This window comes from Carassius auratus, chromosome 21 (assembly GCF_003368295.1).
Source record: "Carassius auratus strain Wakin chromosome 21, ASM336829v1, whole genome shotgun sequence".
Classification (NCBI taxonomy): Eukaryota; Metazoa; Chordata; class Actinopteri; order Cypriniformes; family Cyprinidae; genus Carassius; species Carassius auratus.
This window is the reverse complement of record NC_039263.1, coordinates 6808982-6939760: the sequence shown is the minus strand read 5'-3', so window position 1 is coordinate 6939760 and position 130779 is coordinate 6808982. Positions and strand designations below refer to the sequence as shown.

Below are 130779 nucleotides of genomic sequence, written 5' to 3'. Positions count from 1 at the left end.
TATAACAGGAGTTTCCTAAATGTTACCCAGTTATCTTACTTTCTAATTGTCCTCAAAAATAATCATTCCCATTGTCATCAGTGTTGATGAAATGATGAAATATTAAAGATAGATTAAAGGACGTATATGTTGAACATACAGTCAAGTTCCAAATATCTGAGACTATATATATATATATATATATATATATATATATATATATATATATATATATATATAGAAGGTAGGATTCAAAATCTAAACTTCTAGATAAAGTTTAATTAACTGAAATAATTGTTAAATTGAGAAAATAAATAATGAAAGTAATATAAGTATACATACCCATATTTGAATTTTTTATTTATCGAATATTATTAATTTGTCACAATAATCATTAAACACACACATATAATAGTAATAAAAATTCTGCTGTCAGATGTTCTTGCAGTACCAGATGATTATTCTCAAATCGTGCTAGACAACGTGACTATCGGGTTTTACACAAACTTGAGTGCAAAGGACGACATACCAGACAAAATGAAATAATAAAGTACAAACCATCCCGAAATGGTTTGGATTGAACGATGGGAAGGAAGAGGCTCTCAACATCGTCAGATCGTGACCTGCCCCTGTCCACCCACACCAGTGAGGAGCCCTAAACCCTCTACTGTCTCATCAACAGCTATATGACAGGCCTCATCCCACAGAACCACGATTCAGATTGACATCTCAATGAGGGGCCCGGTGCCAGTCTTTAACAAGCGCCATTTCACGGCTGTGCTCTTTGTCCTGTCCCCCCTCACTCCACCCCACCGGGTAGAGACCAGCCCTTTCTTTTTTTCGGAGCAGAGAGAGCAGTGACGAGCAGATACGGGGGGGGGGGGGGATTCTCGTCATGCCCCACTGCCCCTCAATCGGTGTCTGAGTCATTGACCACAAAAACTGGCTTGCTCCATATACCTCACTTTTGCATATGAATAAGCAGGCCATTGTTCAGCCTTAAATGCACATTAAACCTATCTGGAAACAACCACGAGGAGCCACACACGTTTTCCTCCACCTTAATAAACTAATTAATTGGACATATGAGATTTAGGAGAGGTAGAACATCTTGGCATTGTTTATTCTAGTCCTTCCTTAACCATCGGCAAGTGTCCCACATAAAGGAAAGGATGTTTATAGTTCTGCCAAGAGTAGCACAGTGTCTTTGTATAGAGGCCAAACTGAGCTCTATAGCTTTTGTCTATGAGAGAGGGGTGAACAGACTCATCCCGTAGGGCAGAGCGTTGCTGAGACACCTTCGTCATGTCCTGCCCCGCAGGTCTGCCCTTTGCTCTGGCCTGGAGAGCAGACATTGGAGACGGGCCGAGCTCAGGCGAACCAGGTCAGCTGAGATCTGAGAGAGAGCAAAGTGCACGTCCAAATAAGAGTGATTAGAGTTATCAATAGGCATTCGCATTGACTCACACCATTGACTTGCTCTGGTCAGCTTTCTTGTCAGCCTTGTTCGGTCGTGTTGAGTATTGTCCATTCACTTCTTCGACATAGAATCTCAGAAAACACATTATGACTAAAGCAAATATGTAAAGTTAAATCCAAGGGGTGGTTCACCCAGAACTGTTCCAAACTCATATGGCTTTCGTTTTTTCTGAGGAACAAAGAAGAAAACTGATATTTTAAAGAGTGTTTCAACAGTTTTGTCCTTAAAGTGAAAACATTTCAGAAGAAAAACAAGGCATATGAGTTTTGAAGGACAATAGGTTGAGAAAATGATGGCAGAATTTGAACTATGCCTTTAAATTAGGGGTTCTGAATTATAAGCCTGCCCTTGACGCGCACAAAAACTCAAAGATGGATAGCTAAACATGGAAAGAGAACCCTGCAGTTACCCTTCATCTGCATACAAAGCTAAAAGAGGATCAAGTCTGAGAACATCTAATCTCTGGTTTTCAAGGACCTTTTCTCAGAGCTAGCGGTTTTGCTAAACTACAGGGACTAAGACATTAATGTTGAAATAACAGTCCAAATTGGACATAAATAATAAAGATGGTGTTATTAGTGGCTTAGCATGTCAAAATCCAACAATTAGTCATTAGCTCTGCATTTTTAACCACCTATAGAGTGCAAAAAATGATCAAAATCTGCAAATTCACTCCATGAAGAGATTTCTGTAAAGATGTGAATCACCAAAGCTGCGAGTCTCCAGCTCATTTTTGTGGCATGCCCCATGTTGGGCTTTGTGTCCTGGCTCTAACTGCTTGGCTCCATCCCACATGCAGAGGTCCTTCAGGGCCAGCGTCCCAGAAGGGGACTCCATCCCCAGCCTCGAACAGCCGTCAGCGCCCCAGTGGGGTTTGTTTGTACTCGGTCCGAGCAGGAGTTCTGCAGTTGTCCTCACACAATGTCCGGGCCCCGCCATTCGTGGCTCGGGCCAAGATGCCCTCAGTGCTGTATGGTAAGTAAGTAGGGAGCCCCGGGGACTCTTAGCGGTGCTCCTAGTGGCCCAGCTGCCCATGAGGTTTCTCATCTTTCATGCTTATTCTTTTAATTAGACACTGAGAATTAGCTCTCGGAGGGACACCTTCACCTTCTCAAAAAGCCCCAGTCCCCACCACCCCCCACCATGCTATGAGAGGTGGCGGTCCGCATGTGAGCCCCAAGCTCATATACATAATCTCACCACATACCTCCACCCCCCACCCATCCTCATCTCAATGGCGCTCTCCTCCTTCACCCCACAGATACTCAAAAGAAGCCCACACCTCCCATTTCCAGGAGCCTGTGGGCACAGTGAGAAAATGAAGACCTCTGCGCCCCTCCAAATCCCCAGGAATTTCTCATTAAGAGCAGGTCCTGGGCTCCTGAGGACCCCCGGGTTTCCCCCGCACCGCCCGCTCCCTGAAGAAGTCGACCCTCTCACCCGACTAGAATGGGCTACTCCAGTTCACTTTGTGTCGGGCGGCTGTTTCCCTGTGCGTTATTCATCTTGCTCCCATTCTCCAGGCACAAGAGGCTTTCCCCACCAATGGTGCTTTGAAAGTCCTCAAGACTTCCTCTTCTTTTCACCACATTTTTTATGTGTGTGCATGTGCGCAAGTCAGTGTCCATAATGAAAGACCCTGGCTCTGGATAGCACAGAATAGGGGTAATTGAAATGACATTTTTTTTAATGGTCTCCCATGACAGGAAGCGGGAGTTGGTTCATCAAGATGGTTTTGTGCCTTGTTTTGGATTCAGCTACAAGTCCGTTTTTTTTTTTTTGGTGGACGAGTGCTGATGAGAACAGAAGGGTACTCTAGTGTGAGCGGGACGCAGTCAAGAACAGTTATGTTTTTATTTCTCTGTGGCTTACAATCAATCGTATCAACCCTACGCTAAGTGTAGAATAAGTATGTTGCCAGTACGGAATTAAAAATTTGGTTTAACACGAACCACCAAAAATTTTGCTATCAAAAATTAGCTTTTGCTATACCTAAATTATTTCTGATCAATCCTACCTTTGGCATTTGTTGCAATCCGCCCAGATTTAGCTTATTTCTAATTTAAGTCTATAGAGGATATATGCATTTAAATGGTTTCAAATTCAATATTATGGCACTTATAGTGATAGAGAGCACACTTTATATCAGACCTCATTCTCAAATAACCAGTAAATGAACTTTCTCAAATAATCAGTAAGAATGCCAACATTTCTTAATGCAATTAAATTTACATACTGATTCCCATCATTGTAGGTCAATAATAACTATGAATTTTCATCAACATATTAAATGCATGAAATAAATGTTACACTAATCCTATTAGTTGCATTTGCCTTCTAACGAGGCTTTAGTTTTTTAACAACTGAGAATCACCTGATTCTGATTCACAGTCTCTACAGTGTTTAATCACTTTACGGCATAATTTACTTTATTTTTTAGGGAAAATTATAAATAAAATGCAAAGTTACAATTCATTGCACAATTTTTTTTTTCCCCACAAACCAGGTAAGCACAAATCCCTCTCCGCATCTGATTCTAAAGATTTCATTGGTCATGTCAATGATACACAAGGCTACACAACATAAAAATAAATGTAAACCTTAGCATAACACTTGTATTACATCATTATAGATAGCATTAATGCTGATCCATCCAGTACATTTCTGCATTCTGACCTGAATCTTTAAAAGTCTGAACCTTTTTGACAGGTAACAGCATAATGGAGTTGACCAGTGAAATCAGTTTTGGGGTGGGGTTTATGCTGTTTTCGGGAGGAAAAATAAACTCATTTATTCTAGCCCATCTCTGAACAATACCCAACAGAAATCTCCAGTTTGCTACAATGGGATGTATTTTTAGAGCTCGTCTAAGAAAGCAAAAGCAATCAAGCGGAACTCCACTTGCTCAAGAAAACTGAACAAGTTCTATAAATAAAATGGATATATGCTGCCAGTTTGAATGCTTATAGTCAACCGTCAGGATTCACTCCAGAATCATCTTTGTAGTGTGGCCTGCAGATACATCCTCTATGAAAGAGTGATTGACTCCATCTAGTGGAGAGAATGACTCTTTGACTTCATGTGATTCCACACATGGCAACATTTTGAAACTCACTCTGAATCATAACCAAACACAAGACAGGACGAAACCCTACTCAAGACGTCATTCGTCACAGTCAGTTGGCTCAAGTGTAGCATACAAAATATAATTTCCTCATCCACATGAAGTCAAATTACAGGTCTAAACTTGAAATGTATTGTTAACTATGTGGTTTTCGGTTTAAAACCAGGATTAAGCTCTACCGTTTGCCCAGAAGTGAACAGTTTGCTGTGCATTAAGATTCTGTAAGCCTTTGTGCTGTTAATCTACACTCTTTGTTTATACAGGATGTACAATAAAACGTCGAGCGAGTCATTTATTTTCATTTCTCAGCCATTCATGCCATTTCGTGCTATCGACTCTGGTTTGTTTAAAAAGTTGAGTAAGAGAGGATGTGGAAAAGGAGGGAAGCGGTGAGACAGATAGAAAGCAGGAGAGAGCTGTCACAAATGAAGACAGCTGTCAGCTGGGATGGCGAGGGTCAGAGGTTAAGGAGGAAAACAACGGGGGGTGGAGAGTGGAATCTCAAACAACAGGAAAAGACTTCTACACAGACTCAGACATGTGGGCCTCCGGAAGTCTCTCTGAGAGATGGTGACAACCAGACACCTTCACTAGTGCTTGCGTAACGTATATAGCGTCTACTCAACAACATGAGGAGACGCCATGGCCCTGCACTAAAAGCCTCTTAACCTTATCGGTAGCACTGTCACATAGACCGGTAGGAACTAGTCCACTGCGCTAAGGAAGCACTGATGTGGGAGTTCATAAACAGTGTAAAATATATCAATATGAGTCTGTAGACGTCACTGACACGCACGAGCAAATGTAAACCAATATCAAGTGTGGCATTTGGGACGGGGACAGGGTAGTGGGCTTCTGAAATTCTTTTGCTGGATTATGCTGCCCCCTGTCAGTAGCATTTGTTACTACATTGATAGTTTGTGGAGATTTAAAATATGCCATCAATAAAACTAACACTTACACATTACAAATCATCCCTTTGTCTAATATATATTTTCTTAAAATTAACCTAATGATATACTTATTTCTTATTAATATCAGTTCTTGGATTAACGTTTTAGTATTTTTATCAGAGGAAAATTATTTAACTGCATTTTGTCAAAGTGAAATATCCAGGTAGTGTTTTATTTTATTTATACACCATAGGAGTCTACAAAAAAAAAAAAAAAGTCTTGCCATCTAATCACCAGAGGACAAAAGCTCTACTGAACGATTATTGAAGGGTAATAGGTCAAGACAAAAATGACTCAGTACTACGGGGCATAAGGAAGCGCAGTGTGCTTTTTAGGCTTAAAGGGTTAGTTCAACCAAAAAATAAAAATTAAGCCATAAATTACTCACCCTGAAGTCATCCTATGTGTATATGACTTTCTTCTTTCCGATGAATTCAGTTGGAGTTATTTTAAAAATTGTCTTTGATCTTTCAAGCTGTTTGATGCAATGCTGACCTCATACGTCATTCCCCTGGAACTGCTTCCGCTTTACAACAGTGAGTGCAAGCTAGATTAAAGTGATAAATATGTTTTGAATATGTACATTTTTCTTACAAAAACACAGTAGGCCTTTGTTCACACACAGCGCAATGTGAGACAATTTTTCAATGGATGAGCTTTTTATTAAACTTCTCATGGACCGATGGAGTGCAACACCCGCTAAGTGACATCAAACGGCTTGAAAGATCAAAGACAATTTTTAAAATAACTCCAACTGAATTTGTCTGAAAGAAGAAAGTCATATACACCTAGGATGACTTCAGGGTGAGTAATTTATGGTTTAATTTTCATTTTTGGTTGAACTAACCCTTTAAAAAATACTATAAGTGAGGTAGTAGTCTATCGGAAAAGAACAATATAAACAACAAGACAATTAAAAGTTATTAATAAGTTATATTTGTTACCTATTAATTTAAATAAATAATAGAGTGCAATAGGTCTGTAGGCCCCAGCGTTAAAAGGTTCTGTTGATGTAATATCTCTTACCTGACAACAAAAACCAACAGGCCTACTCATCTTGCTAAATATAAAGTGTGGTGCTGGTATGGAGGTGTATTGACTGTTCCAGTCACAACAGAGATTCATTTGTGAAATACTTAGAAATTGCAAGTGTAAGATGTATATACCTATTGTTCATTTTTATTGCAGAATAATAGATTTCACAGTATAGTTATTATGAAATTCAATTCAAGTTTACTTGTATAGCGCTTTTTACAATACAAATCGTTACAAAGCAACTTTACAGAAAATTATGTTTCTACAATATTTAGTAATAGCTTATAAGTGGTGACTGTCAGTTTGTGCACGTATGACAGTATTTTTAGAAAAATTAATACAAGACTGCCAGATGATGAACATTATTATTATAAATAATTATTATTATATGATGCAGCCACACTTGTAGCAATATTTGTTAGTTCTGTTTGTTGTTTCAGGGTTAGCATCATCTGAGGTCCTCTGAGGGTCAGCATCATCTCTTCTCAGGTGTTCTGGATCCAGACTGGAGCTTGTGTAAATCCTAGTTACCACGGGATGTAAATCTTTTAAGATACATTATACGAATGCTTGGCGAAAGAGATGCGTTTTTAATCTAGATTTAAACAAAGAGAGTGTTTCTGAACCCCGAACATTATCAGGAAGGCTATTCCAGAGTTTGGGAGCCAAATGTGAAAAAGCTCTACCTCCTTTAGTGGACTTTGCTATCCTAGGAACTACCAAAAGTCCAGCGTTTTGTGACCTTAGGGAGCATGATGGGTTGTAGCGTGGTAGAAGGCTAGTTAGGTACGCAGGAGCTAAACCATTTAGGGCCTTATAGGTAAGTAATGATAATTTATAACTGATACAGAACTTAATAGGTAGCCAGTGCAGAGACTGTAAAATTGGGGTAATATGATCATATTTTCTTGACCTGGTAAGGACGCTAGCTGCTGCATTTTGGACTACCTGTAGCTTGTTTATTGAAGAAGCAGGACAACCACCTAGAAGTGCATTACAATAGTCCAGTCTAGAGGTCATGCATGCATGAACTAGGTTTTCTGCATCAGAAACAGACAAAAATTACTTAAAATAAAAAATCCCACAAAAATGACTTAAAATAAAAAAGAACAGCATATCTTTTACGAAAAATGTGTCCCACAGTTCTTCAACATTTTTTTTTACTTAAATTGTGTTACTTCATCAATATTTAATTTTGTAATTATTTTTAATTTTGTAATTATTAAGAATTAATAAATTTTTTAATGATTTTCAATATTGGTCAAATTTAAACACTTAGAAAAAAAAAGCAAAATTATTAATAGCGATTAGGGCAATTAGATGCCAGTGTGTTGGATTACAATCCTATAATCCTGAATGTTCAGCAGCAGCCTGGCATATATGATTGAGAAATATGTATTCACACGCTTTAAAATTGACAGAGAAACAATAAGATCATACATAGGTTATAAACGAGGTTGAGAAACTTTACTGGAGCTCGGGTGAATTTTCTGTCAGGTGCGGCGCTGTTCAGGCGAAGCGGAAAGCAGCAGGCCCACAGACAGCGCTCAAACACTTTCTCTCTCAGCTCCACACTCATTTTGACATCTTTCGCAAATCACATTTTAGGTGCTAGCGAGAAACATTTAACGACGTCGTCTGGCGAAAAGATAACGGTTCCCTAACCTCAAACACGCCCTCCCTTATAATAAACCTCACTATTAAGCCGAGGTTTTGAGTTATGCAGGATTTGGAACAGACATGTTGCTAAGCACCAATATGTTTTTCGTTGTTAGGTTTTTAAACGGTGCCTAAATCTGTTTACTCGTCGCATTAAAAACCTCCAGTGTCACATTCACGCGCTCACACGAGATTAAACTCGGCCACAAACGTCGAGATGGTGTCGGACTCCTCCATTTTCCCTCTCCTCAGAAAAAAAAAATCAAACAAACGGCAGAGCAGGAAACCAAATGCGCCGTTCACGTTTACACGTCCAAATAATATAAAGATAATATAAAGATCAACACAGGTTCGATGTCATTTTGATATGTTAGAAACGTGATTGAATGAAACCGAGAAGTGCTTTGTGCTTCGTTGCCTGCGGTATTTCTGTATGCCTTGTTTGTTACACAAAATCCTCTTAGTATATATAAATGTATGCCACTGTTTATTGCGCAGCACCGCTGAACGCCAGTGTATATCTTATCACTCACAGACATTTAATTATCCAGTGCGAAAAAGCGTCTTTGAAAACGAGTCACAACTTCTTGAATGTATAAAGCCCTACTTCACTTCGAAATTTAACACTTTGTGGCCTGTGCCAGCACACGGCAGACTCCATCTTGAATGATCAAAAGGGCTGAACTTGAATAAAATCGCGTATTTTTATAAGGTCCCGATTGTTTCCGGGTTTGTGTTAAATGCAATGCATAGGTTGATTTCAGAATAGGATTATATGTGATTTAAGGAAAATACCACTCGAGGGTAGAAATGTTAGCTCGGTACAACAGCTCAGTTTCTTGCAAGGGAGTGGTAAAATATTATTAATAGGACACCAAATGTTAGATTAAACGTACATTTTGAGCGTATTATGAAATATATAATTGTATTTTGGGATAAAGTGAAGCACAGGAGTTGAGGAGAGCTCCTCACACAGGGGGTTGGGTTGCCGTGCCGATTGGCTGCTGTTCACAGACACATACAGTCACGGGCTTGAAACAGAACCAGGGGCAGGTCGACAGCAAGGAAACCATAATCATTGAAAATTAAAAGTACACCGTCCGTGTCGTAACCCGAGAGGTATGTTGTGACACAGCCATCGCGCACTGGAAAGGTTCCTCTCTGTGTGGGTGTTATAATGCATGTGTTTGGTGTGTTTTTATTTTGAAGGGGTAGAGTGATGATGGTATGAATGTGTTCTCAGGTTCTCTGGCCTACTACTGCAGCTGCGGCTGGGATTTTCTTCATCCACTTTCACAATTTGGGAAAAAAGGTCATTTGACGCGCACAAGCGAAGAGTTTTCGATATCAGTGACATTGGTCAGCATGTAAATGGTAAGATTCCATCGGTGTTTTCCTTAGGCATCACATTTTGTATGTTTTAAAATAACGAAATATTAAGAAGAGGACCGATGTTACTCTGTGAACTCGTGCTGATGTTTGTTCGGGAAAGAGATTTTATTCATACAATATCATGTAAATATTAATGAGATTAGCACGCGTGACAATGAGCCCAGCGCTGCCAGCTGTACATGTATGTCATTACTGTATCTCATCATGTTGTACTATATGTGCACGCGCTTTTATTGCTGCGTTCCTGTGTTATGGAATATGCTCTAAATGGTATCCTATACTGCCCCTACTAGGAATAGCAAGCAGTACGTTGTTAATCCGCTTCGAATGTAAAGTGGCGCTAGAAACTTTATGAACGCTTAGGAAATTTATTTCAACATAAAATGGACTTACATTATAAACAAATCTTGATATGAGTATGATATAATTAAATAAATGACAAACGAATATTTGTATTTGCTCATGTTGTATATTCCACTTATTTATTCAACAAAATTATTCCATAGTACATCTATTTTGGAGAAAGGATATGGACATTTAGAATGATCAGATCATAATAATTCAGTAATGAACGATTCAATAAAAATGGCAGGAATTGGATCATGTGTTTAAAATAATGGGATCTCAATCTCTGTCACTGTGGTTGAACGCGAGTTGCAAAGGTTATTTCTATAGAGTGGGGTTTCAAAAATCTACGCAGAATACAAATAGACACTCTTACTCTGCAAAGAATTGGTCGACTGCAAAAGTCTCTCCAGAAGCAGGACATCATTTTCAAGGAGGTCACAAAGAACCTCAAGGTAACATCTAAAGATCTTCATGACATTGGCTAAGGTTTGCGAGTCCACCATTAGGTAGACATGAAGTTTAGCAAGGTGGATGCTTTTGCTTCAACGAGAGAGAAAATGCTACCTGACAAAGATCATGTGGATGAGTCAGAAGACTAATTGAAATACATGTTGTGGACAGAGTCCAAAATAGAGTTGTTTTGTTTTAAACAACTATGACATTATAGCACAGTGGTGGCAGTTTAATAATTTGGGCTGTTTTGCCCAATTTGCCATCATTGTTGGAACTATGAATTCTGCCTTATACCAGAAAAATTAATTCTCTTAAGATAAATAAGGAAGTGTTCCTGGGACAAGACCACCACTCTAAACACTACTTTTGTAGCTTGTCTACCTCTGAAAGGTTCAAGTAGAAGAAATGTAATGTTTTGCAACAGCCAATACAAAGTCTTGATCTTAGCCCAACACTTCCAGCATAATAATGAATAAACATGTGAAAATATGTCAATATATAAACATTAATTATATATATTTAAATGTACTTAAAAGACATAAACATGTAAACAACAAAGCTGGTCACTTGTTGGCTGTACCTTACTATTTCACAAAAGCACACACAGATTTGTCTGCTGATCTAATTTCCAGCATTTAATCTTAACCTTTTAAATCTAAATGCGTTTTTAAAGAGTTTTTCAGTCAGCTGAATGAAAACTTTGAGTGGTGTGTATTATTATCAGCATTTTAGAATTGTTAAGCATTACTTGTTTTAACACAGATAAGGTGAATGTTTATATGCATATACAAATTTGTTTTTCAGATAATGAAGCAGTGCCATTATGATTCGCCCACATGTGCATACTCTCAGTAATGCAACACATTGCCGTACCTGTCCACAGGTGCCTGATCCACTAGAAAGTACATGGAAAACATCACCAGCCAGCAGAAAGACACTTGGCTTTAACCCTCAACTTTCCTGTCTCATCTGTCTATGGGTTAAAGTCTAAGAGTCAAAACTTACTTCTCATCCATAGAGAAGCTTTAAAAATCTGACTTTTTAGAATCAGGACCTGCCTCTTTCTGCCAAGGACCCACAAGTCTTATGGGACAGTGTGCAGACAAGGAACTCAGATGGGGGCGTGGTAGCCAGATTGAGCTGTTGACACATCCGTCTCAAAATGGATGCAGCTTTGACTGACAGCTGCACGTCCCCACCTAGCCCTGATTTTAGTCTGGACTCATCCAGTCCATTTGCAAATGGACTGCACTTTGAGTCAATACTGTTTGAAGATGAAGACGAGGATGAAGTTATGAATCCAGAGATGGAGTCTCAACTGGAGAGAGTGTCATGTGGCTCAACGAAAGAACATACAACAAATTCAAAGTTGAAGACAAAATTGGATGTCAAGTCTAGAAACAAAATTTCAAATGCTCACACATCTCTGGGGCAGGAAGCTGTATTTAAAGACAAGTCTACAAGTGATAGTGGGCTCTCTTCTCTTGTGAGCAGGTCTGCTGGGATTATAATGGCAAGTTCTGGTTCTGTCCCACAATCCCCGACATCAAACCACTACCAGTATTTTAGAAATCTCCTCATACTACAATCAACTGTGACACTACCTCTTTTGGAACATGTAAAATCTTAGAAACTGATACAATTTTCATTATATTAGCTTAGACAATTTCAAAACATTTCTTATTCTTTGGGGGAGTATATATTTAGCATCAAATGCCATTTAGAAATAATTGTGTGGTTTTATTTTTGTATTTTCAGTCTGACCGTACATATGTATTCTTGCATAGGCAGGTCTTTGACCAGAGAGATATCTTTTTTAAATGTTTATTTTTTAAGTATTTACTAATATAAAAACTTAGAGATATGTATATATGCAGAAATACATATGCTAAAATTCTGAATGAATCATATATTTTTTTTAAAGTTTTTGTAGGTGATACTGAAAATAAAGTAAACAAAACTCATTTATATATGATGTCTACCAGCAGACGAAAAAAACAAAAAAAACAAAGGCTCTACCACCAGTAAAATATTTGGAGGGCGAAGTAATATGGGCTAAATTCAACCGTAGACCATGGTGGCCATGTCAGGTGACTGTTCACCCAGTTGAGGGAGTTTATCACAGAATTAAAGGTAAGTACACAAACACAGAAGACATAAAACCACAGAACACCCATTCCTGACGTTATGAACCATATTCACAACTTTTTCAATGGCGTTTTCCTCCTAATAATCCACCTAGAAAAATCTAATTGTCCTTCCTAACATTGTTTTGTGCGATTATATTCCAGAGCCACCAGATAGGACCAATCGGCAGTATTTCCTCAAGACATTCGGGGAACCTGAAGAACAGGCATGGGTCCCTGAGCGATCTACTCATATATTTGTGGGTGGATATCAGTTTAACAATCTCCCTTTTGTGAGAGGAAGTGGACGGCAACAAGATGAAAACACCAGACACTCTGTAATTTCTGAAACATCCTTTCAGTTAAATGGATATTGTGACACCTTTTTAAAACCCTTGTGAAATTGTTACTCTTGGGTTACTTTGCAGATACCAAAGCGTTTTGTGAACTCTTGGAGAGCTAGTGTGCTTGAAGCAGAAGCACTTCTCCTGGAGAAGCCAAGGGCCACCACTCCCTGCTCAGACCTCACCAAAACAATCCCTGAAGGAACTACAAACAACACAGAAAACAAATTGTCCGTGCCAGTGGAATTACCCAACTTTAGTCCTCTGACCAATGGAACAGTTACACAAAAAGACCATCTGAACACCTTACCACACAATCAAGGGTCTAAAAACAAAAAGAAACAGAGAAAGTCTTCAACACATTTAAAAAAATCAGAGGAATTTCTTTATGAGAAGGATAAGATTATGGAAGCTTTGGACAGTCCCTACTCTGACATTGATTCTGTACCACAGATCCGAAGATGTCCCAAAAGCACTGAGCAAATTTCGAAGTACTGCGCTGTTAATAATCAGTCAAACTCAACCTCAAGTCAACTAACCATTGCAAATGACAAAGAGGTAAAGAAGAATGTGGAGAACCAGGGTGGCCTTTGGTTTAGCAAAACAGGGAAAGGTCAGGTCAATGGGGGACTTAGTCGTGCTGGCATTAAATCTGTGAACTGTTCTTTTGGGAAGGTATCTTGTAAAATTAAGATGCCAGATTCCGCAAGCATGAAACCCAAAGACAATCACACCACCGGAATTGAACATCTATCTACAGAAGCCAGGAAAGCTCTTGATAGGAGAGTGAAGTGCCTTCCAGCAAGTAGTCGCCTGATGACAAGAGCACTGAAAGCGATGGAGGAGGCAGAGTGGATGAAGAAACAACTGGTAAACCAAGAGTCAGCATCAAATGTCGAAACAGAGAATTGTGTATCTTTTTCGGATGTTATGCCTGAAACAACAGATGTAGACAACCATGTCCCTTCACAGAAGATGCCAACTACAGCAAGATGCGATCTGAAAGAGGACTCAAAAAGTAACATGCGCACGCAGTTATCATCAGATCTTCTGAGTTGTAAGGATGATGCAAATGTGGTCAAATCTGAAGATGAAGCTTCTTTGATATCTCAAGCACCTGTTGCCTTTCATTCATCCAAATGCAAACAAGAGAGGCATGCTTCCGATTCGTCTTCTAGTTCTACTCAATCTTTGCGCTTAAAGATGGAAGATGTGGAAAACATGAAAGAAATAACTTTCAAATCACTAACAAATGAACAGAGTGGCCAGCCTTTGTCATTTCATCCTGATGCAAACTATAAGTTTAGCACATTCCTAATGATGCTCAAGGATATGCACGATAGCCGGGAAAAAGATGGAACTACATTGGTAATAGAACCGTTGCCTATAAATGAACTTATTAAAGAGGAGCCATCACTGATTCTAGACGTAAAAGATGAGATGAACACAATAAACACAATCAATCAACAAAAATGTCAGCCGGGCAAAACTGCATCAAAACAGAAGAAGAAACCAAAGTCAAGGACAAATATGACATCAGGAATTCAGCTGACCTCTACTGTGTCAAAAAACACTCAAAGACCTAGCAAAAAAATTTGTTCAAAAAAGAAAAACTCTGAGATCACAGCAAATATCCACTCAAGAGATACATTTGAAGAACTGGTATCTGAGCACCAACCGTCCTCAGAAGAACCAGAAACTAAGTTCTCGGCTAATGTGCCTAAAAAGCGTTGGCAAAAGTTTGACCAAGTCAGTGATAAAGCATTAAATGTAGTTGAATGTACTTGTATTCAAGAAACAGAACAATTAACCTCAGAAAATTGTGACGTTTTGGTGGGTGATACAAATAAGTATTGTCCCTTTGTGCCTGGGAAGGAAACTATAATCAATGCATCTGAAAATACTCAAGGCAACTGTCAAAAAAATGACATCCCAACAGGTAAAATTTCAATCTAATCCATGCTAACATCATTTAAGGATAATATGTGGTTGTGGAATTTTAATTTGGGCTCACATTTTTTTATGTTTTTCACAGAATGCAAACGTATTAGAAAACCCAGCAAAAGACTCATAGAATGGACAGAGGAATATGATCAGTTGTTTTCCACTAAAAAGAAAGCGAAAAAGAAAGAGTCCTTTACGAAGGTAGCTCAATTCATGCTAGCTAATCAAGTTGGATGTGGAAGTTTTCTTGTATTCTGTAATTTACTTCTAATTCTGGGAACTTTTTAAACTTATGAATAGGTTGAAAACAATAACTGCACTGGCACAGTGGAGAAAACATCTGGTGAAAGTGTACAGAAACCTCAGGTGACAGAACAAGGTGAGTCAAGGCCCCTGCCAGAATTACAGACTCCTCCTCCAGAAGACCGGAGCACTCCTTCAATAAATCCATGTCAAGAGAGGCAGGTGTTGTCTGTAGACACTCTTACTCCACCTCCAGAAACAATCCCATCACCACATGCTGAAATTTGTCATAAGGAGGAGCTTCAAAAACAAAATGCTATAGCCACTGGTGAGTAGCTCTTTCTGAAATTTTACATAATTATGAAGTCACAAATGTTTGGAAAATAGTTTGAAATTATTATTATTTTTTTTTTTTTACATTTCAGCCATGTTGTTTTTGCACTGACCATATGTAGACCTATAGTAAGCTAGAACCACTCTTTATTGCTTTTTATTTTGTTTTTAGGGCTAAGCATATTCAGAACTTTTTATCAGAACACAAATAACAGTCAAATTAAATAATATTTTCATCATTTATATAGGTAATGGTGTGTGTCTAAGCACAAAGAGACAACGGAAACCCACCAAGAAGATTCTAGAAAGTTCCATAGAATCTGAACCAATTCTTGTGCCAAAAAGAAAGGTACTTGTTTAAACCATAACTATTTTAGAAAGTTTACTTTGATAGATAACTACATAAAGAATATTTTTTCTTGCAATTGTAGTCTAATTGTAGTTTTAGCCAACTATTAAGTACTACTTTTGCCTCAGTAACTCCTAACTGCTGCTTATTCATAGTTAGTAAGGTAGTTGTTTAGTTAAGGTATGGGGTTAGATTAAGGGATTTTAAATATGGTAATGCATTAATGAGTTTGTAAGTATTATTGAACAGCCAATATGCTAGTAATATGCATGCTAATAAGCAACTAGTTAATAGTGAGAATTGGTCCCTAATGTGTTACATCTTAGTCTAATGAATGGAAAATTGGACTAATAGCATTATCATTCACAGGTAAAGTCTCAAAAGATTTGCTCATCTGGACAATCTGTAAATTCAGGTATGATAATTAAAAGCTTTCAAGACGGTTTGTTATTTTATTTAAATCATAAAGTTATCATTATTATTTTGGGGCATAGCTGACAATCAAAAACAGGTCCAGGACCCTGTTGAAAGTTGAAATTGTTGTCAGTTATGTTAAACGACACTGATAAACTTAATAGCAGGTTAATTCAGGTTAAAATCAGTTCAGTAGTGGAAGTTATATTAGAAGATAATTTTCTAAAATTCAGTTATGTCAAATTACGAGTTTTTCTTCCATTGATGTCGGGAATTTGAAGAAGCCTGAATCTAAAATAAGATTTTTGAAATAAGAAGATGTCTTGAATCTAAAGCATGGATATTTTAGACAGGCTGCCAAGGAAAACTTTTGTTAAAAGTAATTTCAGCAATTTTATTTGGTACCTTGATTGTCTTTTGAATTAATGTGTGTTGTAACTAAAGGGATGGGACAACAATCATCAAAAAGTAAGAACAAGTTGTCTTTTGAGTCAGTCGACACACCAACTGCCCCAATCCTAGAAAGCACCGAGATGGAGACAGAAGTTGCTCTTGCAATGGCTAATGCAGTTAACCCAGAATCAGCCAAAGATGGTTCAGATGATCTCAAATGCTCAGAACCAGAGGTCAGTAAAATGAGTTAGTCTTATTTTAATGTTAATAAATGTCTTATTTAATAAATGTTTCTTAGTGGCCACTTTATTAGTTATACATAAACAGCTACTTCATAATACAAATTTGTAATCAGCAAATCATACAGCAGCAAGAGCACACAGACATGGTCAACAGGTGGATACCATAATAACATCATCTTTGGCCAGAAATATTAGAAAGGTGTGCATTATAATCTGGCCACTGTAACTACCGTAGCTTCTCACATGATCTGTTTACATGTCAGTCATGTGCAGCATTATGTGTGTAATTAAAAAAAGTTTGAAATGCAGTATTCAGTGTCACAGTACAAATAATAATAATAATAATAATACTAATAATTAAATCAACCTTCCTAAATGTTCTCTTATTTAACTAACCTGAACATGTGCCATTTAATTCAGATGGTTGAATCTAGTTGTGGATTGTGTTCGGAAAAAGAAGAAAATTCACAATCCGATGAAGGAGTCTCTGATAAAAGGCTCTCAGTGGAGAAAGGGGGCAGCACTTTACTGAAGGAGAATGTGTGTCAGGTAGGTGTGTTGATAAGAACTATAGTTGTCTCCAGACCATGAGACAATTAACAGTTATGTCATCTGCCACTTTAAACGTTTAAGCTCATTAAAAGCTCTTTTCATCATCTTAAAAAAATGGCTCTGAAAATAAAATAAAAAGTCATTATTGTTATGTAGACTTTGCAACTGTCATTATTATTATTTATCATTTAACTTTTATTGTCTACCTTTTATTTATTTTATTGACATAGCAACACATACAATCATACTACAGTTAGCATAGAATCAAAACAAATATTATAAGTACAGTATTGTTCAAAATAATAGCAGTACAATGTGACTAACCAGAATAATCAAGGTTTTTCGTATATTTTTTTATTGCTACGTGGCAAACAAGTTACCAGTAGGTTCAGTAGATTCTCAGAAAACAAATGAGACCCAGCATTCATGATATGCACGCTCTTAAGGCTGTGCAATTGGGCAATTAGTTGAATTAGTTGAAAGGGATGTGTTCAAAAAAATAGCAGTGTGGCATTCAATCACTGAGGTCATCAATTTTGTGAAGAAACAGGTGTAAATCAGGTGGCCCCTATTTAAGGATGAAGCCAACACTTGTTGAACATGCATTTGAAAGCTGAGGAAAATGGGTCGTTCAAGACATTGTTCAGAAGAACAGCGTACTTTGATTAAAAAGTTGATTAGAGAGGGGAAAACCTATAAAGAGGTGCAAAAAATGATAGGCTGTTCAGCTAAAATGATCTCCAATGCCTTAAAATGGAGAGCAAAACCAGAGAGACGTGGAAGAAAACGGAAGACAACCATCAAAATGGATAGAAGAATAACCAGAATGGCAAAGGCTCAGCCAATGATCACCTCCAGGATGATCAAAGACAGTCTGGAGTTACCTGTAAGTACTGTGACAGTTAGAAGACGTCTGTGTGAAGCTAATCTATTTTCAAGAATCCCCCGCAAAGTCCCTCTGTTAAAAAAAAGGCATATGCAGAAGAGGTTACAATTTACCAAAGAACACATCAACTGGCCTAAAGAGAAATGGAGGAACATTTTGTGGACTGATGAGAGTAAAATTGTTCTTTTTGGGTCCAAGGGCCACAGGCAGTTTGTGAGACGACCCCCAAACTCTGAATTCAAGCCACAGTACACAGTGAAGACAGTGAAGCATGGAGGTGCAAGCATCATGATATGGGCATGTTTCTCCTACTATGGTGTTGGGCCTATTTATCGCATACCAGGGATCATGGATCAGTTTGCATATGTTAAAATACTTGAAGAGGTCATGTTGCCCTATGCTGAAGAGGACATGCCCTTGAAATGGTTGTTTCAACAAGACAATGACCCAAAACACACTAGTAAACGGGCAAAGTCTTGGTTCCAAACCAACAAAATTAATGTTATGGAGTGGCCAGCCCAATCTCCAGACCTTAATCCAATTGAGAACTTGTGGGGTGATATCAAAAATGCTGTTTCTGAAGAAAAACCAAGAAATGTGAATGAATTGTGGAATGTTGTTAAAGAATCATGGAGTGGAATAACAGCTGAGAGGTGCCACAAGTTGGTTGACTCCATGCCACACAGATGTCAAGCAGTTTTAAAAAACTGTGGTCATACAACTAAATATTAGTTTAGTGATTCACAGGATTGCTAAATCCCAGAAAAAAAAAAATGTTTGTACAAAATAGTTTTGAGTTTGTACAGTCAAAGGTAGACACTGCTATTTTTTTGAACACACCCCTTTCAACTAATTGCCCAATTGCACAGCCTTAAGAGCGTGCATATCATGAATGCTGGGTCTTGTTTGTTTTCTGACAATCTACTGAACCTACTGGTAACTTGTTTGCCACGTAGCAATAAAAAATATACTAAAAACCTTGATTATTCTGGTTAGTCACATTGTACTGCTATTATTTTGAACAATACTGTACATAGTTATCGTAATAGCTACTGTCCCGTACCAAACTGGCATTTATTTTGGTAAAAAATTATTGTTACTAGTAAACCAAAGGAAAGGAAGATAAAAGAAAAATTACTGAATTATCATGATATTAAGAATAACCATTGAGCAGTTTCTATAGGCTTAAAAATGTGACGAAACAAAAAGATCTTTGTATTGTGATGTACATTCATGTGAAATGGATTATCAAAGAAAGTTAAAAATGTAGGTTGGGGACTTAAATGGAGGCAGATCTAAATGCAAGCTTCTACACCACTGTAAGAAAGAGCCGGGATTTATGTGGGCTAAATGATTGGAGAAGTCCAGAACGCATTAGCAAAGAGAGGTCTCTTGTTTTACCACAAAATCAAATAATTTTTATCAAGAATTATTCGATTAAAATAATAAGAATAATAAAAAAAATACATGGATTGATTATTCACAGTAAGATCTGTAACATACACTTAGAAAATAGGGTATATTCAAATTTTAAGGGCCCTATAATACACCCGGCGCAATGCGACACATGGCGCAGCGTAAGTGTGTTTGTTAGTTTCAGTCTGGCGCCATTCGCATTTTCCCGTCCAGCGCCATGTCGTTTAATTAGCAAATGTATCAAGGTGCTGTTCTAAAGTCTGGCACAATGTTTTTTCTTTGTTGTTTAAAGAGTGTGTTAGTATAGGTGGGTCGGCAACGCACGTACATGCTGCTTATTAAACACAGGGATGCACAGCAGCACACAAACATGCCAAATATAAAAAATTAAAGGATTGCAATGCATAAGAATTTTTTGTAGGCTTTTTATATTATATGTATATAAATGTATGTTTTTTGTAGGCCATAATTAGCCTACAAAAAATTATTATGAAACTATATATATATATATATATATATATATTATATATATAAATGCCTACATGTCATAATGGATAGTCATCGCATGTATCAGAATTAGGCTATCTATTTGCTCGCACACGAGCAGTTCCGTTACATCTCGGAGAATCGTTCTGTCTTTGCGCTTACCAAATTTCGCCAACTGTTTTTCCGTCGTTAAAATAGAAAAAGTGGATTTGGACACGCCCTGAATGCACCTGCGCCGTGCACTTTACACTTTGCATTTAGATCGTTAAAATAAGGCCCTAAGCCAAATTTAACCATAGACAGATGACAGAGTCAAATATCATTTTTTTTATTATACAACTTTTAACAATATTTGAGACTAAAAGTGGGGTGAGTGATCTTAGGATGTTTTAGCAAAATGATTTATCCAATCTAAAATGTTACTTCACTAAATTCACCTGATAGCCATGGTATATTATAACACACCTCAATGACCGTCTGTTTCTGAAGGCATGTGAGAAGCAGGGAGACCTCCTTCTCTGTGAAGGGCAATGCTGTGGGGTGTTCCATCTACAATGCACTGGCCTGAACGAGCCTCTTTCAGGGAAATTTTTATGTCAGGAGTGCACATCTGGTAAGAGCTGACTTCATAATTCACACATCAACAATTTTAAAAAGTCTTGACGTAATTGTACAGTTTTACTGCTCTTTGAAAGCTGGTTTTGTGAATGTATTACTAGGTATACACTCATGCTTTTCTTGTAAGAGCATGGGTGAGGACGTCAGGCGCTGTATGCTTCCAGGATGTGGGAAGTTCTACCATGGGGAGTGTGCTGCCAGCCATGGACCCACAGTCCCTCTGAACCGGGCTTTTCGTTGCCCTCTTCATGCCTGCCTATCGTGTTTCATCACAAACCCTACCAATCCATCTGTATCTAAAGGTTTGTTGTGCTTAGAGCAGCTACATTCTACATCAGGAGATGCTACATGTGAGAGCTGGTTCACACTGCCTTAACAAACACCAACAACTGCATCAGAAAACAGCTGGTTGGTAGCAATATTAGATTCATAAAATGTAGGCAAGTTGTTATTTTTTTTTTTCATTTTTGCAGGTTTAAACATTTAGAAATACAAAAATATAAAAAGCAATGACATGTATACTTATTTTAGAGCTGACAAGGACATTTACCTCATCATCTTGGCAGCAGTCTTTTGATGTTGCTTTGGTTGGGGCAGTGTTCATTAGCATTAATACACTACATGACACTACAATCTGATCAGATTTCGGAAATCTAGGCATCATACATATGCAGACTTTGTAAATGATTACACAGAAAAACTGGGCATCATGAACTAAAAGACTGAGGATCACACAATACTGGATTCTTAAGTCATTCCAAACACAACATGTCAAACAACTAATGTAGAAACGTGCCTCATTGCTAGGAGATGCGTGACAAAATAAAATGATGTGTTCTAAAATCATTTAAAAAATAATCAAACTTCAACTGGATGGAATCATAGTATGCAGATTAAAATCAGAGACTATGCAGAGACAGTCTTCAGTGAAATATGCAGACTGACTGTGATTTTGTAACTAAAGTTGACTAACTAACCTCCAGACTGCAAATAAGGTCAAGAGTCATGTTTGTCTAAATTAATTTAAAATAAAACACTAAAAAGTAAAATCAATCATTTTAAAGAGCCAGTAAGATGAAAATTCTAAGCTTCCTATCACTGTTTATAAGTCTTGTACATTAGGTTTAAATCCATCCAAGGTTAAAAAACATTGTCATTTTGTCAAAATATCATTTTAAAATTACCTCAATTCTCAGAGAACCCCAAACGGTTCGTGCGAAGCTGTTCAAAAGATTCAGTTTCTTTAAACTCCACCTTTCGGTTGCATACTTTGTTCTGATTGGTCAACTGACATAGTTTTGATTGGTTGTTCCGCACACAACTTCACGGTAAACAATGCGTTAGCATCTGTTTGGGGTGAATTATGTCTTATTCCTCTCACCGCGAAGCAAACAGTAAAATAAAAAACTTGAACAGTCTCGCTGCTTTTTCTTCTGTGTGTGCGTATTCAAGCCGCACGCTTCAGTTTGAATCTGAATTGCGCGTTCAACGCGGGGGTGTGGTCACATTAGATATAACGAAGGGAGATATGAAAAACAGACATCACGTTGTTTTCATATGGATTACTTTATCACAGAATATCTGTTTTCGGCAGCACTTGTTTAGTTTTAAAGTAGACGTCAAGCTTTCTATAGATATCTCTCTCATGTCTCTTCGTTGAGTATTCACGGAGTTACACTTCATTTTAATGACGTGTTTGTAAATGAAGATCAGCGCAGACAGGCTGCAGACAGCACACATACTGATAAGACGCTCGGGGGAAAACAAACACATAACTTCATAATCATACTTCGCATTGTGATTCGGAGATGCTCGTTGGTCTAAATAAAGTTGGTAATGAACCCTCTTTTATGGCCAAACACTTTGAAAATCCCGCCTCGTACTCACCGAGATTAGAAAAGCAGTCATCAGTGAAATGTTGTGCAACAAGGATTTGTTGTACTGCTCTGGTATTGTGGTAAAAATTAATTTTAGCCATTGGTTCTTCTGATCTTCATTCTTTGGCAGTGAAAATAAAACAAACTTGCCTTTACAATTAAAAACACACTGTCTCCTCGACATGATGCTATCACACCAACCAGAGTGTGTGTGTGGGGGGTGGGGGCAGGTCAGAGTTCCGTTTCTCGCCAGACGGTAGGCGGAGATTATTATGCAAAGTGTTCCTAGTGACGTACATAGAGATGGGGAAAAGATTTGAAATCTATAACGACTCGTTTCAGCGATTCAGAGTCGACTCCTTACTTTAGAAGCCAATAACTTTATAAATCGTGTACTTTTTGGTTTAATTACTTTGCACATTGTTTACACTGATGGACAGCTACATCATACACTGTAATACAGGTAATTTTTGATTTCCCATCTGTGTGGCTCTTTAAATGATAAAGGTGAATCTAGGCATCACAAAATTATAATTTTACAGTATGAAAAATACCTTTTCATTTTGAGATTAAACATATTTGTAAATTTAATATATTAATATCTATAAAATATATATTTTTAAAGCTGATAACCAATATAGTAATAGTATCAAATGAACAAAAAGTAATAATAACCAAATAATAAACAAACAGTAATAATACTGTTGATTCAAGTTTGCTCTCCAGTTTTTGTAACGTTTTTGTTAGTTTTCCCTGTTTTTTTGTTTCTCAAACACGATCAGTTTTACCAGGGATGAACTGCTGAACATTCAGCAGTACACATCACACAATCTTCTACCAGATTTTGTTCATTCAGACTTTTGCTAAACGTTGTAGTTGGTGGAGCAGCGGCGCTTATCAAATGCTTTAGGACAAGCAGATGGGGCAAGCGAGCCGGCACGCTTGTGAAGCTCAGACGCAGAAGTTGTTTGTCTGTTTTGTTGAGTAGAGAGTGGAGATTCGCCAGATGAATGCTAGGCAGTGCCGTTCAAAATCTGCGCTGCCTAGCATTCATCTGGCGAATCTCTGCTCCCTACCCAACAAAACGGACAAACTTCTTCCGCTCTCCCGGACAAATAAAGATTTTTCACACTCTACTGCTTTGTGCTTCCCGGAAGCCTAGCTGAATGACGCCATACCAGACAGCGCATTAAATCTGCAGTGCTTCCATTTGTTCAGAGTGGACCGTGATGCAGAATCAATGGGAAAAACATGTGGTGGAAGGACATGTTTCTACATCGATGAAAGGTGGTTTACAAATGTAACGGTATAAAAGAAAATGAACTCTTCCAATCTTAGAAGCTCTTTTCAATAACTGTAAGCTGTTCTATTTGCCATGGGATTTTCACTTGTTCATTCTTACAGCAACTCGCTGATGAGATCACAGACACAGAACATCCAGACTCTGTTTTAATCATTCTTTAATAAAGCAAATCTCTCAATTTGCAATTTGTGCTCTGCATTTAACCCATCCAAGTGCACACACACCTGGAGCACTGGGCATCCAATGCTGCAGAGCCTGGGGAGTAGTTGGGGATTCGGTGCCCTGCTCAAGGGTCTCACCTCAGTCAAGGTATTGAAGGTGGAAAGAACGCTGGTTATTCACTCACCCCACCAACAATTCCTGCCAAGCCTGAGACTCGAACCTGCAACCTTTGGGTTACAAGTCCGACTCTCTATCCATTAGGCCACAACTTTCTGTTACATACAAACAGCCTGTTACATGTCCCACCAGAGACAGTAATATAATGGACCATTGTTACTTCACAATAAAGGACGCATTTCGCTCCATCCCCAGAGCAGCTGTAGGATTCTCCGACCACTGCCTGGTTCATCTTATACCGACTTGCAGGCAAAAATTAAAATCTGCTAAACCTGTAGTAAAGTCTGTAAAGAGATGGACCATCGAAACAGAGCGGACATTACAAGCCTGTTTCTACTGCACTGATTAGAGTGTTTTTGAAGCTGTCTTGTATAATCAGGCCAGAAACCGACTGAATAAGGAGATTAGAGTAGCCAAGAGGAACTATGCTAAAAAGCTAGAACACCAGTTTTCTGCCAATGACCCTGCATCAGTGTGCAAAGACATCACCAACTACAAGACACAATCCACCAGAACCGAGGCCAATCAACAACTTGCTGAAGACTTGAATGAGTTTTACTGTAGATTTGAAACTCCCAGTCTAACACCCCACACCCATTCTAAACATCTCTCCACAGAACCATCAGCACCTCCTGCAACCCTCCTTTTCCCCACTCCTAGGTTTCAGATCAGTGAGGATGATGTGTACCAGGACTTCAGAAAGATCAAGAAAAGAAAGGCACCAGGCCCAGACGGAGTGACACCAGTATATTTGAAAGTCTGTACTGGCCAGCTGGCTCCCATCTTCTCACAGATCTTCAGCAGATCACTGGAACTGTGTGAAGTCCCAATCAAATGCTGCACCATCATCCCTGTCCCAAAGAAACCCAAGATAACAGGACCTGTGGCTCTAACGTCTGTGGTCCTGAAGACATTTGAGAGGTTGATGTTGGCTATTCTGAAGGACCTTACTGGACCCTTACTTGACCCTTTGCAATTTGCTTAAAGAGCAAACAGGTCTGTGTATGATGCAGTCAACATGGGACTGCATTTCATTCTGCAACATCTGGACAAAACAGAGACTTATGTGAGGATCCTGTTTGTGGACTTTAGCTCTGCTTTCTACACCATCATCCCAACACTCCTCCAGACCAAACTAACCGAGCTTTCTGTACCTAGCTCTGTCTGTGTATGGATCACCAGCTTTCTGAAAGATAGGCAACAGATAATGAGGATTGGTAAATTCATATCCAACAGCCTCACCACCAGCACTGGTGCCGCTCAGGGTTGCATCCTCTCCCCACTGATCTTCTTCCTCTACACCAACGACTGCACCTCTAAAGACCCTTCTGTCAAGCTCCTGAAGTTTGCAGATGACACTACAGTCATACAGGCTGTCTGGTGCAATCACAACAACCTATAGCTGAACTCGCTCAAAACTGTAGAGGTGATTGTGGACTTCAGGAGGAACTCCTGCACTCCCCCAACTCACCATCATTAACAGCACTGTGGCTGCAGTGGAGTCATTCAGATTCCTGGGAACCACCAATTCTTGCTTACCTTCCAAGAACTGTATACATCCAGAGTGAGGAAAAAGGCTCAGAAAATCACACTGGATCCCTCACAACAAAGCCATCTCCTTTCTGAACTTTTGCCATCTGGTCGGCGTTACAGAGCACTGAATACCAAGACAGTCAGGCACAAGAACAGTTTCTTTCCCCAGGCAATCTATCTCATGAACAGTTAATTTTCTCCCATTGTGCAATAACCTAATACTGATTTATCACCCTAAATTGTAGTACATCCCTACAACTTATTTTTAATTTGTAGATTTATGCATGTGTATCTTATTCACATCTTATTTTTATTATCTGTGTGTTGTTATTGTCTCTGTGTACTTGAAGCTTGTGACACCAAAACAAATTCCTTGTATGTGCAAACATACTTGGCAATAAAGCTCTTTCTGACTTCTAACTGATATATCATACTTACAAACGTGTAACAGCATGTAAATTACACATATTTTAAATTTGCATGCTTTTATTATGAAATTCACTGTATTTTTTGTCTCAGGCCAGCTAACCCGCTGTATCAGATGCCCTGTGGCATATCATGCCAATGATTACTGCATACCTGCTGGGAGTGTCACACTCACCGACAACAACATAGTATGTCCCAATCACTTCTCACCAAGAAAAGGCTGCCGCAACCACGAGCATGTCAACGTCAGCTGGTGCTTCGTCTGCTCAGAAGGTTAATTCAGCTGCCTTGGACAGCAGTTTCCATTACAATTTGCACCTCTGATTTCATGTGCAGTAATCAATTTCTTTCGCATGGCTCTAGAAATCTTTGATGATTCTTTCAATTAAGCTTAAAGAATGTCACATTCACTTTATATGACCACAACACTTCCTCTCTGTATCTGTATCACTTCTCTCTATAGGAGGTAGTCTGCTGTGTTGTGAGTCATGCCCTGCAGCGTTTCACCGAGAGTGTCTCAACATCGACATGCCTGAAGGCAGCTGGTACTGCAACGATTGTCGTGCTGGAAAGAAACCCCACTACAAGGAGGTAGTGTGGGTAAAAGTTGGTCGCTACAGGTCAGCAACCACAAAACCCACACTTGACTTCTTAACATTTACTTTCATCCATTCCTGGCTTTTGTAATCATTTTACACAACAGTTTCTGCTCTACTGCTTGATAGATGGTGGCCAGCAGAGGTTAGCAATCCCAAAGACATTCCCGAGAATATCCTACGCATGAGACATGATGTCGGAGAGTTCCCAGTTCTTTTCTTTGGCTCTAATGACTACTTGTGGACTTACCAAGCCCGTGTTTTTCCTTACATGGAGGGCGATGCCAACAGTAAAGAGAAAATGGGAAAGGGAGTCGACTCTACTTATAGGAAAGGTATCTTTTGTAACTAAATTTTATTTGGTTTTTACTATTAGTAAGCAAACAGATTAACATTTTTAGCATAGTGAACAAAACTGGTGGTAAAATGTATATATAAAATGATGACAATTCATGTTATTGACCATATTCAATAAAATAAAAATAAAATAAATAAAATATTCAATAAAATAAAAATAAAATGCTAAAGCAGAAAGTAAATCATTTATGCATCACAACCTTGTAATATACAGTGTAAAAGATGGATATTCATTGGTAGATTTGCTAGTTTCATTTACATGTTAAAATATTAATAATAGTTTCTAAAAAAGTAAAGTTTTTAGAATTTAAAAACATAATTAAAGAATTTTAAATTGTGGTCGATGGGCTCCAAAACAGTGATTTTTAATTTATAGAAGACAGATATACAGTATGCAAATAAGGGTTGGATGTTGGATGACAATTACATATGCAATAGTGACCAATACCAATAAATAATAAAATTGTGGCTGATAACCAATATGGTACAAATATATTGTGCGTCCCTAAAAATCCAATGGACTTGGGGCAACCACCCCAGAAACTGCATATAAACATGCTAAAACTTGTGGAACTTCTTACCAACTGCATAGAAATACCTTGACAAGCATGCGGAACACCTTAAGGCAACTCTCGTAAAAATGAAATTATATTATGTGGTTCTTGGTGTTGCTTAAATTAGTGCTCAAATGAAAAATGATTGCTGAAATCCAAATGTTCAATGTGGTTCAGCATTGGAAGAAGCTGCAGTAAGGTTCAAAGAACTGCAAGCCGAGAAAGAATTACGGCAGCTGCAGGAGGACCGACAAAATCACAAAAAACCTCCACCATACAAACATATTAAGGTACATGCTCCTACGAGTTATACTATGAGATTGATTGCTAGCTTTATATAATGACATTACAAGTCCTAACTTGGCCAATCTCTTAGGTGAACAAACCAATTGGCAAAGTGCTGATAATTTCGGCAGACCTTTCGGAAATCCCTCGCTGCAACTGCAAAGCGACAGATGAGAACCCCTGCGGTATGGATTCAGAGTGCATCAACCGCATGCTGCTGTACGAGTGTCACCCACAGGTGTGTCCCGCAGGTGAGCGCTGCCAGAACCAGTGCTTCACCAAACGACAGTACTGCCAGGTGGAGATCTTCAGAACGCTGTCTCGAGGCTGGGGGCTGCACTGTGTTCACGACATCAAAAAGGTTGTTAATATATGTTTTTTTTTGTTTTTTTTTCAAAACCTGATCTGATTTCAAATGTTCTTCATGTGCAGGTACTCCATTAACCATTATTAGGGGATATTGCACCAGAGGAACGTTTTCACAGTTTTAGCTATCAGAATGCCTTTTGGGGGACTAAATTAGCTCCTGCTTTAGATTAGGGTTCAACCCAACACAATAGGAACTACTGTAGATGGAAGTGTATTTTTAAAAAGCGTACTCCATACTTACTCCATTAACTAACTCCACAAACATGGAAAACAGCAATGGACCCATGTTGAAGTAAAGTCACTTCTCTGTCCTCCAGTTGTCAACATTGTTGAATACTGCATCTAAATGACGCCAGTCTTGTCAGCTTACATCACTTCAGAGTTCCTACTGGCGGTGTGAATGCAGCCAGGAAAATTGCCCTATTTTCCAGGGGACTGCCATGGTGGCTAGTTCCTATAACTGAGTTCCTGTAACTACCCAGCGTGAAAGCTGGTTTCTTACATGCCAACAAACAAAACCAAAAGCACACTTCCCTTGTCTGTTTTCAGTACAGTCTGCTGAATATTTTGTGAAATTTCCAGCACACTCTGCTGATTTTTGTGTTCGTGCAGACTTGTGTGCGAACAACAGTGCACGTGATAGAATTACTTATCCTCACACTGCCCCAGATGTAGATGATTTTCTGTCTTCAGATGAACTACTTATTTGGAGAAAGGTAATCCTTCTTTGTGTGCCACTGTAATGCAAAGGTACAGGACCCAATAATTTTTTTAACTATAAACCATCACTTCCGGCCAGCTGACATGCATGGATTCATGAGAGCTCCATGGGGCTCCATTTAAGCTCTTGAATGACAGTTAGCTGGAAACAATAGTTTATAGTTTAAAAAGGTTTAAAATATTATTATATTTTTTACACACAACCATCGTTTTGCTTGCCATGTTCACTTGTGAATGTGAGTTGTTTGGAGCGATATTTTATTTGTTGTCTGAAGAAAGAAAGTGATAATACAACTGGTATGGCATGGGGGTGAGTAAATGATAAGAATTGTTTTTATTGGGGGGGGGGGTGTTGAATACCTCTTTAATGCTCATAATTGCATTGCATTGCGATGCTTAGCATGTTACTAAGCTAAATCTAACAATATTATAACAATATCATAAAGGTTGATTCTCTTTCACTTATCACACACAGACAAAAACTGTTCAGTTCTAGACTAAACAAATGAAACAAAAATAGTTTTTTATATTTAGCATTAGAATTTTTCCATGCATAGGCAATTTCTACAATAAGTCTATCTCCTTCCTCTCAAAATATATCTATAGATTTGTTTTGGATAAAATTAGCCCTGCTTTCTAACAAATTCTTTGTTTTCAATGCTCAACCGCAGGGAGGATTTGTTAACGAATATGTTGGAGAGGTGATTGACGAGGAAGAATGTCGTGCCCGGATTAAACATGCTCAGGAGAACAATATTGGCAATTTCTATATGCTTACATTGGACAAGGTGTGATTTTAAAACTACAACAGTTGTTTCATTTTTATGTGATTTCTGTTATGGGAAACATAATATGTTGTTTTGTGGTTTCTGGAAGGATCGAATTATTGATGCTGGGCCCAAGGGAAATGAAGCCCGTTTTATGAACCATAGTTGTCAGCCAAACTGTGAGACTCAAAAATGGACAGTCAACGGAGACACACGTGTTGGGCTTTTTGCGCTTACAGACATCCCTGCTGGTAAGTCGAGTTTTATTTTTATGTAGAAAACATTGTAGTGCAGCCTTGCATTTAAACATTTTGCAAAAACATTTTAAGTGCTGATGTTTTCTTCCAAGGCACTGAGTTAACATTCAACTATAACCTTGAGTGTCTGGGCAATGGGAAGACAGTGTGCAAGTGTGGTGCGTCTAACTGCAGTGGATTCCTGGGAGTAAGGCCAAAAGTAAGGAGATGATCCCAAGGTGTTAGGTGTTGGGGGGGGGGGGTTATAAATATTTCAGAATTATTATTATTTAAAAATAAATCATGTGAAAACCAGTTAGCAATCTATACTAAAAAATAATTAGAAAATTTTACATTTAGAATAATTATTATTAGCAGTCAAACGATTTATTGAATCCAAAATAAACGTTTTTGTTTACATAATACATGTGTGTACAGTTTATATTTATTGTGTGTGTGAAAGTGACATGACATTCAGCCAAGTATGGTGACCCATACTCAGAATTCGTGCTCTGCATTTAACCCATCCAAAGTGCACACACACACACCTGGAGCAGTGGGCAGTAGGGCTGGGATAAACGATTATTTTTTTAAACGATTAATCTAGCGATTATTTTTTCGATGCATCGATTAATCTAAAGATTAATTTTTTCAGACCGATTCGATTTCGATTATCTCCCCATTAATTGACTACTAACAATTTATACATGTTGATTTACATATCTGAATGAAAAAAACATGAATTCCTTAACATTGCAATATATGTTTATTGCTCTTAAAATTACAAAATAAAAGACTGACTAAGAATGCATTACTTTGCACTTGTATAGAGATAGCATTCAATAAAACCTTGAAGCCTTGAAAACACATAGCTTACTGAAATAAGCTTACTGAACACATAGGGCCTAGCTTACTGAAAAAAAGTTCTTCTTTCAGATGAAAATAACAACAACTTGATGTCTAGCATTCAATAAAAAAGGTCACCCAAAATACTTGTTTAGAGCAATTGAAAGAAGACAGTAACCAATGTAAACTTGAGGGCTTTAAGCTAATACAGAGAGTGCTTTTCCAAAAAAAAAAAAAATTAACAGTGGGAGCCAGCAGCCTGTCATGGAGAAAAAAAATGCTCCACCTGAAACTTTGGCGTTCCGGCCTTTTTCTATCGTGTCTAATGATTTTGGTTAATATGCAGGAGGGAGAGAGAGAGAGCACAAGACAGCGCTCGTTTAGTTTGAAGACTGTGAGTGCGTGAGCGCACGTGAAACTTTGGTGTTTCGCCCTTTTTCTATCGTGTTTAATGATTTTGATTAATATGCACAAGGGAGAGAGAAATAAACGTTTTGCAAACGTTTTTTAGAGAAATAAAAACAGGTCGACGAATCGATGCGCATATTTTGCGTCAACGTATTTTTTGCATCGACGTCATCGTTGACCTCGACGCGTTGTCCCAGCCCTAGTGGGCAGCCATTTATACTGTGGCGTCCGGGGAGCAGTTTGGGGTTCGGTGCCTTACTCAAGGGCACCTAAGTCATGGTATTGCTGGCCCGAAACTCAAACCCACAACATTAGGGTTAGGAGTTAAACTCTCTAACCACTACTTTAGCCACGACTTCCCAACATAAATATGATATTATAAATATATAAATGCATATAGATGTAAATATTTTCAATATATATACTTTGTGTGTGTATTTATATATACACATAATATATAAATGGAGTACACATACATATGTTATGTAAAAAATTCTTATTTTGTATGCAGTTAATCGTTTGACAACACTAATTATTATTATCATTATTAATAAAATACAATAAACAATAATCAGTCTATAGCAAAAAAAAAAGAAATTATTCAAATAATAAAATAAAACATTTGAACTTTATAAGAAACTATAGCAAAAATAATTTCTATTTCATATATTCTAATGTAATGTCATTTTTAACAGCAACGTTTTTGTATCTAAAGAATATTTTCTGCTTCGATAAGTGATTGCAAATAGACGTCAACTCTGTGTCTATCAGAACAACCCCCCATCAGATGATAAAGGCCGTAAAATGAAGAAGAAGTCTCAGATGAAGCGTAAATCCCAGCAGGAAGTAATCAAGGAGCGGGAAGATGAGTGCTTTAGCTGTGGAGATGGAGGACAGGTTGTGTCCTGTAAGAGGCCGGGCTGTCCTAAGGTTTACCATGCTGACTGCCTCAATCTCACAAAGAGACCTGCAGGTCAGTCTTGAAAGTAGTCTCAAACACGGACCACTCGCTGTGCGTTATGTGTTATGAAATCATATGACAGATGAAATTTAAATAAATATGTTCTGTAAATTAAGGTAAAATGATTATCAACATCAATTAACAGCTCAATGGAGTGGAAGTTTATCAGTGAATATCTTGTTTTGGGATTTAGGCCGTTGGGAGTGTCCTTGGCATCAGTGTGACTTGTGTGGACAGGAAGCAGCTTCCTTCTGTGAGATGTGCCCTAGCTCCTATTGTGTCGAACATCGAGATGGCATGCTTTTTATATCCAAACTGGATGGCCGCTTGTCATGCAGTGAGCATGATCCCTGCGGCCCCGAGCCCCTGGAGCCTGGCGAGATCCGGGAATACCCCCCAGAACTCATGACAACATACCCTATAAACTTCATCAGAGCTGCCAAAACCAAATCCACAACCCTAAACACTACGGCTGTCCCGCAGGCTTCCTCTCCTCCTGATGCAGCCCCCCAGGTGTCCTTTAGCCCCTCCAGAAGCCCTCCACCAATTGACATCTCTTTAAACTGTGCATATTCACCAATTTCTTCCTATGAAGAAGAAAACACAGAAGAGGAAGAAAGTTTGATACAATTAGAAGGGGATGGTGAGAAGGGCGTAACTCCAGATAATTCGGCTAGATTGAAGATAAAGAAGAAAACCGAAGTTTGAAGGTTTAATCTATGGAAGCAAACTGACTTGAGGTTTACATTTCCCAACAGACCTCTTTATAGCCATGCTCTCACTGCTTTCTGATGTACATCATCTTTTCACTACAACATACTTGAAGAGGGTACACAAAACACTTTGCATCCCTGTCAGTAATCCCTTTGATGAAGAGGACAATGTTTTCTGGAAAAATGGTTTCAAACACTGATTAAATAGAACTGACTTTATGCGGCATCATGTGAAATCCGACTGTAGCCAGTGTTATGTATTTTGTTGCTGCATCTGGGAATATGAAAGCTGTTGAACATCCCAAAAAAGCAACAATGAAGAGAATGAAGAGACAGTATTTAGGGAAGGGAATATATTTTTCCTCAGAAACTCCATTGCTTTCTTCAAGTCAAATAATAATGACTATAAACTCGTTTACCAAAACTGATTTGTGCTGTATATTTGCTCTGTGAGCAAATGGTACAGAAATTAAGCTTAGTGGAAATTTTAGTATTAAGTAAGTGGTTCATAAACACTTCCTCGTCAAAAAACAAAGTTACGGAATACTGAGGAGTCTAGGATTGGGTAATCATTACTGTTTTTAATATGTTTCTGGCATGTTGTAGGTTTGGCAACAGTTCTTCAAACCCTAACTGATGCACTGCACGGCTTTTTATTTCTTAAACAACCAAGTCAAAAGACGTACATGTCCATGTTCCTTCATGACAATGTCAAGGTTCTTTGGGCCCAAATTGGGAAAGATTGGCCACCACAGAGTCCGGTGGGGAAGAATTGCTGCCGAACATATAACGTGTCAGAAACATATTAATCATTGAAATAATATTTCAATCCTACATTGTTATGTATTTGATTATTTAAATCCAGACAGTGATTTTTATTTGGCCAAGCAGTTTATTAAAGCCCAAAGTATACTTTGGTTTTTACTATATGGAAACATACAGTACGCAGGAACTGCAGACCAGTTATTGTAATTTGCACATTACTAATAATTTGGTACACAAGGTGGCAACATTGGGCTAAACCATTGTTTCCAAAAAAAAAAAAACTATAGGAGACTTTAGGTTGTTAAAGATACACACAACCCTAATTTAATATAGTACAAAGAGTTTTTATCGTTTCTAGAGAGAAATAGTAAAGACATTAGATGAAAAATTGCAAAATTATAGTGCATGTTCATGCACATGTACCCTACGAATTTGCGTCAAAACTGAAGTTTACTTTGGATTTAAGAGTGCAGTAAATTGTGATCTTAATCAATGAGATTAAAATATCCTTGCTATATGGTGAAATAACTTGAAGACCATCATTTTGAAGCACTTTTGTATAATATTCCAAAATGTTCCTGTTAAAATGTTAAAACAAAAGCAGAACATTTACAAGTATGCTTATAATTTATTTAAATAGATCATTTAGGAAATTCCCAGAATTGTCATTGAATGAATCTTTGCCAAACTGGCACAAAATCCAGAAGAACTCGATGGAGTCTACAAAGAAAGTGTTCTGCTTAATCATATCCACTGAAGAGAGATATTTCCAAATTCTTTGGTGTAAATTATGCTGTGAATTTAAAGGTGGAATGTGTGGGGTTTTTTTAAACACTTGTGGCATCCAGCAGTTACAAAACTTTCAAACAAACAGGAAGTCCTGTCCCAACTTTCACCAGTCATTTAGAAAGTGCAACTATGTAATAGGTCTCTTAACTGAACGACTCCGATGAGTCTGTTCTGTCTCGCTGTATATATTTTTTACACATTAAATCTATACGGAAGTAGATGACAAACTTTGCAAGCCTGATAATTAAACACTCCCATTCAAGACTTTGAAATTTAGTGAATTCATGTTCAGTTTTCCATAAAGGCTGATATCTTAAAAGATATTCAACATACAATTTAAGCTGAAACCCTATAGTTTAAAACACTAATTGGCAATTAAAGCCCTAATAGTCTTCTGTGAAGCTAATTTATAGGACAAATGATTGTGGTTTGTTGCATGTCTACACTCCTGACATTTCTCTGCTGGTTTTCCTCACCCCCATCTAACTGTTCAAGTGTTCCTCATACTGAACAGCATTTCATTTTTTTTCTGTATTTATGTATATAATTGCACTTAATAGTTTTAACGCTGCTCTAAGTGTCATTCCACTTCGGTATATTTCAGACAATTTCTGGCAAAAGGGGGAAAAAAAATCTGCTGCCTTGTTAGAGACTTTAATTGTGCTGTAGTGCTTTGTACAGAATAAACAACATTACACACTTGTTGCTTCTTTGCTGCTGTTTTTACCATCTCTGTAAAAAGTGTAGTCAAAATTGTACTTTTCAAGGATTTCTTGCATTAATGAAATGTGAGTAGAACTGTTGAACTGTAAATCTCACAAAAACTGTCGTCAAATGTTTGGCTGATAGTTCACCCCCAAATAAAAACAAATAATGTGTACAAAGAATTATTAGGAAGTCTATTTTCAAGATAATTAGTGTTTTGAATTGCTAAATTAATTGCATGACAATTTGGCACATTTCCACATTCAATTATCTTGCCATTACTGTAACACAAAAACAATTATATTTATATTCTAAACTGTAAGTACACATAATGATAGTATTAATTGTATATGTGCTGACAATAAAAGCTTAAATAACAATAATTGTTGTATTCAGGATCGTTTTATTTCTTCATTACAGTAATGAGAATATTTTGGAGGCAATTGCCATTAAATGAATGCACAAATCTTGCAACAGACTTAATTTTCTTTGTGCAAAAGATCCTGAAAGCACAGAGAGCTTCTAATTTGATTCAATTTCAGATCATTTCATTCAACAATTTCATTTTAATTTCTATGCAATCTAGACTGAAGCTTTTTTTAAATTCTATATATACATATAGGTCCCACAAGGAGGATGCATAAGTTTCATACAAGATACTTTCAAGAAATTTATAATCTATTAATTATAGTCCTCTGATGTGGTATGCTAAATGGTAATAATATTTTGGTGAGAGTACCTTACTCTCTTAAAATAAACAATAAAAGAAACACTAACTTTGATATGTGATGGCAAGCAAGAATAGGCAGCAAAGGATGAATATGATATGTATAAAATCTATGAATTTAGGTTATTACTCCCAAGAGTTCTAAGATACATTTACAGTATTAAAAAGCATGCAGCACGCACACTTAATATTTCATCATTCCAATATCTGTCAGTCTCAAATGACTTGGTCTGTTTTGCTTATACTATTCTGATACCTTTAAACAAAATATGCAACAGCTTTTTTTAATTTTTAATGTAATTTCACGGTAAAATGTGACAAAGTAATATAATACTGTCCTTCTTTCCTGTAGGACATCCAGTCAAAATGGCACAATATCAGGATTTCTCTGGATGACGTAAAATATACAGTTTCACAAGAACCATATTTTTAGCTACAGGCCTTTTTGAGCAGTATTTAATACAGGCACAATATGAACAGAGAGTGAACTAAGGCTGTATGTACAAAGTATGCACAAACATTTTCACAACTGACAAGTTAGTGTCCCAATATCTTACCCAAATTGCAAATGACGTAAAATTAAATAATAAAAATAGCACTGTAAACATTAACATCACATTCATCAAATGCTGCACATTGACTTGCTTTTGGAATGCGGGAAAGATATGTTAAATAATGAACAACAAGATACAGGACGCAAACAAGAGTTTGACTCCCGCATATCAGATTAATCATGGTTTTATGAATGCCTCAAATAATTAGCCTTTGATATTCTGACATCAATTTTTCAGCTTCGTTATAATTTAAGAACATATTAATTGGAGACTAAATTTCCACAACATCTAAATCTTTAACATAATGAGAAAAATGTTTGAACTGGTCTCAGATCGGTGAAAACTGAAACTTAAGTGTGGACATATGAAAGTAAATTGTTCATGTATGAGTGCAGTGTGATGAATGGAGGGTGTAAACATTACGATCCTCAAAAATCTATAAAATAGAGACAATTTAAATCATAAAAGGTGATAAATCACTCAAGGCATTGTTTGTGAAAATTGGCAACGATCACCTCCATGCAATGGAATCTGTCCCTAAAGCTTGCTTTGTGTCTTGTCTTTTTGGTAAAACGGATTGCCATGCACTGTTAATATTTGCTTCAGTCAACATTCCCAGGTCCAAAAAAAAAAAAACTAAATGAAAAAACATGTTCCTGATAAAGAAAGAGTTCATTGCTTGAACACTGGAAAAAGTGGAATCCTTCATGTTCTACTGCACACCAGAAAAAAAGAACAAGAAAAAACACTCCAGTGGATGCTTTGAGGAGTATAAAAGATGTTGAGCCTCCAGTCATCCCAAAATAGACCATATGATACAGCAGTTTTTCCAGTGATAGCTCAGTTATGGCAGCAGTTGTCAAAATAAGAGTCCTTCTTTTGCCCAAGATCCACCACCTTCTTTTCTGTTAGGATACAATACCAAAATAAATAAATCCAAATGGGAACAATACCAAGAACACATTACTATATCAATTCCTTAATAAAATTATTAAATGCATTCTTAATATTTCTATCCACTTTATTTTGCAACGCAGAAGTAAGCCAATGTCTTTGCACTTTATTCTTGTTCTTTTCCTATAGCTGCTCATGTATCAGAAATCTCACACATTCAATGGAAACTGGGTGAGTTTTATGAGTAAAATAGTATATTAAAATAACACAACAATAAAAAACAGTTTACATTATAAATCAACACAACATAATTGTGATACATGTAAAATAACTGACAGTAGATGAAACCAGAAGCCTTGCCCATTCACATTACATTTGAGTGCATATGCCCTTTCAAATAAAAATAAGGTGGACAAAGGGTTTAGAAATTCATAAATACTCTGTACCATTATTGATCAAAGCATAACACAAAGCTACTATGCTTTTAGCAGCTACTATGATTTCCCATTAATACTATAAAAAATACACATGCACATGTGTGTGCATCTGTTTTTGGACAGAAATCTGTAATAAAATAAAAAGGGGGCACCTTCCAAAGATGGTCCTTGCAAGCAGTTTGCATCTTGTCATTGTAATGACATTCATTTGTGCTTTTCATGCTTATGTGAAGCATCAAGTAACAGAGAGTGAGGGCTTGAAAAGCCTTGTGTCTGAAACACATAGACCCAGGTGTAAAGTGTAAAATAACTGGTTTCGCTTTGCAGCAAATTCTCACCTTGCATGAACTCTAAAGCACAGCTACTGAAATCTTCAGCCACTTTCTGAAACACCTCATCTGTATGAAAAAATAAAAAATAAAACAAATAAAGAAGTGAAACTTCTCAGTATCTAACGGCACGTTACACAGAAACAGTGCTCAACAGAGCAGATAAACTGAAGTATCACTCACCAACATTTTTTCCTGTTTTGCTGGAGGTCTCGAAATGTTGTGCACCTATTTCTGAAAATTTTAATGAAGTTTTATTGAAATGCTTTGAAGAAAACAAAAGCAGCTAAATTCATGCTTACCATCTGCAAAGTCTTGAACATCATGGTAGTCTACTTGCCGCACACTCCGATCGGCCTCAATGAGGTCACTCTTGGTGCCACACAAATATATCTTGCAGTGCTGAAAATAAAATAATGTGTCCATAAAGTTGTGCTGAAGTTGTTCTCATGATTTTGTGAGACGTGGGTTTATTTTACCTCTTCACAGTTCTGTAACTCCTTCACCCAGAACCTTGCCCTTCCGAAACTGCTGCTGTCAGTCAAGTCTAAGTGTGATAGTGAAAATCAGACACAAATTTAGCATAACAATAGGATGGTTTCAAACTGTTTCACTTGTGAAAGAGCTCATTTTCTTTAGATTTTTTTTTTTACATGTACACTACTGTTCAAAAGTTTTGTGTGTTTTTTTTTAAGAAAAGATACTTTTATTAATGGATTTATTGTACAAAATGTTGAATGGTAGTGTTGAAAAAAAAAATATATACACATATACATATACATATATATACATATACATATATATATACACACATAGTGTGAGTAAAATATTAAGTATCATATTATAACAACAAGTTTAAATAATTGTTTTTATATTTTTTAAGAAAACAAAACCTAAGATAAACTAATTTCAAATTAGATTAAAATAAAATATATTTTTTAATCTTTAAAATGCAAAATGAAATCATAACATCAAATGAATTGAAAAAAATTAAACAAATGATAAATAAATATATATGCATTATCTCAATTTTTTACATTCAAACATTTTACGGTCCAAAAAATTTTGTTGTTGATTTTTTTTTTTTTTTTTTTGCCTATTTACATTTTATATGGACTCCAGAGAACCCCTGATTAAATTATTTGAATCAAACACATGAACTTCCTAGCAGGACTTGTAACGACTGCAATTTATACACAGAGTGAGCAAGCATGAGCCATTTCCTTGCTCAGTGTCACCTGACTGCTAGACTGAGCTGCACTTTGGATTTGAAAAAAAAAAAAAACCTTTCCTGTCAAACTGCAACAGAGGGATTTACCGTAGCAGACAATGGCAGCGCGGGCTCCTCTGTAATAGATTCTGCTCATAGCTTCATAGCGTTCAGACCCAGCAGTGTCCTAAGATCAAAAGAAACATGTGAAGTCACTAATGAGTGGCTGATCAGCGTATATAAAGTCCCAAGTAACTACACTTACCCATATTCCCAGAGTAACCACCTTGTCACTGACATTGAGGGCTTTCGCAACAAACGCAGCCCCTATAGTCTTAATGAGAAAAAAACAATTAATTAAAAAACACATATACACACACAGACACATAACCTAGAAACATCATATCAGGTCATCGTCGAAGAGCCACTGACATCCGTGGAAGGTGGCTTTACCTGTGGAGCTGGTTTATAGTATGTGACACATGACTAGAGATAGTTGATAGCCAGTCAAACTTACATTATACACAAAAAATGTCTTTAATGAGACCAAACAATTTCAGAAAATGGTAAATTGGCTTCTAGAGGCTGCTGTGCTTACACACACACTTACATTTTGATATGGTCCCACAAGAAACCGGCGATGTACGTATCTTTCCACCAGACTGGTTTTGCCCACACTCTCCTTGCCAAGCATGACCACCTTAGCATCCACTCGCATGGCAGTCATGATTATATGGGTCTGAAGAAAAAGACACTATAAATATAGGCATAGAGATGTTTATATATGGCATATTACAGCTAGGTAGATATAGACAGTATCATCCTGGAAAACAGAAGTCTGATTAATTATATTTAATGTGCACTTGTATTGCTTAACAAATAAATAAATAGAGCTGTACTTGGACTTTAATTTTATTAATATTAATATATTAATAAAATAAAACAAATACACTTTCTAGACTAGGTCGTTGACTGAAAGCACATGTAAAGTACTTGAGTTACTTTGAAATTAAAATCTTACAGAAAAATGTATGATTAAAAGTATATTCAAATACAGTGTTATATGACATTCGAATTTAAATAAAAATTACATTAAATGCAAATAACGTAGTTAAGTGCTCGAAAGAATTACGTTGCTTTAGAAGGTAAGTATATTCTTTTAAGGTAAGTTATATATATATAAAAAACACTTTTTAAAAGTAACGTTACACTTAATTGTTTTTTATAAGCATTCTGCCACTAACGTTACTACATGTACAGAGCTAGCTTTGGCTAATAACGCAATCTCAGTAAATCAAACAAGATATTATCCATATAAAACACACTAACCTTAGCGTTCTCACGTTTTCACTTACCTAGGCTTTTGGTGTAATATGTTGACGGGACTTCAGAGTTCCTGAGTGGCTCTACTGACAGATAAATACTGGAACCGGGTGGGTAAGTTAATGGTTCAGTTAGCAATCCACACTGGTGTGCCACAAAAGCTCATAATAATAAAATTGAAGACTACTTGACGCGTAAATACATTAGCAGCGAAGTCACATCGAACTGAGGACACGTTCAAAAAAATTAAATTTTAAGTGATGTTGAACGTTTTTCACCAGGAGAAAGAAGCTTAGCTTTCAACACCACTAAACACAGCTGATCTAGACAACGTCGAAGCCATGTTTCCTAGTTTAACGTTACACGGAGAATCAAATCTACAGTAAATGGGCTAAAAAATGTTCTGTATTAGGTCAATGAGGAACTGTAGTGTGTGGCTAGATGGAATAAACTAATGTGTGTTTTTTGTTTATATAGAGGAGGATGTGACTTCACTGTGGTCAGTGGTTGTGTCTCAAATAGCGTTGAAGATTCGTTGACGGATCAGTGTGAATCGGTTCCAGCGAATCGCAGAAGTGTCAAGAGTAAAACGTACTGTCTATGTTTACAACTTAATTTAAGAGAGGTTAGTTTCCTAAATAGCATGTCGTTTAATATGGAAATTAATTTGAATATTGTTTAATATAAATGCTAATTATTTGTAACAGTGGAAACGTGGTTGTAAGAAACTGAACATGGACAAGTAACATTTCAATAAATGCTTGATAACGAAACGTAATGTGTCGCCCTGTAAAGCAACGGAATTAATACGAGGAATTCCTTTATGCAGTTTTTGCTATCTGAATTAAACTATTCGAAAGAAACGATTCGCAGAAATGATTCAGACGTCATATGACTACAAGTACGCGCTTAACCTCTAAGCCGCTGCTGATTGGCTGCTCGATTCACTTGGCGCGTGACAGTTTGCTGAATATCTGATTATTCCTCTGTGATTGGCTGCTTGTCTCTGCCACGCAAGGATTCTTCCTTTTAAGTTTGCCAAAATGCTGTCTATGTAGGCAGCTCACTGACTTTAGAAACACAACCTGCGTATAATGGGAGGAGAATTTGAGTTCTTTTGAAAATGGCGTCTCCGAAAACGGTGCCTAAAGATGCACAGGTAAATAATTCTTTGGAAACGGTTTAATTTTCGCGTTGTGCAATATTTGTTGTTTTTAAACCATAACGATTAAAACAGCCCATTTAAAATGCGACTGTGTATTTTACTTTTCTTATTCTTCTTTGTGCACGCACACGTTACAAGGCTAACTGGTCCACTGTAATACTTTTTTTTTATTATTCGTGATATTTTAATAAAATATGTTATTATTTACTGTGTTTCATGGATAAAAAGGTTGTGGGTGTATTTACGATTAATGCGTTAAATAGTAAGGCAAGCTAAGATGTTTGATGATATATATATAAATACAGGTAACGTTATGCAGCTAATATAATATGCATGATATGTTCATTGTGCAGTTTTTACTTTATTTTATTATCTTAAAAGGTTATGATGCAGATTCTTAAGGACATGGGGATCACGGAGTACGAGCCCAGAGTGATCAATCAAATGCTGGAGTTTACATACAGTGAGTCAGGATGACTTAAGACCTCCAACATATTGTAAAATGCTTTAACAAACTATCTCTGTCTTAGTTCTGTTCTAGTAAGTCGTCCAATAACATTTTAACAATCACTGTCTGATGTTGTAGTTTTTTTTCTTCTTCAGGATACGTGACAACTATTATTGAAGATGCAAAAATTTATTCCACCCATGCCAAGAAGTCCAATGTGGATGCAGATGATGTAAGGTTAGCAATCCAGTGTCGAGTGGATCAGTCATTCACATCTCCTCCACCACGAGATGTAAGTTGTTCTTGTTGACTTTTATTTTTTTTATGCATAGCACATTTGTGACTTCTGATAATTAATAGTGGTGGTTGGTCCATGGTTTCAGTTTCTGTTGGATATTGCAAGACAGAAGAACCAAACTCCTTTGCCCTTGATCAAACCATACACAGGCCCACGTCTTCCACCAGACCGCTACTGTCTCACCACACCAAACTACAGACTGAAGTCCTTGCAGAAAAAGGTATTATTTAGAATAATATGTGATATGATGTTGTAGTTTGGTTCTAAAATTTGGATTAACTGAACTAGTGATACCTGATAACAAGGTCTTGTGATGTATTTTTAACATTGAGTTCACATGACTCTTCCAGTCATTTGTGATTTACAGGCTAAAGTGTGGTCACATTTGCGAACTTTGAGCAAAAAGGTCAATGATCTATAGTCAGTAGTATATGAATCTTATGTGTAAGCACTTCTCAGATGGAGTAAAATATACTACTGACTATAGACCATTGACATATACACACGTGTGTGTATAATATACAGTCGTGGCCAAAATTTTTTAGAATTACATAAATATTGGAAATTGGAAAAGTTGCTGCTAAAGTTTTTATAATAGCAATTTGCATATACTCCAGAATGTTATGAAGAGTGATCAGATGAATTGCATAGTCCTTCTTTGCCATGAAAATTAACTTAATCCCAAAAAAACCTTTCCACTGCATTTCATTGCTGTCATTAAAGGACCTGCTGAGATCATTTCAGTAATCATCTTGAAACGCGTGCAGCCATCATTGCGTTGCATAAAAATGGCTTCACATATCGCGTCTTTTTTGCACTCAAGTTCGTTATTTCCAATGTAGGTGCACGGTCATAATGGAAGCGACGCGGTCACGATGCGCACGCAGTGAAACGCGCCCGTTTTTTTTCCAGCGCACCACAGGTCATGTGACAAGAACTAAACATTCAGCTTCATCCTTTCCTGTAACAATGTTGAAAGCTCAGCCAAGATGAAGGAACAGCTGATCATAGCTGTATAAGGAGAAAGCGGCGCGCCTAGCATTTTCCATGCGTTTTTAGGCGCAAAATGTGAACGGCCCCTTATTCATTATTTATTTTTATTTTTTTGCCTGCATACATCTTCAAATATGCTGTGGAGATTCACAGAAAATGAGGTTTTATTGTGAATATTTTTTTTCTGCGAAATTTGAATATAATTTCTAATTTATCGAATAATTAGAGCAGAACGAATATTTGAATGTTCGACTATCCTTGCACACCCCTAATATATATATATATATATATATATATATATATATATATATATATATTAGTGCTGTCAATCGATTAAAAAAAATTAACTAATTAATCGCACAATTATTTAAAATTAATCGCGATTAATCGCGATTAATCGCAATTAAAAGACTGAAACTTTTTGGATATGTAAATGTAAAATGTACATAATTAATGTAAACTCAATCAAAGCAACTATTTAAATTAAAAATATGATTGTTTATTGGAATTTTTGTTTAACTTGTAACACAGATTTTCTCATGTAAACAACATACCTGCAATAAACCATCAATATCCTCCAAATTAACTGTTGGCTTGAAAGCCATATTTATTACAGAAATAAAAACACAGGCATGTAAGTACCATTTGAATTTCAAAACAATCAATGCCAATAAAAAACAAAAATGATTTCCATGTTGAATTCTAAGTGGACTGCAAAAAAATTCCAAAGTATAGTCATTGCCAGTGCTTTAAGTGGGCCGGTATGCACAGGTACTCAGTACCGCCACTTCCAAATATAGCTCTTGAGCGTACCACCACCTCTCCGTGCGCCCAGAACGTGCTTGTAGCGTACCGGTACGCTCATTTGGACATCTGCTTTAATAGAGGTTTTAATCTTTTACCTGCACTGCCGATTTTCAGAGCGCCCTTCACAATGCAAGCTTCCTAATTCATCCCACCCAGAGCAGAAACTACATTACCCATTCACCCTTAAGTTATACAAGTGAATAGCGCATGTGTCGCTTTTCCCACTGTTAAGTGTCAACAACTCAACGTGGCCGGAGAATGTGTGTGAAACTCGTTGTGAGTTATACTAAAGCAAAATCTTGAGTATTTGTTGTCTGATAAACATTAAAAACTGTCTGCGGAGGTTGAGTCGTCCTGCAGCCCCCGCTGGCTGTTCATTGGCTGCAGCATCTTTTTTCTAAGTTCTAAAAAAATACCGTAGACGGCAAGGCACAAATTTAGATATTCATTTATCTAATGAATCTATAGACTATGCACAAAGACAATATGATCTTTTTGTCCCCTTTTTGTTTTAAAGCTTGATGAAGAGAGAGAGCGCAAGTTGCTGCAGCTGAGGAGGACAGTGATGCACGCGCACAGGAGTGATTGACAGTTCGCGGCACTGTGTACAAAAAATACTCCGCTACACAATTATTTCTTTATTTTCGTTTAAGCTTATTAACGTTAGCGTTACAGAAAGGTCTGATTTACGCACTGTTACAGTCATCCGGCAGAGTTTTATACTGAAACTTTCCGTCTAAAAGTCCTTCCTTGGTCTTATCCATATTTCTTTGCACGTTGAACACACACAGGCCACAACTGGAAATAAAAAAAACTGCAACCGCGTTAATTGCGTTATTTTATTTTAACGCGTTAAATATTTCAAATTAATCGAATGCGTTAACGCGCTAATTTTGACAGCACTAATATATATATATATATATATATATATATATATATATATATATATATATATATATATATATATATATATATCTGTGTATATATCTGTGTATATATATATATATCTATCTGTATAATCAACCAGTATGACCATCGCGCTGGAGCCTCACACGCGCACACATTATCAAAATAAAATGCAGTTAAAGAAACAAAAGGTTGCATTGCTCTGTTGTACAAAATTGGTTGGGTTCAACGTGACCAGTGCCTGGACCAGGATGATGTTTTACATCAATGAAAGTACAAAGCCTAACCTATAATAAATAATATTTTAGAATCCAGATGTTACAAATATGGAAACGGATATTTGAATATTGGATTCTTAGTGAATGAGAGAGGTACTGTAGGTATCAGTTTTACCTTAAATTAATTTGTTTTTTGGATTGATGTTTTATAGCCTAAATGCATAGCCTCAACTTTAGAGGCTTTGTTGTGGAGATAAACTATTAAAGGGTTAGTCCAGCCAAAAATGAAAATAATGTCATTAATGTATGACGAAAGGTAAGAAAAACAACGTTTCCACCGCAGGAACTTTACCCAGGAACTAGGGACTTTGGCTTGGTACTTGGTGTGTTTCCACTGCAGGAACCAGGAACTAAATAAAGTTCCGGGTAAAAAAAAATGCCCCTCAGAAAGTCCCTGCTGGTGAGGTAGAAAATTGCAGTAGCCAAGGTCAGCTGACTGAAGTTATCAAGTACGCTGCTGTTTGCAGATTTACCGGATTCGCGTCGTCGCGGACATCACACTCCCGAGTCTAATGCTGTGTTCACACCAAACGAGAATAGGGCATCAGGCGCGAATGATTTCAACGTTAAGTCAATTCAAAGGTGCATTTATGCGTGTCTGGAGGTCTCGTGGCGCGAATGGGGCATTTAGCGCGGCGCGGAAGACACAAATTCGACTCAATGATGCAAATTAATCCGTGAACTGAGCGTTTCACGCGATACACTCGTTTAGCGCATGGTGCTTTTTGTGCATTTAAGCATTTCACGTGAATTCAATTCATGCCTCGTTAACCAATCAGGAGCCTGCTTAGGAGTCACTCATTCAACATGGAGGAACGACTGATGTTGTAAGTGAGCAGTCAACCGGATCGGAGTTCATATCTCTATAGAGACAGGAATATATATATATATATATATATATATATATATACATAAAACATATTAATATATTAAAGATAAGAAACGTTTTGTTTTACCCCAAACTAATTATATTTTATCTTGAACCACTAAAGAGACATCAGAGCGGAAAATGTCAGAAGATCAAGCCAAGGTGAGGCTGCTCTCGGCGGATACATGAGCTCTGAGCTCCCGCTGATCGCATGGAGCTCATCTCCGAAATCAGCGAAACACATTTTTTAAATAGACGCTGTCTTTATAAATAAACCACATATTTGAGTTTAGAACAACTACATTCTCTCCTGAAATACTTTTAAAACTACATGTCATGACACGATAACAGTAAGATTTTGAAAATTATCAGAATAAAAATTGTGGTTGAAAATGCTGCGTGAACTCAGCTGGCAGAAGCCCCCCCCATGACATAATTTGCGTATGTTGTGAATTTAATTTCACGTACGAATGAAGAGAACAATCTCAAAATGTTCAAGCGGCAAACTAGACGCGAAATTGATGCTCTATTCACGTTTGGTGTGAACACAGCATAATGCGCAAAGTCTGAACTACCGAGGAGGCACGTCCAAAATCAGCATACTTTGTATTGAGAAACGCACGCAGACCTATGTCACCAGTCTATTTGCCTATTCCCGGTACTTTACACCGCGGTGGAAACACAGAAAGCAACAGGTCTGGGGGCGAAAAGTTCCTGGTACAAATGCTCCGGGTAATATTGGTGGAAACGTGGCACATGTGACATCAGGGGGTTAGTTAGAACATTGGTGTGCTTAAAGGGTATATTAATATAACTTTTTATACTGAAACCAATATCATGTGCACTAAACATGCCTCAATGTAGATTTTGGTGAGCTTAATAGGTATGTTTACCCTATATATATGTATATATATGTATGTTATATGTATATGTATATATATGTATGTATATATATGTATGTTATATGTATATGTATGTATATGTATGTATATATATATATATATGTATATGTGTGTGTGTGTGTGTGTGTGTGTGCGCACGCATGTTAAATTGTGTGTAATAGTTTCTTTTCCTGATAAAATATAAATCTTGGCATAACAAATATATATTCCTTATAAATACACATGTGGTGTTTTATTATTTTCCTTGACATTTTGTGGTATAGAAACATGTTATTTTAGTATCCTTGAGATGCTAATATAGTGTATTAATATTTTTATTTTCATGTTAAATATCAGTTGAATTTTGTCACTTTATTTATTTGCTGATGTCTGTGTATTTATTTTATGTATTTATATTTCAGTTGTTTAATACATCAAGTTAATCTTTAATTTCAGCTAATATTTATTTCAAATAATATATTTTTTGTTGTTGTTGTTGTTGTTTTAGTTGCACTTAACTATATTAAGTTTGTTTAATATATTAATTGCACTTAACTATATTAAACAAACAGATGGAAATTAAAATGTATGGCAGAATGTTCAGTCTGATATGGTTTTGATTTGAATGTTAGGTGTCTTCGTCTGCGGGCAGGATAACAGTGCCACGGTTAAGTGTGGGGGCAGTGTCCAGTAGGCCAAGCACTCCAACTCTTGGTCAGTTATTCTAAATACTTAAGTATACTCAAAGATTTTAAGCATTTCAAGAATTTGCATGCACACAATTATCTCTTGCTGAACAAGTGCAAAATCTAAACCTGAGTTTAAAGGATCATTGTATTTACTGCAGGTACGCCATCAGTGCAGACTGTGGGAACTAAAGTGGGGACGCCAGTGTCACTGACCGGCCAGCGCTTTACAGTTCAGATTCCCTCCTCACAGGCTGCCTCTGTCAAATCAGGTAAGTTTATTTTATTTTTCTTAGAATAAGTAGTTCTTCTTGTATGCTCTTTTTTTATCTTTTATATTGAGGACCATATGGAACATTTTCTGCCGAATCAGTGAGCAGCTTAAGTTAAGCTATTGATTGAGCTTAGAGAAATAAAACATGGCAAATTTAAGATCATGCAATGAATTATAGCAGTAACATAACAAAATGTATGATTTAATTTGTTTTCACAGCTACTCCTACTACTCCCACAGTTCAAAACGTCCTCATCAACCCCTCTCTCATTGGCTCCAAGAACATCCTCATTACTACCAATATGGTGTCCCAGAACTCCTCTAGTGACTCATCCTCTCTTAAGAGGAAGCATGAAGATGAGGATGACTATGATGCTTTGTGACCTGCTGTGGTTTCTTACTAGTATGGAAGTGATTCTGTATATAAGTGATTGATAACTATGAATTTGCCTTTCAGTAGCTTTGTCTTGTTTAGATGCTTGCACAATAACAGCCAATTACCATTTATTGTTCATTTTTGTTAGTAAAAATAAACATAAAATCAATTAATAAATTGTGTGTTTGGTTATTTCACAAGCTCTTTTATCTCATTTATTTACATAGAATATATTTAGTTGTTTAAAAAATCTTATTTTTTGTGGGTAGAAGGAAAGCCTTTTGAGTTAGTCAGATAATTTCATAAATGCCATCATTATTTGAAAATATTATTAGGTATGAAATCTAATTGCATGTAGTTTATTTTAAAATAAATCAATGAAATGCCAGCAGAGGGAGCTGGTTAGACAGAGAGATCTGTATGCTTTTACTCCAGGAATAATTGTTGATGCTACTTAAATTGTAATACTACTATAATGCAGTTATATTAATATAATATAATATTTAGACACTCTTCTTGAATGTCCTGGTCATCTGATATGGTATAGTCAGTGATCAGTCTTAATGATGTATGGAGAATATATAGATGTATTATTTAGAGACAGCAAATTACATTTACACAGTTTCTGAAATATAAATGGTTAAGTGTACATTTATAGCAAGTTAACTAATGTATGTCTGTAGTTCAAATGGTAGAGCAAAGATGGTTGCAATACACTTTTATTTTCAGTATTTAAAGAGAACAAATAACATCAGATGTACATATTAGGAAATTCAGTAGGCTATTCCATAAATGTGTATTTCAAAATGTAAATGTATCTAGTTTAAAAATGTATGAAAAGAGTGCAAAAACAGCTTATTGTAATGTAGTTTGCATCCCAAGCATGCTCACTGAACTGAAAAAAAAAAAAAAATTAACTGAACCAGAAAAGAGGGGGTTTATTAGATGTGTTAAAACCATGCTCATATAATGTTATTCATTCATAACTTTTATGTCTTGTTCCACTTAATAGCCCTGTAAAAACTTTATTTAGACCTAACCCACATAACTCATTCTGTTTAGTAAAAATAAATAAATAAAAATAAAATAAAAACTGCAACAGACTCCTATGATTTCATAGAACGGTGAAATATCTTTGGTCTTGTTGAAGGGACACAGTGCAAATGTTTGCTATTTACTTCACTACAGCCACACGTAATTACTACATGTTCCAACGTTCAGCACGGCTCTGTGATTGGCTGAGGAGAGTGTCAATCAAAGCTTCTTTATCCAATAGACTCGTTACTCGCTCTCAAACTATGGCGGCCATGTTGTATCCGCGCCCGCGGGGGACTGGAGGGTGTTCGGAACCGAGTCTGTCTTCAGTCGGGTCTATATGGTGGGGCTCTCGGGCTTGAACTCGTCTTGGTTTTACACCGTAACAGATCTACACTCCTCACCATGAGCCGTCCGTCCTCTGCGGGTGGTGCGGCCGGAGGACTCGGAGCTTGTAAAGCAGGAGGAAGTAAGCATGGAGGTTCTGGAGGAACAACCGCCGCCGCCGCCGCTGGGGTATCAGGCTCTGTCGCGGGCACTTGTACGGTGTCCGCGGCCGCTGTAGCCCTTCCAACCGCTGTCCTACCAGGACAGTCAGCCGAACTGACAGCGCTGTTTGAGTGCCCGGTGTGTTTCGACTACGTGCTGCCCCCGATCTTGCAGTGTCAGGCTGGGCATCTGGTGTGTAACCAGTGTCGGCAAAAGCTCAGCTGTTGTCCGACTTGTCGCGGCCCTCTCACGCCGAGCATAAGGAACTTGGCAATGGAAAAAGTTGCATCTACTCTGCCGTTTCCGTGTAAGGTAAGAACAACCCCGTAGCCCGGGTGAAATGCATTCGCTGCCGTCATAACCAATCCAAAGTTGCCTGCAATATTGTTTCATTCAGTACTGTATGACGGCACACAGGCAGTCATGAGTTTAGACACCGCTCAGATGCCACAGGTGTATTTTGCATCAAGCCTAGATTCAGCACTTCTTCTTCTTTTATGTATTTTAAGCCACCTTCTTTTATGTTTCCAGTAAAACATCCAGCTGAAGTGTAGAAACACTTTCCTCTATCACACCGTAATATTTATTCATTCCTAGGAAAAAATGTCCCGATCATTGCCAGCGTATCGGCGTTAATTGTCTCAACCAATGTAGTGGTTTGGGGGGCGGGGTTATTAGTTTGTCAAACCAATGGCAGGTAAGGAGTGCTTTGGGAAACCTGTTTGGAAACAGTTGTTGTTTTTGTAATTCCCATTGAAGAAATGGTACATTTCAGCGTAAAGATAGGGGCATAATTTCACAGGCACCCCATCAAAAAAGCATCTCCTTATGTCCTAAGGCTGATTATACATTTATGGTAGAATCAGTACAGAAGAGATACATGGATTTCTCTTCAGTAAAATTAAAGTTTAAATATATCAGGCGAAAATGTTTATATATATCGGTATCGGCATCGGCCAAAATTATTTTGAAAATATCGGCATATAGAATATCGGCCAAAATCCAATATCGTGCATCCCTAACGCGTATCATAAAAAAAAAAAAAAAAAAATATATATATATATATATATAAGTCTGTGCATTGTCTTTTACTACAGGGAATAGTATGTACAGTGCATATCAATGTTAAAACTGTAAGTCTATCCTTCAGAGCTTTGTTTTCATCTGCGTTAAATTTAATTTGCTGTCTAACCTGGCAAAGGTCTATATAAAATCTAATCCAGTGCTCTTGGTGTTGCGTCTCATGAAGTATCCTGTTACTATTTCAGTGTGAGAAATCACTACAAACAATTCAGTGCATGAGTGAACTGTCCGAACGAATCAAACGAAATCTCAAACATTTTCAGACATTTTTGCTAATATCTTTGCGTCATCTGCACATTAAAGTGGTATTCTCTGTTATCACTGGCCTGTGAGAGTTGATCATTACTCTTGTTCCCTGGGGTAATGTTTCCTTCTTTACAGTGGCTGTAATCAGGACATGGCATCTGGTGTGTGATGTAGTGCAATTTCTAGAGTGATAACAGCCATCAGCAAAGGAAAGTAGCCCTCAACGTTTGTAGTTAAAGTAAAGCTGGATCCACTGTTGTTTCAGCAAAAGGCTTTGTCAGCTAGTTATTCGATGCACTGTACTAACAGCATTAAAGTATATGGGACCTCAGTTTTTTTTTTTTTTTTTTGTGGTAGGATGATGTGAAAACAATCATTTTGGGACTGTGCCATGGGCTGCACTCAACATTTGACAGAAACTTTGTTTTTTAAAGGCATCGTATCATACTACTTTTATTTTAATTATACCAATTACAGTCAGTTTTTCTGGGACTAAATTTTTATACATTTATGACCGTTTATTTTATTACTATTTTCTTTCTAAACCCTTAGAATTAAAGAGTCACTTGGATGCTTGGGTTCAATATATTATGGTTTTATACTGGGAGGGCACTGTGGTTTGAAAGTTACAGTATTACACAAATTTCTTAATTTGCTCATTTAAGATATTTTCTTAAGTTATGACTTAAGAGTTAGGACTACATGATTTATTTATTTTTTATGTGGAACACACAAGATATTTTTGAAGAATGTTGGTAACCAAAAAATTTTGGTGACCATAAACTTTCCTTGTGTGGACGAAAAAGAAAAAGCTATAAAAAAAAAACAATATTAGCGTCCACACCAGCGAACGATATTGTCTGTCTATTCTAAGCAGATGCGCGTCTGCTGCTTTAAATTCTCAAGCCCATTACAGCAGGATTGATTCTGATTGGTTGGCAATGTTTTTATCGTTCATCAGGAAAAAAAAATAGTTCTGAAGGTGATTCCAATGGTATCGTTTCTTTGTGCCTTTATCGTTATAGTTGTGGTGTGGACTCCGCTATTCTTTAATATTGAAAACTATTTTTAGAACTATATATCTTTATCGTTATCTTTATAGTTATCGTGCTTGGTGTGAATGGGCCTTTAACATGCTAATTTTGTCAGCACTACTTTGAATATGTAATATTTACTGATTTTATTATGATTTTTTTACTGGTTTATGGTGCATGTTGACGTTATTCTAAATGAAAATAAAAGTGTTGGACTTAATGTTTTATGAAAATATAATCTAAAATAACTTTGTTTTCACACATCCTTTTATTTTATTTTACATCCGTAAACCAAAAAGAAATTAAACCGATCTCATGATGCTTTCATCAGCAAAGCGTGTGAATTTCTTTTATGTGATCAAAGGTTACGTAATGTGGTGTATCTGTGACCGTTGTCCTTAAGATACTGTATGTCTTATTATCAAAGACCTAGAGTGACATTAATGGGTGTTCGTGAATAGCTTGGCACTTTGTCCAAATGCTCAATGTCATGGCTTTGGTAGCCTTCTCTAAAAAGGTCATGTGGTGTAACCATCCAGTTAAAAGTACTAACCAACCTTCTTACACCTTGAGTACACATCTTAATCAGTATTTTAAAGGTATTTCTTTTATTATTAATTGATTCAGCTATTAATTCATAAATATGTTAACGTTGTTGTGGATTTGCACTAGAGGCTGACCTTGAAACAACATAAATATTAACAACGTGATTGGGAAGTCAGCATCCAGTGAAATGTCAGTGGGAGTGGAAGCAACCAGGAATCGATACCCAGCTTTATACACAAATATACCTTTTATATGAATAAACAGTATTTTAATTTTGAACTCCATTCTAGTTGCCTTTTCTCTTTATGCTCCCCTCCCGTTTGCTTTGGTGTGGCTGGTTAAGTGAATGACGTACGCAGTCCGTGACGGACAGATCTTTAACGGCTGGTCTCTGTGGTAATATACTACATCGGGCAGGACATCCAAACACACCTATGTAGTAGCAATTTTCCATGGCCGCTCAATCTAATGTTAACCTAGAGAAATGTTCATTGTTCAAGTGTCTGCGTGGAAGCTGAACAGCAGCACGCTCACTGCAGGACAATCCTTGGTCATACAGATAAGATTAAAACATCTTTTGAATCTGTAAAGAATCTCCGTTTATTTGTGTGCACGCAGAATAACATCAAATCGTTGTGCTTCTGTAAAATAAATAATTGGCTTTCTGCTGTCTCGGTCTCTGAACTTGAGTAAGAAACTTTGAAGAAATGTCTGCTTTCAAATGAACCAATTCAAATAGAAAACGTGTGTGTTTGCATGGATGATTTACTTTAAATTGAATGTGTGTGTAGTGCACACTGTTCATTGTTTAAGCTGGCTTTCAGTTCAATAAAATTACAAAAAAAAACTACATTTTGGATTTTTATTCTACTAAGGTAGGCATGTTGTGATCTGTACTGTATTTTTACTGTAACGGACAAATTCTGGCCAAACAAAAACAAACGGCAGTGGGAGGGAATGGGAGTCGTTCTTCTGGGATTGGGATGGGATGGGATTTTCCCCCAGTTATTTCGTGTGATTGGGATGGGACAGGAATTTATTTGGGGAGTGGGATGGGAGAGGTTTGAAAACCCACTCCCGTGCCGTCCTCTAATTTGCACCACATGACATTTTACAACCTGTACTAACCTTTATAATTAAAGAAGGACAGGTTTCAGATATTTCTGATGTTTTCTTTCTTTCTTTGACCTTGACACATGAGGGACTGCACTTTCTTTTTGTCTTCATGCTGTACCAGATGACTGGAACTTTTCTGATTCATTCTTAAACCCACTATTCCCTCCTGTTATCATACAACAGAAAGAGGATATGCTTTTTTCACATTCCTAAGAATGATTTATTTGGTTTCAAAGGAAATGGAAGACTTGGATATCAGCCGTAGTGTCTCCTCAGATGCCTTCGTAGCACACCTCATGTAGGATGTCTGTTTGGAGAACGGCCCAGAGAGTCTGGCAGGAAGGGAGCAGTTCCTCAGAGCTGTCACTGAGCTGCTTTTCTCACACGCCAGGCTCTGGCAGAGGGTGGCTGTGTCCGGCTGGCATACGTAACCAGATTAGACATGGATACACTTAGTCCCCTCAGGCTTGGGCATTTATTTTGCTGTGTGAGTCTATTTTCAGCCTGTTCTGTGGGTTTAAGACACAAGCTGCTGTCTCTATGAATAGAGGCGGGTCAACAGCGAATTAGAGGTTTGTTGTGATCCCCATCATACCCTGTTTAAAGAGGAGAGCACCCCAGTGTGGCGGACACTGGTGACATCTGGCTACTGCGCATGCATCACATTGATTGCAGCACTGAGTGTAATGCCTCTCCAAGCATCTGTATACACAACACAAAGCTTTGCTGCCTTTGAAAACCCTTGTGTTTGTGATTTTATTAGCTTATATTCTTGTAGATTAATTGTGCCATACATGATTTACCATAGTTATTGAAAATCTATCAGACAGGATGACGTTAGTCATTTTGTTATTTTGGGCATCATCCAATAAGTTTCCATTTAGGCTGAACAAATGTATAAAAGATTGAGCAAAATTTGGAATTGGTCTTTTTTTTATATATTTAAATGTTAATCATTTATTTATTTTTATTTATTGATTTATTTATAAATATTAACCAATATTTGGGTATTATTTATATAAATTATTTACAAAAATTGAACTTGGGAAAATATTGATATATATTATTAAATGTTTATTGAAAAAGTCAATATATATAATGATCTTTGTCATTGTTTTTAGATTAAAGATATTTATTAACATGCTCCAAGTATTTTAATTAGTGCTGGCAAACAATTACTTGTGATTTAATCACATCCAAGATAAACATTTTTGTTTACATAATATATTTGTGTATATTGTGTTATATGCACACAAACACATGCATGTATATATTTAAGAAAAATTTTGTTTATATATACAATTATTTACATTTATTTTTAAATATATACTGTATGTGTGTGTGTTTATAAATACACAAATATACACAGTACAAATATATATGTGTACATATAATGTAAAAACATTTCGGATGCGATTTAATCGTTTGACAGCGCTATTTTAATTTATTAAAAAAATTAATTGAAATTGAGTAAATGATTTAAATATTATGAGTTGTTTATTGTTAAATTATTTTAGGCTTCAGAAATGTTGTGAATCTCATTTAATATCATTTGATTTTTAATTTAAATTAAATTTTTGTAATTTTTTTGGAATGTAATACCGGTTGTATCTCGTGCCATGTAAATATGTTCCACGGTACCATGCATAATGTATTGCTGTGCATTTTGTTATATACTGTGTACATATATTGTAATATATATATATATATATATATATATATATATATATATATATATATATATATATATATATTATAACTCTCTCTTATACTTTGTTCCTCTGTTATAGAAAAAAATAACCCAAGTGTTTTGCTGTTAATAGACCATGCATGTATAAACACATATGTCACATATGTTATTATACAAATCTACACACACATGCACAAGGCACTCAGTGTCAATTAAGTAAAGAAATAAAAAGGATTACTGGGAAATCTGCAGTTTTCATACATGAGATGTGCTAAGAGGTGGATCAGAAGACCATTTTAGTGTACAGCGTTTCCTCCCCCTCCTGTAATAGCTGCTGCCCCTTCATCATATCACTGGAGGAATGAATGTGAGCAGCCCTTAATTAATTTCACAGATGAGTTGCTCACAGGGTGACTCGCTCGCCCCTCTGCAGCTGCATACACACAAACTGCATGTGTGTGTTTGCAGGTAGTTTTGAGAAAGGATATGGTCAGCACATTGACATGAACTTCACAGGGCAAAGAATGACAGAAATGAAAGAGTGACTTTGAATATCTCTGGAGGCCAAAGGCAGAAAGGATGACTGAAGTGAAGCGAGAAGGTTAATGCAGAGCACTTTTAATGGCATCTGTACATTCAGCAGAAGTAATGTAGGATGTGGCCGTCTTTATACTTCAAGGATCCATGTGGTCGATAAAGGGCAATTGTTGTTTGTCAACATGTCATTCCGCATAATACCGCTTTCTTCTGCACAGGAAGTTCACACCTGCAGAGATTATAAAAGTGAGCAATGCTGGGCTCAGTGATATCAGGAATATTTTGTTATCGCTGGAGAGATAGTTCAACAACATAGTTGCCTGAAAAATGAGCATGTTGGAAATAAAAGGCTAGCATTTAAAATAACCAATATACTGTAATTTGTGTAATAAACATGACTCTTGATTTCATGACAACATTTAATTTTAACAGAATAAGAGATCATACGAAACACGTTATTTTTTTATTGGTACTGTCCTGAGTAAGATATTTTGCATTAAAGATGTTTAGTCCACAAGACAAAGAAAACAAGCTGAAATTATTAAAATTAATCCTATTCAAAAGTTTGTGACCTTTGTGGTTACCTGGATGATCCACAATATTTTGTTTTTGTTTGTGATTTGTTCATGAGTCTCTTGTTTGTTCTGAACAATTAAACCGAGCTCTGTTCTTCAGAAAAATCCTCCATGTCCTGCGAAATCTTCTGTTTTCCAGCATCTTTTGCATATTTGTACCTTTTCCAGCAGTGACTGTATGATTTTGAGATCCATCTTTTCACAGTGGGTACAAATGAGGGACTCGAACACAACTATTAAAAAAAGGTTCAAACATTCACTGGTGTTTCAGAAGGAAATACAATGCATTAATAGCCGAACAGGATGAAGATGTCCAAATTGTTCTTATTTTGTAGAAATGTATTATTTTTTCCATTCAGTACTGCCCTTTGGAAGCAACAGAAGATACTTGCACATTTCCTGGAAAACAAATTAAGAACAATTTACCTTGATCTTCAAATTCAAAAAGTTTTCACCCCCGGCTCTTAATGCATCGTGTTTCCTTCTGGAGCATTAGTCAAGTGGCACTGTATATATACATTTATTAATTTTTACATTTTTTTTTTTTTTTTTGGAAATGTTTGGCGCACTATAATTGAATATTTGCATACATAAAACATTTATGATATGCATTTCTATTTCAGACAAAAAGTACCACAGTCAGCTATATTTTATGGAAAGGGCAGAAAGAATGCAAAGTTAGCTCTTTTAGCTTTATTTAAAGAATGCATGGTAATGAGCAAACTAGTACTAATTCTCACTGCTGCTTCTTGCTGATTCAGTGAATATTTTCTTCGCACTGTCACTTGTCATTTTGGAATCAGTTGAATGCATACACTCCTCTTTGCACCACTGAAGAGCATACGACCTCTCAATTGTTTTGTCTATAGGTCACATTATAGAGTAACAACTGTAATTGCAACTTGTGTGTATATGTGCTTGCGTGCGCACACACACACGTTTGTTTTTTGTGAAAAGTGGGGACATCCCATAGGCGTAATGGGTTTTTATACTGTACAAACTGTATATTCTATGGCCCTTAACCAACCCTACCCCTAACCCTCACAGGAACCTTTGTGCATTTTTACTTTCTCTATAAAAACTTATTCTGTATGATTTATAAGCATTTTGAAAAATGGGCACATGGGTTATATCCTCATAACTAAGTCACCCTCTCCTTGTTATACCTGTGTCATACCCATGTCATTATACAGAGTTGAGTCCTGATATGTCACAAAAACACACACACACACACACACACACACACACACTGTTATAGATAATTCCGTAGCCTTTTTTATTGCTGTCATATTAAGCCTTGAGCATTTAAGTTTGTTTACCTTACAACTAGCAACAAGGTCAGTGTTTAGGCCCTTTTATTGGCCTTTTTGTTTCAATTTAGTTCGCTCTATTTTTTATTTATATTTTTTTTTATATAAATATATTAGAACATTTTATCTGAACCTCACACTAAATGACAAAGCTTTATTATGTAATGTGCATTTCTGTGGGACAAATATGCAACTATATGGGTGAATTAGAATAATATTATTACTTTTATTGGTTCCGTCTTGCCGAATCCGCTTAAATAAGTGTGGAGGCCATCATAGCTAGTGCGTGTTGTTGTAACATGATTCTTTTTTTTGTTATAATATATGTGTGTGTGTGTGTGTGTGTGTGTATATGGTCGCAGTTTCAGGCATTTAACTCCTGCACTTCATTAGGGAAGCCTAGAGTAATAGCACATTCCAGTAAGCACAGTAGTTACATTTCCTGCAGCTCTTGAATATATGAACGGAATTGATTTTCATCACGTGTTGAGCAATATCATCCCTGGTTCCATCTTCAAATTGCATTATCTGATGCTGGAATGCAGTGCACCCAAGCAGCTTCTTCCTCCTGCTCTCTAACTGTAAATTGTGAGGACCTGTGGAAAACAGTATTGACCTCTTGTGCCATGTCAGCAGCATTTTGTATCTGCCTCGTGGGCACACTGATGCGTCACTCTTCACTTCTCCTGCGTGTTAATGATGGACGCAGCGATCCTTGACCACATTCTGCTCACCCTCCCTGCCTGGCCTGTTTAATGATGCGACATCTGCCTCGCTTACCATTCTGCCCGAGGGCTGCAACCTTCTAGTGGCTCTCCACTGATCATGGCTCACTGGCCACAAGGAAAATGGCCCATCATAGAATCTGGACGATCCACAGAAAAAGCAATGAATAATGTAAACGTTAAAAGGTTAATTGAACTCTTTGTGACACATCTTCGAAGAAGCAAACTCTAGCATACTTTTTAAAGGAATACTTCTTATGGTAATTAACCTGTTAACTGTCACCCGTTCCCTCGGTGGGACACCTACGTTTACTTCACTATATTACAATTAAATCCTAATCTAATCATGACAAACTATATATCGTTGGAAAGGTCTGAGACTCCTAAATTGATATTTTACCAATCTTTTTTGTAAAAAAAAATGTAGGAAATGTAATAATTAATTTATGGCAAGAGTGTACCTCAAAAACCTACATCATAACAAAAGTTTTGACCTTTTTTAAAAAAGAAAATGTCGTCTTTGTTGCCCTTTTCTCTATCACACTTTAGAAATCATCAGAAATTGTATGTCACTTAAAGGTGCCATCTGTAATGTTTGGCAAAAAAAATCAAGTCATACTCCACATTCCATACCAGATGGGGGCAATATGCCTAAATAAAATGAATTGGTTTACTCTAGAGTAACAAACGAGAAATGGCATAGTCTCTATGCTCCGCCCCTACTTTAACAACAACACTACAGCCATAGCCGAAGCCTAACTGTGCGTTCACACCGCCGGCGTCTAGAGCGTCAAAAATCGCTCTTGCCGCTCTGCTTACGATGCTGCAGAAAGATTTGTGAGCGCTCAGACGCTCTAACGTAGATCGAATGCTTATTTTGTATTTAATTTTGTATTTAAAGCGGCCGCAAAGCAAACAAGCTTGTTGATCTGGTGCAGACTAACCACAAGGAGTTATAAGTTAACCTCATTAAATATTGTTTTGGATGAAATATTATGATCCTTTACTTAAAATGAACAATCTCAGACACCTCGGTCCACGTATCACTTTTAATTTATTTTTTATGTCCTTGTACGCAAACAGGGACACATCATAGATTAATACAAACGCTACACAGCAAAAATCAACCTGTCCTTTATTCTGCTTGGGAGCTAATGTGCCAACTCTCAAGCATTCACCGTGAGACACACGCAATTGACTCTTTTCACACGCTTTCACGCCACACAACAATTTTTTCACGCACAGAAAAACCACGAATCAAACAGGACACGGAGACCAACAGACTAGACAGAGCAGGTTAGTTATGATATAATAAAATGGGTAACGTTAAGTTATAGCTAGCTAATTATCAAACGCAGCTACGGTTAGCCATCGCTAACATTAGCACGTTTTGAACAGCCTTCGATACATTTCTATGTTATAACTTCCCTAAAAAAAATACACAAACATATAAAACAAACTACTAGCGAAATACTAACAGCATCTAACTTACCAATCGAAAAGAAATGTTGCAAGTTCAGAGTCGAACCTCATTTCTTTCAAGTCCATCATTTGTCTCCAGCGATTAAAAGCAGTGCCGATGTTTACTCTGGTTCGGCTCCTTTTCTTATCGGATTTGATTTGTGATTCCGAGCGCGGTTGTTTCCCTGTAGCGGGTGGTGGTCTCTTGCCAAGGGCTTGAGCCATAATTTCTCTCTCTTCCCTGAACTGAAATGAAGTACTGTGCTGTACTTTCCACATGATTGACATCAGGTTCAGCCACGCCCACAAGACGTGCGAGTTATTCGTGTATTGCAGGTTGGCTGGTGGTTATGTTGCGCGTTGCGACATTTTTAATGACATCATCGCCCTTATTTCTTCTCATTCTTTTGATGCGTGTAGGTCATGTTATGGATATTTTTACCTCAATTTTTGCACATGGTACCTTTAAGATCTCCAAATTCATCCTTTGAATTACCATGAAAATGGTACATCAAAATCATGTTACAAAATGTTTTCAGTCATGAATTATAAAAATGTAGGTTTGGATCATGCACTTTCAAGTCTGTTCAAAAATGTCAGTGACAGTTAACAAGCTAATATGCCTTTAAAGGATAGAATGACTCTAATGCTTTCAGAAACTTAATTTATTTACAATTAATCAAAAACAATTTACCTAATTTACCTACCTAATTACCTAATTGTAGTGTTGTCACGGTATCAAAATTTCAGTATTCGGTAACGATACCAGTGAAAATCCACGCTTCCCGGTACCAATTTCGGTACCAAAGCACAAAACAAAAATATGCTAATTAAAAAAAAAACATAACTTTTTAGCACTAAAAATAAAACTATGCCATTCTTTACTTATTTAAAATTCTGTTTAAAGTTTTTCTACAAGTAATATAATTATGAAAAACAGTAAACAAGTTTCACCCAAATTTAATTTTGTCTTTTAATGAAATTTAAACAAATTAAATTTTTTGGTAAATAAAGGGGATTTGCTATTAAAAGTAAAACATGGAAGAAATAGTGTGATTTTTATTTATTTAAAAAATAAAGTTTATAATTTTTTTTCAACAGTAGTAGCAGTATCACATACATTCTACTTAATAATAGTAATATTTCTAGCACAATGCCCTTTATCTAAAAATGAACTTTTATTTTGATGGATTGACGTGAATACCTTTAAATTGATACTGGGTTTACTCAAATGAAATGGTAAAATGCTTGTGAAGTGACAATTCTGGTGATGTTGTTTATGTATTTATGTCCTCACTGAGATGGCAGATGCTGAAATTACTGCAAGCGTCACATGCTTCAGTCTATGTAGTAAACCAACTTGCACGTCTCTGCCATTCATTCATTCACACAGAGATGCGCAGAACATGCAGGATTCATATTTCAACCAACTTTTGCAGCTTAACATTTACAGATACTGGTCCATATGGAGATTTGATTTGATTAATTTATGCTAACTTTGACAAATTCTGTGACTGTCCATATTAAAATGTAAGTTTCATTTTCAATACTGGGTTTTGAGATTACGTCCGCGTTTTCTGTTTCGCGGTACTCTGTACCACCGGTACTTAAAGAAACCCTGATACCTTGACTTTTTTTTTTTTTTTTTTTCGACTTGGAACCGAAGTACCGGGTCTTTTGACAACACTACCTAATTGTTTCTGTTGTCTTTGAAATATGGTTAAAGTGTACTGCTGAATGTACACAAGCATAAGATAAACAAATATACTTTAATGTAATTTCTACTGAAAATTGTATGTCATGTATTTAAATATATTTGTAATTACACGTGCAATGATGAGGTTGCAATTTAGTACATTTAAAAATGTTGACTTTATATGGAATATTAACACTGCACATAAAATTGTAATCAAGTAATGATAGATGTATGCATAAAATGTACTTTCAAATGTAAAACTTAACTTTCCATTACAAAATGCATCCTTTTTTTAAAGCACCTTTAAAATTCCAAGTACACTTAAGTGGCCTTTTATTTTATATAATAATATTAACTCCATGTACAGGTTTTACTAAAAATACTTGGTCACACTGCACTTTTCATTCTGTTGACTTCCATTCATACGCATGCGATTGCGTCAGACTGGAAACGCAAACTCATTCAAAATATTTAGCATTTCCAAAGTTTAAGTTTGGTGAACTCTGACCTGTGAATTCGCATCAGGTGAAGACGTGAGACCAGTAGGAGATCTAAATGTCACTGCATGACCTATCTGTACAGAAATTCAAAAATGGAGGAAGCGTTAATTTTAGCCGTTGCACAGCATCCTATTTTATAAAATATATCTTTAAAGATTATAAAAAAAAATGTAATTAAAAAAAGAAGCTGCATGGTTCGCAACTGTGAATCCATGTTGTGATAACTGAGGGGAAACCTTGGTGCCTGATATTATATCCTGCTCCCACCCATATTCACAGCGATGTCCGGAATTTTTTTTGCATGTTTAAAGTCTAGTGTGACCGTCACTTTAAAATACACTGCAAACAATACAATCAGTCGAGCATTTTGATGAAGGAAAGTTATGTTGTTCCAAACCTGCATGACATACTTTCATCTGTGGAACACAAAAGAAGCCATTTAGAAAAATCTTAGATTTTTTGTTTTTGTTTGTTTATTCCTCCAGTACAATTAAAGTCAATGGAGACCAATGCCGTTTTGAGACCCATTGACATTTATTGAATGAACAAGAATGAATGAAACATTTTTCATAATGTGCTTTGTGTTCAGCTGAAGTAAATCAGTCATGGGTTTGGAACATTATTACAGTGGGTAAAAAAACGGTAGAATTTTTTTTTGATTGAAGTCTCTCTTTAACAAAGTTAAACATTGTGATCAATGGAAATTGCAAAATAGAAAAATAAAGTAACTTTCAAGATTCCGTATGGGAAGTAAAGCAGTTAAATATGCATTTAAAATGTTTTGCTGGATTTTATGTAGTTTAACCTACGGCCCTCATCCACTAAGCTTTGTTTAATGTCCATTATAGTGCAGTCAATGAGCTCTTTAGCCAGCCGTAATCAATCCCTTACTGGGTGACCTTTCTTCATCCCATTAAACTAGCAAGCTCTTACCTTAAATCCATGGATGGGTTAAATAAGCTAAGTGAGGGCCACCAATCCTCTTTGAAAGATAAATGGCTTAATATATTCCCCTCCCAGATTCAGTTCCTCTATTTGAATATGGTAAAAGAAAGTCAGGCAAGATTAATGGGATAGCTCACTTGTCTCTATTTCAATCATCTTCTTTTTGTAGGCCTTCTTCTACAGCCTGTGCCTGTCCCCATCCAGCTGCTCTGTTCATTCACTTAACGGAGCCTTTTAATCAGGGGCCATTTGGAGCAGAGACGGGCAGCTTGGACTATTGTGCCTGCACTGAATGACTCCCAGGAGGCTAAACTCAAGGGGACACAGCAATGTGTCATACAATGGGACTCAAATTAAATGAAATTGCAATTGAACCTTGTTCTACCCATTTAGGATTTGAGGAATAGAAGATATTGATGGTAGGATATGCCACTAGACAGAATTTCAGGCTAGATTTGTGTTTCCAGTCATGATGTGTAATTTTTGGTCAGGCAAAGGATGAAAACATTTGGAAAAGAATATGAAAACCTATTGCTCTTTCACATCATACTCAGTTGGTACTTTTTGTTTTTCGGATTTTTTTTGTTTTTTATTTGTTTTTTGGTTTGTAGGTAGGTAGTAGAGGTGGAACAGGAGACACAAAATAGGAACAGGATGCAGGTCAGATATGAAATGTCGATGCATCACTTCAGTTTTACATGGCCTTTAGTTCCCATATGGATGGATGTTTTATTGCACTGAGATAACACATCAGTGGTTTATATTATAGCCAGGCGTGAATGCCATGCGAGTCGGCATAATGAATAGTGTTTAGACTAAATGACTTGTGGCAGAATATAAATTTGTATAATGCCAGACATTTCCACATGGAAGTATCCATGTTAACTGCTTCTTCCAATCTGGGAAGGGAAAACGTCCCGCTTATAATTTATTCTCTCTCTTCCTTCCTTTCATAGTCTCACCATCATTTACATTTCACACTCTGTCGACCCTAAAATTTCCACATTTCCCAGCTCTTTACATTCTGCTTATGTCTGCGTAAGAGCTGCTGTTCTCTCTAGCGTTCGCATGTGCAGCACGTGCAGGAAAGAGAAATGGGAGTGATTTTGGAGTGTGCACACACTGGCAGGCTGCCAATCTCATCCTGTCACTGTTTCGCTTGGCTCTTTGAGCGCTCTGTGTTGGGGTCTACAGTTGATTGATTGACAGGTGGTCTTCACTGTTGAGCTCTTCTGGTATGGCTTTGGCATAAATCGGTGCCTGTTGGAAGGCAAGTGATAAGACTGCGGTCTAGCCCATCACTCTGGATAGGTTTGGAATTTTAAACATGCACAACCCTGTGCTAACATCTTTGCTAAACTGCAGTTATTTTCAGTCCAACTGGGATGGACCAGTGCTAATATTTATTATAATTATAGTTTAATTTAGGAATTCCGTTGTTGGACACTCTTAGGAAATACATGTACAAAAGGTGTCACTTGGAAAGTACCTGATAGGTACTAATAATAAATACCAAAATACCATCACGTATTAATATGCAGCTTTTAGGGGTAAATGTAGTACAGAGATGTACCTTTTGAAAGGGCACCACCCCATTGACTTATATTATTGTTATCATCATCATTAACAAATGTAACTAACCCTAACAGCAACATGTGTGTGTGTGTGTGTGTGTGTATATATATATGTATGTATGTATGTATGTATGTATGTATGTATGTATGTATGTATGTATGTATGTATGTATATATATATATGTATATATATATATATATATATATACATATATGTATATATATGTATGTATATATATAATATTTATTTTTTATTTTATTTTATTTTTTATTATTACATTTATGCATTTAGCAGACGCATTTATCCAAAGTGACTTACATTTCACTCAAGCTAACAATTTTTTCCCTAAATGTAACATTTTTCTCCTAACACAAACAAATTACCAGACCATAAAATGTCACTTAATGGCGAATTATTATTTTTTTTTTGTAGAAAGCATTCAACTAGCAAACATGTTGTTATACTAAATATCAGCACTTATGTGATATTTCTTCAATTTCACTATTTGCATTTGAAAGCTAGTAGATAAGCTTGTGCCAGCTGGAGCCAAAGAGAAAATAAAATGTTTTTCAAAAGGTGTTTAACAGAGAGCGGTTTATTCAAGCTATATTGTATAGGTGAGATACCTTTCAATTCCTGGAATTGTTGATATTGCATTACTGTGAAAACACGTTACCTTCTCCTATAAAATAGAAGGCCTCATGTTGTTGTGGTGAAGTGGTATCAATACGATCTGTCTTTGACCCTGCTCAGTGAACATTAAATTTAAACGGCAATCATGGGTCAATCTCTCATGCCCCATAAATCCACGAGCACCACTGCTTAATTGAATTGCCTGGTTTTGAGAACCCAAGGCAAGTCTAGCTCTCTCTGTCTCCATCCGTCTCAAGCATATCTTTCATATCTCATCATGGGCTCCATATGGAAACGCACAGGCTCCTTAGCTAAAGAGATACAGTACACCTTATTCAGCTCATCCCCTGTGTGTGTGTGTGTGTGTTTATGCCCATATTCTCATTACGGCTCGGTGGTATGACAGTGTGTAACATGTGTCAGTAGGAATGTCAACAAATATCCAGTCCTGCTGTCTGGTGCGATATGTTCTCAGCATAATATTAAATCTCACAACACCAAGCAAAAATTGTATTCTGCAATATAATTTGACCATATCGGCTATCTCCCAATTCTTTTATTAAATTTATTGAATTGTGAATACTCATTTCCCTAATTTTCACCTTTGCCTTGTATGCGCACATACTGTTGATGTTTAAAAAATTGAAATGTTTTACACTGTTAAATTTAATCTTTAGCACCCCCTCCCACCACTTCCAAAAAACTCTTACTCTAATTATTATAGTGTTTTCTAAATACACTTGTATTTTTATATTTTGAATTTTAATTTACAAAATAGTATAGAATTTAAACATCAGCCATTACAATATTTAACAGTTATTATCCATAACATTTATCATATTAGACAGAATTTAAATATCGGTGCATTCATAATGAATAATCCCTAATTAATTGTATGTTTGTTTTTTAATCCATAAAATAATTTAGGTATTTAGTTAATTATCAAAAAATATTACTACAGGCTTATTTATTCTGTAGGCCTAATGCGTTTTAGGTTGTGAATTTTCTTGCAAAAAGAACTTTGCCGTGATCATGTTAATGTGATATGAAATTACTCATATTGCTGTGTTGTTCAATCCACCCACTCCTTAATGCTCATGCATGTCATTGTAATGAAATGAGAATGCAAGTGTCAGACTCCATCTCATGCACCCCTCTATTTGTACCATCCTGATTGTGCTGCCAGTCATCGTCAGGCTAAAAATAGGCAGGCTTTCAACTGCAGGGAAGCCAAGAGGCTTGTGTGAGTGTGTGTGTGTGTGTGTGAGAGAGAGGGCACTCACCCAGAGAGTGAAATAGGCTAAAGATGAGTAGAATACAGTGAGACAGATTGTCTTTCTCCCTGTGCTTGAATGTAAATAAAACATGTGGTCGTGACGGCTAGATCTACGGTCTTCCAGCCACACAGATGTGTGAATCCATCAGAGTTCATCTGAAACACTATTGCAGGAGGGCAGAGAAAGGAAGAGACGATGAAAGGGAAATGGACAATGGGGAAAAAAAAATGTAATGCTGGAGCTATGAGGAGAAATCAGTCAGCAAGCCAGCTGTGCTTCAGTAAAGAAAATCTAATGCCTGGTGTGGTTATTTACATGCAAAAAGACCAACTCTTATGAAATATTCAGGATTAGTGCTGGGCAATGAATTTATATACACAAGTCGCCATATTAAACTGAAGAAACATACTGTATGCTTGGATGTATTATTCACAATAAGATAAATTGTATGCATATAGATATTATTATTATTTTATTTTTTTAATGCCAACTTTACAAGATGATCAAAGTAGGCTGGTTTTGTATATGCATTATTAAGACCTCGGCAGAAAAATAATTATAGCATTAAAACACACACACACACACACTTAATCAGTAGTTCAGTATAATAATGTGGAAAAACCTAAATTAGATTTTAGAAATTAAGCATTTTGAATCTACATTTTCAGCAATCACAATCAGCTAATCCTGAAAAGTGTCAATTACAGCAGTCAATTACATTTTAGTCCACTCCTGTTGCATGAAAATGCTCTAAATACAAAGGTTTTTGCATTGGTTACAATTTTCAACCTATCATAAACATTGATAATAAGAAGAAATGCTTCTTGAGCACAAAAAAAAGGCTACATTTACATGACAACGAGAGAAGTTTTCCCCAAAAGTTTCATCTATACACAACAACATTTTCAAAGCGCTTCGCGTTTACATGCGTCTGCGAAAATGGACAAAAATGCTGTATTACATATGCCAGGCCAGTAGTTGGTGCTGTTACCATGTGTAATTGTGTATATGATGCATCTCTTCTGATTGTTGTAATATCAGTGAAGTAAATCCACACTTTGCTGAAGAAGCATTAGCAAACCCTTGAGCAGCAACAACAGTACTCCACCATCGTTGTGTATGTTTGTTCGCGCTTGTCTTTAAAATTGACATCTACTGCCCATGTCTACATACCTAACACGAACTATGCATGTGCATGATGTCACTGTTTTCAAAGATCCCCGTATTGGGTGTTTACACGGAAATGATAACGTTGGCGTTTTCAGTCCCCAAAATGCCGTTGTCGTGTAAATGAACAGGCAAAACGACCACAAAGTTTCCCGTTTTTGGCTGAAAACGTTGTTGTGTAAACAGCCGCTCAAGGGTAATGTGACATTGAAGATTTTAGGTAAACATTACAGACATCTTTCAAAAATATATGGAGATATCTTTAATTTTTTACTATATCTCCGATTCCTACAGAGCACAGACGATTTAGATATTCATAATGCATTCATAATCATCTTTTTATGGCTTTACACAGTCACGAGTGTGTATGAATAGTGTATGTTCATATGCCCTTCAAAGTGCCGCAGGGGAATAAATGAGCCCAAATCTAACATGAAAGACCTGTAGATTACATTCTGCTTGAAGTCCCCAAATGGCTGTGCTACAGGCACAAGAGAGAGAAAAACCATGAGCGGAGGAATGAGGAGGTGAAAACCCCCCTCCATTCTCACACACTTACACACACACACACACACACACACACCTCCTCCCACCCCCTCCCGTCGTGTGCAAGCGTGCTGCAGTCCAGAATGTTTTTCCGCGTCCGCAGCTCTGCTGAGTTGTCACCCTCCGGAGCGCAGCAACAACAGAGGAGAGAGAGGGAGAAAGAAAGGAAGGAGAAAAGACTGTTTCGCAGGAATCCCAGTCACTTGACAAGCTGTATTTGTAGGATCTTGCACAATATGGGACGAAGCTGATGCTTTCCCAGGGGCTACAACATCTCACCTGCGATCGCTGACTGTGTTTAGAAGCTCTTTATTGAGGCTGATCAATTTTACCTGGATGCCGTGGTTTGTAGATGTTTTTGTGGCTTATTCTGAGCGCTTTCTAGAATAAATAATCTGTCTTCACCGATTTGACTGACGTTTGCTGGAAATCCTTAATTGGGAACTAAGGGGAAATAATTAGTTTGAATCTGCATGGAATGAGAACAGAATTTAAATTGGGATTGAGGTTTTTAAACAATGACAGTTTCTGTACTGCTAGTGAATCACAGCGAGGGTCTCTTTCTGGTCCTTTAGGGGACAGTGCAGTCCGTGGTGTATGTTTTGAATCAATAGATCGTTTGTTTGGTTTTACTGTTGTTGCGTGCATGTGTCTGCCTGCATACGAGGAGGCTGCATCGTTTTAACGGGTCCACGAGGCTTGTGTTTTGGCAGCAGATGTAAAACGTGGTTTATCCCGGCTGTGTCCTTCAGGTCATAAGAAAAGAATCCTTGTCAGAATCAGAGGTAAACGGAGGCATTCAGTGTAATTGCTCAGCGCTGCTGTGCACACTTGCACTCATGGGAATGTTGTTTTCGCTCGAGTGAAAGAGTACAGAGTGTTCAGTTTGGCTCCTTGACTCTTGGGAGGTCAGTAAGTTCATTCCTCAAAAATTTGAAGTAAATTTCTTTGTGGTACACACTGATCCTTAAGACATTCTCTACTAGTCAATGGAGAGATCCCAAACAGTTTTCTTGTTTGTTTTTGTAGCATTACTTTGGGTTTGATTTTGGACGCTCAAGCTAGAATTAGGTTAGTATAATTTTGTCCGAGAAGGCAAACGGTCTCCGAACATTTTGACTGAAGAGTTATTGTAGGGTTGTGTTTTGAAGTGATGTTGTGCCCGGCCTCCTGTTTCCCACTCCTGAGGGATTTGTCCCAGTTGCGGTGCCTACTCGGTTGGCCACGACAACGAGGTGTTTGTGTCACAGGCACAAATCGACCGGTTTGTCATACCAAGCCACTTCCAGGAAGCAAGGTGAGTGTTGAAGATCATAGTTCCATTTTCAGTAAATTTATAGTTTTTGTTTAGATATCATAAATTATAGTACTTGTTCATTAGCTGTTTGATTCAGGAACATACTATATTTTTTCCCTACACTAATTTTACTTGCATATGTCAACTGGCTGGAAAGCATGCATTTACTGGTGGGGGTAGGGGTTAAATGTAATACAATTTCTGGAAAATCTGAGCATTACGGAAATAGGTAATGAAGTTGTGCCACCTATTGGGAATATTTTTGTGATGCTTACAGGAATAATCATGCTTTTACGAATGCTCTCATAAAAGTATAATGGTAATATAATGCAGTTTTAAACTGGAAGTAAAGCAGTCAGTTAAGTTAACATTATTAAGTGATTTCCACTTTGATAAAAAAAAAAAACATGATTAATGTAACCATTTTAAAGAAAAAATGTTTTGTGATAGCTTTTGGAGCAACGGCACCGCCATCTTGCAGTACCACAGCATGTGACATCACAGAGTTGGTTCGCTCCGTTGTCCAGTGAAGTAATATAAGCATTTCTTTATATTTTGGTCTAGGGCTGGGCGATATATCGCATTCGATGATCACTGAACCAATCACGAAACCGACTTTACTGACGAGATGTGCGTGATCATCGTGTGCAATATATCGCCCAGCCCTATTTTGAACACGCATGTTATTTTAACAAACAAATAATTTGTTTTTCACCATTATTTGGATGAATATTCAAGTTTTGATCGTGGTATCCCAAACATTGTTTTCATAATGCAAAGTGCAATATTATGTAACAAACAACGCTTCATACAAAATCATTCATGCCGCATTTTATTGTTACATCAGACCATTAAGACATTACATTGACTGGTTCACCAGTTGTATGTATCATATTTTGTGTTCACCTGCGAATATAATTAGCTTCGCTGCTGTTAACAGGACGTAGTGTTTAACTAATCACCTATATGAAAAATCAGACCAGTGCTTCTTCCTCAGTTTATAATTCTCATATGTTTTAAGCCTTATCAGTTTAAATGTCAAAGTGTTTTAAGCCATTCAAGCATGAGACAGCACAAAATAGATTAATGCGGTACTTACATGCTGTGATAGACCTTATTTTAAAAAGAGATTTTAAATGCGTTACTCACGCGATGTGATGGATCATTTCTGTTCACGCTGGCAGCGCGATATCACAAAAAGCCCCAGCTTGACTAGCACGTAAGTAGGCTTCCAAATAAAGCTTTGTTTCACGCCTTCATAAAATGCACACAAAAGAATGACAGTCTTAAGGAGTATCCACGTAAATTAGTATTGTTTCCAATCCGCACTTTACCCCAAACCAGCAGTTTCACGACTTCTTAATTAGTAAAAGGATATGGTTTATGACTTGATTTTTGTAAAAGGCATATTATGAAATTAATTATTCCCAAACACTTACTTTTTATTCTCGAAATTGTATTATTTTATTTTTTTGGCTCTACTGTACAGAAGTCTCAGATGCTTTTTTTTCATCTCAATGTCAATTATACTATGTATATACAAACACATTACAGTAATTGCTGTGTAAAAAAACATTAAATGTAATTGAAGAACTGAGCGAGAGCGAGATGATGGCAAGCAAGGGCTCCCCTCCCCCCTCTAACCTAATTACTCTGGCCTTCACTGGGCTGATTTCAGCTTTGAAACTTTTAACTAAATTACTATTGATTCCAGAGTGGGAAAGCGAGTGTCTAGGCTTCCATTGCAGTGGTTGAAGTGGGTGCGATGGCTTGCCACTGATCAGGAGAAATCAGATTTCTTGGTGCCTGATGCACGGGCCTTTCGTAAGGCCCCCACAGATTTGAGTCTAATTATGACCCGAGCCCAGCCGCTTCCCAGCAGTGGTGAGGTCATGTGCAGACATGGTGTCTCATAAGAGGGGACCAAGATGCTGGTGGCCTCACTTGGTCTCAAGAGCGCTTTCTCTTGCCATTTCATATGCACTCACCCTGTCTTTGAGGGAGAAGGGGAAAGAGATGGTAATGATGCCATCTCATCTGTCCTGGGTTCTGTCTCTGGGGATGTGAGCACGAGACGCCATCCTTTTTATCTGTCATGTTGGTGATGGCAACTCAAGGTCCTCCTGCTTTGTTAATGGAGAAGAGATAAGCCTGCCTCTCATTCATTGCTCTGAATAGGTGTATAGGTATCATCAATAGTTTCTTGAAATGAGGCTACCCAGCACGTCCCAACTGTCAACATTGTTGGCAGAGGCATCAGTCATTTGGTAAAACCAAAGGTACCCTTGAAATGAACTGTACATCTAGCACACTGTGTTTCTCTGGCAGCTTGTTGTAAAGTTAAGCATAATGCTTGCATACTTTCATTAAATTGTATTAAGTCTGTTTGGCCTTAAGATGCAAAAATGCAACAAAAAAAAACTTTTACTTTTAAGGATTAGTTAAGGTTTTTTTCTCTCCAAGGTCTAGGATTTTCTTATTGTGCTTTGAGAAATATCCAGGCCCAGATGATGTGTTTAGAAAAAAATAAGCTCTTTGCTGCTAATATGTTTTGAAAATTAATTATTGTAGCTTAGGGTAAGTCAAAACCACCAAAGGACATCTGAAGACTGTGACTCTTATGTGCCCTTTTCGTGTTCTGGTTTATGCAACATTAATTTGTTTTACATTCTTAAGTTTAAAACACATTTCCATTTCAAAGCATAAAAAAATAATTAATAAACTGTCAAAATTAATTGTCATTCATCAAAATGAGCATATCCAATGACTTCACCTCTTGGCTAAAGTGGCGAGATATAATTTGCAAAATGCTGAAATGTGTAAATAATTCAGTAGCCAAGCTCCCCAGTACAGGGTCTCCACAGGGCTAGCTTGGCACAGTGTCAAGGGTGTACTAGAAAGAGAGCACTTCACTTATTATTTCATCAGGTCTTTGGAGCAATGTACGCTGGTGATAGATTTGAAGTTTTAATTAAAGTGAATTAAATTTATAGCCAGTGGCAGATGTATTGGTATGTTGGTCCTCTACTCATTTTATTTAAAAATTGTGGGCGTATCGCTACAGTCACTGACTCAATGTTCCGATGCATTGTTGAAACGCACAGATAATTAGTTCACTCTAGGGACTAATCAATGTAAGGTAAGTGATATACAGGGTTCACTGCTGGAATCAAGTATAGTAATGACTAAATGCACACATGCGCATAAAATCACACACTAAACAGTGTACCCTAAACAGACATTTGATACTATTCCTTCTTACTACGCCTATACCCTCAGCTCCAACAGACTTCAGACAGAGGCTTTATCTCCACCGCACGGCCTTAGGATTATTGCTCAAAATCCTGTCATTCTCTAATTAAAAGTTGGATAAGCGGATAACTGTCTGAATGGGAGGGAATAGATGGGATGCAAAAAGACCTTCCACACCTCCAGAAGTCAGATTGTTTGATTCGTAAAAGAAAGGCTGGAAAATGAGGAAGGATTAGCGTAATGAATTTGAGGGTATTTGAACATAGGCCAGGTCCTAATAAAAAGACATTTTGGAAAACCCAGTGTAACGTGAAGGCGATATAATGATTCTTTCTCCCCAGCTGCTTCTTAACAGCTTTTAACGATAAATGTCAGTGTTTTAAGGCAGTTATGGCCTCTAGGGTCTTCTGGACCACTGGATAACGGTTGTCACTCATTGATTTTTGTTAGGCAGCCAATGCCTTACCACCCAGATTAATAATTAATTTGGCAGATATTGAAGCACACAGTTTGGTGGGGGGCGGGTGGGGGCTTGGTGGCTGGCGCTGAGTGGGCTGAACGCCCACACCTCCAGCTTTGCTCTAACCTGAACCTGATAGAAAGGGATTGTCCTGTGGTGTAGTGATTTACTCTAATTAATGAAGTTTACATAGATTTTCTGGAACCTTCATAAGAAAGAGTCAGATAATGCTTTATTTAATGATTTTAAATGGGGAAAATAATCTCTAATTCATTTTCCCATTCATGCAAGGATTTTCTTTCTTTGTTGCTTTGTCTATGGTATGACGTTTCTCGGTTGAATTCTAAATCTTTACCTATATTTTGAGCTGAATACCTTATTTTTAATACAGCTCTGCTAAGCTAATGAAATTCTCTGGGAAAGGCATTTATCAAGTTATTGTTGGACCTTTTATTGTTGCAAGTCCAATCCTGTAGGCCAGTCAGAGAGATAAATGTTGGTTTAGAGTGAGCAAAGAAAATCATGCAGTGTGCACATTTCCAGCAAAGTGAGCAGATTGGGGTAACATTCATATTTGACCTTCATTTATATTCCCTTCCTGAGATAATCAAAGAGAGAGCCTTGCTGTTCTATTCACCTTGAAGCAACACGATCCGTCCCACTTATTTTTCCAAACTGCATGGACATGTGCATAAAAAATGAGAGGACTGTCACAGCTTGACACATGATTAGCAGCAGCGTCACTTCTATAGCAGATACACACGGACAAACGTAAATTACTCTACGCAATTTATGGATTCGCTTCAAATGATACTGACTTATCTCGACATATGGCCTAGTTCCCTCTTCGCTTTACCTATATATAATTCCCTGTCTCCTGTGTCCTTGACCTGTCCTCCTGAAATCCCCTTATCCTAGTTTTCCATTTTTTTCCCCTTTATTCTCACACCATTTTTCAGCCTCCCACTCACCTTTCCTGCTACTCTAGTCTTTGTCCTTCATCATCAGTTACTCTTGCAGTGTTTTTCCATTACTTACGGGCGCTCTTGATCCGAACTCTTCACTCTCTCTCAGTCAGTCATTAAGAAGGCCTATCTCTTCAAATGTTTTTTGTGCCGGTGCTCATGCAAGTCTCATTTCTGTATTTTTCCACAGTATGCCTCAGCTGGATGTCTGCTGTCCCTTCACCACAGCGAGAAGCCGGAGCATGAAGAAGTCTGTGAGTTCCGCCCCTACACCTGCCCATGCCCCGGGGCTTCCTGTAAATGGCACGGCTCCCTGGAGGCCGTCATGCCACATCTCATGCATGCCCACAAATCCATTACCACCTTACAGGGTGAGGACATAGTCTTTCTTGCCACGGATATTAATCTACCGGGGGCTGTGGACTGGGTCATGATGCAGTCATGTTTCGGCCACCACTTCATGCTGGTTCTAGAGAAGCAGGAGAAATATGAGGGACACCAGCAATTCTTTGCCATCGTGCTGCTCATTGGCACGCGAAAGCAAGCTGAGAACTTTGCCTACCGCCTCGAGTTGAACGGCAACCGTAGGCGACTCACGTGGGAGGCCACGCCGCGCTCGATCCACGATGGCGTAGCAGCAGCCATCATGAACAGTGACTGTCTTGTGTTTGATACCTCTATTGCCCACCTGTTTGCAGACAATGGCAACCTGGGTATCAATGTGACCATCTCCATGTGCTGAGGTGGCAGCGTAAGGCTTTATCCAGTGACCCAAACCTTGGACAACCTCTGCTCCCTATCAGACTGCAGGCTCTGAAGACAGCAGTTGGGAGATGTATACATTTGTGTATATTTCAGCTCAAGAGTCATCCACTAAAACAGCGCACACTTTCCAGATTCACAAGTAGGTTAGTTTGCCAGGTTAGGATGACAAGAGTCCTTCTCGAGATGAAGGGGGGTGTGCGCAGGTGTTAGCAATCCATAGGTGCAATTGAGAATTTCTTTTGCACACCCCAAGGATTAAAAAAACACCAACTTTCTGATTACACCTTCAGTAGAAGTGTGGATGAACACCTTCACATAATCAAAATGCTATCTTGGGAATAGTCTAGGCATGAAGGTGTAACATTTGCCTCAGAAGCTTATAAAACTTATGTTGTACAAAACTGCACTGACTACTTTTCGTCTTTGAATATTGAGTGAAACCGTGGAAATTGTACATGGCGATGTTAATGGTCATCCTCTGAATTTCATGGTTGTATATTGGCTTGATAAAACAATGCCCATGGTGGAAATACAGTGTGCATGGTGGAAATAAAATTCACTTGCAAAAATGAGTACATAGCCACCATGTTTTAAAGACAAGAATCTGACCTCTTTCACTGTTTTTTCCTTTCTTCCCTTCTTTTTTTAAATACCATATTTGTTGTCAATGTTGCAATATGTAATGTGGACAATATTTAATTTTATGGTCCTTATCCAGAGGAGAGAACTGGTTTGTGATCAACACAGATATAATCTCCATAAAATGACAGAACTACAGCCAGCCATTTCAAATTTTGTTGCCCATGATCTAATGCCACACATTTTCATGGATATATTTGTATTATACTTGATTTCTTTTTTTTTTTTAAAGATTGTTGGCCTATAAATGATAAATCTGTATTTAATTTCCCTCATTTTCTAACACTTATATGTGGACCACCAAAGGAGAAGTTAAGTAGAATAAATGCAGACCATACAACCTGTGCTCTTTACTTCAAGTCTTTTGAAGCCATATTATAGCTTTAAGGCAGAGACTTGAAATGTATGGCTTTTTACTGAAAATATCTAATTGTATGAAAAAGAGCTGCTCACACATTTTGCTAGATGACTTCTATACAGGTTTCAATAACAAGGTGAGGAAATTACAACATTTTCATTTAACTATTTCTTTTATACATGTGTTTGATCTTTGCTTTTTACCGTACTTTGTCTAGTCAACAGTGACTGTATGTAAAAGATTTAGCCTGTGCACAAACACAACCTGTTATTTACTTGTTGATAAAAGTGTCCGCATTTAATTGGTTTTGTTGTCTTTGTAGTTTTTCCTACATTATATTTGAGGTTATCTTTAAGGTATTTTAAAAGAAAAGCTTTCGTAAAAATATAAACCACTTTAGTTTTGTTGGTATTTGTTGTAACTGTTATGTCTCTTACAAAATGATTGTTTAGTCTAGCTTTGTTTACTCTAGTTCTTTAAAACCCAGTAAGATCAGAGCAATTTCTCACTCTCCTCTTTGGTCAATGAACCCACACAATGCCTTACTTGTATACAAACTCAGTCTTTAGAGTCTACCGCCTTCAAGGACTCTGTGTCAAGTTCAGGTCACTATCCTCCAAACCTCTAGTGACTTGAAAGAGACTTACATTTTTGAGTGGGAAGGACATGCCGCATCATTCTAATTTGCCCCCAAAACCTGCTGCAGTACCAGTTTCACTTACACTGTTCAAGTACGGAACCCAGCCTCTTTTCAAATACCTCTGATGACTTTGGAGATGTCTGTGCGAGAAGAGCATTGATATCCCTGAATGTGGTTGGCTCTGTCAAGAGATCTCAAGATTGATGCATAACTGACGCTCTCAGCTCTTCATGTCTGCTGTTTTACTCGTTCTGAAAAGTAATTTAAAAATGTAAATTAAATGTTTTATAAATCTGTTGTTGAGCAAATGTATTGCTTTGTTGATTTTTTTTTTTTTACATTTAGGACCCAAAGGACAAGATGAAAGTGTGCTCATATGGTCAGTGTCTCCACTCCTCAAACATGTGGACACACTCTCGAACCCAATGCTTGTTCTCTCTACATGCAGTTGTCATGGCAACTAAATATGCAAATGAGAAATCTAGCTCATTCATTCCTAGAGAAAAATGATTGTACGTATTTATATATATATATATATATATAATATTAATGCTCTTGATTTTTTCTGAATCACTTTTTCACACTTAAATTAATGAATCTTTCATGGTATTTACAGGATCATTCCCTTTAAAAATCAAAAAAAAAAAAAAAATGCAGTTGAACCAAATGGATGGTGTCTGTACAACCTCTGCATAAAAATATCAAATGCGTGTTGTACTGGACAGAGTACCTGCATGTAGATCACAAGCCCTGAAGGAAGCTCCAAGCTTCCAGGTCTATGTGGCATGATTCCTACGGCATTGGGATGACAATACAAATCCTGTGCAATAAAGAATAACAATTTGGTCACAGAAAACCCAACCTAATCCGTTTCAAATTTCAAATAAAACACTGATATATTCTGATATCTTAATTCTGATGTGACCATCCACTTCTTGTAGCTTGTTGCAGATTGTTGTAGCTCCAAGACAGACGAGACATACCATGTCAAAAGAGACCACCAGCCATCTGTCTCTCTCCCATGGCATTTTAGACTCCCCTACACAGAAGTGAACACAAAACTGAATAAATACATTTTAATGAAGTGAGCAGGTGGTTTCCTGAGCTGAGTGCCATGCCTCGTAATCAAGCCATCGCGATCAATATTGAGCACCACATCCTAATGAACTTGCGAATAAACAAGTCTCCGTCAAGGTCTAGAATACTTAAAGGGGTTATATGAAGCAATTTAAATTTTTTGTTTCTCTTAGGAGTGTTACAAGCTCTTGGTGCATAAAAAAGATCTGTAAAGTAGCAAAAACTAAAGTCTCAAATCCCAAGAGATGTTCTTTATAAAAGTTTAATCAACCACGCCTAACTTAAACGCCCCAACGTGTCTACATCACGATGTGGGAAGATTTGCATAATGCCGCCCAAATTTTCATGCAAAAAAAGGAGGCGCAACTTTTATTCTTGCTGTTGCCGCCGCCACCATGTTGTGGAGATGCTGTGTGTTTCGTTGTGAAAACAAAACTACTTTGTTTGGTCTTCTAAAAGAAGACAGAAATCAGTGGTTAAGTTTTTACAATAAGTATGATCTGTATTTACAACACTGGTCTACAACAGTTCAACCCAAATATTTAGATGTCTTCAGCACATTTTATGGAGGATGAGGACTGTTTCCTGTGAGTGTAGCCTACAATACCAGTGTCTGTTTCTAAAATGTGGGGCAATTCCAACTTAGCAAGTACAGTCTGGTGCTTCTGACTCATAGCCCGTCAATACGTTATTATGTTTAAAGAATTTGCCACTGATGATTCAAACGTGAGGTTTGAGCAGTGAATAGTAGTGCTTGTTTGTTGTTTCTCTGATCACAAATGCATACATGGTTTTATGTTTACACAGTGTGATACGCAACGCATAAAAAGACAGTACAAGTCATTATAATTAGTAATTATGTCCAAACTTTATGCAACAAATGTCTGTTAATTTCTGTCACATGCATGATGAATTTAGCCACAACGCACTATATAGCTGGCAAATCAGTGCACACCTTGCTTTTCAGAACAATGAGCTTTGTAAAAATCTATGCGTCCCACAAAGTCCGGGCATAGAGGAGCAACAATAATGTACATTATGTGGAAAATAAGGTTTCCTGTGCCAACCCAGTGACACAGATATTAGCATGCGTGAGTTTACAGGTCCACTAATATGAAAAACTAATAGTTATTTCAAATGCATGATTAGAAGAAAAAGTGTTTTAAATAAATAAGTCGAAGGTTAAAGTCACAATGAAACACAAGTACTGGCATCTTTTCTTCGGAACCGTGATGTACATCTGAGTGTAGTCTCTCGTAGCCAGACCTTCAGACTGACATCAGTGGAAGTGCATTAGCATGGTTTAAATCGTACTTATATGACCACCTCAGTTTGTAGCAGTGAATGAAGATGTATCATATCGATCACAAGTGCAGTATGGAGTACCTCAAGGCTCAGTACTATGGCCGCTACTCTTCACGCTTTATATGTTACCCTTGGGAGATCTCATCAGGAAACATGGTGTTAGCTTTCACTGTTATGCTGATGATACTCGGCTCTATATTTCCTCGCAGCCCGGTGAAACACACCAATTTGAAAAACTAATGGAATGCATAGTCGATATAAAAAATTGGATGACGAGTAATTTCTTACTGCTAAATTCAGAAAAAACAGAGGTGTTAATTATAGGGCCTAAAAACTCTGCTTGTAATAACCTAGAACACTGTCTAAGACTTGATGGTTGCTCTGTCAATTCTTCGTCATCAGTTAGGAACCTAGGTGTGCTACTTGATCGCAATCTTTCCTTAGAAAGCCACGTTTCTAGCATTTGTAAAACTGCATTTTTCCATCTCAAAAATATATCTAAATTACGGCCTATGCTCTCAATGTCAAATGCAGAAATGTTAATCCATGCATTTATGACTTCAAGGTTAGACTATTGTAATGCTTTATTGGGTGGTTGTTCTGCACGCTTAGTAAACAAACTACAGCTAGTCCAAACTGCAGCAGCAAGAGTTCTTACTAGAACCAGGAAGTATGACCATATTAGCCCGGTCCTGTCCACACTGCACTGGCTCCCTATCAAACATCGTATAGATTTTAAAATATTGCTTATTACTTATAAAGCCCTGAATGGTTTAGCACCTCAGTATTTGAATGAGCTCCTTTTACATTATACTCCTCTACGTCCGCTACGTTCTCAAAACTCAGGCAATTTGATAATACCTAGAGTATCAAAATCAACTGCGAGCGGCAGATCATTTTCCTATTTGGCGCCTAAACTCTGGAATAACCTACCTAACATTGTTCGGGAGGCAGACACACTCTTGCAGTTTAAATCTAGATTAAAGACCCATCTCTTTAACCTGGCATACACATAACATACTAATATGCTTTTAATATCCAAATCCGTTAAAGGATTTTTAGGCTGCATTAATTAGGTAAACCGGAACCGGAAACACTTCAAATAACCCCCTATGTACTTGCTACATCATTAGAAGAATGGCATCTACGCTAATATTTGTCTGTTTCTCTCTTGTTCCGAGGTCACCGTGGCCACGAGATCCAGTCTGTATCCAGATCAGAGGGTCACTGCAGTCACCCGGATCCAGTACGTCTCCAGACCAGATGGTGGATCAGCACCTAGAAAGGACCTCTACTGCCCAGAAAGACAGCGGACACCAGGACAACTAGAGCCCCAGATACAGATCCCCTGTAAAGACCTTGTCTCAGAGGACCACCAGGACAAGACCACAGGAAACAGATGATTCTTCTGCACAATCTGACTTTGCTGCAGCCTGGAATTGAACTACTGGTTTCGTCTGGTCAGAGGAGAACTGGCCCCCCAACTGAGCCTGGTTTCTCCCAAGGTTTTTTTCTCCATTCTGTCACCGATGGAGTTTCGGTTCCTTGCCGCTGTCGCCTCTGGCTTGCTTAGTTGGGGTCACTTCATCTACAGCGATATCATTGACTTGATTGCAAATAAATGCACAGACACTATTTAAACTGAACAGAGATGACATAACTGAAACTGCCTTTAACTATCATTTTGCATTATTGAGACACTGTTTTCCAAATGAATGTTGTTCAGTGCTTTGACGCAATGTATTTTGTTTAAAGCACTATATAAATAAAGGTGATTGATTGATTGATTGACAGATGAAGGTCTGTAATCCATGGCAGCTTTCATTGGCCAAGGCCCACTCTTGAGGCCATTTGATAACATGTCAAACAACCAATCACAGTTTATTCAGCGTTGCATTTCAGGGCGTGGAAATGTCGCCACAATAACAGACTGGTGTGTTAAACATTAAACGTTAACGTTTAACGTTAAGCGTTAAATATTTTAGAGATTCTATGCCGTGAACTTAAAATATTTCACATACTCTTGAAACTCCAGAGTTTAGTTGATCTGGTAAGCCCTCGTTGTCACAGTTGTAAACACTAAGGCATTTTTTCTTTCGTGAGGGGTTTTGGCACCACGGCATCTTTGTTTCCATGTGCAATGTTAAAGATCACGACACACACGTTTCGTATAAAACATCCTGTAGAATTCAATGAATCCGATGACGTCTTCGACACTCCTGAAGTGTTTCCACTTTTGTGTCCCATATGTATCAGACAACGGTCCATGGGCTTGTCCTCTGAGGCTGAGACTAATCTCAGTGAAATGGATGATCAAAAAAAGGAAAAAAATTAGGGTGGAAATTTGGTTCAGTCTATTGACTGTTTGAATACATTTAGGCAAATCTGCTGAATGTGAGCATTCCTTCAGGGAAGTTCATATTTACAAGTTGGGAAGTCGTAATTATGTTGGGTGCATTCAAAATTGATTTGAAGATGGCAATCTAACTTTCCTACAAAAAGGAAAGTTAAGAAAGTTTCTCTACTTCAAAACTAAGAATAAAGAATGTGCATCTGTGGTTTTGCTTTTTAATGATCTTAATTCATAAAGGTTCTGTAAACTGTTATATACTCTATCATTATTGTTACAATAATATATTTTTTATACATGCTTCACGCCATTTCAGGTTCTAAGCAGGCATACAAACTTTCCCTTGTAGCAGAGTCATAGTACTACAGGTATTTGGAAATCTTAGAAAATCACATGCTAGGTGAGTATCTCTGCAGTGCATTGGCCCTCAAAGGCAAGATTTGAGGAACCCTGATTTGGATGTTGACTGGTGCTCTTTTATATGCAGTGCACAATTTCAAGATCATTTACTATAGATTTCACATCTGGAAGAGAGTCATGCACGTGTTTTTTGTGTGTATGTTGGTTTCTCTGAATCACACGCACGCACATTTGAGAATTGAGATTTGATCACAAGTAGGACAATTTCTACAAACAATTTCTAAATGAATTTCCCACTTGTGATTATGTCTTTGTGGTGGAATTCATGTGCGTTCAACTTTTAAATACAATATTTCAGAAAATATTTTATTCCACCTTTGTGTGTAGTGTAGTTCTATAAATTGTTCACAAAAAGAACATGTATTTATAAAATCAATGAATTTACTATGTACATAACATTTTGAACAACAAAACCTGGAACATATACTATCCATCTCAGAGAAATCGCAAACATTTCAATAGTCGGTACTGCAATATATTAGTCTTGATTTCTCAACCAATTCTATTTTTTATTTGTTTTTAGTGCTGTTCTAATTTAATTTCCAGTATTTAATAGTGTTGCTGCTGAAAGCTAATATTTGCTTTTGTCTTTTAACTATTATTCAACATTTAACATTCTCATGATAAATATTCACAATTTACTTTGGAAAACACTGACTGTGGCTAAAATGTCAATAAGATTGCTTACAACTACGGAAAACAGCTTCATCCAAAGAACTGATGACCTGTGGAAGCTGTTTTTTATATTTAGATGGAGTTCCATTGAGAACTAGCATGAACATCTTTTTATCATAATTTTTTTATACCTTATTGAAAATGGGGCTGGTGATCGATGTAGTCTAGCATGTGACATCACACAGGGGTGACCCAACAGCCTGCACTATTAAAGTTCAGTGCAAACAGATATTTGACCTTTTAACCTTGAGTATTGACTTGAACGTTTAGTGTCTGTGACAGAACAAGACTAATGGAGTCACATCTGCAGTACTCCAGTCCTAATTGGCCAATTATGAACACTTTGTATTTGACCGTTCATGAATTGTACAGATCATAGTAACTCGAGGTTATAAGAGATTGGTTGATTAACTGTATTAAAAGCAGTTTTGATATGAAAAAAAAATTTGTTTTGGGCATAAAAGGATTTTTTTTTTTTTTTTTTAATCAGGCTAGATAAATTTACAGCAACAGCCCATATTTCGTTTTTATCACAATTGAATTCTGTGTGTGTTTATTTACTAGCGTATATCTGTCTAATTGTTTGATCTTTTCATGTTAGGTTATTTGAATATGTTTTTGAATCATTATCATTCAACATTAGGGATGAAATGCTGTTTTCTGTTGAGCAGGTATAAATGAGTAATGTGCACATCTGCTTGGTCTGATATAGTTTTTTTTTTTTTTTACTTAACACCTTTAACTAAACGTCTTTTAATAGTTTTACAACTGAACCCATAATGATTTGTGTACTTTGATCATAATATTGGAGTTTATTGTTGACACTATTAAAAAAGGCATTTAGTAGCATTTAAAATCATATAAAATTTGAATTTATTTGTCAAATGAGTGTGTACTGTGTGTAACATTCCAGGTAGCCATAATACAGTTAATTACTGCAGACTGAGATTTCAAAATTCTAATCATTTATTTACATTTCTGAGTTACACACACACTAAAAAAATAGTACAGTCCATTTTGTCCCCCCCCCAAAAAAAGTTAAATTAGTATCTCTGTTCAATTTCGCCTGTATTCTCTTTCACGACTGTGATCTCTGTGTTTGGCAAACCCTTGGTCATTTCCTCGGTCTCGCTCCCTTCTGTCCTTCTCTCGTTCCCTGTCTCTATCACGTTCCCTTTCTCTCTCACGCTCTCTCTCCCCATTATTCTCTCTATCAACACCTCTTCCTTTGTCTCTTTCTCTGTCTCGCTGCCGTGTGTCTTCATGTCTTTTATCCTCTCGGTTTCTGTCTGTCTTTTTGTCTTCTTCTCTATCCCTTTCCTTCTCACCTCTATACCTGTCTCTGAATCTGTCCGCTTCATCTGCTCGGTCTTGTGGGTTCCTGAAGTCTTGTCCCGATCTGTCCCTTCTGCTTCCTGCCGGTCCCTTCGCCACATACTTTTCGTATGCCGTGTCCTCCTTCTCCTTCTTCACTCGGACGGGAGATGATGCTGACGGCTCAGTCCGTGCCTCACGTTTCTCTTCCTTTAGTGCTTTTTTCTTCTCTTTCTTCTCCTTCTTCTTTTTCTTCTCCTTTTTATCTTAAGTATAACAACATGAATCAATCATTTAGTCAAAAAACTTAAATACTGTTTATTAAATTAATGAAAGATAAACGATTTAAAGATAAATCTTATCAAATGTAGTTCCATTTACTGAACAAATGTTGCCTCTTTTCACCTTTTTTGGGCTTTTTCACAGGTACAGCATCTTCCTCCTCAGACCCTGGCTCAAAGGAGGGGACTTTAGGAGCACATCCCTCTTCCCGCAAACGTTTAGTGACATCATCAATGTCTTCGTTGTCCTTGGGTGGTCGATAATTTGCTACATGGTCCACACGTATAGTCCGGCCCTTAATCTTTAAAGCAAAAAAATAATAATTAAGAAACAAAAATATATGCAACACATGGGTCAATTATATGACTATTATTTCCTTGATTTATGAGTTCCTTTCTTAATGAATAAATGAAGGAAGGAATGAAATAAAATATAATTTCACCTCTTTATAACAAACTAGGGCTGGATGATATGGGCAAATATCTTATCACAATATATTTATTTTCCATATCACACAATATTGATATTTCTCACAATATTAATTTACCATTAATGGGGAATTCAATACTTTTTAGGCCTTGAGATGAATCCATATATCAAGTTAAATTATCCAGAGCTTCTCATCTTCAGGATAAAATTTTACCGCAATATGATATTGTTTTATCACCCATCCCAGGTAATATTGTAAAACAAGACACACACACACATATATATATATACATACATACATATATATATATATATATATATATATATATATATATAAGAACATTAAATATGGTTATTTTAACACGTAGAGCATAGTCTATCAGTAAACACAACTGAATGAGATACTGGAAGAAGCCTTTCACCTTGATTCCATTAAAGTTATCCACCGCCAGAATGGTGCTCCTTTGATCTTCATAGCACAGGAAGCAGAATCCTTTGGATTTGCCCGTCTTTTTATCTCGCACCAAATTGATGTTGGCAATCTCTCCGTACCTGAGGTGCACAAAGGAGGATCGAGCTTTACTAGGAGAAAAGCGCCGACTTCTTTTGTCAAGATATGAAAACGTGTTTGAAATGTAGGCAAAAACACGGGGATGAGCAATTAGGACTTACTGAGAGAAAACACAGATGACGTCTCCTTCGGTCAGATCATATGGAAGTCCACCTGTAGATTTATTACAGCTTATTTACATACAGTGCTGACTGGGTTGGAATTAAATAAAAGAAATACACAATTCACTAACAAAATGGTTTTTTTTTTAATGGTTCTCTTTAGCAAATATATTTGAGATAAAAAGCAATTAATATACATAAACACTTTGAATTTTGACAGGGTCAGATCAGGATTACAGTACTGTGTAACTAGAATGGTCTTCAGAGAAACACTGAGATCATGCCATTTTGTATCGAAGGACACTTTCAGTGTCAAATAGATGAATGCTGCCACCATCTGGCAGAATATAGCCTAGCCCAGGGATCTCCAACCCTTGCTTCAACACATTGTCAGTTGTTTTCAAGTAACTCTAAAGACCTTGTATGACTGGTTCTGGTGTGTTTGATTAAGGCTAGAGCTGAAATCTTCAGGGGTCTCATTTATAAACGTTGCATACTCACAAAATGAGACTAGAAACATGCATAGGCAATTTTCCACGCACATATTGTGATTTCTAAAAAATAAACTTGGTGTAAATATGTACGCACCGTACGGACATTCTATTCTAAACCATGCGTACAAACTTTTTCCTAGAGTGAGAAAAGTAATGAAGTAAACTACGATTTTAAACTCTGTTTTCATGTCGATATAAGACTCAACTCCCATTAATGGAGACAAACACTGAATTTACATAATTTAAAAAAAAAACATAATTACATCATTTCATTAACAAAAGGCTACATCATATTCCTGTGGCATGCTATGTTTGAATGACAGCGAGGAGTGTTATAGGTGCACAATAATTCATCTTTAAACTAAACTACAGATCACATGTTATGAGAAATATTTAAGTTAGAGCAATGATCAATGATGCACACTTCGATATTATGGTGTACACTGCTGGATTCAGAAGTCGAACGGTCCATGGTTCATTGTCCGGTATAGGACCAATGATAATAGCTTACTGTACAACCACAACACAGATGGACGGAGGTGTTGATGTCATGTGAACGCATCTCCATAACATAACAAAAAACAAAACTGCAAAACTGCATTCATTTGATTTGAATTGTTTAAAACAATTGAAATACTATCTGGCCAGTGTAAAAGAATGAGATCAATTCTATTCTAAAATATATCTGAAAACAACTTTAAACCATTTTGTTTTTATGGATAGTTTCATAAATTTATTATAAAACATAACAAGGATACTGGATAATGTTTAGCAATAAAAATTAATGTGTATGCAACAAACGGCATTACAGTCCCAATCTCATATTTCCTTAATGTCTAGGTGTTATATATGGTGCATGTGAATATGCATGGAAATGATATGCAGATGAGGTTATGCTTAGTAAAACAAAGTGCTCTAAGCTCCATCTGGAGACAAGGCACAATCTTCCCCTGACTGGGATTTATAAAGGGATTTTTGCACAGGTTCTGGCATACGCATGGTTTTATAAATCTGAAAACTTTTGTGTGTACGCACTTTTAGGATGAAATCTACAGAGAGTTTTATAAATGAGACCCCAGGACAGTAGCTCTCCGGGAGCAGGATTTGAGACCACTGGCCTATTTGTCTAAGAAGCCCATTGTCCGGTATTGTTAAGCAGTCACTTACCAATAAAGACCCAGGCACTGTCCTTGTAGACTGAATGCCAGGACACACTGTCTTTGACATCAAGTTCAGCCTCTTTTTCATTCAGTTCATTGATTAGTTTCACTTTGGTGAGAGGACTGCACAGAAATAACAGAGATAAAATGAGCTTTGATTCTGTACACAATTTACTGTCTCTATTATTGTTATTTTGCGGTGTCGTTTCAACATTTTATCACAAATATCTAAATGTGGCAATAAATGTAACCTTTAATGTAATAAGGATTTTTTTTTATGTAACGTTAACGTTATTCCGAAAGAGTACACGTCTTTGTGTTTCATTTACATTAACTATAATTTTCTTGTCATTTGTCGGTGTCCTATAAATGAATCATAAAGAATAACTGAATCGAGAATTAGGAAAGTAGTTTACGTTCATGTTTTAGCAGATGAATAATTAGCATTTGGCTACTGCTGCAAAAACTGAGGACAGTTATTTAGAGTTCAACTTCATGTTTCAATCCTGATTGGTGAAGGGATTTTCTTACACCAATAAGAAACATATGACAACAAATGCACTCGAGATATTTCAATTTAAACATTCAAAACATCACTTACTTCATTGTGAAGAGCCGTGGGCACTCCGGAAGGATTTCTTTCCACAGGCGAGTTTTCTAAGGTCACACGTGGTACTATTTTTTTCCGGGTTAGGAACAAAGGATTGTGGGATATGTAGTTGACTGACTCAGGTTAATTGCGCAGTTTCTGCGTTATCATGACTTATTGTGTGTTTGTAACTTTCTCCAAATTTGCTATTGACTTGCTGAAGGACTTGATCAAACACTGATAGTTTTATTGGCATAAAAAATCTTCAAGAAATTAAAATATTAGCCTAAACAGTTTGGTTGGTGAAAATAGCCTATATATGGAACCCAGACACCAGTGGCAGGAACACTGTGGCGAGGACCTTTGGGAAGCTCTGGGTGACTTAAACATGTTTGGGTGCTGCAGAACTTAAACTTAACTATGTCCACTAAAACTAAAAGTTAACTAACTAAAACTAAACTAACTGTAATACATATTCTTAGGAAAGCAGTCCTGCAAGATGCTAAAACAATTTCCAAAGTAACCTTCTCAACACTGGACCCTCCTTACCATGACCTACTGGGGGACCTGAAACACAATTAGTAATGTTACAAATTAGAAAAACAGTATAAAAATACAGCTTGTCATCTGTGCATTTTATGAGGATTGACTATATGACAGTTGCAATGAAAACATAAGGAAGCAGCTGTCCATGTTCGGATCATATTAGAACAAACTAAACCAGCAAACAAACAAATATCAATATATCTTAATGATGGAGTAATGCCTGATTATTACCTTTAACTTCATACATGCTTTCTAAGCTGGGCAACGAATCCTGATGCCATCTTTTATAAAGCCACTGGTTTTCTTTAGTTGTACAAATTAAGAATTGAAGAGTTCAGATGCAAAAGCAAGTGCCGTTGGAAATTTTCATTCAAATTAGCATCTTTGTCAGTTACTGATATGTAGGCTCAGTAATTTTCACTTTAAAAGGAATGAATGGGTTCTTTACTTTGCCCTTTAATTGAAATAACTGAACATATAGAGTCTGGAAACAATGCTAATTTTAGAAGAATTTTTTTAAACAGCACTTAGAGGCTTTTGGATCTCTTCAGTTACAATGCTTCTTGGATGTAATAAATATCTCACTATCTAAGAAGCCAACAGTATCCATCAAACTGATATCTCTGCTGTCTGGGAAAAGGCTGGTGATCATGCAAAACAGCAGCACCTCCAGCAACCACACCGTTGTCTCTTCCCATGGTTCTCCCTCTTCTAAAGTACTCAGGAGGGCACTACCTTGCTGTCCTGGAGGACATAAGTTTGTTTTTCACACTGCATGTTTTGTCACTTAACTCTGACCTCATATAAATTAATCTATGAATACACTATCATGATTGGCTGTTTTTTTTCTTTCGCTCCACATCCTGAGCTTTGGTGGATTTGGGGTGGGACAAACAAAAGAAAAAAAAAAGAGTCAAACCTCCTTGAGGTCAGTGGATGTGATTGGCCCCGTGTACACACTCCTCTCCTCACTCCTTTCTCTCTACGAGACCATTGTGGTCCAATGATCAACACAATAAAACTCATTTCACAGTGATAAACCAACTGTATAGGCTACACAATGTAAACACTGTTGATAACAACAGGTGAATATCATGTTTTATATAGCCCAGTCTCACATTCTGAAACCCACACAGAGCTGAAAGCAGGAGACTGTCATTAAACGTTAAAACACACACACACACACACACACACACACACACACACACACATATATATATATATATATATATATATATATATATATATATATATATATATATATATATATATATATGCAGCGCTGTGAAAAGGTTTTTGCCCATTCCTGTTTTTTTTATATATATATAAATCTATATATATATATATAATTTATATATTTTATATATATATACATCTCCCTTTTGCCAAAAAAATATCTTCATTATCCCCAATACTTTGGGGCAAATATTCTGTGGACTGATGCGACGAAAATGTAACTCTTTGTAAGGTGTATGTATGTACCATTACATCTGGCGTAAAACCAACATAACATTTCATAAATGTAACAGTCAAACATTGTTGTGGAAGTGTGATGGTCTGGGGCTGCTTTGCAGCTTCAGGGCCTGGATGACATGCCATAATTAATGGACCCATGCATTCTGCAATCTATCAGAAAATCCTAAAGGAGACTGTTCGCCGTCAGTTTGTGTCCTCAAGCTCAAGCACACTTGGGTTATGCAGCAGGACAATGATCACAAACACACCAGCATGTCTACCTCTGAATGGCTCGAGGAAAAACTAAATTAAGGTTTTGGCGTGGCCAAGTCAAAGTCCGGATTTAAAACCAATTTAGTCGCTGTGGCGTGACCTTAAATGGTCCAATCATGTGCAAACCCTTCAATGTGGCTGAATTAAAACATTTCTGTAAAGAGTGGGCCAAAATTCCTTCACAGTGACTTGAAAGATTAATTGCCAGTTATCGCAAACACTTGACTGCAGTCGCTGCTGCAAAGGCTGGCACAACCAGTTATTCAATTTAGGGGGCAATTACTTTTTCATGTAGGGCCAGGCAGATTTAGACAGCTTTTTCCTTAATAAATGAAATCAGTAATGTAATATTAAAATTAATTTGATCTGAATTATGTGACAACTATGCATGTGTGTATTGATATAAAAATGTTCTTATATATTTTAAGTTCTTTATGCTTAGGATATTAATCTTTGTGTGGTTCAAAATGTATATTATTATTATTATTATTATTATTATTAATATTATTAGCAATAGTAATAGTATACTGTATACAATTTAGAGATTTACACAGCACTTACGTAATGAGATTTTAACATGATGTAATGTGCTGCACCTGTATTATTATTTTTTTTAATTTGACCATTAGATTATTTAATAGTTTACCTGAAGAAGTGGCTGAAAGGAAGTGGTCAGGATTTCTCTCAGAACCACATGGGTGGCAAACATGGCTTTTAAATACCTTTCTAAATGACCTTTTTAAGTGCTTCTTTGAATCAGAGTATACTGAAGAATGTCTTTTTATAGGGGACTACAAAATGTGATATTAACGTTTAGGTCATCGTACATTGTTAATTCTGTAGAATTATTTATAATTCATATATAAAAACCAAAGCAAATACTATATATATATATATATATATATATATATATATATATTCACTTCACATAAGTCTAAAATATTTTTTTTTTCTACCAGCAATGGTAGACGTATAGGAAGAGAAACATTTTCAATCGAATTGTTACTATTTATTTATATAGCAGAACAATGAATATTGCACAAAACCATTGTACAGAGAATATTTCACTATCAACAGACATCTTATTAAAAGGGCTCATAACCACCAAGGCTCATATAACCATCAGTTAGCAAGATGACAGTGATGATGAGAAACCCTATTCAAAGATACAACACAAATAGCATTTACTTTATTACAGTCATATATTTTACAACTGGGAAAAAGTGGAAATGGGAAATAAGTGATTTGGTTATATTTTGAACGTATTGTGTTCAAATAAAGCAGTGTCTGTTGTATTTGGACAAATAGTCTGAGCTCCGCATCCATTAAATGATGTATGGTCAGTGGATTAAAAGTATATCCTATCTGTTGCAAATATTTTCTGGATGTTGTTCAGGAATTGTGACAGACCGATTGTAATTTAATGGGGTGGATAGCATCTTGTCATGAAACCTTACTGCCTGACTGACAATCGGGTGGTCTGTGGGGCATCTGTCTGCCGTCTCAGAGTGTGTCACACAACACAACCTGACTTTAATATGAGCGAAGATCTCACCGATCTGGCTTCTCACTTCCCGCTGCCAGCAAGCATAAACAAGGGGATTTATTAGAGAGTTTGAGAGCCCCAGCAGCCACAGGTGGTTCTCCAAAAAGTCATAAAGTTCACAGGCTGGACATGATACCTGCACAATACTGACCACAAAAAAGGGGCACCAGCAGAGCGTGAAGCAACCAATCAGCACGGCAATAGTCCGCAGAGCTTTTACGTGGCCCCAGTAACGGCTAGATGTCAGAATGCGTGAACCTGCTTGCTGGGCACGGATGCGCTTCTGATGGCCACAGGCAATCTTCAGAATGTCCATGTAAAAATAGATGAAGACTGAGAGTATTGGAAAGAAAAAAAGGCAGAAGACCACAATGATGCTCTTTGGCTCTATGACGGAGAAGAACGTGCAGACTTTGTGATAACCTTCCTTCTGCAACGGTTTCAAAATGATGGGTAAAAATCCCACAGTCATCGAGATGATCCAGACGGGAACCAGAGCCACAACAATCATCTTACCGCTCATTAACTGCGAATAGCGCAGGGGTAACTTTATAGCTACATAGCGGTCCAGTGAGATCAAGAACATGGTTAAGATGGAGGCTGCAGAGGGTGCCATGATAAAGGTCATGCGCAACAAACAAATGCCCTTCTCCATGGAGGCCGTCGTTCCTTCGAGAGCATCGGTGGCAATGCCAGTGATAGCCACGCCAACCAAGATGTCCGCTATTGATAGGTTTAAGACAAAACACCAGCTCTGGCAGCCCCTCTTGCGGATGAGGAGAACCAGGGCAATAACGACTAAAAGGTTGGTGGAGATGATCAAAATGGATACCGCACTAAGAATACAGCCCATGGCCACTACCTCTCTTTCTATCACAGCAGGGGTTGTGAGCTCTGGACTGGGTGCTGTCACTACGTAGTTCTCCCTCATGGTTTCCATTGAAGTCTCATTGAAAGCGATCATTGTTGCATCAATTTTGATTAGAATTTAAACAGAACCTGATGGTTTCGTGATGAAAAAAGGACACTGAGATGTAGATTTACATTTCTCAGATGAAGAAACTGCTTCTGTAGTTTTGTTTGTCTGCCCCTTGTTCTGTTTGGCTGCCATCCAGTTCCCATCAGAGCATACTTCCTACTGGAAGCGGCTATAGCCATGGAATCACCATTATTTTGAAATTACAACTTAACTCTTCCGAAGTGCAAGAAACGCTGATCTTTTGATGAAATCTTTATCCTTGATTTTTCATAAAGAAATGTTCTCAGGATACTTCTCATAAGTTTAAGACCGTTCCTTGCCTGAAAAAGTGATAAGAGCCGATGAACTCTTGTCTCATGAAATCCATTCTCATCACAGTGAAAAAGTCTGATAAATTCAACAGAGAACATATTCCAACTGTGGAAAAGACGACAAGAAGATGGATTCCAAGCGAGTAGTCATTCTTGCATCCCTCAGTGCATCTTTCAGATTCGGCTTTAGGATGAAGGCAAAAAAATAAATTCTTCCATTTCAAATGGGCTGATGTGCCAGTGTCTGTTTTGTTGGCCGCAGATGTTTTTCTATCAGCATGGAGTCAGTCTACTAACTTTGGAAAACCTCAAAGGGGGAAAGGAAACTGATAGACGTAAAGAGCGGGTTGGGTTTGGAGAGAGGGCTGGGAGGTGGGTGGACGCTAACAGGATGACTGTGATTGCTCATGAGTGAACAAACTCTAAATAAACAGAAGCACTCGCGGGTGAATAAATGCTTACCATATTCAAACCCTTTTACATCATTGGAGTCAGGGTCAATGAACAAATACTGATATATTTTGGGACCAAGACAAATCAGTTTATGCAGCAACCTCTTCAACTTCTCTCTGGAGTCATGGGAATGAGTCAAAGCCCTCAAGTACAATGGACTTGAAACCACGCAACCGGTTTTTAACAATCTGCACATAGTTGTCCATACCGAGGAAAGATCTGACAGTGCTACACAATAAAGCCAGACTCCCACTGGTCAACAATGTGGCAATGTTATTCATCCCTACTAGACTGTTCACTGCTATTGAAAGTGGATTGTGGTCAGCAGTTGTTGTGCCCACTGCTACACTCTGGCCACAGAAAGCTCCTGGACCCCTAAATTTGACATCACAGCCCATCTTTACCTTGAACTGCCTAAATAAGGGATATCTTGGGCACTCTGAAAGGAATACTAACACTTCTCCAGGTGGTTTAGAGCACTGGGCAGAATATGTCTTTAAAGCGAAGACTACTTTCCATGTTGCTGTGCTGTGCGTACTGTTTGGCATCACTCTTCTGCCTTCACCCGGACAGAAACAACTGCGTGTCAAATGGTGCCCGGTGAGTTTTTGGTTAACACATCAAAGAAAAGTTCAAAATGTGCAACTTTTTAAACTATGATTTTCAAGATTCAACTCAAGTAGTGTATTTTTATGTATTTTTTAAGTTAGTCTGTAGGTTTCAGGGGACATTTGGATTTGGGATTTATATATTATATGTTGTTTTTGATTGTTTGCTTTTTGATCTTAAACATATTACTTTATACTAAATTCCAATACCAGCTACCATACCGATCCATATGTTCCTGAATTTTTGCCAGGATATCGGATCCTCTTGTTTGTATAAGGGGTGTGAGCAAGGTCATGACGTCTCCGATTTTATCATGAAAGGCGTTTATAGAAAAACCTTAATGGGAACAGAAACTATTAAAAGATCTAGGGCCCTATTTTAACGATCTGAAACGCAAGTGTCAAAGCGCGAAGCGCAAGTAAGTTTGTGGGCGGGTCTCGGCGCTGTTGCTATTTTCCCGGCGGGATAAATGGCTCTTGCGCCCGGCGCAAATCTAAAATGGGTTGGTCTGAAGTAGCTTCATTATTCATAGGTGTGGTTTGGGCGTAACGTGAAATAAACCAATCAGAGGGTCATCCAACATTCCCTTTAAAAGCAGGTGCGCAAGTTCCATTATGGATTGCTATTATTATGGCGTATTTACCAGGCGCACGCCAGGAGCGGTTCACAGCCGAGGAGACTGATGTTCTTGTAAGAGCAGTGAAAGACAGAGAAGTTGTGTTGTATGGGGATGGGAGAAACCCACCCAAAATAGCGTCGGTTAAACAGGCGTGGGAGGAAATAGCCACAATTGTTTCATCGATTTTTTTTCCTGGTTCCTGACGGACAAACCAATTTGTCAGATGTCCTTATATACATATATGACCTCAAACAGGTCTGATCCTTAATTACTACAATTAGCCTGAATAATTTGTAAGCTAGATTTATGCCTATTTTTTCACATCTTCGTGGCACACCACAATGATTTCCGTCATCTCAAGTGTTAATATTTTTTTAGTGTAACAATTTATGATTTGCAAAAATAATTGTTGCATCTGTGTAGATTACATGAGCAAAGTGTATGCGCGTTGTGCACGCTATACATTATGGTCAAGCATGCGCCCCTAAAATAGCATAAGGAACAACGCGTAACGCGCCACTGACTTTAGACTAGGTTTTTTCTGGTCAGTGGCGCAATTGTTTAATGGAACAGGAAAATAGCACCAGGGATTGTTTGCGCCGGAACACGCCTCCTTTTTTGCGCTGAACCGCCCAGGGAGCGCAAGTTCATTCACTAGTTTAGCAACGTGCGTCTGTGGAGGGAAAAGCGCGCTTTGCGCGGGTGCAAAATAGGAATGACACATGCGTCGGTGTACAAAGTCAATTGCGCTGGGTGCAAGATAGGGCCCCTAATCTTAATAGTCAGTAAATTAAAGTGACAGAACATAAAATAAGTTATTTTGAACATTTACATTTATTCATTTAGCTGCTACTTTTGTCCAAAGCAACTTACAAATGAGAATTACAAATGAGTTTTCAAGATCGTTTCAGTTGTTTGCACAAAAACAACAATTTGCAATTTGAGAGTGAGTAAATGACAACAATTTTTATTATCCCTATCCACCTTTTTCTTCAACGCGGATATAAGCCTATGGATGAGACTTCCGTTTAATTAGCCGCTATAGGAAAATAACAGGTAGAATAACAACGTGATGTAAATGGTAAAGGTTTTCAGTACAAACCAGTGTGTTCTTAAGATAACAGATTAATTGTTAATATCAAGCAGCATTTTTACATCAGGATATATCACAAAGTTCTTAATCTTTCAATTGAGCATCTTTTTTGTGTTGCAGGAATCTGGTATCAGTTGTTCAGCAGCTGTACCAGCGTGTGATGAGGCTCCTACGCACCACTCTGTAACATCACATCTGCCTCAAACTAGAGGGAAGGTGAAACCACAACGGTCATCTACAGACTGCTTATCACCAGATCAGCGTTACTGATATAAAACTGTGGTCATTTGAGAGTGAAAACTTTAAACAATATTCCCCAACATCATTAAAAGGTGCATCTTGTTTACAATGAGTTTGGGTGTTCAAAGTTATGGTCCATAAAGATGCATTAAAAAAGTTATGAGAAAGATTTACAACGCCACTTTATGCGATCTTTTTGCAGGTTGAGGTGTTCATTGCAAATGATGCTGGTGTGTATTTGTAGTTGCACGCTCTTGTTAGAGATGGACAAATGTTGCTTGCATTACAACATGTGATATGCCATATCAAAACTTAACTCATGATCTGAATAAACAGAGCAAAGTTGTACACGGATGATGAAATGACTAAGACATTATCTATGCAGTATTTACATAGGTTTTGAGTTCAGTGACTGAAGAGTTCACAGTTTTAAATAAAACTTTTAACATTTACACTGTATTTAAACTGTAGTTTTTCACAAAACATATTTTATTTTTTTATTTTATGGGGAAGGAACAGAATGCTGACTACTACTGAATTGTAAAAAATGTGTAAAGTTGAAAATGAAATAAAAATACTAAATATTGTTTGATTTTTGAATGTTGTTATTTTTCGTGAGCCAATACAAATTACTGCATAAATGAAAACATAGCCTATTATAGTGAGTTTATAAGGAGTATTACATGAAGGTCCACTCACATTTTCTTTTCTTGAGTGGCAGGGTGACATTGAAAAGGGGAGGGGTGGGGGAGTATAGTCTCTTTCAAACTGGGCGGGAACTTCCGGTAGCGTCAATTGAGTTCCTGTAGTGACACATGATGGGGAACTGAATGCCGTATGTGCGCTCCTGGAGTTTGACTGCGAAAAGTACAATAATACTAAATATGTTCAAGACGATGGAATCCAAAATAAAATAACAGAGGTGACTGAAGCACCAAGCCCTCAGGTATGTGAGCTCGCGAGGCGGTATTGACTAGAATTACGTGATTACTCAGTTTTGTACTTTATAATGGTAAGAAGAGTTCTGCTCTACCTGGCTAACTGTTGGAAGCCGTTAGATCTTTGATACGGAACCAAGAACAGCGATCTTTCATGCTAAGTCAACAACCTAGACACGTCGTGTTTATATTCGTGAGTTTGATGGCTATACTCTAAAGTTAATCTTTTTAATTTTAAACGGTAATGTTAACCTTTAAAGTAAAATGTTACACGGTTTGATCAAAATAGGCGAGCCGCTACATTCTGTCACTCAACCTCCTTGGCGGCGGAAGTAGGCGGAGCATCAAATCATTTCGACTAATCGGCATCGCCGATAAAATTATTGACAGCGTGTACAACCAATAGGATTTCGGCAAATTTCCTATGGCGCTTGCAATGAATCCTTAATGCGGTTCGTCTTATTCCGGTCCACATTTGTCTATGCGTCTGACAGGACTGGCTGGAACACAGACGGGTAGCGCTATGTTGTACAATGTGAGATTAAAACAGCTGATTTGCTCCTATTTTGGCTTTCTGCTGTTTTTAGTAGGACTCCATCAAGCCGAAGGGGCCGCAACAGAAATGGCAAACCTGAACTGGAAGCCGTTTGTCTATGGGGGGATGGCCTCAATTGTCGCAGAATTCGGTGAGTCTGTGCACCTGCTGTTTTTACATCATCATCATCATCATCTGTTACAGAGCTCTTTGATCATTAATTGTTGCATAGAGCATGTCTCAACACATGTTAAGCTCTCAAATGGAGTGTTACAAATATTACATGTTAATATTTGAGAGAGAATATTCATATTTTTGTTAATATTTATTTATTTATTTAAATTTTTTTTTGCTTACATGTCCAATAAGTGATATATTGAAACGTGTTTCTACTTTGACACACGTAAAAGTAAATATTATAATTATTTGTTAAATCATTGTTACAACTGTTTATTATTACTATTAGTTGCTTTATTGAAATATACTATCATATATATTTTACAGTACTTGTACAGTATTTTCTTTAGAAGCACAATTACTTTTTTTTTGGCCACAATAATTGACTGTGAAATAAGCCTTGATTGTTAATGCAAGAAGACTCTTGTTAAAAACAACATTGCAGAGCATGAAAAACAACATTCCCCACGACAGTGTATAATTAAACCGAACGAGTCTGAGGTGGGACATTAGAAGAAAGATAAGCGTGACAATATACATTCACAGATGAAGCTGATAATAGATAAATAACTAGTATGCATAATATAAAGCATTTATAGATTTGATTATTAAATCACCATTGATAATTAAATCTTGCAGGTACGTTTCCAATTGATCTCACAAAAACACGGCTCCAGGTTCAAGGGCAGACCCACTGTATGGAGGTCCGATATCGGGGCATGTTCCACGCTTTGTTCAGGATTGGTCGTGAAGAAGGCATCCGGGCATGGTACTCTGGGTGAGTGCAGATTATTTGAGTATTCTGGATGATTCCAAATGCTTCAGTTGTGGTGGAGCATTTTTGTTTTACTTCAGTATCAGTATTGTGGTGTTTCTGAAGATTTTTTATTGTGTGCCCTTTTAAAGGCATATTTACAAACCATGCATTGGTTTAGTGGTTTAAATATAGCTGATAGCTTAAATATAGATGATATTTAATTCACATGGTCTGCACGGGTCTGTAGAGGAGCTGAGTCGAGTGAAACTGGCCCACTGCTTCGGCATGAGCAGACTGATGTCATTCGAGTTTTGCTTATTCGTGTTGTCAATGTGTCACTGAGCATTTTGATTTCAAATATTAATGTGCTTTTCTTTTCTTTTTTTTCTGGCCAGAAGCTTACAGTTTCTGTCATATCCTATAATTTTAGGTCTATGCATTCATTATTCATAGAAATTTTGTTAGCATTTAAACTTTTTTTTTTTCTAGTTCTGTCAAACAATTAATCATGATTAATTGCATCCAAAATAAATGTTTTTGTTGACATAATGTGTGTACTGTATATATTTATTATGTTGTGTCTATATAAATACATACATGTGTATATATTTAAGATTTCTTTTTAATATTAAACACACAGTAAATACATATAAATACTCTCTCTCTCTCTCTCTCTCTCTGTCTATATATATATATATATATATATATACACCGTACACACATTATGTAAACAAAACTTTTATTTTGGATGTGATTAATCACTAATTTCTTTCACTTGTCTTGCAATAAATCTGTCATCTGGTTCATGCACTATTCAGTGGGCTTTCAAATCTCACAGGATGATGTTTTTGTGAATGGGGCTCATCAGTCTCAACTGTTCCTGAGTCAAAACCCCACTGATTTAATGACTGGGTCAGAGCTAAGTCTCCAGGGTGACTTCCAGATTCAGGATTGTTTGATCTTCAGGGTTACTTGATTCTTACAGGCAGGAGTGCTGGTTGGAGATCGCTGGTGTACTTCATCCACCACTGATCATGACACTTTGTTATTGTCATTACGTTATTGAATAAAAATAATATTTGTCTAAATCATAATTATGAAGTGGGACGATGCAATAGTTGTCTAGAAAATATATTTCCTTTAAAAAAAATCCTGCAAATTAACCTCTTTGCACAAAACTTTGCATATGCTTAGCATGATGTTGTTTTTGTCTTCTCAGCATTGCTTTGTGAATGGGATAAACGAAACAAAACCATTTGACAAATGTTTGATGTGCAATCTTCATTGTTTTGTAACCCTAACAATGACAATATTGATGCTGTTCTCTATTTAGATTATTCTGAAAAACAGCAGTGGCCAATCATTCAAGCTCTATGTTAATCCCGACATTATGTGCTTGTTAGTCATTGCACGGTCTTGTGATGTATTTTCGACTGTCATTTAAACACTAATCTGTTTAGATTTCCATTAACCCCAGTATGGAAATAAAGCATTGACCTTGAAGTTGTGTGCTTTTCATTCACAGAATTTCCCCTGCACTCCTCCGACAAGCTTCCTACGGGACGATCAAGATCGGTACATACAACACACTGAAGAAACTGTTTGTTAGTCGTCCAGAAGGTGGGTTCACGGGATCAATCCTTCAATACTGTAGATGTTGTACAAGAACGTTTCCATACAACATTGCATTATGAGAATACTACATCATGGTTGCCACTTGGCAAGGACTGAGTTGTCTCCAGAGAATTATCTATGACTTAAATGTGTTGAATGATACACGATAGTCACTAACATTTCAGACAGCGTGAGAATAATATGTCACACACATCCGGTCACAATTGCTTTATTCCAATATCTAATGAGCTGCCCAAAGAGGCAAAACGTATGTCAGAAGAGAGCACATTTCTATAAGTATACATAGATTAGATTACAGTAGCAATCCTGTTAACAGACTCTACCCAAATCAATGTTGAGCTTTAGTCCAGCATTCATTTCGTTGCCAATGAGTAATGTTTGTGTGGATATGAGTAAGTAATTGTTAAGAGTTGCATTTGAACACATTTCAGATCAGCCACGTGTAAGAATGCATTTGAATTAGCTACCTAACATTGAGATTGAAAAAGTAACACATCATATTTAATATGCACATTTCTAAAACATCTAAATTAACACGATCAAGACTTTGCTGAATAACCTGCTCTATACAAAAGATTTCCATAGCAGGTTTTTAAGGATTTTTCTTTCTTTTTTTGAGAAATAAATTTGGTATTGAATCCACCATTATGCCACAAACATCCGCTCTACCAATACTGAACTACAGAACAAGGTGTAACCACCATCACTAATGTGCGGTCCAAACAAAAGGTGCTGAAGCGGCAGACAGACACGTCTCTAGCATTACCTTATCTGGTGCTGGCGCCAGCCGATTTCCATCTGACATGGTACAAAATCTTCTCCTCTTTGCAAACATTATCTGTATTACTTGAATCGAAGAATAGCCACAGCTAGGCTGACAGTAGCTTTTTATTGAACTGAATCAACAGGCCGTATTTAGGCTCTTCTGGCAAATTTCTGTAGCTTTCACTCTGCATGCTTTTCCAAGGATTTTGGCACTTTGTGTCAAATGCTTATTTTGATATAGGCGTTTTTTTATCCTGTCATCATCATCACACTGAACTCTAATCTCATTCATCTCTCTTTTGTGTGCCTTGCTCAATAAAGGCTGGGTGCCACATCTTAAAATAAGACCTTAAAAATAGGGCTTTTGAGTGATTTTTAAATTAGTTTTTGAATTAGTGATTTGATTATTGCTTGTCTATCTTTTTCCTGCTGAACTCTTTTTTTTTTATATTAGGGTTCTTTTTTTTCTTTTTTTTGTTCTGTGGATTTTTTTTATGACGTTTATTGAAAGACTATCTGAATATAATGGCTGCTCTTATCTTATCTTTTTTTTTCAGATGAGACTATGGTGATTAATGTGTTTTGTGGTGTTGTGTCTGGAGTTTTGTCATCCTCTTTGGCAAATCCAACTGATGTGCTTAAGGTAAGTAAAATCAAATCAACATCTCCTTTAAAACCAATCAATACAAATGTTGGCATAAATAACCCCAAATGTTTTAATATTACTGTGCATAGTACTTATAAAGCAATACTGTGTTTTTTTTCTGGTTTGAGATTATTAATGCTTTTAGGTTATTTACATTATATATATCCATTAGGTTTTAGCAGTTGCGTAATTATCTAGAAAGCAGGGTTACTCATGGCTAAGATAATTCTTACATAAAATTAGTTATTTTGATTATGAATTAAAATTTTACAAACAAGTTAATTCTGTAGTGAGAACCAGCTCTCTGCAGTTAATGTAACTTTGCAAGCTGAAAAATTGCTTCCTTTTAATTATTTGGAGACTGTCATGCATTCATTTATTTTAACCAAACTAGATTACTCTAATGCACTTTATGTTGTAATTAGCCAGCCCTTACTTTCACATCTACCACTGGCACAGAATGCTGCAGAAATGACCAATGTATAGTCTGGTACTTTATATGAAGTTATATTAGACATAAACATACGTTATGGAAGTACACAAACTCAGCCGCAGCATTTGGCCATTTGCATGCCAACACATTTTGGGTAGTAAGTAGTTAATGACCAAGCTTAAGTATGCATGCTCGTGGCTCTATGTGCATACTTGTGTTAAAAATGATTTTGGCCTTATCTTTAACTTCACTTTTAGTTTTTACAACAATAATCACACTTTTTTTTTTTTTTTTCTTATGTCCTGTTATTTCCCTCTGCCTTTTCAGATTCGGATGCAGGCTCAAGGCAGTCTGTTACAGGGAAGCATGATGTCTAATTTCATCAACATTTATCAGACAGAAGGCACGCGAGGCCTGTGGAGGGTAAGTGCTTTCTCATCTTTCACATTGGGGGTGAGATTTTAAAATGTGTGGCCATCGGTTGTTTGAATTAGTAGCATTCCAGCTTTTTAAATGTGACACAGTTATAGGTTTTGCTTTAAAACTGTGATGTTTTCATTGTTTTCAGGGTGTAATTCCTACTGCACAGAGGGCGGCCATCGTGGTGGGTGTAGAGCTGCCAGTTTATGACATCACCAAGAAGCATTTGATTGGATCAGGCCTCATGGGAGACACTGTGTTAACTCATTTTATGTGAGTATCTCTACCAGTACTTGCTGTGTCAATTCAAAATGTACAAACCCGATTCCAAAAAAGTTGGGACACTGTACAAATTGTGAATAAAAACTGAATGCAATGATGTGGAAATTTCCAAATTAAATATTTTATTCAGTATACAACATAGATGACATATCAAATGTTTAAACTGAGAAAATGTATAATTTTAAGGGAAAAATAAGTTGATTTAAAATTTCATGGCATCAACACATCTCAAAAAAGTTGGGACAAGGCCATGTTTACCACTGTGTGGCATCCCCTCTTCTTTTTATAACAGTCTGCAAACATTTGGAGACTGAGGAGACAAGTTTCTCAAGTTTAGGAATAGGAATGTTGTCCCATTCTTGTCTAATACAGGCTTCTAGTTGCTCAACTGTCTTAGGTCTTCTTTGTCGCATCTTCCTCTTTATGATGTGCCAAATGTTTTCTATGGATGAAAGATCTGGACTGCAGGCTGGCCATTTCAGTACCTGGATCCTTCTTCTACGCAGCCATGATGTTGTAATTGATTTAGTATGTGGTCTGGTATTGTCATGTTGGAAAATGCAAGGTTCCCTTAAAGAGACGATGTCTGGATGGGAGGATATGTTGTTCTAGAACTTGGCTATTCCTTTCAGCGTTGATGGTGCCTTTCCAGATGTGTAAGCTGCCCATGCCACATGCACTCATGCAACCCCATACCATCAGAGATGCAGTATTCTGAACTGAGCGCTGATAACATCTTGGGTTGTCCTTGTCCTCTTTAGTCCAGATGACATGGCATCCCAGTTTTCCACTTTGCCACAGTCCATTTTAAATGGCGTCTTTTTTGACCTATAGAGTTTTAGCCGGCAACGGTGAATGGCACGGTGGATTGTGTTCACCAACAATGTTTTCTGGAAGTATTCCTGAGCCCATGTTGTGATTTCCATTACTGTAGCATTCCTGTATGTGATGCAGTGCTGTATAAGGGCCCAAAGATCCCGTGCATCTAGCATGGTTTTCCGGCCTTGACCCTTAAGCACAGAGATTGTTCCAGATTCTCTGAATCTTTGGATGATATTATGCACTGTAGATGATGATAACTTCAATCTCTTTGCAATTTTTCTCTGAGAAACTCCTTTCTGATATTGCTCCACTATATTTCGGTGAAGCGTTGGGGGAATTGGTGATCCTCTGCCCATCTTGACTTCTGAGAGACACTGCCACTCTGAGAGGCTCTTTTTATACCCAATCATGTTGCCAATTGACCTAATAAGTTGCAAATTGGTCCTCCAGCTGTTCCTTATATGTACATTTAACTTTCCCGGCCTCTTATTGCTACTGGTCCCAACTTTTTTGGAATGTGTAGCTCTCATGAAATCCAAAATGAGTCAATATTTTCCATGACATTTCAAAATGTCTCACTTTCAACATTTGATACGTTATCTATATTCTATTGTGAATAAAATAAGTTTATGAGATTTGTAAATTATTTCATTCCTTTTTTACTCACAATTTATACAGTGTCTCGACTTTTTTGGAATCAGGTTTGTAATTTATTTATGATGCCCAAACTTTGACTTTAATGAAGAACGTGATCCATGTTGTTTCTTCTGTTTATTTAGCTCTAGCTTCACGTGTGGTCTGGCAGGTGCTTTGGCCTCCAACCCAGTGGATGTGGTGAGGACACGCATGATGAATCAACGTGTGCTCGCAGGTAACCCTCTGTACAAGGGCACCCTGGACGGACTCATGCAGACCTGGAAAAACGAAGGATTTTTTGCTCTCTATAAAGGCTTCTGGCCCAACTGGCTGCGTCTGGGGCCCTGGAACATAATTGTATCCTTTAGCAATAAAATATACGGAGTGACTATTTACACTAAATGCAAATAGCACTCCTTGTTGGCAAAGGCTATTTACACTAGCTCTACACTAGATCTACTCACAAACGTGTGATAGGGATGGTCAACACTATAAAAGACGGCAAACAGTCGTCAACTCCAGTGGTGTGTGGATGGTAAAGAGCATAACAGTGTTTTTGGCAGTCGACACGGGTACGAATCTGCCTTTTACAAAAAAATAAAATAATGTTTCTCTCTTTTCAAATGTCATATCACAGAGAAAAGGCTTTTTGTTTTCGATAAAATGAAGAACATAATCTAAAAGTTGAAAATAACATTGGGAGGGCATCTTTGTCCCAAAAAGGTGTCATCCATTTAATAATTTGAATGAAAATTATAATTTACACTAAATATGTTATCACTGAATACTTTATTATTATTTTACTATAGTACTGAGGTGCGGATAATTGCCACTATTTGCAATAAGTAGTATAAATAGCACTTCTATCTACACATAAAATCTATTGTTTTGACTTAATATTCATATTTTGATCCTTGGTTTTGAGGTGTTTGCGTAGTCCAACCACCAGAGGTCCACATATCACAACATGAAGTTAGCTTGCGTTTTTACCTAAACTATGAGTTGTTTTCTTTACTACACAGGTTAGTAGGTTTCTTTCCCCTGAGAGCTGATAAAAACAGAAAAATCACCTTATTCCACAAGTAATCCACACCATTCCAGTCCATCAGTTAACATCTTGTGAAACAAAAAGATATTTATTTTCATTTAGATATTTTTTTACTTCAAACCATTGCTTCTGGCTGAAATGCGTCCAGAGTCTTGTCTGAATCAGAAGAGAAACATGCACAGATCAAAGACTGTCTAAAACAGTTCTGAACAAATATGTTGGTGGATTTTGATGTAAGAGGAGAACAGAATTATCAGCCGATAAAAGGTATTTTTCCTTCACCATTGGCCGATGGTTTAAAAACATTCAATGATTAGGCCGATTGTTCCTTGTCAGTCAAAAGAGGGCAGAAAAACTTGTCAGACTACAAGTGTCTGTAATAAAATGTCTGAAAGTGTCCAAATGCATTGTGACCACACTGTATATAAGAATATTCATTCATTACCAACAAACTATAATTCAGATGTGTGCATTTTTTGACAAAACTTTGGATATGGTGATCAGGGAAAATAATGTAAAGTTGCAGTGCAGTTCAGTTCAGTAAATGAATCTGATCATGACTATTCGCTAAAGGATTGGCCAGACTGATTCAAATGGTTATCTTTTTGAACCATGTTTGTTTTAAAATTAAACGAATTAGCTAATAAGAGTCAGTCTTTTATGAATCAGACTGGTCAAGCTGTATGATTTTGTTTTCTAAACATTTTAAGTTCACATAAGTCATTTGATTAGGAATCAGAACATAACAGCCTAATAGTTTGTTTTTGTGTGCAGCCGCAACATATTTATTACAAGTAGTGAACTCTGGGAAATATTTAATGTACGTGCACCACTGCTCAAAAGCAGTGCATGAAACACTGAACTTCGCTCCATGCAAAACATAATTCATATTGTGACATAAGCATAATATTTTTGTGTGGGGTTACTTCTGAATCTTTTGGATGAATGAGTTGACTGTATACAGAGTCTATGATTCCCTTGTGATCCTTGACTTAACTTTCAGTTCTTCATCACCTTTGAGCAGCTGAAGAAGCTTCCATTGTAGAGTTTGTGATTTGACTGAACTGTGTGTGTGTGTGCGCGTGTGTGTGTTTGTGTGTGTGTGTCTAGGGCTTCTGTCCTTCAGCATTTTGCATCCCTTCACCATCGCACACATATAAGTATTTTTATTTAAGAACATTTATTTTTTCCTCATTTGCTTTGTACATACTTGACCTTTTTAAACACTTGTTGTTGCACCAAAATCTTTATTTTTCACTTTTGGCAGCTATCTTGTCTGACAGCGCCATGTTCACAGGCCCAGTGGTGAATATTTGAGGTAAAGGGCTATTGTGAAAACTGGAAACCACCAGGCATAGTTTCACCACACTGGCTTGAGAGTTTGGCATTATAGCATAGAGTTTTGTTACTAAAAACACATCTGACATGTGGGGGACGTAAAGCAATAGTTTAGTGTAGAACTGAATGCAGTTGGTGAAAATAACGAAAAATTTGTGAGGTCCTCACACTCCAAATTCAATATTGTCCTTTAATTTTAAATGCTCACATGTAAACACTGCTTCAGTGATGAGAATGTATTTTGCTTCATCTGTAGAGTGCAGATGTGATTGCCCATGTTGCAAACTTCTAGACAGCCCAAAAAAAGGAGCTAGTAAGGGGTTCTGTGGCCTCGTATCCTGTATCTTTGAGATCAGTGGGCATTCTTTGAAACACGAGCAAATATCAGTGTAGCTTAAGTCTGTTGTCACGCAAGTGGTCGCATTTGATTCAGAATTGCACAGAAATTCGGTTGTGTGCAAAAAAACTTATTTTATCCCATATTATGTGAATCGGAAATGGGTGAGAAGTTGTGACTTCACAAGACTTTAATGGTTATCCTTTTATTTTATTTTTTTGCAGGGATGTCTTTATTGCCATGTAGATTTACATGTGTGTATGTACTGTGTGTGTGCTTGTGTTCTGAGAAGCACGTGTAAAATGTCAAATATTTTGGCAGCCGTGGAAGTGTGTAAATACTGCTACTGTAGGATGGAATAAAATATTAGCATAAATAGTTTTTTGTTTGTTTGTTAATTTTAAGCTATATTTTGTGAAAATGGGTGTCGGTAGCATTTTTGAGTGCTTGCCTCTTTGCCAAACTGTAAATGTATTAAACCAGAACTGCACTGATGTTGCTGGTTTTTAAAAGTGACACGTTATTATTGGGAAAGTACTGTTAGATATTTATTATTGTATGCCATCATATTTCAAGCCTTACCACTTCCTGCTTTTATATTTATGCCTTTTGCCGGGTTGTTTTATGCCTATTGGTACGCCAGCCAAATGTGAAGTGTTATGCTATAATTTACTGTCTATATTGTTCAGAATCTTTAAAATGCAAATCAAACTGTACTGTAAACTTCTAAGCAAACTTTCTTGTTTAAGTGATATGGACGAGCTGTTTCTTCATATGACTTTAAGGGGACAAGATTTAGAGGTTTAATGTATGTAATGCCGCTGTTATTCGGGGGTTTTCATGTTTGTTAATACTCGCTTGAAATGGTTTTCTGGACTTTGGCTTTTTCTAGATTGGTGACTACAGCATGGTGCATGATGTATTCGCTCTAAATAGCTTTGGGAAATGCTTATTTCATTAATGTGCAAAGACCAGTAACCCATGGACCTGCTAAGTTCACTGTTAATAACTCCCAAATCATTTTGCTGTTATGCTCCCTCAGGTTCTTTTTCTTTGCAAGGTTTTGCTTATTATTTTATTTTTTAATATACTGTTTTATATATATATATAAATAAATAATATGGTTATTTTGTGCAGATGTACTATATATTGTACTAATGTACTAATATTTTAGTGCAGATGTTTGTTTTTTTTCGTTTGGATGTATAATGGATTCTTTTTTCTTTTTTTTTCTTTTTTGATGGATATCAGGATGAATTGGTGTACAATGAGGGAAATTATAGAATGTGTGACCCAGATTCGTTTTATAAATAAGAGATAATGAAACTGTGCAGAATAAAAAGGGGTATATACACACAGCAGTTAAATAAAGTATATATTATAACATGTAACTTTAATCCCCAGAACAGCTTTTTTTTTTCTCCAACATGCTGAAAAACTATCGATACATTATATAATTGCTTAAAATTTCCAATTTCTTTGTGATCCAGTCTTTTTGTCAAGTGTCTTTGGTGACCACAAACATAATTTATCATGATCTGTTGCTTGGATGGACAATGAGTTGTATCGAGAAAGCCTTTTTTCTTTTGTGGATGGTTTGATTTATTTTGCTTTATTTAATGTAACTGTGCACCCTGACAATAAATACAATTTTCACTGAAAAGCAAATGGAGCAAATGATCGTATGCCATTTTCAACAAAAACATTGAACCTTTAAACAAATGAATCTTGTATTTATTATTTATATGGTTGCATACAGGTTTAGTAGCTGAGGTGCATGCAATGCTATAATAAATGTAATTTGAGTCTCTGCATGAGTCAATGCAGTTTATAAGATTATAGGCATTGGATTGAAAAACTGATTCATATTAATGATATTCATATTAATAATATAGCATCATTCTTCAATCAGGCAACAGAATAAAAAAAGAAATTGCACTTCTATGCCACCATGTGACAAAAAGTATTACAGTGTAGTACTGTGATTTGTGGGACTTGACACTGTGGTATTACCACGGATATTTGGACATTTGATGTGGTATTCCTTTATTATCTTCTGATAGGCACACACAGGGACACAACCTCTATGCACTGTGTATGCAGTGCATAGGGTCCCATTTTCCCCAAATAATTTTGTGAAAATCTTCATTAAGATTCATTTAGACTTAATTGAGGCTGATAGTGCGTAACCCTTACCCTACAGGATTTTAGAAAGTGCAAGAATGGTTAGGGTGCACACATACCACAATGTGCATTTAAAAACAGAAGCTCAGCATGTGCATTTACCATAGCATGGATTTAGAAACACCATTGCTTAAGGGGTAATTGAAGCTGTATTAAACCACCCTTGGAGCCCTACGTGACTGTGGCATGCTCACAAAATGCCCAGAAGGGAGTGGCGCACTTGCAAGAGGTCCTTCAAAGTGAGGTGAGCCCAGCAAACTCACTTAACAAACAAACCCGCCAGGGAGGCAGGAGATGGCCCTGCCACCTGGCATGATTTCTATCCAGAGCTCAAAAGAGTGGAGACACAACTTCAAAAATAGAAGGGGGACGCGGATGCTCAGATTGAGAGGGGCATGCTCATATGAAACCCCCAAGGGTACTGCTAAGCTCGCCCTACAAGGAGAGTGGCTCAACAGCGAGGCGGAGAGAGGCCTAACATCCTGAGGCTGCTACTCAATGGAGCTCAACGAGTCGAGGACTTGATGAGAGTAGTCCACAGATGCTCAGTTGGGGAGCTGCAGGCTCAAAGACAGCCCTCAGGGCTGAGGAGAATTGAAGTATTTTGTGTTAAACAAGTTTTATATATTCATTGATGACTGATTCTTACAGTGTTCGGACATAGGCTACTTTAGACTTAATTTTAAAGAGCCACACAGATGGGAAATCCATCAGTGAAATGTCCATCAGTGTAAACAATGTGCAAAGTAATTAAACCAAAAACTACACGATTTCTAAAGTTATTGACTTCTAAAGTAAGGAGTCGACTCTGAATCTCTGAAACGAGTCGTTATAGATTTCAAATCTTTTGCCCATCTCTATGTGAGTCACTAGGAACACTTTGCATAATAATCTCCGCCTACCATCTTGGGAGAAACAAAACTACTCTGACCCCCCCACACACAGAAGCTCTGGTTGGTGTTATAGCATCATGTCGAGGTGTGTTTTTAATTGTAAAGGCAAGTTTGTTTTATTTTCACTGCCAAAGAATGAAGATCAGAAGAACCAATGGCTAAAATTCATGTTGTGTTCACAACATTTCACTGATGACTGCTTTTCTAATCTCGGTACAAGGCGGGATTTTCAGCGTTTGGCCATAAATGAGGGTTCATTACCAACTTTATTTAGACCAACGAGCATCTCCGAATCACAACGCGAAGTATGATTATGAAGTTATGTGTTTGTTTTCTCCCGAGCGTCTTATCAGTATGTGTGCTGTCTGCAGCCTGTCCGCGCTGATCTTCCTTTACAAAAACGTCATTAAAATGAAGTGTAACTCCGTGAATACTCAACGAAGAGGCATGAGAGAGATATCTATAGAAAGCTTGACATGTCTACTTTAAAACTAAACAAGTGCTGCCGAAAACAGATATTCTGTGATAAAGTAATCCATATGAAAACAACGCGATGTCTGTTTTTCACGTCTCCCTTCACTATATCTAATGTGACCACGCCCCCGCGCTGAACGCGCTATTCAGATTCAAACTGAAGCGTGCGGCTTGAATACGCACACACAGAAGAAAAAGCAGCGAGACAGTTCAAGTTTTTTATTTTACTGTTTGCTTCGCGGTGAGAGGAATAAGACATAATTCGTCCCAAACAGATGCTAATGTATTGTTTACTGTGAAGTTGTGTGCGGAATAACCAATCAAAACTATGTCAGTTGACCAATCAGAACACAGTATTCAACCGAAAGGTGGGGTTTAAGGAAACTGAATCTTTTGAACAGCTTCGCGCGAACCGTTTGGGGATCTCTGAGAATTGAGGTAATTTTAAAATTATATTTTGACAAAATGACAAAGTTTTTTAACCTTGGATGGATTTAAACCTAATGTACAGGACTTATAAACAGTGATAGGAAGCTTAGAATTTTCATCTTACTGGCTCTTTAATTATAGGCCTATTCATTGTGTAATATATCAAATTGTTTTAAATAATTTTCAAAAAGGAATAAGCTAATTTAATCATTTATTATCCATGTGTCAGTTGTGCGGTAATGAGTTATGAAATTATTGTGGGGCAAATTAATTGTAGTAGACCTATTAATTTAATAATAAAAGTACCATAATAATAATAATAATAATAATAATAATAATTTAATTAATTAATTGGAAATACCAAATCCTCTTACTATCATAGATAGCTGATGCTTTTTATTTTTATTTTAGATATCTCTGGCTATCGTCCATATACAGTGTCATCGTCTGAACAACTTGAGTATTTCACATGTAAATCGTGAGCTTCGACTTTACATTGCATGTGATCTGCTCATACAGTGTGAGTTGGTATCTTGATGAAAGTCGCACCGATATCGCACAGTGTATCTCCTGCCTAAAATATCCACTGGTGCAGCTGGACATGGTCTCATGCTCTCAATAGAGAGTATGGGCCCTGTATAACCATGCCCGATATAATCTGAAGAGATGGCAGGACTCAATAACCATTCATGCATACAGAGCTTACTGCTCCTCAGTGCAGAACCATACAAGAGGGGTTTCTACAGAAACACAGATCCCTCTTACTTCAGAGAACGCAGTGTACTTAAGCCCACTCTCCAGAGGGGCGATTATTGGTTCAACCACGAGGGCAGTGTGACAGGGAGGACCCGCAGGCCTGACCATCTATGGAGTGTTGAGCTCCTCATCGCCTCAGCGAGAGGAGTTCTAGCTCAGAGAATGTGCATGATGGTTAAGGAAAGACTCAAATCTCATGGGACCTCTCAGGGAGCATGTATCAACATGTACTCAGAACTAGCCTAGGTTGCAGCGTTATACAGTGGACCTAATGCTGAGGAGTCTTCAGCAGATACTGGATCCAGTACCGATGAGTGAAACCACCACTTAAACTATAGAAAAAGGCAAGTTTTGAATACACAAGAACTAGCAGTAGAGTAGATTAAATGGATTGTACTCACCAACCATGGCTCCCACACATGACTCAGGCTCATGGATATAGGCTGGAGGCAAAGTCTAAAGAGCACTGGGGTCCAGAACATCAGTAGGTAGTTCTATGAGACATAGAAACTAACCAAAACTTCATAGGCCCAGCATAAGAGACTGCAATGCAATTGCAGGAGGTTCCTACCTAACCTCAGTCAGGAGGGAAACTGTTAAGGGGAATTAAGGAGAAGAAGATGAAAGCAGATGTAATATTCTCAGGGTTAGGTGAGTAGATGGCTCAGGTTTTTCTTTGGTCCAGACATGAGCATTGAGAACGCCTAGTCTGGAACACCACCCCCAACTCTTGCCTGACACCCTTAGACCCACGCTCCTTTTGAGCCCTACCTGCAGGCAGGAGAGGGGCGCGAGTCGTGATACTAGTCTTCTGAGCCCACCTTTGATCGTAAGATTAAGATGGGCCAGGACTCTTTTGTTGTTGGGGCTCAGACCTGGACCTTCGTGGAATTAAGGATTTAAAGGCAGCTGAGCACGTCTTGGTCTCCGTAAACCTCCGCCTTGATGGAAGTGCCAAAAAAACTCAGAAGGGAAACCAGCGCATCAAGAAGAAAGCCCTTGTCTTTTGATCCAATATCCACCAAATTCACCCACAGATTTCTCTCTGTAACCACCATGGCTGCCATGAATGTGCAAATGACAGTGGTGGCCTGCTTAGTGCCACGGAGCGCAAGATATGTGGTGCAACACAACTCAGCCACCTCATCAGGGCATAGACCCTGACCTTTATCCAGTTCTTTCACCAGATGGACCTGATAAGCCTTGAGGCACCAGCATGGTGTGCAATGAGATCGCAGCCTGACCTGCTGCCACATATGCCATTCAAATGAGATGCATCCTGAAGAGGTTTGGATGGCAGGGAGGGAGCCTTAAGGGAAGATGTCTCCCCCATAGAGAGATAGTAGGCCAGCATCTCTTCAACAGGGGGCATCTTCTCATAGCCATTCTCATGCATCTCTCTCAATGTTGGCGTAACTAGTATGCTGGAATCTATGGATGTGAGAAGATAATTAATTTTTCCAAGCCTTCTCGATCTCCCCATGGACACTTTATTGTCCCACTTGATCTATAACCTTAAACAGCTCATCATACGCAGGACAAGAGGATTGGGAGGACTTTGTCCTCACCTGACATCTCCTGTTCATCCTGGATTTGAGCCAGCAGAGCACTAGCCGCGGGATCAGATGATGAAAGAGAGATAACATCGTCGTGCAGCAGCTCACTCTCGTCCATGACTGACGAGTGCGATAGCGAGAAAGACCCTTTTTCAACAGATCAGCCAGGTCCATCTGCGATCCCCACAAGCTCATTTTTCTCCATGTCTCAGCAGCAGAGTGTCCTGAACCACGGGGAGCTGATGGCTGTACCTCTTTCCTCGAAAAGAGAGACACACAAGATTGAAGCTTTTTCATAAAAAAAAAAAAAAAAAGCTCACGGTGCGCGCAAACTGCCCCATGGAAGAGTGCATGCTCTTCGCCCAAACAAAAGACGCAAAGATTATTTGTGTCCTCAGGTGTCAAATAAAAAGGACACGGATCCACACACTGCTAAAACGCCTTACTAGTGCTTGCCATGGTAAAGAAGTATAATAGTTTTTACCGGAAAGGCATGCTTCAAACAATACTGTCCTTGAAGACAAAAAAAGAGGACAACATGTTCTCCCGGCACCCTTTTATACTGTGTCATGCTGGGTGATGATGTCACAGGCTGTTGCCGGCCAATATTATTGTCGTGTTTAGAGTATATTTTTCCCTTGATTGTAAGCTACATACCCCCTTATTGTGTTTTATTTCTCCTCTTCTTCTCTATCTTCAATATTTGTTAATGTTCTCCTGAAGGTGATTGTATATTTTAATCCAATTTCTTGAATATTTTTTTTTTAAATAAAATAAAAAAAGAGTTGTTGTGTTTAGAGGCTTCAGACACTGTCATGCTGAAGGCATTCCCCATAGCGACCCCTAGAGGACACAGTTCAAAGTTCCCTAGGAAAGGTAACATATATTGTTTGATCATGTATCTACTGTGGCATAGCCTACTGTTGGATATTTAAGTAAATAGCCAGATCACGAACAGATTCAATCACCCACGCAATCTTGTTCATAAATGACATTATTCAGCTATATGTCTATTAAAGTCTTGAATCACATGTGACATTCAAATCATACTGCCGATGACCAGAGAGAGCAGTTTATGTATATGAAAAATCTTTACAAAGTCTTTTGTACAGCTATTTCTGTGTTACAAACGTTCAAATACTGTAATCACAGGAGTACTGGAATTAAAGTTTATAGTTCGGATATAAACGTATATAAATGTATTGCTAAATGTATATAATGAGCGAGTACAACATAAATTCATCTACCAAACCACCTTTTCGTCTTATCACAAATCACTACGGTATAATAAGTGATTATTTTTGGACTATTTTGGGTCATCACCAATGCGGAGTAATACACAACTCTTGTATCGCCAATTTGCCATAGACATAAACTTAGAGAAGTAGCTTCTTCAGTTAGAATGTTCATTGTTCCTCTTCAGGAACTCGAGCTGCGTCGAGAACGTTTGGGGAACGCACATGATCTGGCGAACGGGTTGGAGACGGCTCGTCCTATCTCCACCCGTGTTCACTAGATCTAGAGCTCATTCTCGAGGCTTGGAAACCAGCACTGCAGTTTCTTCGCCCTCTGAGACTGCCGAGGCAGCGCGTGTATTACATGGTTTCATTTTTATGTGAGTTTTTCTACACCAGACCGTGTTGACTAGTCTGGTTGCTGACTACATTTAATTTTAAGGAATAAAATGACATATTTATCTGACAATGTGAAGTTAGATGTACAGGGGCTCTAGGGATGTGATTTCATTTGTGAGAACACGTGTGTACCGCTCTTCCTCTGAGGAGGTTGAGGCGGTCAGGGGCTGCTGGGCGGAGCAGTCCCAACCGTGTTCCAGCCCCACGTGCCGGGGGTGTCACTTTTGTACTCAGCAGACGCCAGAGTCACGCCTAGGACGTTTTGAGGGCCAGCTCCCTCTGGGGAAGAGTGGTGTACACCGCATTACACGGTGCCCATCTCTCCTCAGTGCCCTCAGGAGATCGTTCTGCCAACCCCGCCAGTGTTCCAGGGCGCAGCGATCTCCGGCGAGTGCTTCTCTCAGTTACCACCCAGAAATGTAGCGGTGCTGAGAGGCTCGCTACCTCTACGGAGGTCTCTAGAGCAGCTAGTACGGTCGTCCCCTGCCGGTCCACCGCTTCAGGGCACCGAGCTAGTGGCTCTAGGCGCACCAGAGGCCAGTCTCGCGAGACTGGTTCCCTTAGGAGCCCCTGCCAAGTGTACTTCACGGTGTCCTGCCCCGAGCAGGCTCTGGTCTAGTCTTCTTAGCAGACGATGTGGGTCTGAGGACCGTAGTTTTTAGGAGACTTCAGCTATGAGAGTCCTGATGCTGTGGCTCAGGACCTCGGAGGGCAGGCCCCTCTGTGGAAGAGCGGTGCCCGTCTCTCCTCAGTGCCCTCAGGAGATTGATCTGCCAACCCTGCTGGTGTTCCAGGGCGCAGCGGTCTCCAGCGAGCGCTTCTCTCAGTTACCACCCGGAAACGTAGCGGTGCTAAGAGGCTTCCAGAGGTTTCCAGAGCAGCTAGTTCGGCCGTCTCCTGCCGGTATGCCGCTTCAGTCTTGAGAGGCTGATTCCCTTAGTAGACTATATTGCAGCGTGAAAACTACTGCCAAATGTGTCTTGGTAGACTATATTGCAGCGTGAAAACTACTGCCAAATGTGTCTCAGTGGATCCTGCACACTGTAGTGAGAGGCCACAGAATCCAGTTCTGGTGGGCCACAAGCAGGCTCTGGTAATGTAACAGAAGTAGACTCTCTCTGAGGATGGATACCATCGAGGTGGCCCCTCCTTGGGTTGAAGAGTCCGGGTCCTACAGCCGGTACTTCACTGTTCCGAGGAAGGATGAGGTGTTGTGTCCTTTCTAGATCTGTGCTTTTTGAACCTCTCAGTCAGGGGACTGAAGTTTAGCACGCCTGCACAGGCCAAGTCCGAGGACTGGTGTGTCACGATCTATCAAAAGATGCACTTATCTCCATCCTTCTTCATCGGAAGTTCCTGAGGTTTGCTTTTGGGGGCAAAAGCCTACCAATAAGGATCTTCCACTGGCCTTGCACTCTCACCCCACATTTTCCCGACTCAACCACATTGATGATTGGTTGATATCAGCTGAATCTGAGCAGATGGCGGTTCGGCACCGAGGTGTAGTTCTCGCTCACATGAAAGAGCTGGGGTTTAGACTTAATGCCAAGAAAAGTGTGCTTTCTCCAGTTCAGAGAACCACTTATCTGGGCATGGTGTGGGATTCGACCACGATGCAGGCACGTATGTCACCTGCTTGGATCGAGTCAATCCTCACTGCAGTCGCGAGAGTGAGAGAAGGCTGGTCACTCACTGTCAAGCAGTCATGAAGATTGCTGGGTCTGATGGCAGCTGCGTCCAACGTGAATACTATTGGCCTGCTGTACATGAGACCCCTACAGTGGTGGCTCAAGACCAAGGGGTTCTCCCTGAGGGGAAACCCACCTCGCATGCTAAAGGTCACGCGGCACTGCCTACGTGCCTTGGATATGTGGAGGAAGCCTTGGTTCTTGTCCAAGGGCCCGGTGCTGGGAGCTCCTAGCGTACCAGATCCTTGTGTGGGCCCAGGACGAATTCCTCTCACTCAGAGCAGTTCACATTCCTGGGCATCTTAATATGAGAGCAGACATCCTGTTGAGGCAGGGGCTGAGGCCCGGGGAATGGCGGCTTCACACTCAGGTGATGAAGCAGAGTTGGAGATGTTGGCCAGACTCGGGTGGATCTGTTTGCGACTCGAGAGACATCGCACTGTCCCCTCTGGCTTCCTCTGACTCATCCAGCTCCACTGGGGCTGGACGCCATGGTACAGACATGGCCGAGGCTTCATCTGTACATTTTACCCCCGATTGTTCTGCTCTCAGGAGTTCTGGAGAGAGTGCGCCGGGACGGAGTCCAGCTGCTGTTAGTAGCCCCGTTCTGGACGGGCCGGGTATGGTTCCCGGGCCTGATCTTTTGACGGCACTCCATGGGAGGTTCCCATCAGGAGAGATCTCCTCTCGCAGGCAGAGGGTGCGCCCCCGCATGGAGCTTAGAGTCTGTAGGTGTTGTTTCTGAGAAGGCACAACTCTTAGCTTCCAGTCTCTCAACCGAGGTTAAAAGACCGTTCTCCAATCCAGAGCTCCCTCAATGAGGAAACTGTATGCCTTGAAGTGAAAGCTTTTCACTTCTTGGTGCGGAGACCACCAGCTCAACCCAGTTAACTGCCCGGATGGTACAGTGCTGGAGTTCCTGCAAGCTCTCCGCAGGGTTGACCCACTCCACTCTGAAGGTCTACATGGCGGCCATGGTGGCCTACCACACCCCTCTCAGTGGCCAGTCAGTGAGCAGAAACCCTCTGGTTACATGTTTCCTCCATGGTGCGCTGAGGCTGAGGCCTCCGGCCAGAAGAAGCTTATGCTAAGCAGTGATCAGGATGCTGTCCTAAGCCTTGAGTCCTCTGATCTCCCCTGTCCTGGGGGTCAAGACTCACTTCCTTCTAAAGTTTGGCATTGGATGGGTTGTCCCCGATTTCTGTCAGGCTCCTCTCCTTCTCTTGCTTTAGCTGTGCTCTTCCACACTAGGCAGAGATTGGAAAGTCTGTCGGCGTGGGCATTCTCGTTCCCCAAACGTTCTCGACGCAGCTCGAGTTCCTGAAGAGGAACGTCTAAGGTTACGAATGTAACCCTGGTTCCTCGAAGGAATGAGACACTGCGTCGTAGTGCCACACTTCCGCCATCTCTGGCTGGCACTTGCTTCATCCTTTGAGGCTGATATCCGGCTTCGCCGCTCATGCTTTTATTACCCGCTCTCGCCCATCCTTTGGACTGATTATACATGTTATTCAGAGACTTCAGGCTGGACGCGTTCCCCAAACGTTCTCGACGCAGAGTCTCGTTCCTTCGAGGAACCAGGGTTACATACGTAACCTTAGACGTTTGTCTGCTTCCATAAAAGTGAACATATATATTGTTTTCCTTGTTTATCTAAAATTGCTCTTTTTCTTGTTTTAAACCTAGCCAAAAACCCATGTGACTGTGTTTCCATGTCAATCCATGTAAATTTTTCCCACGAACAATGCACTTTCACTTTAATTCAGTGCCTGCAGCACATCAAAAATAGACGGATTTTAACGGATTCCAGCTGCACTGACGGACCGCAACCTCGTGCAGCTGGAATCCGTTAATACACACTGCAGACGGACTATGTGTGAAACAGGCGTTATAACGTAACATCAGAGCACTGCTGTGTTTACCCTCACCACGTCTCGCAGTCGCTGCTTAGAAGTGCAACATTGTAAAGGGTCCGTCTGAAACAGTGTCGCGCAGCCGCGGCGCAGCATAACGTTCATTCCGAACACTGAGTAATTAAATACACTGGTATGGTGGTATATTCAAAATTAACATCGTAACGAAAATATACACCGGTTTTCGGTATGAACTGGTTTACCGCCCAGCACTACACTAGTCAATATCAATATTTTATTAATTGTACAAAAATAGTCAAATTCTGTGATGTTCTGCTTTATATAGCAAGATCCATTTTTGACTGGATTCCGCGATTCGATCCGTGTTGCTTTGCAAACACAGATGGGGTGAATTTATGAGTAAAAGTTCTGACACAAAACAAAGTTGTTATGTATCCTCACGCTTTTTAAGTGGGTATACCTGCATATCACGTAGACTACTCCCCTATGTGTTTTCATGCGAGTTTAGGTTCGACACTAGGTTACATAGTTTTGCTTAAGGTAGAATGATAAGGCTAGATATATATGCATGCCACTTTCTGAAACAACCTTACACAGTTTTGATAATGTTAATAATGAACACAATGTTAACGTAGCCTGCATGTGATGAAATGCCGACTCCACACATACACATGCTTAGTCTTGGGATTCCACAACTTCTCTTGATCATCTTGTGCCTTATTGCTTGTAGCCACTTTGTCCTCCTTTCCGGTTCTGTATGTTTATTAGGAAGGATGTAGAACTTAAATTCATAATTTGTTAGTTTATTGGCTGTACAGAAACGACACAGCAACTCTTCGGCATGATTGTCCCGTGTATTTCAATTGGCACCAAGGCAATGTTTTCCCCCATCACGTGATGGGGCGTTCCCGGGGCATTCCCAGTCAGACCAACCGTCTGTAGAGTATGCTAAATCTGAACAACTATTTTTGTTATTAATGCATTTTAATTGTGTAGAAGTAGTGCTGAAGTCCAACTAAAGATATACTGTTGGGCCTATATTGTGCTAAAATGTGGAACTATTGCAAGTATACTTCAGGTACACTTTATAATTTTACATCAGTAAGCGAAATGTCAAGAAATATAATAATGTATTCAAATTTGACTAAGTTTGAAAGAAATGTATTTTAAACAAATTAATTTTAATATTATTATTATACATTTTTTAAGGGGGTTAAGCCCCTTATCTCTCCCAAACCTGGCAACACCCCTGATTCAAGCATTTATGGTATATCTTCCATAACTGTATGCCTTTGCCCATATTAGGGATTTCCTGGAGCGTCATCAGTTCTGTCACATCTTTAATGTGTATGTGAAGTTTCCGCGAGAAGGTGCACTCTGGAGTCCAGTATGAATGAAACAGATTACATATGTTTAGCGCTCAGTGATGTGAACACGCATATATATATATATATATATATATATATATATATATATACACATACAGTGGTGGACGAAGTACACAAATCAAGTACTTGAGTAAAAGTACAGATACGTATAGTAAAATATTACTCCAGTAAAAGTACTCCTTTTTCAATTTTACTCAAGTGAAAGTACAAAAGTACTTTCTCAATTCTTTATGTACTTAAGTAAAAAAGTACTGAAAGATAGATGTTTGCAATTTTATGTAGGCTACTTAATTTAATTTTATATTAGCACATATTTTTTTATAATCCTACTGCTCAAAATAACCACTATATGGAGTCAAGATATATTTTTGTTGTTGATATGGACTATGTTTACGAGATTAATGTTCACTGGATTTTCACCAGTAAGAGCAAAGTATTTTAAAGTTTTGTTTTACAGAACATCACAGTTATATATGACATGATAATAAGGCCTGAAATTAGGACAAACATTTTAATATTATTATATTTTCATAATGATTTTTTCCTTCTCAAACCTTGTCTGTGGTGTAAAAACACCCCTGGCCAAACGGGGTGGATCACATGTTCTGAACATCACATCCTTTCTTTTCTCCCCAGATGTAATCTTTATATATATATATATATTTTTTTATTTTTTATATATATATATATATATATATATATATATATATATATATATATATATATATATATAGGTGGTTGAATAAAAATATTTGGACATTATTTATAAAAATTGCCTCAAGTTAGCACAAGCAAGCTTGTTAGCTAGACAGTTAGCATCAGCTAACAATATTTACTTATTTTCAGTACGGTTATGAATAAACATTTATGCATGTCTACTTGTCTAGTTAATCCAAACAACGTTAATATAAAATATAAAATAAATGAACGTTACTTTAATTTATTATTTAAGTATTATTTAAAGTTATTTTATTTAATCTGTGTTAGTTTAATGGTTAATTTATTTATTTTTTAACCTAAAAAACAGAGAAGCTGATTGATGTGTATGCATCGTCTGCACTCGAGCATTTCAGTGGGCTTAAATGAATCACTCTTTACAGCGGATTTAGTTCCCAAACAACTGACAATTTTGACCTAAATATGATTTTCAGTTACAATAATTAATCCAAAATTTCGACATTAATAACTTACTTTTAGCAACATCAGACGCACACTCGCTCACAAGATCTCCCGGTTCTTACTTCTGTAGGCTCGCACTAAACGGTTCATTTGAATCAGTGAGTGGTCGACTCCAAAACAGCTGCAATCAGGCGGCAAGGAAGTCAACCGGAAGTTGAAGTCGGCCGCGTGCCGCCATCTTGTAGCAGAACTTCACTTGCGTTAGCATCCCATTGACATCCCATTCATTTTGGCGTAACTTTGACAGTGAATAACTTTACATCTGAGGCGTTTAAAGACTCCATTTGTCCATTATTTATTTCTAAAGATACACGACAATGTATAAAGGGCTCCATTACCTTCTATGTTACATTATGGCCCCGTAGAAACAGTTTTTGTAAAAATAGGCTAACGATTGCATCATAACCACTCAACTCTCTGTCGCACAGTAGAGAAATTACCGTACAGACAGGAGGAGAAGCTCACAGGCAATTAACCTAATATGGCATACTGGCGTTATATTTTAAATTACTATACAAAATAATTAATCAGAATACTTACTCCTGCTCACTCACGCCAAAGAACTCCCTGCTCAAGCTCACCGTCTCTGCAAGATTAACGATGGCAGTTTGCACGCACAGCTACTTACAGCTATTTACATCTGTCAGACAGGTTGCTGACGTCATCAGGCTTAGTTTGAGTCTGTGCGTCAGAAACGGAAGTGCTAAAAAATGCTAAAAATGGGCTTCACTTGTCTAAATTGAGTTCCAATGGGGTCGCTGTGTCCATTTCTTTTACTGTCTATGGCTGCAATTGTATAATTCTAATTCGTAAACGAATCGTTTGGTGCGATTTGCGAACCGATTTAAACGTTTATTTTGAAAAGACTCAGTTCGTTCATGATTAATCAGACACCGCTTCTGCGTATCGGACCCACTGATCTATAATTTTATTTTAAATAGGACAAGCAAGACTTAGAGAAGTAATAAACTGCATTTCTAAATTAGTAAATCTGCAAATATTGATGATACACAGGTGTAAAATGACAGCTATTACATGTGCATCTCAATAAATTAGAATGTAGTGGAAAAGTTAATTTATTTCAGTAATTCAACTCAAATTGGGAAACTCATGTATGAAATAAATTCCGTGCACACAGACTGAAGTAGTTTAAGTCTTTGGTTGTTTTAATTGTGATGATTTTGGCTCACATTTAACTCTCAAATCACATTTAAATCTCAACAAATTAGAATATGGTGACATGCCAATCAGCTAATCAACTCAAAACACCTGCAATTGTTTGCTGAGCCTTCAAAATGATCTCTCAGTTAGGTTCACTAGGTTACACAATCATGGGGAAGACTGCTGATCTGACAGTTGTCCAGAAGACAATCATTGACACCCTTCACAAGGAGGGTAAGCCACAAACATTCATTGCCAAAGAAGCTGGCTATTCAGAGTGCTGTATAAAAGCATCTTAACAGAAACTTGAGTGGAAGGAAAAAGTGTGGAGGAAAAAGATGCACAACCAACCAAAAGAGAACCGCAGCCTTATGAGGATTGTCAAGAAAAATCAATTTAGGAATTTGAGTGAACTTCACAAGGAATGGACTGACTATAGGGTCAAGGCATCAAGAGCCACCACACACAGACATGTCAAGGATTTTGGGTCCAGTTGTCGTATTCCTCTTGTTAAGCCACTCCTGAACCAACGTCAGAGGCATCTTACCTGAGCTAAGGAAGAGAACTGGACTGTTGCCCAGTGGTCCAAAGTCCTCTTTTCACATGTGTGTATGTTTTTTTCATTTGGAAACCAAAGTCATAGAGTCTGCAGGAAGACTGGAGAAACTCATAGCCCACGTTGCTTGAATCCAGTGTTAAGTTTCCACAGTCTGTGATGATTTGGGGTGCAATGTCATCTGCAGGTGTTGGTCCATTGTGTTTTTTGAAAACCAAAGTCACTGCACCCATTTACCAAGAAATTTTAGGACACTTCATGCTTTCTTCTGCTGATCAGCTTTTTGAAGATGCTGATTTATTTTTCCAGCAGGATTTGGCACTTGCCCACACTGTCAAAAGCACCACAACTTGGTTAAATGACCATGGTGTTGGTGTGCTTGACTGGCCAGCAGACTCACCAGACCTGAACCTCAGAGAGAATACCAGTATATGGGGTATTGTCAAGAGGAAAATGAGAGACAAGAGACCAAACAAATGCAGATGAGCTGAAGACCACTGTCAAAGAAACCTGGGCTTCCATACCACCTCAGCATTGCCACAAACTGATCATCTCCATACCACGCTGAATTGAGGCAGTAATTAAAGTAGAAGGAGCCCAAATATTGAGTATATGTAGTAAATAAAAATGACTTTCCAGAGAGTCAGAAATTCACCAAAAAAATTTTTTTCTTTGTTTTATGAAGTACTCTAAATTGTTGAGATGGTGATTTGGTGGGTTTTTGTTAAATGTGAGGCAAAATCATCATAATTAAAAGAACCAAAGACTTAAACTACTTCAGTCTGTGTGCATTATTAATACACGAGTTTCACAATTTGAGTTGAATTCCTGAAATTAACTTTTCCAAGACATTCTAATGTATTGATATGCACCTGTACTTCGCCTACTCCCTTTGGTTTAGTTTCAGATACTTGATATTTGAGCTAAGGGAGGAGTGCTTAGGAAAACACGCCTCTTCTCATTTATACAACTTCACTGGAGCGGTTTCAGGAGTAGGGCAGCGGCGCGCAGGAGGGCTTCGCTAACTTCACCCAGCACATTTTATATCAATGATATTTCTTTAATTTTCTGAACTTGCACAACCGCAGAAATGACTCTACCATACTCCCGAAGCGTGACGACACTGAAGACAGTGACCGTCGCGGAACCGAGCACACAGACTATCTTGACATCCACTCCTGTCGGGATAAGCGAAGGGTCGACGACTTACCGAACAGTAAACCTCGCCGGACCTCAGCTGCAGCCGGTCCAGTACATTAACAGCCAAATTGAGGGGAACGTGATGTACGGCGGCGCACGTTACCTGGTGCCTGTACAGCAGCGGCCCGCGGAGTCATACGTTTACCTGAGTCAGGCTCCGCGAGTCGTGCAACCGGTGTACTTACAGAACATCCAGCCCGTTAGCGTCAGCAGCGTCGACGAAACCGACACCTACAGACAAATAGTGAGTGTTCAATCTTATTGCTTCCCTACATTTGTATCAAAATGTTGCATATCACAAAAATATAATGTATTTGATTAATATATTGTATTTCACAATATAACTGCTGGCAGGGTTCCACCATAGAAAATATTACCAAAATTGTTAAAAGAAAAAAGAAAAGATGCTGCTGATCAGATGCTGACGCGTCAGTACAGCTGTATTGTATTCAAGTTAAATGTCAGCAGTAGTGTGATGTAATGTGGTTCAAAAGTTTTAGGTTTCTTTAGCGCCCCCTCAGATCAGACAGACATAAATAGACCACCGTAAAAAGTTTTATGAAACCTGGACATTGTGCTCACAAGGTACAGTTCATTTAGTTTAAATGCATATATATATATATATATATATATATATATATATATATATATATATATATATATATATATATATATATTCATATTCGGATTAGATGTCCATTTAACATAGTCACATATTTTCTTATTAGTTAATTATAGCTAGGCCTAATTTTCTTATATTTTGTATACTGCCTATGTATGATGCTATGCATGTGATTTTATAATTAGTCTTGTAGAATATACATTTAATTTAATGTGTCATAGAAGATGGTAAGCTAAATTAAAGCTACACTAAGTACCTTTTATGTTTGAAATTAACAACACAGCAAGATAATAGAGAAACATATCTTTTTTTATGTTTATATTTTTTTGATTGCCTTACCCTGAATCACTCTAGTAAGAGTGTTGTAATTATTTATATTTCAGAGCTGTCATTTGGTCCTTATTTCTTTATTTATAATTTTGGCATTTGTTTGACTACTGTAGTGAAAGGTGTCATAGTATATTGAAGCCCCAACAAATGAACCTTAAAAAGAGTTGTAAAAAGGGAAAGTAACCGTGTCATAATAAAGCATGTTTTGATTGCATTTCCTTTATCACATATTTAATGTACACTGTCTAGGTTCAGTTTTTGTGTGTTTTGAATTATAATAGTTTCCACTGTTTCCACTTACCTTATCTGATATGATTAATATCGGAGTTACCAAACATATTTTAACTTGAATTAACTTTTATTTATTTAAAAAAAAGCAGCACACAACAACAACAAAATGCATATTTTTAAGATATGCATCTCGTCTTGTTATTTGTTTTATATATATATATATATATATATATATATATATATGACATTATTTCCTACATGCAGAAGCCTGACCCTTAATTTTATACACAAATTTAGGTCATTAGAGCCACTCATGTAGACACACAGTATCATGAACCGTGTAATCTGAAGTATAAATGTAAACCCACTTTATAAAGACTTACATAATATGTAATAAGGTCAATTTACAAAATAAATGCAGGTCAATGCATGTCTGTTCATGAACATTAAAATATTAAATTTTATACAAATTATTATTACAAAATAATTTGTAATTTATTTTTAAAAAAAATATGTATAATGCGTTGTGTATTGTTTAACTGTTTAAATTTTGTTGAGAAAGGCTTTAATATGCTATTTAAATTAAATATAAATTAAATATAAATTGATGCATTTAACACACACTTTTATCCAAAGCGACTTACAAGGCTTTCAGGCCAACATTTTTTACCTAACGTGTTCCCTGGGAAACAATAATAATTGATTTGAATATTAATGGGAATCAAACCCATAACCTTGCGCTGCTAACCCAATGCTCTACCACTTGAGCCACAAGAACATTAATATTTAATTTCAGGTTCTGCTCTGGCAGTTTACCTATTTGATACTACACCGTGCTATTGATCAGTGTATGTCCATTTAACTTTTTTGTGTCTTTTTCTTTGCAATAATTGTCTACAGTACATCTTAAATGTGTATATTATTATTATTATTATTATTATTATTATTATTATTATTATTATTATTATTATTATATACATTTTTGAAGTCAACAAAGTTTCTGTTTATTTACTAGAGTAAAAAGTATGACAAGCATGAGTGTTTACATGTGTGTGTAAGTCTTGCGTCTTAGGACAAGAAAATGCATTTAAGAAGCCCTTATTTATTCATGTGTTTTTTCTTCTGTATTCAGAACATAAATGGACAAACTTCTGTCTTCAGCCAGTTATCCAGTCCAGTCAAAAGCCCTGAACCATCTGAGGTAATGAAATAACATTTACCGTGTATGTATAGAGGCACACATAATCAGTAACATGTACAGTAAACTGTTTGTATGCATTAATACGGTTAGCACACAAACACACACACCTGAAGTTACTCTTGAATTGACTTTCATACCTTTAGATGAAATAAACAAGGTACTGTACACTTTCTTCTGGGTTCGTACATGCCTCTGACTTATGATCTGAGCCAGGAGAACAAGCTTTAATTTTGCCCAGGCTTTAGTGTGTGTGTAGTTGCACGCACATATGCTTATATGAAAACAATTTGTGTTTGAGCGAAAGCACAGTACCTGCAGGGTTTAGGGTGTGTCTGACAGAAAGAATGGACTCTGTAATTCCCAGAGGAGACAGCGTGTTAACGCCCATTTAGATTGGACCTGACAATATTCATAATATTGCTAGGAAAGTGTCAGAGGGAGTTGCCCTTTAACGCAACTGTTGCTGTCAATCAGCCTGCAGGTGATAAGAAGATGACAGTTGTATGTTGGAAGAGCTTAAAACAAACACCTTGCTTTAGTTTATATGGCAAAATATTATTCACACTATCACACAATTTCTTCTCAAAGTTAGTGTACTTGTTTATTTAAAAAAAAAGACAATTAAGATGTGAATTAAGTTAAATATCACTTGGGAATAGACTTGTGCCAGTATTCGGTAATGCAATATATTACGGTAATGAATATGCACGATATTGTTATTGTGGGCACTTATAAATACAGCAAATAATTATATATTAAAAATTATTCAGAATTTGAAATGCAATTTAAGAAAACTATTCCAATCAACCGGTCAAAATGCACAACATTAATGCATGCTGCTTGAAAGACGGGTGTGTGCTCTGATGTAAACAAGCATGCATGAGAAGCACATGGAGGAACACGTGAGAGACGCGCTGAATGAAAGCACATTCACTCTCTGACAGCAGATGGCGCTAAACTGCAGAGAATGCAGCCCTTACCCTGGAAACCCCATAAATAAAGCAGCTGCAATACTTTCTAAAACATATTTAAATCATTTTAAATAGGCATTCAGATTTGTGTATTTGCTATGATGTTCATCTTACCTATTGGTCTTTATAGTTCTTTTGCACTTTAATCTGTGCAAAACTTTTAACTTTATATATATTTCTGAATTGCTTTATTTTATTAAAATTTATTGAAATTTTTTAGAAAAAAGTTATTTAACCTATTATACTTGTATTTACTATATACTATACTATATTTTGAGCACTTTTTAAAGCTAAATTGCAATACCGTGATAATACCGTTTACCGTGATAAAAGCATGAGCAATTAATCGCAACAGGAAAATTTGATACCGTCATATCCCTACTTGGGGAACAGAACATATTTTTGTGCATAATTTCCATTTAAGCTGCAAAATGTGTCAAAATATAATTTTTTGTGTGTGTAGTGTGTATCTAGGTATGAAATTAGTTTTGGAAAATGGGAACTGGGATCAGATATCACACTCTAAAACATCTTTTTAATAAAAATAAATAATCAATCGCTGATAAATAACAATTTAAGCTGAAAATATAAAACCATAATATTTTTATTGTGCCATAAGGTCAGTCTCTGACATTTAGACATTTCCTTTATTTGTGAAAGTCTTTTCACTGTACAAATTTGCAGGTCTTTCAAACATAAAACGCATCTGCAGAAGGCAAAACATGCATTCATTTTGTAAGTTGTCAGGTTTCTAGCAGCTTTATATATAAGATGATTTGTATAGGTGTTGAAAACTCATCCTGTGGGTTTAACTAATGGATGTTAAGGTCTAGTGTGTACCATTGAAGGTGGAGTCACCAGCCTTTCATAAAGCAGCTTGAAAAGCATTACACACAATGATTTAATGAGGGCTGTCATAGGGTTGTGCCGGCAGACATGCTGGGACAGGAGTTGGGAGCGTATCTTCAGCTTCAAGTTTCGTAAACATAGGATGATTTTATTGTAATTAGGCATCTTGCACTCGGACATACTTGGGTTATCCTAAATTTTAGGTTTTGAAATGTGAGATAGAATTGAAGGCTGATCAGAAGTTTCTCATGATGTCATTGGTCTGACACATGCAGTGACGAATACAAAATTGGCCTCGAGTTAATGAGTCTTTCATGAGAAGAATGTGTGATGCATAATATTATGTGAGGTTCCGTTATGTTGAAATACTGTGCGAGAATTGAAGCGATATTGGCAGATGTGATATTATGAAGAAGTTATTATAATTGCTGAAGTCAGACTTTGGTTCAGTGATGTTGAATGTTTAAATTACTCAGTCTTGACTGGACTCAACTTCATTCCATTACTGAAAACATTAGAAGACAACCTTCACCTCTGGTTCAATTTACCACTTTCCATCCAGGGCAAAATAGCTTTGACAGTACTCCCAAAAATAAACTACTTATTCTCAATGATCCCAACCCAAACTTCTCTCACTTGGTTCAAATCTTTAGACTCCATTACCACCCGATTCTATTGGAAAAGTAAACCACCATGTATAAAATTAAGCTTTTTACAAAAACCCAAATCTTTAGGAGGCCACATTTTTACTAGCAAACCAACTTCAATACATCTATAAATGGACTCATCCCACTCAGTCAGACATTATATACATTTTTCGCAGAGTGATTGTTCTATATCTAGTCAAGATATAGAACAATCATTCTGCGAAAAATTGCAAATATCAGACATCCCATTTTTCAGTTAGTCCATTAAACACCACCCATGTTTCAAAGCCTTGACAATAGCTTCGCTCTGAAAGCCTGGTGGAAATAACACCAAATCACAAACTCCAATCAGGCTCCATCTAACCTCACCCCACTTTGGAACAACCCTTACTTCACAAGCAACAATAAAAAACACTACATTTACATAAATGGGCAGAAAAGAGCATCACGTATATTAATCACATTTTTCAGTCTAACAACCTGGTTTTCCTACTTAGTCCAGGAGTATGGTATCGGGAGGGACTCAAACCAGCTGTTTAATAGCAGAAAAAAAATCCTTTACAAAATTATAACCAATTCAAATAAAAGCCATAACTTTACCAACAATCAAATGGGAAGAAGACCTTTCTGTTGCTCCTGATACCGACTTCTTCTCAAATTTGTTTAAATATTTATTCCATGACTAAAAATGCCAACCTTCAGCTCATACAGTATAAGGCTCTTCATAGAACACACTACACTGGGGAAAGGCTGTCTGAAATGGGATTCATATCAGAAGCTTGATTACACTGCTCACAAAATTGTCTGGGAACATCTATCCATGCCACATGGCACTTCCCACCCATTAAACACTTTTGCAAAGACATCACTGAATCCCTATCCTGCCTCCTGGCCTGCCGCATCCCATTATCACCCTCACTCTGTATACTGATTGATCTATCAACTCTCAGTCAAGAAATAACAAACAAAAGAATACTCCCCTGTAGCTTTATCCCTCGCCAAGAAAACTATCTTCTTGAACTGGAAATCCCGGAAAAATCCTGGAAAAATTTGCTCACAGACTACATCTCCTTAGAACATGTTTCACCTCCTTACAACTCCACTCCAGATCAGACCTCATTCATCCTAATTATTTATTTATTCACATTATTATTATTATTATTATTATTATTATTATTTTTGTTGTTAAAATCATAGAAACGTTGAGCAGTAATAAGATAATGTTGATGGGATATTTAGTATAAGTACGGAATGTTTTAATGAAGATCATAACACAAAATAACTAAAATAACTTAAAATATGTAAATATAACTAAATCTAATCTGCACCCAACATATATCACACAGGTTTTTAACGCACGGCATGCTGATTTTAATGTACAACACTTAATTATGAAAATTAATTTGACATTAACTAAGAGAAATTAATCAAGAGATAACATTACTGTCTACAGCCGCGAGAGGGCGCTCTTTGCTGCTCAGTGCTCCTGTAGTCTACACTGAAGACAGCGCCCTCTCGCGGCTGTAGACGGTAATGTTTTCTCTTGGTGCTTGGTTCTAAATAAATGCAATTTGTAGTCCAGTGCGATATATAAGTGTGACTTATATATGTTTTTTTCCTCGTCATGACGTATTTTTGGACTGATGCGACTTATACTCCGGTGCGACTTATAGTCCGACAAATATGGTAATCGTACCATGAACTAAACAAATGTCCATCACCATCTGTATTATTATTATGCATGATACTACTTAAATACTACTACTATTATTCAGATGGTCATTGCTGTTTTTTTTTTTTTTTTTTCATTCGTTATCATCATTGCTGATGATTTAAAAAAAAATACTCAGTCTTGTTACTTGTTAAATTAATAATCCAGTATTGATGTACATTTTTTATATTTCAAACTAGTCTGTCATAAATCAGGATTTGAGCTGATGAAAGGAGATTTTAGAAGACATT

General features: G+C 37.6%; 7 protein-coding genes across 14 annotated transcripts; 4 read left to right on the top strand and 3 right to left on the bottom strand.

Annotated features, from left to right (window-relative positions):
- The first annotated feature begins 9140 nt into the window (after positions 1 to 9140).
- On the top strand, positions 9141 to 35311 carry nsd1b (nuclear receptor binding SET domain protein 1b). 5 transcript variants are annotated; one of them, XR_003274772.1, is made up of 24 exons: positions 9141 to 9349; positions 9474 to 9604; positions 11228 to 11936; positions 12412 to 12556; positions 12715 to 12887; positions 12978 to 14832; positions 14929 to 15038; positions 15138 to 15408; positions 15662 to 15762; positions 16132 to 16177; positions 16621 to 16802; positions 17232 to 17360; positions 20641 to 20764; positions 20871 to 21071; positions 26341 to 26520; positions 26711 to 26867; positions 26973 to 27178; positions 27932 to 28044; positions 28131 to 28400; positions 29800 to 29916; positions 30005 to 30146; positions 30245 to 30351; positions 32135 to 32358; positions 32540 to 32678. XR_003274772.1 is itself a non-coding variant. In XM_026195677.1 (24 exons), exons 3-24 carry the CDS (start codon positions 11586 to 11588, stop codon positions 33052 to 33054), a joined length of 5697 nt encoding a protein of 1898 aa, XP_026051462.1. In that variant the 5' UTR covers positions 9146 to 9349; positions 9474 to 9604; positions 11307 to 11585; the 3' UTR covers positions 33055 to 35311. The 5 variants fall into 5 exon arrangements, 4 of the variants coding, with proteins under 4 accessions (XP_026051463.1, XP_026051462.1, XP_026051459.1 ...); XM_026195677.1 differs by having other exon boundaries at positions 9146 to 9349; positions 11307 to 11936; positions 32157 to 32358; positions 32540 to 35311; XM_026195674.1 differs by having other exon boundaries at positions 9146 to 9349; positions 32157 to 32358; positions 32540 to 35311.
- On the bottom strand, positions 35250 to 40964 carry LOC113038350 (ras-related protein Rab-24-like). Its single transcript, XM_026195681.1, has 9 exons — positions 40825 to 40964; positions 40080 to 40208; positions 39735 to 39803; positions 39578 to 39656; positions 38739 to 38806; positions 38562 to 38661; positions 38443 to 38493; positions 38269 to 38328; positions 35250 to 37504 (listed from the first exon to the last, which is right to left on the bottom strand). The coding sequence occupies exons 2-9, from the start codon at positions 40194 to 40196 to the stop codon at positions 37440 to 37442; spliced, it is 609 nt and encodes a 202-aa protein (XP_026051466.1). The 5' UTR covers positions 40197 to 40208; positions 40825 to 40964; the 3' UTR covers positions 35250 to 37439.
- An 826-nt stretch (positions 40965 to 41790) lies between these two features.
- LOC113038349 (transcription initiation factor TFIID subunit 9-like) lies at positions 41791 to 48941 on the top strand. Of its 2 annotated transcripts, none has more exons than XM_026195680.1 (7): positions 41791 to 41951; positions 42339 to 42420; positions 42561 to 42697; positions 42789 to 42923; positions 48069 to 48150; positions 48284 to 48394; positions 48637 to 48941. In XM_026195680.1, exons 1-7 carry the CDS (start codon positions 41916 to 41918, stop codon positions 48777 to 48779), a joined length of 726 nt encoding a protein of 241 aa, XP_026051465.1. In that variant the 5' UTR covers positions 41791 to 41915; the 3' UTR covers positions 48780 to 48941. The 2 variants fall into 2 exon arrangements, with proteins under 2 accessions (XP_026051465.1, XP_026051464.1); XM_026195679.1 differs by having other exon boundaries at positions 48616 to 48941.
- Positions 48942 to 50001: 1060 nt separating this feature from the next.
- LOC113038347 (E3 ubiquitin-protein ligase Siah2-like) lies at positions 50002 to 77646 on the top strand. The gene is made up of 2 exons (XM_026195673.1): positions 50002 to 50608; positions 75123 to 77646. The coding sequence occupies exons 1-2, from the start codon at positions 50213 to 50215 to the stop codon at positions 75672 to 75674; spliced, it is 948 nt and encodes a 315-aa protein (XP_026051458.1). The 5' UTR covers positions 50002 to 50212; the 3' UTR covers positions 75675 to 77646.
- A 6364-nt stretch (positions 77647 to 84010) lies between these two features.
- rbmx2 (RNA binding motif protein X-linked 2) lies at positions 84011 to 88196 on the bottom strand. The gene is made up of 6 exons (XM_026195672.1): positions 88114 to 88196; positions 87520 to 87635; positions 85859 to 85910; positions 85609 to 85738; positions 84881 to 85058; positions 84011 to 84741 (listed from the first exon to the last, which is right to left on the bottom strand). The coding sequence occupies exons 1-6, from the start codon at positions 88116 to 88118 to the stop codon at positions 84218 to 84220; spliced, it is 1005 nt and encodes a 334-aa protein (XP_026051457.1). The 5' UTR covers positions 88119 to 88196; the 3' UTR covers positions 84011 to 84217.
- Positions 88197 to 91400: 3204 nt separating this feature from the next.
- Positions 91401 to 93548, bottom strand: gpr119 (G protein-coupled receptor 119). The gene has a single exon (XM_026195671.1). It carries the CDS (start codon positions 92883 to 92885, stop codon positions 91737 to 91739), a length of 1149 nt encoding a protein of 382 aa, XP_026051456.1. The 5' UTR covers positions 92886 to 93548; the 3' UTR covers positions 91401 to 91736.
- Positions 93549 to 97011: 3463 nt separating this feature from the next.
- On the top strand, positions 97012 to 108657 carry LOC113038343 (brain mitochondrial carrier protein 1-like). 3 transcript variants are annotated; one of them, XM_026195670.1, is made up of 9 exons: positions 97012 to 97171; positions 97754 to 97849; positions 98515 to 98653; positions 100158 to 100252; positions 101590 to 101675; positions 102439 to 102534; positions 102680 to 102804; positions 104415 to 104628; positions 106323 to 108657. In XM_026195670.1, exons 2-9 carry the CDS (start codon positions 97786 to 97788, stop codon positions 106362 to 106364), a joined length of 861 nt encoding a protein of 286 aa, XP_026051455.1. In that variant the 5' UTR covers positions 97012 to 97171; positions 97754 to 97785; the 3' UTR covers positions 106365 to 108657. The 3 variants fall into 3 exon arrangements, with proteins under 3 accessions (XP_026051455.1, XP_026051454.1, XP_026051453.1); XM_026195669.1 differs by having other exon boundaries at positions 97013 to 97171; positions 97751 to 97849; XM_026195668.1 differs by lacking the exon at positions 97012 to 97171 and having other exon boundaries at positions 97605 to 97849.
- Positions 108658 to 130779: the final 22122 nt, after the last annotated feature.

Bases quoted from the DNA above. Each gene is read 5' to 3' on its own strand.
- LOC113038343 (XM_026195668.1), top strand. From the start codon at position 97,645: ATGCGTCTGACAGGACTGGCTGGAACACAGACGGGTAGCGCTATGTTG. The intron at 97,850-98,514 runs GTGAGTCTGTGC...TAAATCTTGCAG, and splicing joins CTCAATTGTCGCAGAATTCG to GTACGTTTCCAATTGATCTC. The intron at 101,676-102,438 runs GTAAGTAAAATC...CTGCCTTTTCAG, and splicing joins ATCCAACTGATGTGCTTAAG to ATTCGGATGCAGGCTCAAGG.
- gpr119 (XM_026195671.1), bottom strand. From the start codon at position 92,885: ATGATCGCTTTCAATGAGACTTCAATGGAAACCATGAGGGAGAACTAC.
- nsd1b (XM_026195677.1), top strand. From the start codon at position 11,586: ATGGATGCAGCTTTGACTGACAGCTGCACGTCCCCACCTAGCCCTGAT. The intron at 12,888-12,977 runs GTAATTTCTGAA...GTTACTTTGCAG, and splicing joins ATGAAAACACCAGACACTCT to ATACCAAAGCGTTTTGTGAA. The intron at 29,917-30,004 runs GTGTGATTTTAA...GGTTTCTGGAAG, and splicing joins ATATGCTTACATTGGACAAG to GATCGAATTATTGATGCTGG.
- LOC113038350 (XM_026195681.1), bottom strand. From the start codon at position 40,196: ATGACTGCCATGCGAGTGGATGCTAAGGTGGTCATGCTTGGCAAGGAG. The intron at 38,662-38,738 runs GTAAAATAAACC...TTTTATTTTCAG, and splicing joins AGTTACAGAACTGTGAAGAG to CACTGCAAGATATATTTGTG. The intron at 37,505-38,268 runs GTGAGAATTTGC...GTATCCTAACAG, and splicing joins TGCTTTAGAGTTCATGCAAG to AAAAGAAGGTGGTGGATCTT.
- LOC113038349 (XM_026195679.1), top strand. From the start codon at position 41,916: ATGGCGTCTCCGAAAACGGTGCCTAAAGATGCACAG. The intron at 42,698-42,788 runs GTAAGTTGTTCT...CCATGGTTTCAG, and splicing joins CATCTCCTCCACCACGAGAT to TTTCTGTTGGATATTGCAAG. The intron at 42,924-48,068 runs GTATTATTTAGA...TTTGAATGTTAG, and splicing joins TGAAGTCCTTGCAGAAAAAG to GTGTCTTCGTCTGCGGGCAG.
- rbmx2 (XM_026195672.1), bottom strand. The intron at 85,739-85,858 runs GTAAGTCCTAAT...TGTGCACCTCAG, and splicing joins GTCATCTGTGTTTTCTCTCA to GTACGGAGAGATTGCCAACA. The intron at 85,059-85,608 runs GTGAAAGGCTTC...TTTGCTTTAAAG, and splicing joins ATAACTTTAATGGAATCAAG to ATTAAGGGCCGGACTATACG.
- LOC113038347 (XM_026195673.1), top strand. From the start codon at position 50,213: ATGAGCCGTCCGTCCTCTGCGGGTGGTGCGGCCGGAGGACTCGGAGCT. The intron at 50,609-75,122 runs GTAAGAACAACC...ATTTTTCCACAG, and splicing joins CTCTGCCGTTTCCGTGTAAG to TATGCCTCAGCTGGATGTCT.